Below are 144,179 nucleotides of genomic sequence, written 5' to 3'. Positions count from 1 at the left end.
TGCTTCTTAAAGAGGCCCTAGTGTAAACAGTTCTGTGCTGTGAAACGCACGCACCTGGTCAGCCGGGGAAGGCAGCTTGTGTTCTAGCCTTGCCAAGGTGGCAGATAGGGCAGTGTCTCTCCCCTCCCTCTCTGTATCTCCAGGTCATAATTCCAAGAGCTGAGGAAAAGAGTGAATGTTTTCTTGGAATAGAGATCATAATGTCACAGGAATATGGATGTTGTTGGTGTTTGGAAGCGCTTTAGCCTTGGAACGCATGTAGTCTCTTTTACTGTTCCATTTGATTTCATGTACCTTATTTCAGGAATGAGTTCACTTTTCTGAGTTAATTGACTTGGCCGTAGGATAACAGAATGATTTAAAGTGAAAAGTAAGCTTCAGTTGTCTGAAGAGTGTATAATACTGAAATATATTACTTGAATTACATTCAACCTCTTTTTACAGTGGTCCTATGAACAACAATATATAGAATGAAAACTTCTTACATCTCCAGGAAGCAAATGTGTCATACTTTGGGGATATTCTTTGGTCTCTGTGAAGGTTTAATAAGGTGTGATGATCAATTAACTGTCTTCCAGAAGTAGAACTGGAAGTTGTTCATTTCAAAAATAAAACACTAAATTCCAAGAATCAAAGTTTCCAAGCAACCAAACCCTGCAAACAAAACTATTGTACATGGTATTTACATCTTTGTTGCCTGGGAATCCTATCGCTGCTCTACACCTCAGCTCAAACACTTGCTAAAAGCACTGAACAGTTCTTGCAGCTGCAGATGGCTTGCAGTTTAGGAAGGATAAAGTCACAAACACGTAGAGCAGGGTGTTATAATTCTTGACTGGTTGAGATGACGATGAGTAATCGAGAGGTGGTTGTTCTGAGTGTGGGAGGGGTGAGATTTGTAACCCAGGCTTCTACTTTGCAGCAGTTCCCTGAATCCAGGTTAGCACGGATGTTGAACGATGAAGACCGTGAATTTAAGAAGGTGAATGGGGAGTTTTTTGTGGATAGAGACGGAAATTTGTTTAGTTACATCATGGACTTCTTGAGGACTCTTCAGGTCGCTTTACCCACTGACTTTTCAGACTATCAGAGGCTGCAAAGAGAAGCAGAATTCTATGAGCTCTACTCTCTGGCTGACCTCCTGAGCCAGGAACACTTGCTGAAGCCGAGGCTGGAGATCTTGGAAGTGCGTTTTTTACTCCAGGAAATGCAAGCCTTTTTCCGGATCTTTGGTTCCTGCAGTAGCACTGTGGAGGCTCTTGCTGAACAGATCGCTGTGTTTACGGGCCAGCAGTCAGGACAGACCTGGAATAGCCCTTTTCCTTCTCAGAAGCCACTCATTCCACTCCCTTTGGAAAGACCTTCTCATCACGATATGGTTTTTCAGTGTGGTACCGACTACTCTGCTGGTGACCAGTTTGTGGCCAGGTATTCTCCCTAGTGTGATTTCTCATTATGGAAATGGCTTTGTGACTTCAAGTTCTTGAAGTACATGCTACTTGCTAGTAGGACTCATTTTAAAGAAACTATTGAACAATTGTCTGAGAGCAAAGAAATAGGTTTCCTTCTTTCTGCCTGTTTAATGTTACATTTTTCCGGTGTTGAAATATTGGATTTGTTATACTGATTTGTCTATTCTTAAAAATATTCCTGACTTTCTAAAATATACTGTTCTTGTTATTTGTTTTTGTTTTCTTTCGGGTCTTTCTTGTTTCCTCCTTGCTCTCTCTGTTACACTTTAGATTTTCACAGCATCACTGACCTTCCAGAAAACTTGACAAACAGAGTAAAATGAAGCAAAGCAAACAAAATAAGTAAGGAGTGAGCTACTGAAGAAAAACAAGTAAAATGTCCACTAGTTCATGGTCTCATAGGATTTCCTATGGAAAAGAGGAAAAAATAATGGCTAAACAGGAGTGGAAAACATGAGTGGAACTAAGATTACCATTCAGGGACTGAAAAGTTTGTAGGGTCTTTTATAGGGGGAGGGAAAAGGGGTAGAATACTAACTATATGCTACACAGCAGGTTTTCTTTAAATTCAGAGCCAGGTTCTGTTTTTATTAAAATTGCTGTAAATCAGTGATTTTTGAGATAGTAGCAACATATTTTAATACCATAGCTTACATTTTTTTTAAATAAACTTACTGGATGTCTCCATTGTACGGAGGAACATTCTAATGCAAGAAGCCTTAACCTAGTTTGTCTTGTGTGGCTCTCAGAACATCTGGAATTTTATGGAAATTTCATTGGGATAGTTCCAGCAGGGTTATTCTCCCTGTTGAATATAGGAATTAACACAGCAGTCCTTTGATTATTAAAAAATAAATTAGTAAAGTTTATCTTCCTTTTAACTTTCTTTAGCTAAATAAGTAGAGGAAACAACTACTTTGTGTTTGTAAAGCAGCCTATATTTATGTACCAAACCTTAATTTTGTAATTTATTTTTAATTTTATTGGACTAACAGTTGTTTTAGTAGGTTATGGCAACTTAAATACTGCAAGAAGTACTCCTAATTCTTACCTTTCTCTGTTCAGACTCGGTAAAATTTCTCCTTTGTAGATCAATAGAAAAGTATAGCTTGATTAATGAAACAAGTCAACTTTGATTATGTTGCCTACTGAATTTCTATTTAGTTAGACTTTATGGGTGACATGGACTCTGCCCTTTTTGTGCTTCTCATGAATGTTTGGTGTACTTTTCTGTGAACTGTGGAACAGTTTCACCCCTGTCAACTTATGTATTTTGTAATAGTATTTTTACATGACTTCTGTTCCTTGAAATGTCTGGATAGATTCTTAAATCTGTACTTGATATAAAGTATAATCATTTGAGGTAATGTGAAAATGATTTTCTTACTTGTTATCATAACGCCTGCTGTACAAGGTAACTTTGCAATAAATGTTACTGTTTGTAGAGAGAGATCCTGTGTAATGAAGAGTGACACTATTGAGATGAACCTGGTTTCATTGCCCCTTCTGCCATTTGACTATACTTGCTTGAAAACCTGTTGCAACGTTATAGAACATGCCAGTCAGTTCCCCACTGTTAAATGAAATGAAATGGAGGTGGTCACAACTGTTTCTTAAGGAAATGAGCTTTGTTCCGGGGCTGAAAGAGAAGTGCTTATTCTGTAACATGTAAATGGACAAGCTGAAGAATACTGTTCTTATAATGAGGAAAAGAGTTAAATCATCCTCAAGGGAAGAAAAAAATCCACAGTCTTGGTTGCCCCAAATCAGTGCAACTGTGCTGACATGAACCATCTGGTGACTTGGTTTGTTAAAAAAAAAAAAAAAAAAAAAAATCCATCCTTCAGGAAGTAATTAAATTCTAACAACTTTTTTTCTTATTTTAGGTATGTTTCCATAAAGCCTGATAATAGAAAGCTGATTAATGGTACTAATGTGCTAGGCCTGCTGGTTGACACTTTACTAAAAGATGGATTTCGCCTCATAAGCACCAGAACAGTCTCCAGTGAAGAAAAAGTTGAATGCTACAGTTTTGAAAGGATGAGGAGGCCGGCAGGCCTTACCGTCACTGTGAACCAAAGCCCAGGGAGCTCTGGTATAGCACAGGCAAAAAGGAGTCAAATGCTTAAAGGGAAATAAAGCTTTTTCCTCTAATCTTTTGAAGGTGAAGAGGGGTATGCCAACACTACTAACCTATTTTTTTTTGGTTTGAAACTGCAATTATGGGGGGAAATAACAAACTATTTTTTATGTATTCAGAAAAAAAACACCCCTCTGCTTTCCTGCCTTTTGCTGCTCCACGCTCTTCAATTCTAAATGGAAGAGCCACGGATTCAATATTGTGTTTGTGGAGCAGATTCCGGTATTTTGAAGGGTTGTTTTTATTTTTATCTATGGCTAAAATTTATATTAAGACTCTCAAAAAAACCAACCATGTTAGAGTAATGACATTCCTTCCAGAAAATCATTTTTGTGTTCTCTGCTAATCTGTGAGTAGACTTTAAATATGATAACATCAGAAGAAATAACTTCACACAACTCTCTCATCCCGACAGTTTGAAGAAGTGATTGGAGGAGGAATGCAAATCTGAATGATTTCACAAGTAGAAACAATATGCAAGAATACATACACAGATGATTGTCTTGCAGTTAGTTGAAAGGAATATAACAGAAACATCACAAGTTGTATTGCTGTGTGACTTGTGACATGAGGAATGGCTTTGGGAAGCCACCGTTAGTGTGCATGAAATAATATATTATGACCTCTTGCAGAATACTCTCCTCCCCTCCAAAGGCATTAAGCTACTCTTCAGTACTGAGACTTCAATGATAAAAGGGTATTAAAAAATACTTGCTAATGAACGCTCTGTTAATTTTTAGAACCTTAACTATAAAAAGAATGAAAACATGATAAACAGTCCTTCAGTTGGAAGACTTAGTATAAAGAATTTTTTAATGCTTGTAAAGTGAAAAGCATATTTAGGAGAAAGCCATGGCTGAAGTGGCTTTAAAAACCTTACGAATGTTAACCCTGAACAATGCTGTGTAAAGACACCAAAATAGCTCAGGTACCAGAAGAGGTAAGTTAATGAAGCGTTCTCAATTAAGAATCTTTTTTCCTCTCTTCTAGGCAAGGAAGGAAGATAGTGATAACCTCAAGGTTTGTTTTTTTTTTTTTTTTTGATAAATACTGATTTTTCAAGTTGCAAACAGATGAGTACAGCTTTTTTGGACTTTCTTGGCCAACTAATCAGATCTAGCATTTACTTAGCTTTAAAGTGTGAATTTATTACTTTGTTTGCAGCACTTACTTAAAAATGGATGAGGGTGGTGGGAATCACTCTTCTGTTCCTTGCCCTTAGGATTTCCAATGATCTCTTGCAGACCAGACTGCAGCTGCCACTCTCAGACTTCTATTTTCTTTTGCTACCAGTGTAATGCACTTTACCTTGACACAGGTTCAGAAGTTCACCAGCAACAACTGGGTTCTCTTTGCTTGTTCTAGAGCTTTCTGGGTTGAGAATAACGTGATTATGGGACTACATTTCCTAAGGTGCTTACAGGTTATATAATGTGGGCAATGATGTGGAATGTAAGCATGGATACTTTCAGTTCAAACAGGATTTTTTTTTTGACAATAATGTCAATATGCTAATATGTTGAGCATGGGCCCTTTGTTAGACTTCGGCTTATTTTCTTTAATTTGGCTTAACAACAAATGTATTAATGTACTGGTTGGTCTGGGCTAAACACAGCTCTCTTGTTTCCGGGCTGTAAGATAGCTTTGGTATCTGCGCAGCATTACATTCCCTGTAGTGCATTCAGTGTATCTTTCCCTACCCAGAACAGCAAGGAAACAAGACTCATCTCTTCCAAAAATTAGAGGGGCTGTAGGGCTGCTTTCCCATTGCACTGACTTGTCCTGAAATCCTGAGCCCGCTGCAGGTGCCGACGCCAGACCATTCCACCCTGTGACGAATGTTTGTCTGTATCAGAACAAATACAATGGTGGACTCCGGGGCTGGGGCTGCTGCTGGCAGCTTTAGGGTGATGCAGCAGACCAGCTGTGTGAGACAACTGTCCCAACACGCTGCTCCGTTACAAAGACAACGCTACCTGGTTGTTAAGCAATCCGCTCATTCTGAAGTACATTTACTGACTTGCCAAAAAAGTTCCCATTCCTCAAATCTAAATAAAACTGAAACCAATAATTGTGAGTATTGAATGAATCAGTGGCTTTGGATATTTTTAGGAAAGAGACTTACCAATAATAGCAAGAAACACAAAATGAAAGAGAAAAGAAAATGGACTTGAGCCTGTATTTAAACATTATGATTTAAATGATCACTGATAGCAGCACAAACCAACTGAGACTAGCTTCATAACCCTTTGTAATAACAAATGTTGTTTCACCCACTGCAGTAGTAGTGAGTTTATTTTAATTGCTGTAGTAGTCACTTTGAAAATTGAATTTGAGATTTTTTAAAATAAGGTAGATGAAAAAAAACAGATGTGCCCCCCCCCCACTGAGTTTTAACCTATGTCTTAACTCATGTTTCATGGTGCAAAATGAATATTTAGTACAACTATTTTACTAACGCAGCTTGTGATGGGCTAGTGATTAACTGTTTCTGGTTCCTCTCATGGGTTCATTTTTATTCATCACAAACCACTCTATGAACTTAATATTTTGGCTGTGGGAAAATACACCAATGTAAGTTCCTGTCCTGTAAAGAACTGTACGTGCTCTGCCTTGATGTTGCGTGGGAGTACTGTGAGACTGCATATTCTTAAAATGAAGCACATGATTGTCGCTAAGGCTGCATTCCCAAGTCTTTCTCTCATTTACTTTTACCTAGCAGTGAACTGCAAGTTTCACCTTCTGTCACTTAGGCACCTGCAGGAAACATGACTACACTGTTATACAATGCTTTTGTTTTTCCAACTAACAGTTGCTAAAGTAAGTTTGAGAGCATGTGTGTCAATAACCTGATAGTTTCTGTCCTGCAAAAACTTATCAATAGGATAACCATGACTTAAATGAAGACAAATTTGTATTAAGCTGATTCCTCAAAGGAACTTGCCTTCCTGGATTTCTTTGTACAGACAGTGAAAGCAGCAATAACAGAGCTACAGGTGTTTTAGCACAGCAATAGCTTCAAGCTGTAAGTTAATGGCAGTAATCACCGAGGCAGAGGTGAAAGTGCCTTTGTTTGCTAACAAATGAATATAAAAATAGCACCAGCTAACAAAGAGGATCCGCAATTAGGCTGGTTAGCTAGGGCCCTCCACCTTGCAGGATTTTTTCCATCAGTGTAAAGTGTTGCTGCATCAGGGCAACAATGTTTCTATGCCCTCTTTGGAGTGGTATGCAGCATCTGCAGGCACTGAGCCAGTTATTTAGAAGTAGTTGCCAATGTTATTACTATGTCTTCCCTTCTGAGGTCCCGAACAGGCAACGACGCAGCAGAGAGAGGCCCTGTCGCGTAGTGCCGACAGAGCAGTTCACGCCGGTGCAGTCCCACAGCTGATACAGCTGTGCAAGTAGAAGTGAATTTGGCCAATGGAAAGAATTATGAATACTGCTGCCTATAAAAGGAGGAAACCAGATTAGCTCTGAGCCTGGGTGATTTTAAAAGCCTTCAGGTCAGAAACAGAGTATGTGTTAAGCTGAGTATTTTCTCACAGAAATCTTGGCAAGTGAATAAACTGTAGTATCTCACAATATGATCTCTGCTAGAGTAGAAGCATATTGCAGGTGACTTGGTGATGCTTTTGCATAGGAGAGAACTAGCAGCTCTGCTCTCTCACCTCTTTTTCTATCTTTATTTTTGGTTAAATGGGAATGGGTTTTTGAAACATTTGGGCTATTTTCTCCAATTAAATTGAAATCTGTGATCACTGACTTATTAATTTGCTTCTTCCAGTCTTTGCCAACTTTCTCAAGATAATTCCTCTTTCCTTGGAAGGTTCAAGATTTTGCTGAATTTGTCAGGGACATCAGTAGACTTTTTGCTCTATTTGCCTTTTTATTTCTTCCCTTGATCTAGCACAAGTACAGGCATACCTCAGAGATATTGTGGGTTTGGTTCCAGACCACCGCAATAAAGTGAATATTGCAATAAAGCGAGTCACACGAATTTTTTGGTTACCCAGTGCATATAAAAGTTATGTTTACACTATACTGTAGTCTAAGTGTGCAATAGCATTATGTCTAAAAAAAAAAAAGTACATACCTTAATTAAAAAATACTTTATTGCTAAACAATGCTATCCATCATCTGAGCCTCCAGCGAGTCGTAATCTTTTTGCTGATGGAGGGTCTCACCTCGATGTTGTTGGCTGCTGACTGATGAGGGTGGTGGTTGCTGAAGGCTGGGGTGGCTGTGGCAATTTCTTAAAATAAGACAACAATGAAGTTTGCCGCATCAATTGACTCTTCCTTTCACAAAGGATTTCTCTGTAGCATGCGATGCTGTTTCATAGCATTTTACCCACAATAGAGCTTCTTTCAAAATTGGAGTCAATCCTCTCAAAGCGAGAATTACCAAAATGTGACACAGAGACATGAAGTGAGCACATGCTGTTGGAAAACTGGCGCTGACAGACTTGCTCAATGCAGGGTTGCCACAAACCTTCAATTTGTAAAAAACACGACATCTGCGAAGCACAATAAAGCAAAGTGCTATGAAACAAGGTCTGCCTGTATCCAGCTGTTCCACGGCCTGATATACTGCAAATTGACTGCCACAGTGCTGGAGCAGGCATGAGCCAGCCCTCCAGGTCACTTCTGAATGTACAATGAGCAGTGAAGTTTCTTCTGCTTGTTAACACACAAACAAACTCCCACAACAGTAAGATCCCAAGGGGGAAGGAAACTAAATGGTAAGATAAGGCAGTCATTCTGTCCTACATCTACTCAAGCTTACATGAGAGAAGTAGCTCTTCCAAAAAATGGTGATAGCTTGCTGCTAGATTTGCAGATGATTCAGGAAGGTATCACCTCCTTTGTCATATATCTCCATTTTTATTTTAATCACTTTTCTTTATAGTTGGATTTGATCTTGCATTCTTTATTCAAGGCTATGAAGGGCTTCACCGATAAAGTCTTATGGTGCCTCTGTCCAACAGAATAGTACTTTCATTTTTTTCACCCCCCTGCTCTTGCACTGTGTTGACTTACCTTTGGTAGTGATTGATTACATTTTTGTGCTTTTAAATAGCTTTTTGTCTGCTTCTTTGCAAACTGGGAAGTTCTATTAAGTTCTCATCACCTCTTCCGGGGAGACATGGTTTATCTCCCACCTGAATTTTTCAGTAATCTGCTGATGACAGGAAGGAGAAAGTCCAACGTGAACCACCTTCCTTTTCTTTGTCCTCTTGCCCAGCAGTGGAAAATCTTTGGGTATTGATTTCTAAATAATTATTTGTGAGAGTTTTCATCCCTTTAGGAAATGCATGAAAAGAATTTCATTCTTTTAGGAAAGTCTTGTATGTTCAGCAGTCAATGCTCATAAGATTGTATAATTAATTAAGAACAGATGTTTAAATAAACCTATTTTGATTGATACAGTGGTTAGACTGAAAAATACTGATCTTTTAGCTCTGGTCTTTGTACTGGAAAGTTTTCTTCTTTACTGTACAATTCCAAAACATTTTTCATTTCCCTGCATAGTTGAATCTCATAAAAAGAGTAGAGGACTCCAGCCTAAGATGCAGTATATGAGGAATTAATAGGTATGGGCAAAGGAATTATGCTGGGGTAATTGTATCCTGTCCCGCTTGCAAATAGGGGTAGTAACTTCTGTTTTAACTTTGGAGGAACTTTTCTTCATATTAGGCTGTTCCCGTCCCCTGCCCCCACCACTTTTTTTTTTTAATCTATTTTGGTTAGTTTCCTCTTTGTTTAGTTTTATTGAACATTGTTGCAATGTTCAAAAATAACTCACTCACTTACTTAATCTGAGCCGTGCAAGGCTGATGTGCTTTTGCATGTCTCTGAAGGGGTAAGTCTAAGGTATATCCAACATGCAGGCTGAGTGATGTTCAGTCTTGATCCATAGGTGAATCCAGTACCATAAAGCAGACAAAGTGGATTAGAAGTCCCATCTGAGATCACAACAAAGTGTTCATAACTTTGAATAATTCAAAAAAAAATTTGTTCCCAGATTGTTGGAAAATGTGATTGAATATTCATTGGGAAACAAACTGGGAACTATCCAAGAGGGGGAGGGAGACTCATTTCCTCTTGTTCTTTCCCTATGATTTGTGCTGAACCATTGCCAGGCTTTAACTTTACAAGGTTTATTTTTATTGATTTTCAACAATAAACAGTGGGAGTATCTACAATAAAAGATTTACAGTGCATCACGAGGAAATACAGCTCCCTACCAAATATTATATTGATCTATTCCCAGATGCTACTGAAACAGCATATAAAAGACCAAATCAAGTCCAGTGACGGAGAACTTCCTCTCTCTAGTGACAGATGCATATGACTGTTATGTCTTCAGAAAACAATAAAAGGGAAGGGAGTGACTCCGCTTCTTTGACCATATCTTCAACAGCCCAGTTAAATCTGTCAACTCAATGTAATCCACATAAATAAAGAATTGGGAACCAAGGGAACTGCTAGTGCATCTGAAGCTTGTTGTTCTTTGATGCTGCATCTCCTGCTGCAGTCAGGCCCTAATTAGTCGCAGAGTGCCCAAATAGATGGACCAACAACGATTTGAATAGGCTGGAACTGGCTGGAGACATGCCTGGAGCCCTGAATATTCTCAAATGGGTGGGTAGGATGTAAATCACTAGTCATCGCATAAAATATAAATAAATCTGACTTCTATTAAAAAAAAAAAAAAAGGCGGCATGTCAATTTTCTAGACCATAGTGTAGTTTCTGCTAAAATATCCCCCTGAAGTTTTATCTGTAAGTGTGATCTGATGTGTAAATTTCTCCATGAATTTCTTACTCCATTTCTACACATCTATGATACAATGGTTCAATAACTGGTGGCTTCTTTCTGGTTGGAAGGATGAAAAATGTAGCCCTAAAGGTTGGAAACAGCAATGTGTACAAATCCGCCTCAGAAAATGAGCGTAGCACTTTGCTTTCTAAGGAAGTTTCTGTTACAACAGTCAGTTGAGCCCTTGCTGAAACTGTTAAGAATTAAACATTGCAACATTGTTCCATCCTGATTCCACACTGGAAAAAAAGACAACAGATTGGAAATGGCAAGTCTAGGATTTTCAAATGACTCGAAGTTAGAAACTCAGATTTCTTTAAATTTCAAAGGGAGATTTTAGTTTTCATTGAGGTCCTTTTGAAATGGCCACTCTATGCTTTTTATTTATTTATTTATTTATTATGGTGATAGCAAATAGGTAATAAAACAATCATTGACATTTCTTTCACAGTGTTGTATTGAATAATAACTAGAGCTCATGCCGATCCTTCTCTCCTTTAATCTTTGCACCTTTTTACTACTTCTTCACCTTGCTCCTAGGCCTGGTCACTGGTGGAGTGCAGGCTCTCTGCGCTTTAAAGAAGTGCAGGAATCCACAGACAAAAGCAAACTCCCTTTTTTTCCCATTAGGGAAAGAGAGAGGGAGTCAAGGGATAGAACTCACCTGGAGTCACTGCCTTTGCGGAACCAAACAGGCACAACCTATTGTACTGAAGGGAGGACAGTTAATAGAGCTGTCAGAAATTTCAACACCATCAGATAAGGAAAACCAGAAGATCTTATAGGGATGAATGAATGGGTGGGTGATAGCTACTAAAGGAACTTGGAAAAAGCACAGAATGACTCAGATGGGAGATTTAGATTTTCACGAGACCACAGAGACATTTTATTTTTTTCCAGTTTGGCTAGGTAAGTGAATATGTAGAACATCTTATATTGTGTATATTGTGTGTATCTGAAGAACCAAATTTCTTTCTCAGAAGTCAGTCTTGCATCTGCGCTAGGAAGTGAAACATTGAAGGATCCAGATGTTGGATGGGTTGATCATTTTGATACATGACATCTGGTAACAGAAGCCAAGCTTTTGGTGGCTGAACAGAGAAACTTTGATGATCCAAATGCCAGCATTGCTTTGGCAGTACTTAGGTTACATGCCTCCGTTAAACTGGATACTTCCTGCTGGTGGCCTTTGTTTTGTTTTAATTCAAGTTGCGGTACTGAGGGCAGTAAACCTAGGCTTCCATAAATCAGAACGGTGTTTTCTTCTGGAGCAGAATGCTTTAGATTATCTGTTTTCCATGTCTGCAAACAGGTTCTTAAGCCATATAATTTTCCTTTGGTACCTATGATTGTTCAAAACATTATCTTCTGAAGATGGCCCAGTATAATGTGGATCCTTGGAACACATTAATGGCTTAATGACTATTATGGCAATGTTGTCAAGAGCCTAAATGAAAAATTGTAACTGCATGGCCTTTGGCATAACTGAGATCCTTCTCCCACCTTTGTTTAGGCAAAGCAGAGCCTTCATCCCTAACAATGTTGTCTGTCATTATCCAAGAAGAGATTTCTTTGACCAGTGGAGTATGATGGTGCAATCCAGAGTTCACTAGTGTTCAAATGGAGTCCTCAAATCCTTAGAGATGCATGTGGAAAAGGATGGGCAAAAGATAATCTTTTTGCTAGACTCATCTACTATTTCAGAGATTCTATGGAGAACCTTTTCTAGCAAATACACTAACAGGCACAGGAACACTTGTGTAGCTGCTCTTTTGGCTATGGCCTGCCTAAGAAGCTGTGCTGTAGCAGTCTTTAGTGCTTAGCTACTCAAAGCCTGATGCATGCTCTCACTCAACTTCTGAGATGAGCTTGAGTTTGAAACTGAACATTCATGAAGTCATAAAAGATAAGCTATTGCAACAGCAGTCTGCTATGGTTTCAATACTCTATTTTCTGTGGAGGGACCACTATTGACTTCTTGTTTACTCATAGCACCAAGATGTAACCATGAATGAAGGATCTGATGACAAGTCACAGGAGTTGACATCCACAGCATTCAGGATATGAAGATGTAGATTTCTGTTTTTCTGAAATAAGTGATGACAAGCAAGCAGATCTCCTACTAGAGGCAATGACTCCCACTACAAAGATCACATAGCTCCTTTGGGCTGGGTGGATAACAATGGGGAAATGCCCATTTTGAAAACTCAGAGCATGGCATTTTAATCTGGTGATGAAAAACTGCTAACTGGAAACATTACTTTATATCTGATCTTTCATATGTATGTATTCACATCTCCGAGAACTGGGACAAGCCAAAGCAAACACTGTATGGGAACTGAGAAATTAACTCAACTGTTTTTTCCCTCCTTTTTTAAAAGAGTAAGTGGATCTCTTTCCTCTAAGCAAAGAATGTCCCTAATGATCTAACACACTCCCATTAAAATGCCCTGGAACAGAATGGAGTCAATGAGTGACTAAAATAGGATATGCAAGTCTGTCTCTGTGATGTCTGATGCTACCATGTTGATTAAGGATTCAGGTGAATTGCCTCACACAAGGGAAGATTTTCTTCTCTTCAAGTCTTCAGTTGCTTTGCTGGGGGGCCTGTAGGTCTGTACAGTTGGAAAGCCTGTGCTTTGTGATGCCTATGCTTGGGAACGGGTCTTTACTCTCTCAGAGACCTAACAACAGTATTGCAGAACCTAATCTATACTAAGAAGATCACAAAGTATTTAGTAGCTGCTTATACTTAAGGAAACCTAAAAGATGTTGTCTTCATGGAAATGCTGTCTCCAAAAATGTTATTATTGCTATAAATGGTCTCTACTGCATCATATCTAAATTCCTCCCTAGATGTCTGTGGCAATCTTATCACTTCAAATTAGTATTTACAAATATTAAACACCCTATTTAGTTTGTATGGTTTGTAGGCAGTCTGGGACCCTCATTTACATAGGGATAGCTCCTTCTGCAGCAGAGATCAAACTTTTTTTTTCCTCTAGGTGTCAATTTTTGCTGTTGTTGGAGGCAGCTTTCCTGCCAGAGAACCCTGTCATGAGACTATAGTCTAATCTGATTGCATTTAGTGATGTTTGTGGTATTTGGTAAAACTGTTTCACCAATTAGATCTTTTAAGGCTTTGTACTCATCAGATGATGGTGATAATAAATTAGGAACTACCATCTGGTGAGAGAAAGAGGATGAAACGTGCACATAGACTGTACTATGACATCTGGTGCCACAGCAACAGGCTTTCTCTTTGATGGGCTGACATTGGAGATCTGGATGGCACCTGGTTAGAAAACACCTCAAGGACCTCTGTCATTTAAAAAATGTTAATGAGAACATAGAGATGCTGAGAAATGCAGTAAGTCCCTATCTCTGTAAATTACAATAGTGTGAACAACACCTGAAGTCTCTACCTAGTGTAGGAAGTTCAGCCAGAGAGAACCTTACTGAAGAACCTCCCTGTCTTCTTCTGATTTGGACTGAGCACAGGAATATTCTTTACGGAACTAGTCCTGCAGGATGCTGGAAACTTATAGAAAATGATCTGTGATAGAAACTACAGAAAATGACCAGCAAAGCAGAGAAACATTGAAGCAGTACTGAAGGCAGGACCTTCATGGAGGCTCATAAAGTGTGATTTTGATCATAATTTGATAATGGAGTGCTGGATTACTCTGCTTTCAGCTGAAGGATCCAAAGGTCCCATGATTCAATCTCATTAAAATTAATTCCCAGTGTCACTGGTGATTTCTGCTCTAGCATCGGGGCTACTGAGGGATCCAGGGAATGCATGAAATACCCAGAGTAATTCCAAGTTTGCCTCAGAACAGTCTAGCGTTCCTAGATTTGAGCTATGCTTTACTTCAGAAGAATTCATGTACAAGGAGAAAATCAGGATCTGTTTTGCAGATGTTCTGCTCCTTGTCACCTGCTAATCAGAGTCTATCCATGTTAGGAAGCTTCCTGACAGTCTAAGCCAAGAAGTGGGAACAGCAAGAGAATTCTGGTCTTTCTCAGTGTTTCTGCTCAGGCAAACTGGAACTGGAGGCCAGGTGCCTGCATCACTTGTGATGTCTTGAGGCAAGATGTTTTGCTTGCTCAATCTTCCTAGAAAAATAAATTCATCTTTCACGTGCTGCTCATCAAACCAAATAAAATGCATCTTATGTGAACAGTCTTTAATGGCACCACTGCATTAAACACTAAGCAGTTTTTGAAGGCTAGGGAGGTTGTGCTCATTTATGGGACCCAATGATATGAAATTCCTCCTAGGCTAAAGTAGTTTCTCCAACAGGAAAATAACAGAAATGCTAGAATTTCTAAAACCAAATCCAATCTTAACAGCTATTTAAGAGTTAATTTAAGTATAAATTAGTGAATAATAGAAGGCTACCTGGTATATAACAGGCTAATGAAAAACTCTATTCATAGCCACCAGCGGTCTGAAGAACAAGGGGATGGAGGGATTATCACTGCCCTTGGATGGAGATAAACAGTTATCACTTTCACAGATGCTGCTGAACCACACTCTCCCACACACAGCTATTACATGCACAGGTACTGATGGCTGAATGCTGTGCATGTGTACAACTGCACAAATATATACCTGGAGAAGAACTACAAATATTTCTGAAGACATTAGAATCCATTTTTGCTTGTTTGTTTATCTTTGTCTATGTAGTACCAAGAGGAGGATGAAAGAAACTGGCAAAGTTAGAGAAGTTAGAGAATAATAATTTGGTTTTAATATAGAGGGTGACAGAGAAATTCCTGTCCCAATGGCATGCTTTGTGGGAAATCAGAGTAGTTTAACCAGGCCTAGAAGTCTCAAAGGAAGAGATTATGCACAGCTTGAGAAACTCAAACACTGTATATCACCAGGACCAGATACTATTTTTACAAGAATTCTGAAATAAATGTGAATAAGTGGAGATACAGATAAGAATTTGTCAATTACCATTAAAAATACCAACTGCTCTAGACTGGACAACTGCTCACAGCTAAACATTCAGAGAAAAGGGTGCAGATCAGACAGCTGGGCTAGTTTTAGAGGAAACTGATTGAGGATATTTTCATAGAGTAAGGTAGTGCCTTATTCAGGCTACTTTCATGCCTGAATAAGCATAAAATAATGGGTCACAATATCACAGCTTTGCGAGTAACCTGTATGTCCTGAGCTACTAGAATTACTTGAAGGAAATTCAAATTACACAGATACTCCAGGAGCCTTGAGGGAGTCTTAAAGTCTAACAATAATTTGGAAATGGAGCAAGTAGCCACTCCTCAAAGGAGAAAAAAGTTGGAACTGTTCTGTGACCCAATTCACAAATATTTAGTTATCGCATTGTTCATCTATTGGCAACATAAGGTATTTCTTTAGCTTGTTTTAATGGGTACTTATTAAATTTACTGTATGCTTTTCTTATTGTTACTTCAGCAAGCATCTTAGGAAAAAAACATCAAACTTACATGGAATTAGAGTCCAATAAAAACAAATTCCACTACTCTCTGAAATCCTAACTACAGCTTTCGTTAATCTGGTAAAGTAACTAGTTATCACTGCTACCAACCTTTGAACACAACCATTTTGTGATTAACTTTTTGTGCACATACCCTTGATTTATCAAGATGAGGAACTTTCATGGGCTGCTTCCACCGGGCACTTTCCTAGGAAGCAGACGTGAACCCGAATCCCCTCAGGCTTCTGAAGGACCTCAAAACCAGGTTTTCTGTTTCTTGGGTGAGTTCCCTAGCCTTGAGATTGCTTCAGCCACTTTCTTAAATTCTTCTGATGGATTTTATCAGGTCATGCCAATTTTTAAGCAGCTCACCGGACTTAGTGGTCTCTAGTCTCTCCTTGTCTTTCCCATTCCCCCTTTCTAATCACAGTATGTGTCCTTACTGTCTACTGTTTTTGCCAACTATGATAAGATACCAGATTACAATTAATCTTTTAATGTGTACTGAAGGGGAAGGGGAGAAAGAAACAGAGGCCTTAAGCACTTTGGCTTTCTCAGCATCGTGCTAATCTTCCATCCTATGTTGTAGCTGAAGACTAATTCTCATGTCAGTCTCGCTACTACTATTACAGCCAGATACGAACGTAGAATTGATTTGTAGACAGAGCCCAAATTTTCAAACAAAGATGAGTTTTTAAAACCTAGACCATATCTGATGCAGAAAGAAAACATCTCTGTGTCATTTATCTCTGAACAGAAGACTCTGTGCCTCTGAGGAAATACAGAAAAAAGACTTTCCTTGGCTTAGAGATTTCCAACATAAACTGTGCCTGTTAAGCCTTCATACATTGTCAGATTGTAGACAAAAACTGCTTACAAACATTCACACAGTACCTACTACCCCATTGCCACATGGACATACAGTGACTGTTACAAGACAGATTTCAGGTCTCCTTTATAAACACTTAAAAAAATAAAACACTTAATACATATCCCTCAGTTTTCCAATATTTTAGACAGCTATTTCTTTTGAAGAACAAGGCCTAGGCACTGGAAAACATGTTCTGGGAGTAACCAGCTTAGGATAAAAGCTAGCTGTGCTAGTAGTAACTTAACCTGCAAATGCAAGAAGAGGCTGAGGTGAGGCAAGAATGAGGAACTAAAAAGCAAACTTCTCGGTAAAAGCGTACCTTATTAAAAAGCAGAAGCTCTGGTAGACACGTTTGCAAGAGAGTTCCTGTCCTTAAATAAGGCTGGAGCCTATATCTGACTGGATCACAAATGGCTGTTTCAAAACATTTTACCTGCATTTTTGCCAGAAATTTATCTAAATACTTTGCATTAACCAGGCTGCAAATGCGATATTAAGGTATGTTAGTCTTAAGTTTTAATCACAAAGACACAGTACTGTTTTATATCTTCACTACAGCTGTCTAAAAATGGGCTTCCGTAAGGACGTTAAGTAACTGAGAGTTGATTCTCTATTTAACCAAGCTTTGACATTTACCTTATACGCAAAAGGGACAATGTTTAATTCAAAGGTAACTTGTACAAATGCACAGAAGCTTTTCTATTTTTTCTGAGATAAGGGAATTAAAATAAAACAAAACAAAACATGCCCCCAGCAACCACACTTGTTGAGTGCAATGAAATGTTGAAGCACAATTCATCCCTGAAACCTCCACAACAATGCAACCAACAGGGGGCTGTCTGGCTACACGATGTTAATGAATCCTTAACAAAATCCTTCTTCTGACTGTGCAACCTACCACTCAGGCAAGCACACTCCCTACCTAAAACTCATAATCACACAGGTCATTTTGTAGCTTTCACACCTCCAAAACGGCAGCTCTTTTTTGTCTTTGTCTGATACTACTACAAATGTATTAGTTTTAAATATGTCTGAAGATAGCAGAAATTGCTTATTTGAAAAGTGGGAGACTTTCACATCATTTGCCTTAATATGAAAGGTGTGTCACAATTGTTTTGGTATGCTAAGAAGATATTTCTGCATGAGCGTTTTTGTATTTGCTTTGTATGTATATGTTAATCTTTTGAAGGAAGGAGGTAGACTAGGACAGAGCTAGTCTGTTTGTTCCTGCTTCTGGAACTTTGTTTTTTTTCCCCCTTATACTTTTTTCCCCCTTCCAAGTGAACCAGTGATGAATCTAGGAAAAATCTAATTTAATAGAAGTTGCATTGCATCACCTTATGGGTCAATACATGAACAACAACTAGCAGTTCTGCAAGTCTCCTTGCAAATTTACAGAGTACAGCTTGGTAACATAAGACAAAGCTGAGCAGAAAATAACTGTTTTTAATCAAAGTTTCATATAGGAAATCAAAAAATAATTCAAAAGGGAACTTTGATCTTTGTAACAATTGCACAGAGCATCATTAAATAGCATGATGAAGGCTCCATTCAGCTCAGTTTGCAGAAGTGAGGCTTTAATAATTAGAATTTCCACTGAATATAGTAAGTGCAAGTGCAAGTGCATAACCTTCTGGGAGGCTGAGGACAGTAAGTCAAAAAACAGAAGCACACAAGGAGCAAATACTTCATTAGTCTTTTGTAGCTGCAGTCAAATACTGGTCAGTGTCTGTATTGTGAAAAGTGAACAGCAGTGTATGCTTACAGATGATATAGACCACAATAAGGGGCAAACTTTACTATATTGCGTGTATTAACCTCCTTAAGGTGAATGTACAGGCAGAAGGAACTGCTCAGTCATAGTATGAAACAAAAATGCTTTCTTATAACATAACCTATTGCTTTAGGATTCAGATTTAGAAATGTGAATATTTTTAGCTCTACAAATTAAATTCAGATGTGGAAGAAGTATTCAAGACTCATCAGCTAGTAATTCACAAATCACTTTGTAGCAACACACTTTTAAAGTCCACAGGTATAGTTTGAAGTAGTGAACCAGGAATTATGTTCTCAATTCGTGTATTTCTAAATTAACAGAAATACAAAAAAAATAAGGTGATCTGCAGCAAATAATCAGAGATTCCAGTTGAATGTCCTAAACTATCCTCTCCCCTAGAAGTACCAACTATGTCAGAGTTACTGGAATACCATGCTTGGAAGTACCTTCCTCAAAAAGGCTAATAAATTTGATTTGCCTCTACTTTTCAGACAGTTTCTTTGAAACAGCTCTCCATTTCTTATCACTGTGCATAAGGCGAGATCTTTATTACAAGCTGAGATGACTCAAAGACTCCTATGACTATTTCACAGGGTCTACTTCTGGCATTTCTGTTATGGTATTGGGATTCTTAAAAGCCCTGAAGTTCTGCTCAGCTCTACATTCATTATTGACAGGCCTATAAAAGAATGAAGTCTTTGAAAAGCTCTCCTTGTCCTGTATTAAGGGTTTTTCTTTAGGAATTCAGCAAACTAACCTTGTGTCACCCAAGGCAGAGTGGGAGGAAACAAACTCTTTCTGAGGTTGTATTACTTTTTCAATGGATCATATGAATACTTGTCATTTCTTCCTGTCTCCTCCCAATTATGGTTAGGGCACATGTGGAACACGGACACTGTATACTAACATCTACAGGGATGAAAGACATATCAAACTTTTCTGAAGCTCCTGTCCTAGCACATACGTTATGAGAGCAGTTAATCTTGTAGCTTTTATACCGCACATAAAAGACATGGGGCAGACGTTCTGTCACTGCCTTTGAAAAATTTAAAGAACAGATAAGCAAAAATATGTCTGTAGGAGTGTCAAGAAAGGAGAACAGTAAGGCCCTGAGTATTCCTTACACAGATTTAAGCTATGTGGAAAAGCGCCTTAAGTCTGGACTGCCTTTCTCAACAGAGCGGAGGTAACTTTTCCCTGCTGCCAGCACTGCAGCTCACACAGCAAGCACATTCAGATAGCTGAACTCACCAAAAACCTAACCCAAAGTCATTTGGTGAAACCATCATGGAAACATCAGAACCAGGGTAATACTGAAGGGAATAGGAGGACTTCGTCAGCCTCAAACTTGTCTGGTTTAAGAACTACAGAACTATAAAACCATAGTCATATATTATTGTTGACTATTCTAACTGGTCCAATAACAGAATACCTGAAGCTTTTTGTCTTTATTTCAATGAAATATTAAAAATTGGCACATTTTAGAAAAGCTTTATATTCTATAATTTATGCCTTACGTAGTTCTGATTTTAATACCTAAAAGTTTTTGGAGTATTTTACAAAAGGTTCCAAAATGTTGTATTTTTAAACCCAGAAATTTAACAGTATAGAAGTTGCTGATAGAAGATTCCTTTAAGGTTAACAAAGACACAAGCTTGTCCTGCAAAAACCTGTAGGGAGATCTGAAACTTTCTATCTACCACTGTCTCATATGGTTATAAATAGTAGAAGAAAATATTATGGAGATAATATTATTCCCGTTTCTCAACAGAAGCTAAGTAAAGAAGAGAGTTCAGACTCAGCCAGAATCTAGCTAGTCACCACTGTAGACTTAAGACTGAAGACTTAAGTTGGATAAATGCTACTATAATTAATTTGTCCTTTTTAAAAATATTGAATATAGGTTTAAAACTTTACATTAAGAGACAGAGGCAATATTAGGTAAGTTTCTTTTTTTTTTTTTATTAACTATTCAAAAAAAGTCAAATATGTAAAATATTGGGTTGTTACATCTGAAAATCATTAAATGACTTCCACCAGAGACAAACTGCTTAAATTAGAATGAAAAAGTGATACCAAAGTGATACCCACCCCAACTCAGAAAGAGATGAACAATGTCACTTGTGCCATTGCATTTTCCCCATCACTCTTTCTTATGTCTGTTTATAGCTCCAACATTTTCCTCTGATACACACATACAACTGCCAGCTTAGAAAGGAGATTTACATATATGCCAGACAGTGAAGTTTTCCTTCAAATATACTTCAAACTTTTTTTTTTAAACAAAGAATTGCTGCTTTTCTTTGAGTTAAACTGTGGTAAAATAGCAGCTCACCACTTCAGATATATTACTATCAATCATTTCCTGTAACTTCTGTGATAGGAGGTGGTGACAGAGAACATGAAGGGAGTCTAAACACTTCAAATTTCACAGAATACTGCTACTATTGCTACCCAATTAGGAAAGACTTCCCCCAATACTTAACAAGATACCATGATTAAGGGAAAAGCTGAAAGATTTTCAGATCGCTGTATCATGAATATCAAGTATGGAATCATTGCCAGTGCAATACACAGTACTGCGTTTGAAATTTAAAGAACAATGGTTTGTACAAGTCATAAACACATGAGTTTAAGTCATTTTACATTTTTAAAGAAGCACTTTTTAATACTGTACATTAGAAATTAACAATGTCAGAATTTAACTGGCTCATTCCTTCTGTCACATAGATCTCCATATAAACTAGGTAAATGCATTGTAAAATATGCCAAAGAAGTTCAGACATGAACATTACCTTTAATATATAGAAGATGTTGCAAAATATTGAAGGTGATACTCATGAAATACCATTCCAAAAAAATATTTAACTAATGTTTAATTATAATAGCTATATAACCAAAATGCATCTGTGGCAAGATAGGACAGAGATCAGAGGTGCACATGAAGGGACAAATAGACCATGAACCAGAAACTTGGAAACTGAGTTTCTCAGCTTGAGCAGTTAACAAGGAAAATTGACTGCTGATCTGTCCTTTAAAAGGTGCACAATACTCACCTCTTCCTCTGAGATCATAATTAATAAATGCCATAGAAAAAATCCATAAGGAAATGCATCACTGTAGTACAGCTACTAAACAAAACTAGTTTTCTTTATTTTACAGCAGCCCTTCAAGGTAAGTGCTTATTATCCATATTTTAAATGTAAGATGGAAGTGTTTAAAAGTAAAAGGTAAAAAGTAAAGAGCATGCAAGAGCTTGAGGCAAGATATTTAGGAGATCATTGTCAACAGACATAACATTACATAGTATTTTAATTCAAATTACAACTCCCAAGAAGCTTGGCTACAAATATGAACAGTCACTGTTTCTGTCAGACCTGAAGTCTGACATGAATGAGAAATATAAATACCAGTGGATTGAAATACCAGTGAATGTAAGTTGCCAGTGGATTTCACAAATGATAGCAAAAGCTAAGACTTAACAGTCTTCACACTCCCTTCTGGCTCTGAAGCACAGAGGGCTCTAGTGAATGTAAGGAATGAATCGGAGGTGGGCAAACCCCTTTCCCCAAGCCTGGCTCGTGTCCTCTTTGCCTCCAGCCAGATTTCATTTATGAGGTTGCCACTTCTTCCAATTTCAAGAAAACAAACAGACAAGCAACCTGTCCTAGTCTTTCCATTTTCCCAGTTCATCAGCTCAGTCCTTCCCCTATCAGTTCCCATCTCTGGTCTCTCAATATCAGATCCTCAGACATGCTACTCTCATTGGTTGTCTTTACTCCTATATAGCTCGTAGTCTCCGATTTATTTCCAAGCAAGCCTACCTTTTGTATGAATTAAGCAACTTTTTCCTCTACAGTTCCAAAGCCTAGCAGAAAATAAGCACCTAAACTGAAAACAGGGAGCCTCCTTTTCTTAACCCACGCAAAATCCATAGGAGTCCAGAGCTGCGATTGCAGGAAGAGTTCCATTCGGCTACAGGCTGGGGCATGCCCACGCAGGCAGGCCCTGGGAAATACAGTTGCTAATATTTAAGGCAACGATGAACTATGCAAGAAATGTGATTTTTTTCCAAAGGTTTAGAAGTTGAATAATTTGGGGCAGGACTTCACAAAACTTTGAAGTCATGTTCTTGACCACAAATCCTGCCTGGGACTTTGTTTCCTCAGTTGAGCTCTACTTCTGCAAATTCTCAAATGATAGTTCTGTCATCTCACTAAACTGTTATAAGCTGTCACGGCCACCAAACAAACCAGTCCAACCTTCTCCCTTCTCCTTCCTTGGTTTTTCCCACTCCCTACCAGCCCCTGCCTTGGGCCAGCATGGGGTTCTTGGGGCGAACCAGACTGAGCAAGCACTGTGTTTCACCATGCACATGAATGCTTGCACTGGCACAAGGAAGTGGTCAGGAACAAACAGTTGGGCCACTGGACTTTGACAAAGCGATGCAGACAGGCCTACTTGTTGCATGTGGTCAGATCTTTCTGATCAGCTTTTTAGATTAACATCTGCTCTCAACCAGTCCCTGAGAGAAAGCCTAGACACATGAAAATACTGGTTCTACCAGAGTAACGGGGTGGATGATCTGCTGAAAGTACCACAGTCTGCAGTGCACTAGCAAAATTGGTGACCATTAAAGAGACAGAAATAGTGGACGAGTAATGCCATTTTTCTTTTAGAATCCAGTGTGGCATTTCCAAGCATTCCTAAGTTTTCAAAAGGCTGAAATGCATGTGAAGGTCTTTAGTAGCAAAGGATTATAGATGGGCAAATAAAACTACTCAAAGAAGCCTCAGTGAGAAAGCTATCCAACTTTAAGCCAGATAGCATATTTTTTCTGAGTAGTCAGCCTCATTTTGGCCAGTTATCTTAAGTGATCTGTCCTAGGTAAATGGACACACAGAAGCTTGGTTACTTTATGAAAAACTGTGGGCTAATATTGGATAGCTTTACTCCTGAGAAGTGCTTAGGTTTGAACTAAATTGGAAATTCTAGCCGTTATAATTTTACCAGTTCAAATCCATAGCAGGGGCAGATGAAAATTTTCATTTTTATCAGTGTGTACATCAGCTGAAATGCTACATGGTAAAATAATGCAAATTTATGAATTACAAAAACATGGATTCATATTCACCTACATCATATTTGTACCTGTGCAGCTATACCAGTAGCAGTCCACTGAAGCCTGAAGTCAAAATAAATCCCCAATGCAGATAAGCTTTTTGCTTTACTTCTAAAACATATGCAAAAACTTAAGGTTGTAAGCAACGTATTTGAAGAAGGGCATGTATTTTAATGGTAAGATATAACAGGGCTAATAAAACTAGATTAGCAAGTGATACTGAGTCATGATAGTGAAGAAAATAAAATCTTAAAAGGAAACACACTTTCTTTCAGATCTTAACTGTATCTAAAATTAGTGACATTTACATAACCATTAGTCTACATTTGACTCACCACACAGTTCTTGCATGATGCTTTTAAAAGAAAAGGAGCCTATGCAATTTCCATTCTTTTTGCAGCAGTTTCAATCATCTCAATGAAAGATTCCCCTACAAAAGAAATATCTTCACGGAAAATGAGAAAAAAATTAGTAAATTCACAACCAGTTATACAGTTTAAATTTCTAAATCTAAAATTGTTACCTGTCAGTAACATTGTAATTTAAGAAATAAAATTAACATTTCATTAAATTTTGTTAATAATAATTTTGGAAGCCATTTTTGCTTTTTTTCCCACAATTTGCTGAAAATATGACAAAACATTTCCCAGTTTCCATCCATTAAGAAAGGCTGTAAGAGTGAACATAATTTTAATTAAGAGCGTTTTAATAAGTTCAACCAATATTTAAAGTAATTCAGTTTTTATAATGATTTTATACACTTACCAAAGCACTAACTGTTAGACAGGTGTAGATGGAGATAGGTCCTTAATTAATTCAACATTCATGCAAACCAAAGTATTCAAAACTACATATATACTAATTCTAGATGTACCATCAGATAGTATCAAGTCCTAAAAATTGGTACCAAACAGACGGAAATAAAAACAAAAGCCCAGAAAATGTTCATGAACAATTAACAGATAGATAATAACAGGAAAAAAGCTTCAGGAAATATGTCAAATGTCCTTTCCCATGACTCACATGCAGAAATGACTAGCCTTACTTCAGCAGCACAGTTAATACTGGAGATATTTACAGTCTTAACACCAATATTTACGTGCTGCTAAAGTATGACAGACATCAGGATCACACAATTGATTAATTCGTAAGCGGTGTTTCTCTTCCGGATGACGAAATCCTTGTATTTTTGAGGCAGCACAATATGGCCTGCACCTTTTCAAAACCCACAAACCATTATGTGCTGCTACGTTATGCCAAGGTGTCTACCACACTTCAAGGAAATAGAAACATATGCTGAAAGCTGAATGCAGAGTTTTCTTGTTGAGCATTAGTTTTCACATACTGACATAAGCTGTATTAATAAAGTATGAAACATTCATAAAGCATTTGTCCATTGCTAAACTAACTGCTTATTTACAGTGAAGCTCTAGACTTTATTATCAATTGTGCATACCACAAGGAGACATGGACCAGAAACTGGACAGTTAGGTGTATGATTAGTGGAGCTAAAGGTTATGCAGATGTTTACTTCAAAACTATTTTCTACTCTGACTTTTGCTCATCTGAAAACCTGTCATGAAACACATTTGTCAAAAAAAAAAAAAAAAAAAAAAGGGGGGGGGCGCGCTAATTTCAAAACCTGCTTCTGTCAACTGCTGTGGCCTTTAAGCCATTTGTTATTTGTGCAGAAGGTTCCTGAACCCCCAGTCTCTGGGCAGAAAGATTTACAAGTGCCTCTTAACTTCAGGGGGAAAAGAAACCAATCAGATTGTTAACAAGACAGCAACTTGCAGGAGCTGATCTGCCTACAGCCTAAACTGATCAAGCGACTTAACTCGAAGAGGTAGGCAAGAGACTTAGTTCACATCCCTACTAGGTATCCTTTCCTTATGCTAAGGTACGCAAAACTACTATGACAACAGCTACTTACACAGACTGGACCCAAGCGCTCTATCCCATTGTAATGAGTCTTCTGGGCAGTTCATGATAAAACAATTTCTGTAAATTAAAAGGGCTATCGCTAAGCATGAAACAGTTTTGGGGGGCAGAAAGGGGGAAAGTTTGGTAAGTTTTCCTTTTCTTCCTTCCTATGTTTGCTCCTACAGTAATATTGCAGGCTGGTCTCTGCTAGAAGGGTTTGTTGGTATAGCTGTTTCAGTTAAGATGAGATTTGCCAGTGTAAGTATACAGGTAGCTGCTGCACACTGAGGTTTTTATATGGCTAAGTACTTATGCTATCTGCAGAGCTGCATAAGAGAGCTAATTCTGGTATATTTTATACATGCACAACTATATCTATACTTTTATATAGACCAGATCTTACAGACAATTTTAACAAGGGACAATTGTTCAGTAGTGTTTAAAAAAGATTCTTTTTTTCCCCCCCTCTATTAATGCCTATGTTTTTATCTGATAGTGAGGATTGGCCAGCTGGATTATATAGGCACAATATATCGAGTCCCTTGATGAAGTAAAATCTGAATATAGAATCAAAATAAAAGTAACAGCAAAGGTATGTTGTGCCAGCTGTTTCTTTGTGAAGAAACTGTGCTAGGCATAATCCAGGAGACGAAAAGGAGAAAAAAAAAATTCTCCACCAGATATACATAAAGTGGTGGGTTCAGATAAGAAAAGTGTGGATGCAAGCATAAATGCTAGCTACTAGTAAGAGATTTGCTTAAACTTTTCTGGGAAAACGACTATGAAAGATGTTCTCCAACAAAAGCAAATACTGCCTCTTACATATAAATTTACCTTAAAAGATCAAAAGAAAATTATTTAAAGTAAATAAGACAGCTGCAACATTTAATTCCTTTGGAAATACATTTCTCATTTGTATGTCCAGGCCAAATTCTATATTTGTAAACTATGTATATTTAACTAGATTCTGTTGTTTCAATTGCCTAGTTGTTCTTAGCTTTCTAGCATAAGCATGGAGGCTTTTGCTGTTGCATAATTAAATCTCTCTAAAATTAAACTACACACACCACGAAACTAAGACTTGGCAGAACTATTATGATATTTTCTACAGCAAGTGCTTTAGTAGTAGAACTCTCAAGTAATTCCCCCCACCCACCCAAAACATGAACAGAAAACCTCACAAACGTAACAGGATTGTGTATTTTCTACTTTACAACTAAAAAAACCCCCCCAAGAACTAAAAATCCACAAACACAATGGAACTGTGTATTTTCTGCTTTACAATTAAAAATGCATTTTCTCTGTAAGGAGCAATAGCAAGTTTTTGGATTAAATTGAAAAAATTTGTGAGAGGAGGGGATGAAGTACAGGAAAAGGAAGAAAGGAGGAAGACAAGGATAAAACAGTACCGATGGTCTATCCTGCAAAAGCCATCTAAAATATAAGCAGGAAATCTCCTGAATGTATATCTAATGGGGTGTTTGCACAAAGCTTTGTAGAGCTACATTTTGGTCACAAGGCTATTAGAGTCATGCATCAAAAGCGCTCCTTCTAACTCTATCCTTGTGTCTTCAGTTGGAGGCAGATGATTCGGGAGACTTCAATAAAGGCTGGGAATCAAGTACGTAGAGAGTTCCGTGAGATCCTCCCTAGACCTCTCAAAGTGAGAGCTCTGCTGGGGAAGATGGAAGAGGAATTCTTAAGAGGTAGAATTTAAATTCCACAGAAGCAGACACATACACAGAAATCAGGAATGTTGTTAAAAAAGGAATTAAAAATATATATGTTTATGTGTGAACGTTTATATGTATATATACACACACGTATTTAAAGGGAGGAGCCTTCCCTTGATTTCAATAAATTTTAGTTGATTTATCAAAGACCACCCCTAATATTAAATAGCGTGTTCAGTTTTTGTTAGTTTATGGTTAAGACAAACACGAAGTCCAATTTATTTAATTCCTGACCCCATGAAAACCAAATACAATTGAATCTCTTGCTCTTAGAAATACTAGCAAGCTCCTTAAACTCTACATAGCATATTACATTCAAAAAGGTGATTAACAATAGTCAGCAATCCGACAGTCCTGTGATTTGGAGGAAAACAAATCAAGGCCTTTCTATTAAATAGAGTATATGATCTCTGATGTCCAAGAACACAAAATTAGATCAAACGTTTACATGTGCCTTGTGATCATACATCAACAGCACTCTCTTGGTATTTCTAGGCCAAAACGCCTTCCACATTGATACCATTATACACCATTTGCACACAACTATATACCATTGCTTGGGGTACTTACTCGTGGAGACAAAGCAACGCAGAACCACTGTGAAAGCAAGGCTATTGCTTCACTGTTCATTATGACCCTTGCTCAACCTCATTTCAGTTTAAAATCAGAAATCTGAAGATGAAATACACTGAAAGACTTAGCGTTCCACAGTCTAAACTGTTATTTGTCTACAAGCGGTATTCTCCCCGTAGCCCAGTCATCAGAAATATTACATCTCCATACTTCAGTTTCTCCACTTTAGCTTCTTAGTTTAAACTAGGAATGAGACAATTTGCCCTTAGATGGCACAGTATGAAATAGGGCAGTTGTGACTGACAGGTCTCATTTTGTGAATTCCACAAAGACAGTAACATCCACTCATATGGTAGACAGACTTTTTTTTTTTTTTTTTGGACAACTCCAGGTAAATTTGCAACACTCTCCTCTCAGAGCTTACAACTCAATGACCCTAATGCACCATTCAATACAAATAAACACATGTATACACACTGACAGCTCAATACTTGCCATAAATATTTATTTTTTACTACATTCATTTAGGCTAGCAGGGCTCCTTAGCTTCAGAAAAAACACAGAATTAAAGAGACACTCTCACTTCAATATTAAGAAACCTAAACAATTCTAACCTCAAACATCACAAATTGTAAGACCTGAAAGTGTATTTAGCTGTGTGTTGATAATACTGTTTACTTCCCCCACCCCAGTTTAAACAATAGTAGTTTCACTTTATTTTTGCCATATGCTTACTCAATGCTGTAATATTTATATTGCAAACGCACTGGAATTTATAACTCTTGCTCATTCTTAAAACTTATATTTGGAGCTAAATGTAAGTTAAATATTCTTTTACCTCTCTCTTCTGGTTACTTTTGTTAAGCAACCCTCCTTCCCCAAATTCTTCATGTCAGTATACACTGCTTTAAGTGATACGCATATACATAAAGAAAAAAAAAAAGAGCATTCCATTAAAATATCATTTCAAAGCATTAATTTAAAGGTATTACAGCAGCGTACTTTTGGATACTACTGCATTATTGTTTCATTCAGGTATAACCTATGATATTCAGTTAATCCGCTCACCTTAAGTGAGACTATTTTGCAGTCATGAAGGAAAGAGAATTAAAAGAACAAACGATACACCTTAATTACTTTTCTCCTGAAATAACAGTAAAATTTTGAATTTGCATTTAAGACTACTTCTGAAAAACAATCTATGTCCTTGACCTAGCAGTTTTATGCAAGTTTTATTTAATAACCGTAATCCAGCAATAAATTAGCCCCACCTCTTCACCTCAGAAAGGGGCAACCCATTAACATGAAGCTTATGCACACTCTCCATATATAATAAATCTTCCCCTACTGTCTACTGAGCAGATGATTATTTCTAAGACTATAACTAATTTATATTAAGAACTCACAATTAACAATTTGGGTAATTTTCTGAACACAAACAGAATGAATATTTGAACAGAGGTGACTAGCACTGAGCTGAAGTTTTGGTTGCAAATTATAAAGGTACAGCATACAAACTTTGACAAAACAGGGATTGTCTGTTAACTCTTTCATGATCACGTCAACAATTTCCACCATATAATCATTGTAACAGGTTGGGGCAACTACAGAAATTGCATAGTATGTAATAATTTGCTTACCACGTAAAATATTAAAGTTAAGCAGGCATCTGCTTATTACTGAAATTTGCTGTTATAAAATGGGGAGAATCTATATAATGTGTCCAGCCATTTCTCCAAGGATGACAAACAAACTTATTCAGACTAGCAGGAGAACTACTGCAAAAGACATAAAATAACAAACAAAGCCACCTGAAAGTATTAAAAAAAACCCAAAACAACAACAAAACACACCCAGGAAGTAAACCATTAAGAAAATCTAAAGTATAAAAAAATACCTGGAAGTTTGGAAATGCAGTTATGGTATATCAGCATCAAATTCAGTTTTAAGCCCTTTTTACATCCATCTCAGTGCTCTATCTACTGCTCACATTAGCCTGACTCACACGTTCTGTCATATGAGCTGCAGTCCTGGTTTTGTCATTGTAGTCACGAAAATAAATCCAGATAAAAACAGTTGTTTTGTAGCACAATATTGACACTTCTATTGGAGTGGTGGATAGCATTCAAAATGCACTGAATTTATGTGGAAGGCAAGATACTAAAGGTAGTCTGTTCTGACTTGAGAAATTACAAGTATAGAACTTCAAGCAGTTTTTAAAACTTGCTAGCCAAAAAAGCAGCACTAAGGGAAGCCGGCATACGTAGTAGATAGAAATAAAATATTTTAGTATTAACTTTAGCTTAGAAATAAAGTAAGACTGACTCCCCTCATCTCTTTTCCAGCTTCCAAAAGTGATTTGTCAGATGTTAACTAGACTGCTATGTGAAATACTTCACAGTGAACTTGTAAAGTGTAACAAGCTCTGGGCTCTAGCAGAGTTTGTAAAAGTTGTATTTAAGAAAAGCTTTCTTGATCTCTCTTCATTGCACTAGTATAGCCTGCACGTGACTTTGAAAAACACATATTCCCTGTACCTTTGGCATGTACACAGGAAGAAAACTGTGTGTGAAGACTTTAGAACTATACCAGCATTATGCTTTCTACTTGAAAGCACACATACAAAATGAAGGAAAAAATGAAGAAGTTACTTTATAAATTCTATGAAATTTTATATTTCATTGTAGTGGCCATTAAAATATTCATTTTCCCCCTATTTTTAACACACAGGTAGCAATACTTAGTCTAGTGGACCTACCATAAAAGAAAAGGAAAAGGGGGAAAAAAAAAGCGCCAAGGTTGTCCTAAAATACAATTGAAGTTTCCAAATTAGTTTTAATTTTTCCTAACAACTTTTCAGAAATTCATGTTAATTCAAAAATTAACACATATTTTACAAATTTTCCAATAAACATTAGTTGTACAAATTGTTTAGATTATTATTCTATTACCTCCTCAAGAGATTATCCCGTGGCTATAGTTCAAACTTACAAAAAGCTTGCTAAAGTGCACAGAATCATTGCGGTGAAAGAGAAAAATGGAGCAATCCTTTCCCAAATAACAAAAGCCATACAACACAAACCAGCTATATAATGGAAAGTTATTAAGATAGGGAACAGGTTTTCCTCTTAAATATATTAGATTCCTCATAGTTTTTTATAAAAACAAGGATAAAAGAATTAAAATCTCAGTTCTGTCCATTTTATTCATTTCTAATCTTCTTACAGAAGTATATTAAAAAAAGGGGGGGGGCTTAATTTTTATTCTTAGAAGACTTGCTCTTTTAGCCCATGAAGCAGTCACAGGCCTAGTGTAAAATTTTGCTTTCTCTTACCAAAGCTGGCATCAGAGCAGTATGAAAGAAAGTCATTCAGGTATTGCTGTTTAAATCTTCTCTCTCTCTCTCTCTCTCTCTCTAACATACATCAAAGCTCTTCTTGTCCTCAATAAAATTACGACAGGGTCCCTGGTGGTCAATGCACACAATGAGTTTTCAAACTACTGCTGGAAAAGTGGAAAATACAGTAGCCAGTGTTAAGCAGACTGCCTTCCTAGTTGCTGTCTTATCTGAAATTGGTAAATAATAACACTAAACCACAGAATGGTTATATATATAAATATAAAAATAAATAAGTATGTGTGTATATATATATATATATATATATATATATAAAAATAAACTTGGCCTAATACACAAGTAATACTGCTTGCACTACACAGAAGCATAAACCCTAAATTCTGATTTTGTTGCATCTCAGAATTTTATGGGATTATAATGTCAAAAGACAAAAACTGGCCCAGAGCACAGATCGCAGTCCCACTTGCAGGGGCTAAATTTGCTGTGTGTCTGCTTCCAAAGATTTAGGGTAAGAGTGACAGTGCTGTAAAATAAGGGTCAAAGTACAAAAAGACCAAAGCTACAGAACAAATAGGTTTTCCTGTCCTGAAGACTGTTCCTTCTTGGTAGCCCACCTCCTGGCTCAGATAGTAAATTTATCTTTTTGTTCTATATCTTGACATCATCACTACATGACTTCCATAAAATACCAGACAACCATATGACTTACAAAAGGTAAGGCTGCAACTGCTGGAAGAAATCAACTGGACTCTTAACTAGTGTATTCCCTTAACAACAGAGCAATTACCCCTGGTATTCGCTAGAATTTTTCCAACCCTTAGATGTATTTCTACAACTTAATTATTTAATTATTCATTTGAATAGAAGTTTTGAGTGTCCTTAACATCTTTGGCATACAGATTCCTAATAATATTATCTACTGAGATTTTTGTTTATTCAATGGTAGCTGAGGAAACATACAGAAGCAGCAGCTCAGGTAGGAGGTTGTTTTATCCCCTTCCCTTCCCTTTCCCTCCCTCCCAATAAAATAGCCATATAAGAGATATCTGTCTACACACACGGATGCACATACTCACTTTCCAAAGTGTTTATGGGTTTGTTCCCTGCCCCTCATCACTGAGACCCACTGCTCATAGAACTGAACTAATGTGGACGAATACAGTGCTCTCTAAGGCAGACACAGATTGCTAAGCAGTGAAACTCATTTTTCAAGTTAGAATCATTTAGGACATGCCTTTCTAAAACAACAACAAAAGAAGAGTTTTGCCAAATGAAAGGAACTTTATCCACTACAAAAAAGATAAGGATGCCGGGCGCCTCTTATGGCTTTATATTAATCTGGATTTACAATATTTCACTAACAAGCTTAAAGTAAAACCATGCTGAATTAACTAGATGTTAGTATATTAAGAAAAAGATGCATTATGCAATACCTAAAGCACAGTAGCAGTCAGGAAATCAAAATTTTAGTCTCTGTCCTATCAAACTGTGTAGTGAATATCCACATACCAAAAAGCAGAAGACACTAATCTCTTAGCAATTAACATTCAGCAGATTTTTGTTAAATGAAAGACTAGTTGACAGTACATTCTTTGAGCAAATGTCAGTATTCTGAGAATTCTCTCCCCCTTATATTCCAAACCTACAAGAAAGAATCTGAATTAAAACTAGAGTTGTGCATTATCTTTTTTATATCATTAGAAATAACCTTAAGAAATATGCTTTCATGTTTGCAAATTAAATAGTATTTGTAATTTGCTCTAGCAGGTCTAAAGTATGACATTTTGAAAATCAGATCTTCATTATAATTATTTTCCCTTCAAAAAAGATGGCTTCTGCTCTCAAAGTTACTATATTTAATTTTTTTGGTCCTACTAACTTATTTGAAAGCTAGAATTTGAGATTCAGATATGCTGAATTAGATTAAAAAATATAAAACTTACCTTTCAACTGTGGAGACCTACAATGTTTTTTGAGTTTCAGGGCCATCAAAATATAAGTTTAATGTTTTCAAACAAAAGCAGATTCCTTTGCCTTTACTCTGCATTAAGCTGCAAGAGATGTCTGACTCCTATTTTAAACATCAAATGTAGCTTTTAAGAACGCTATTTGTTTTTTTCTTCCTAAAATTAAATACAGTTGAAAAATATCTTATTATACGAAAAGCCTAGTATAACATACAAAAGGCCTACTCCAGTCATCCTACACTTTCTGAAGGAAATGATTACTCCTCATCTCTCAAGAAGCATTGGTGCGAAAATACTGATTTTCCTTGTGGTGAATAGCAACCCACAAGTTAAGGAACTGATGCAAACTGGCAGATTTCCCCTTCTAATTCTGAGTCATATGCGTCATCTTTTTGTCAAAAGCTGGGAAGAAAAAGAATCTCTTCCAGCCTGCCACATGAAACCACCTGCTTAAAGATAGAACAGAACAATATTGCAATATTGGCCTGCATGCTGCTGGTACTTACAAATTTGTTCTTGCTTTGTTCAAACAAATAAAATTCTGAATACAGCTTTACATATTAACTTATCTATCAGTAGACCTTAACTCTTTGATTTAGGCCTAAAAATCTAACTGGTAAAAGAAAAAAGGAGAGGAGAGTCATGCTGACATGAAAATGTTTATTCTAAAATTGCTAATGTTTTACCTGCAAAAGGCTAAGGATTCAGTTCCTTAAAAGCTTACATGCATGCCTGGTTTAAGCACTTGAGTGTTCAGCTAGATTTGGTATGAATATTCACATAATCAAAATCAAGAGTTCATGTGTATTATTAAAACCTCTTCTATCACTGTCCTTGATTATCAGCTAATTTTCTACCCCCCCCCCCAAAAAACCCCAAAGAGACCCTCCCCCTCCCCAAACCTGGAGAACCTAACCACTTCAGAGTGGGCTAAATTCCACGCAATCCATTATCTTTTTTCTTCTGTGCATTTGGCAAATTAAGAAGTAAAAAAAAAAATTTGTTTTCTTCTTTCACAGATTCATCAAGGTCAGTTATTGTTGGATTTTATTCTGTGTGATGACACAATCTCTCTTCCAAAGGCTGCAGCGCCAATTAAGGTTGGGCACATCATTGCCAGTAGATTACATATTTTCAAATCACACCAGAGTTGCTGATCAGACCTGCAGAAGACAGGTGTAAATGTTTACTGTAACAGTGCATTGCAATATTTCTATCCATTTGTGGCACTGCCTAAGTGACTATGAGCAAGTATTATTAAAAAAAACTTTACGGAAAAGAGCAGTTAAAGCAAGAATAAGTTTTAGGCATCTATAATAAGTTGTGCAAAGAATGCACAGATACTACTGCTAAAAAAATGGGTACAGAATGTAGGAACGATCATGCCATTTTTATCTCAGATTAGCATAAGCATATAAAAATAAACACACACATACTTATAAAACGCCCTTGTGTTGAAATTTGTACTATGGCACTTGTAAGCATTTACATGGCTGGATACATACATTTCAATATAATGAAATAGAATTTGCATTGCTAAAATAAGAATTCCTGAGTGCTTTTCAAGAAGCATGACATCACCATTTTGCATTACAGTTTACTATTTACAAGTGTTCACGATATTCTGTAAATCTATAATGAACATTGTAACCAATAAAAACTATAATTTATTATGTAATACTTTGTTATGTAAATTGTTTAAACTGTGCACAATATACACAGATCTCTCCACCTCAGTTTAATATTAAATACAGCACCTAATTCAATCAAAATGAATTATTTATACCTTTCTTATTAATTAACATAATTTTGCAATATTTTGTAATGGCTCTCCTGGCTTACTGGTATTACTGCAAATTGGTTAAAATTGGTCAGAAAAGTATTTTCCATGCTACTAATGCTTTTAAACAAATTCAGAATACTTTTTACTCACTATACAGTCTGTTTTCCTTAAGAACAAAGGCATTGCATTTAAGTATCTGTGCAATGTTACCCTACCACCCCAAAACCTGTATCTTGCAGAAAACATCCTAAGGGTTCAATGTAGCAAACAAGAGCAGATTAAAAACAACACTCCTCCTACCCGCCCCCCCCCCTCCCAAACACACACACTGAATAAATTATGGCTTTTTTTGACAGTGGCAGCAGTGAATGGGGTGGGGGGGAGGGAAACTGTGGAATTAGAGGTTTTCTTAAGTTTAAATTCAACAAAGCATAGGAACTGGCTTAAGTTCCTCCTTATTCAGTGGAGCACTCAAAGACATATTGAAGTAATTTACTGGACATGAAAAGTGAGGTAAATAAATGATTTAGGGGGGTGGCGACAGACCAACTTCTGCCTGGGGAGGGCAGTCTTCATAGGTTCCCTCTCTGTTCAATAGGGGGGGCACAGGCACCCTGAGCTGCTCTGGGGCAGTGGGCAAGCTAGCCTCCTGCTTTGAATTGCCCTCTAGTGTTAGCCTTCATGAATTCCTCTCCCAACGACAGATTTTTACATAATGGCAAGTGGGTCACCAACATAAGTTATATTAACCTAAAAATAAAACAAAAAAGATTGCTCAACATTTTGAATGATCATTTTCATGTCAAAAGACTTTGTGGGATTAACAAACTAAATATCATACACCAAAAACGCAAGAGGAAATCTACATTTCTAAATAGGAAAAAATGATCAAGGTCAATAAATTTAAGGGACAATCTATGAACATTCTTGTATTTTGCATTTCCACTGGTTTCTTATATAATTTTATAAAAATATAAATTCCTGAAACAAACTCACAATATTCAAAGCCAAATCACTGTAATTACTGTGACATAGCTGGAATCAAGACCTTAATGAAAACTGAAGAGTTACTGATGTAAAAACAGAACACAGTCTACCAGTATTAATACTCTAGAAGGAATTATTCTCTCACTGCTAGTTCAAGAGTCTCCGAGTTGCATTCTAAACTGGATACAAAACAGGCACCACGCAAATAAAGATCTAGATTTTAAACCTGGCAATTCCATGAACAAAAAGTATAAGCATTTTTCTCCGAGTTTAAAATAAACTGTTGTAGCTACTTTTGAATTGATCAGAGACCCAACAAATTTATGATCTAAAAAGTACAGTTTTAATAATTAAAGTAGTATGGAGAACCCTTGCATACCATCTAGACTATTGATATCCACATCCATAACAAAGATCAGCATATGACCCCTTGTTAAAAAAAGAAAAAAAAAAAAGAAGAAAAAATAGAAAAAGAAAAACCCCACAACCCCTCACCCCCACCCCTCACCCCCCAAAACACAGGCCTGAGTCATAAAAAGCTACAATCCCTAACTAATATTCATTCTACCCGAGAACTGAAAAATATTAGTGGAATCAAGGGATCTAATACATTTAGAAAATACACATTTAACACTTGTATAACTGCTGTGCTTGCCACCAAGAGCATCATTCTCCCTTCTCCTGAAACCCTGGGAAAATCTTTTGGTTTTGGGGAGCCTGGGGGGCAAAGGACAGGCACATAAACAGAAGATAGTTATTTTTGATAAACAGTTTGTTTGTCATGTGCAAGATACTGCTGACATTGTCACCCCTGTGTCAGAGAATTCTGTTCTGCAATAGGCATTTTGTATATATATTTTGATTTAGAGACTGACTTTCTCCTAAAAGTCCTTAAAATGTGTCTCAGTGGATATGGCAATCTCCTTTCCTAATTCTTGATCTTGACCAAAATATGGAAGAGTTTATAATAGGAGGAAGCAAAGTGTATCCAGAATTACCGAAGTGACAACAGCCTCAAGACCACAGTATCTGTCCAATCTAACAAGAGCAAATTTTGCTCCAGAGTTGTACAGAAAATCTAAATCAAATGTTTTGATTTCCCAGATCCACTGTAAGTCCTGTCTTGCCCCAAATTTTCAATATATCTAAAAGTGACTTGCATTATGCTCTATTTTGCAGTAGGAAATTATCAGTTAAAATCATAACCATGCTGATAAACTTTTTTGAAAAGGTTGTGATTAAGTTCATTTTCAGATTAATATTTAGATCAACTTCTTACTATAAAAAAAAATCACTGTTAATACCAAATAAAAAGTGAATTTATGGATGAAATCATGACAATTTTTGGACTGATGTATTCAAAATAACATGAAAGGACATTTACAGTAAGTAAGAAGCATGTTCTTAAAGTTTAGTGGGTTAATGGAAAGGTGTAAATATTTTAGAGATATTTGCACATTACCAGGATTTTTAAATACTGCACAAATTAAAAAAATACAAATATTGCAGATCTCATGCTTTAAATATATTGTCTTAGTAGTGGGATTGACATTCTACTTGCATGATATTTTGTTAAAAAGCACTAATTTTCTCAAAATATTGCTGCAAAAAATTTATAATGTTATCAGAAAAAAAAAGTTCTCTGGAAAAAAAAAATCCCCCCATGCTCAGAAAAATAACTACTTTGAATATCCATGTAGTTAAAATAAATTCAAAATTAACAAAGCTAGAAATAGGGCTTATTCAAACACACTACTCAGTCAGCAATCACATCTTCATACATGCTCTCTTCTTTTCATGTTACTGTGTGAACAGCAGTCTAAACCAAGGTGGATTAATGAGCCATCAAGACAGTAGTCGAACTTTTAAGAGAACTCTGATTACATATCTCCCCCCCCCCCCGCCCCAACCAGAGCTTAAATGTATGGGTTTACAGGAATTCCTACTTAGCTTGTTGTTGAAAAAAAAAAAAAAAAAAAAAAAAAAGAGGCAATACCTTACTCTCACATATTTGGTTTTGGGTAGGAAAAACAAGTATTTAAATATCCCAAATTAGCATGTTTTAGCTATTTTTCCTAAAGACTTTATGTGTCATTTGTTCTTCTTTCCCAATTGCCTTGCAGGACCATTTTTATCAACAGGCAAGAAAAAAATGAAGTGTAATTGTATACCAGTCTGAAATCATTGCAGTATAGATGCATCATTAAATGCCTGGCCTAATAACAAAAGTTAAATGTTTATTTAGATCTAATAGCATACAGAACTCCATTTTTAAATAATATTAAGGCTGAATCTAGTTTAGACTAGCAAAATCCAGAAAATTCAGTTGTTTCAGATTTCAAAAATTGTAACAACTATGCCCAAGGTATCATAAGGTTTTCAAACAATGGCTGATTTTACATGTGTTGTAATAACAAGGCATGGGTTGCATTAATAGCTTCATATCTCTTTCAGGGAAATTATTTAAGTTGCATTTGAAAAGCAAGAGAAGTCCTTAAAGAAAGCATAAATGAGTTGACAAAGGCATCTGCAACAGCTCTTTTAGAACAGTAATAAGCATGCATTGTCAGCTATCAAATTATGATTTAGTCAACAAGGTCTGTAGAGTCTCATGTGAATACCTATATTACGAATAGTAAAAGTGACCATGAAAAGTTACACATGGGAAGCACTTCAGCAAAGAAGTCTGTACATTTTTATCTTTTCAGCCTCATTACAATTAGGTATTGCAAAACAGTTTACGAAGTTAACCATACAATTTGTAATAGCCACACCAACAATTTTTAAGGGGCCAGCACTCAGCCCTTATTCAGGCTCATCTTCCATCAAAATCATTAAGAATTTTGCCTAAATAAGTACTGCAATAGCAGAAGCTAAGAGTAAGAAAATAACCACCCCCCCCCATTTCTCCTGAAAGCTTCAACTACTCCTCGAGGCATGAAACAGCTATGCAGACTATTAAATATAGAAAAGTTCTGGAACAGAAATAATACAGGCCAAATTTCAGCATGAAAATGTTCTAGAGCTAATCAACACTTGAAAAGTGGATTTTAATGATAACTGACAAACTTGAAAGATATTTGAGCTTGTAAATGAGTAAGGTTTGCAATTAAATGCATTACTGCAAAATTCCTCCCTGGACTTTTTTTTGTTGTTTAATTTATTAAGACTTGCATCAAAGTTCAAAATATTTTAGTATCTTTTATTCATGAAAGGAAATAAAGTTTGGATCTAATAAGAACATTATTCTGCAAATCCTTATTCATGGAACTGAGTCATTAGGATTACTTGTGTATTTAAAAGTCTGCAGGATTAGGCCCTAAATTTAAAATCCCTTTGATTTACAGTTGTGAAGCAGACACTATAGTTTTTGCTGAATAAGATTCTATAAGAAATACTCTGAACTTGTGTCAGACCAAGGAACACTCCATCAAACTTTCACCTTTTAAATATGTCACAAGGGAGCCTTAGATACTTTTGCCTTGCAATATAATCCTGATTTTCATTAACAAGAATGTAATTGCTTTTGTACAGGGGGAAAAAAAACACAACACAAAATCATAGAAGTGTTTTGTGAAATCCTTATATTCTTAAGAGAACTAAAACAAACAAACAAACAAACAAACAACCCACCAGAACCAGAATTGCAGTATATTTAGAGCAGTTTCTAGACAGATTGTAAAATATTTATTTATTTAGGATCATATTAGACACGTTATCCCAACACTATAACAACATTAATAAAAATACTTTTACTGTCATTTTTAACCACAAAAAAAAAAGAGATTAAAACTTAAAGAACTATGTATTCATTAATCACAAATTGCAAAGTTTATATAAAGTTAAGTTTCACTTGTTTTCCCTAGATTCTATATTTTGTGCATTCCAAGTTTTGTTTCTGATCTGATAGTTTTCTACAGGAGGTCTTAAATACTCATAAAATTATAGCAATATATGAAAAATACATTCAGGACATTGCTTCAAATACTTCTCTAACAGAAGGTGTATTAATAGTAAAAGCTAGCAGTTCTTCAGTCATATTAGACATTAGTTACAACATCGAGGAAAGATGAAATTTACACTTCACTGGATTTGCTGGAACTTTTTCTTGATATAAATTAGCAGTTACTGTACAATCTAAAATTTTGCTTTTTAAAACTTGTCTAATATTATGGCACAATTACTTCCTACCAAAAAAATGTACTCTTGAAAACAGACAGATTTGATTAAGGATAAAAACTGGATTCCAGCTGAAAGCTGGAATTGCTAATGTCACGACATGTCCATAAAATTTGTTGTGACATAATATATTTTGCTAAAGATAAAGTTTTACATTTTTTTCTCCCCCATTTACTATTTAAACAAATTTACTCAATCCAAGCGCAGTTACTATTTTAATTTCAATTGTTTATGTAATTAGTTAGTTAAGATTATTCATATACAAGTAGATAGGTTATGATTACTTTGAATGGATTTCTCGGTTTCAGCCAAATTAGCACTTTTAGTGCAATGCAGGACTTGCAAGATGAGTGTAGTATAGTTCATATTTATTAGTATTAAGTTATTCACTTTTACCAGACAATAGTTATTTATTGACAAATATACGAAATACTTCAAATTTCTGGCTGTTCTTCTAAAGGTGGAGGGCTCTGAAAACCATTTCCCCTGTTTTCTGTTTCTTCACTTGTCAAGTAGTTAGCTTATTAATACTTTTCAGAACAGATTTTGCACATTACACTGAAATGCACTCAACTAGTTCTCTATTCTTATCTTTAAACACACCTGACAAAAAATAAAGTTACTTAAAAATAAAAACTACATCACCCATATTTTGTTTTTGGATTAGCAACATTTCAGCTGGAGTAATTGCCAAGACAAGAATATGATAACAATACTATATGGAGAATTTATATAACTTCAGTGATCAAGGCTATGGCAAACTCAGCTTTTTGTGCATACTTTGGCCACTTTATTTCCTTCTGAAGACAGCCTGTGTGAATACTTTTATTTAGTCTTTTAAAATTTACAGAGGGAGTGTGAAGAAGAATTATTTCAACAAACAAAATCTTGAACAAACCCAGCAGAACTGGCTTATTTTTAACAATCCAAAGAAGTTACATTACGATATAAATTTTTTAAAATAAAGAACATATGTAATAAGAGAAATGTTAATATAATATATACCATGCTCATGCTCCATCAACCTTCCAGAGAGAGTTTTTCAATCACAGGAGTAAGTCATTCTCCAAAATCAGCTCTCTATTGAAAGGTCGAAACCTGCAATGAAAATGTCATGTATTATAACATTTTTCCAACACCCACAGTTTCATGGTTGATCCCCAAACATAGATGTAGGTCATTGGGTTGACCCTCACATTGCCTATGCTACAGGAAACCCTAATTTTAAAAATACTTATTTTTTTAACCAAACTGACTTGATTAGGAACACCTGTGATAGGCCTCTATTATCAGAAGCCTCCTGAAACAAATCAGATTAGCATGTTTCTGCCTTCATTCTTCTCACAGAATTTTAAGAGCAAAGTAAGAGAAAGAAAAAATGGGGGGAGGGAACCACCCCTCCCCCAACCTCTCCCTCCGCCCTCAAACAGGTAAGTATAAACTACTTAACCGATGTGTGAGTGCCACTGTCATACTTCCCAAATATGCTATTGACTATTAAGTATTCAGCTTCTAGTGTTTTTCTTTAAGGAGCTTTATTTTTTTTCTCTTAAAGGCATAAGTAGTACCACTAGTGCCTTTACTAAAATATAGTTGTGTAAATATTAATTACTTTAAAACATGAAATGGAAATAGCAAAGTCATATACACTCAGAGATGAAATAAAATTAAAAAAAACCAACAAAATAAATATATTGGCCATGAGAGTAATCAGGTAAGAACAAAGTATAACTTGATAGCGGTAGTACTATCTTCAAATATCTACTGGAGGAAATAATGCATTCACAAAGCCAAATTTTTAAATTTAGTTTGCCTTTTTTTGTAATATAGACAGTACAACAAGACACACCCTATGTCTAATAAATGAGCAGCAGATGCCTAGATCAAGTCACCTGTTTACAAATATTTCCACAGATTTGCTTTCTATTCTTTAAGCATATTCCAGAAAATACTAAAAAAAAAAAAAAAAAAATCCCCACAGCTAAGGATCTATCATAAGCACCCTACTTTCATAATAAAAAGGAATTTGTCTGTATTTTCATATATTCCACACATTTCTTCTATTACACCCTTTTAAAAAAAGTTTCTGTTAATAAATCAGAAACATAAAAATGCTTCTGAAAATTTTCTCCCAATGCTTACACTGAGATTTAATACAGTTAAAGATAATATTGAAGGTGGACTTGCTTAAAACCTTTGTATATGAAAATACAAGCCTAAATAATCAATATGTGTAATTATCTTTTTTCTCAACCCAAGTCTTATTTTGTATTTTATTTAGCATGAAATAAAATTACTAGTTGCAACTAAATTCTATGTTAAAAAGTTTATTAATAATCTATTTACAGTAGATACACTCATTGCAGTTTTTGAAAACAAACTAAATAGTCAAGACTTTTTTTTTTCCCTATTTCTAGCAGTGGTTTCCTTTAGACATTAATAACGATCACTGGAAGTCACTGCTATTTTTTTCAGTTTTGAGCAATTTAACAATATCATCTTCAGTTTTAAAAGATATCTCAGGAAGCTTTTAACAAAATAAAAGCTAGATATATAATTTACATTTTCTACCGTAGATGTGTATATATGGTAATAAATGTGTGTGTGGGGGGGTCACCCTTATACACTAGCAACTGTTCATTGCCAAGATATGAGGAAGTGTTCAGGATTATATAAGATCTAGGAAACCTAGTACTCTCTGTGAAGAGAACTCATTTTTTAAAAGGTGCAATAACCCATAATTAGATGCAATATTAAAGTAAAAAATTGCCAGACTTATAGCTGCATTAGAGCTCAAGTTCTGTTATGCCACTGCAATCTTCATGCAAGCCTGCTGGAAGTTCTCACGCAACAATTAACAAAGTTAAGAATAAAATTATTCCTCAGTTATTGTACCATCAACTCTCTAGTGGATAAGAGATATCCCAAAGTTTCTTTTAGTAGAACTGGAGTCTTCTTAAAAATTAAAATAAAGGGTTAAAAAAACAAAAATCAATATAGACCTCTCCTTAAGCCCTATTAAAACAAAGGCAGAAACTTTTATACTTAGCTAGTTCTAACCACTTCTGAAATTGCCTACTATCCAAAAATCAAGATTTTTTTCAAGAACTAGATTCCTTTTAAAACCTAACTTATCTTTCTTGTTGTGTGTTAAAACACCAGTTACCTAAAAATTCTACAGAACTCATGCCAACAACTCACAAAATAAAATTGCAAAGCAATATTTTCACTCAGAAAAAAAGTTACAGGAGACTTGTGGCTACCCATCTCTACTCTGTCTCTTGCCCCCTTAATATTTGTGGGGCATATCATCATTATTTCTATCTTAAAAGTACATTGCTAGTTCAATTAAAAAAAAAAAAAAAGCTGTGTGAGAAGACCCACAGAGAACTATCTACAAAAGTAATTTAGGCAGCCTGTTCAAACAAAATATTCTAAGCATTACTGTTAATGGAAAAGATTATAATTTTTGAGCTCAGGTTCCAATGTTAGATATCAACTGTTTAAAAATTTGTAATAACATATGTATGGAAATATCTATAGAGATACTTATTGGTGTGAAGTTAGTTATTTTTATTTTTAAGACATTTACCATAAAAATCATTTTCTGCTTGTACACAAAAGGCTACAATTTCATTCCCTATTGCTTTCACAGACAGTCAAAACAAGTCCAAGATGCGCTCTCCTTTCGACAATTTGTAATGAATGTAAATTACAGGAATGACTAGCAACGGGCTTTTGGGGGTGGGGGAACGATTATATCTGAGAAGCTGAATACCTGCAGCATATTCATAGAATACAGTGGTAAGTTTCCCAGTTCTTCTCTATATGTTTAGTAGTTTATTGCTTCCCAATTGAAATAACAAAAAATAGTAAGTTCCCATAAAAGAAATGCTAGCTGTTAAGTGACTACTTTTTACATAAAGAAAGGTAGTGTGCTTGTATATACTTAAAAGTGTTACAGAAAAGTGTAGATACACCTGTTAGGATGGCTTTTGACATTCAAGATGGATGAGATGTGCACCTTCCCTACAGTGATCACAGGCAGGGTGTACACGGACAGGTACTGTGTATGCAGTTCCAATTGTACTTAACTACAAAATTTGTCTTATTAGTATAAGGATAATTAAGCAAAGAAAGGCTATAACTTCAAAGCAAAATTTCTTGTGTGATACCACTTTCCGATGGAATAGTGTATATAGCCTCAGTTCCACTAGCTAAGAAAAAACAAAACAAACAAAAAAACCCCCACACCCCACACTGTAATATCTTGTTATCTAAGTCTATATAAAGTCTACCTTTAAAATACTACTACAGTATGTTTCCTATGTAATACTACTGTAATTCATGCAAAAGTCATATATACACATACTCGCATTTTCAAATTACTGTTATTTTTGAAAATTAAAAATTTCAAAGTCACTTCAAGCTTCAGTAGATTTATATTTATAAAAGGAAAGGATATAGCTTGGAAACGTTCAGTAATTTTTTTTTTTTTTTAAAGAGGACAACTGAAGTTTATTTGGATGTTTTTCTGAGAATCAAGACAAGAGATCAAACTGAAAAGAAAAAAAATTAAAAAATAATATATTTACTATGCTACATGGTATACCTAAGCAATATTGTACTAGTCATATAACTTTAACTTTCATTTATCGATATAATGTAAATACATACATTTAGATCTTTAAGTTCATTTGATATTTCCTCTGAATGTAACTTTTCCAGGGCCAAGTAACCCCAGTTAATGTTTGACATTTTAACTAAGGTGAAAAATGCAAGCAGTTCTACAAGGGTCTATTTAAGCTACATGATTTTTCTCAAATACCTCAAAATAAGGGTATATCAAATATAAGAAAGTAAAAACTACTTAGCATCCACCATATATTGATATTAGATTGCTTACTGCTTTCATTTTAGCCACACCCACCTTTATGTAATTGTAAAATATGGGAATAGTGCAGCTGAGAAATAAAAAAGCTAAAAAGAACAGTTGTTTGATATAGTCAAATATGTACTAAGCACAGATTTTAATTAAAATGAAAAATAGGCATAAATTGCATGCTATTCAACATGGTTGTCAAATAGTGGGGGGGAGTATACGCACCTGTACAGTACTGACTTAAAATTTTTTTCTAAATTAACTATGAGTCGGGACAGTTATTTCCTTGAAAGTGAAAGTCAGTGTTTGTAAGTTTACTTCCACTGTTGAATAGTGTAAATCTTTACAAATACTGATATTTCAAAGTATACACAGCTACAACAAAACAGCTTTGTACACATTCCCACACTAACTGTTAAAAATGTTTCCTAAAACAGTCTGAGAATAATGATGTGAATCTAAAGAAATAAGTGCTAAATTTCAACAGGATCTTACTAGTATCGCAATTTCAGAGATTAAGCTGAATTTTCTAGTTGTGAGGACAGAAAGGTAATAAACCGTAGAGACAATCGAAGCAGCTATTCCTAGGGAAAAGGGACTGAAAAAAGTGCAATTTGTGTGTTAGATCAAAAGAACACAAGGAAACCTTAAGGATTCAAGGCAGGAAAATCTCCTTGCACTATTGTGTTTCTGCGTTACACAGAAAATACCTTGAATCACAATCCAGTCACCATGCTGGAAACACTAAGTTTTGCATTTCACTTTAAGGCTACAGGCTTTCAGCCATGTACACAGAAATCTTTTGTACAGCACTTCTGCACCCCAACTCCTCGCTACGTCCCTCCTACGTGACTCGGTTAACTCGTTATTCTCGGGGGCGAGGGCGCTCGGCCCGGCGCGGCGCAGCGCAGCGGAGGGATGTGCGGGGGGAGGGGAGCGGAGCGCGGCGCGGCGCGGAGCGGCGACCCGGTCCAACCTCCGCGCCCAGCGCCGCGGCCCCGCAGCCAATCACGGGGGCAGCCGGGCCGGTCCGCGCTGCACGGGCGCCTCGGCGGGGCCCGATGCCGCCTGCCTTGCGCATCCTACGCTCCCGCCGGCTCCGCGGGAGTCCCGAGCGCCCGGGGATCAAACAGCGTTTGGGAAAACGTCCACCCGCCTTCCTGCCTCGGAAAAAGCCCTCGGCGGCCGAAAGTGAATAGGGAAGTAGGAAGAGGAATAAAAAGTAGCGCTAGGAATCGCGCCTGGGAGAGCGCCCGATGGCCTGGCAGCCGCTGCGCGCGTAGCGCTCGCTCTCTGCGGCTCGCCCGCCCCGCGGCGCGTTATTATCCCTGCCTGCGCTCCCGCTCCCACCGAGCCGCCGCTGCAACAAAAAGATGTCTTGTGTGCGCGCAACTCCGAGAGGCGAGCGCCCACGCCGCATCCAGTCCCGAGGGGGTTAAACGGCGTCGTGGAGGAAAAGGCACAGTGTCACATATTATGTGTGTGCAGCGGGGTAATCGCTTATCAGATGCGCTGCGAGAGTGATTTCATTGCATATCACAATAAGCACGATCACGCTTATAAGCTACGAAAGACAGAGCTGCTGGCCACCGAGAAATGACATAGAAACAGCCACCAAAAAATAGCTAAGCCAATGACAAATAGCGACCCGGGTGACAGAGACAGAGAATTTTGTAGGCGGAGAAGAGGAGGTGAATGGCCAGATCTGATCACAGTATTAGGCTGGGCTATCTGCGGGGAGGGTATTTACTCATTTTTGGGGTGTGTGGGAGGAGAGGAAAACACCTACAAATAACTGGCACAATTCAAATGGCCTCGGATTATGTCCCCCACTCTAGTGCAGGAAGGAAACTCGCGTTTTAACGCTAAGAGGGAAAAAAAAAAAACAAAAAAAAACCCAGCCCAGCCCTGTGCAATACGCGATTAACAGCACTTTGGTCCTTCGTTAATACCCAAAGGGACAGAGATGATAAATGTGATAGCATGTGGCACCATAACCGTCACCCAGGTTTCTGTTAAAGGAGGCTCCGATATCGTGACACGGGAAATTAAGCGCTTAAGTGGGAGGTGGAGAAAGCGCTTAAACGGAGAAGTTAATCTGCTAACACGGAAAGGAAACAAGCCGAGAAAAAAAAGCGAAGGTTGTCCTCTTATTTTGGAGGGGGGGGGAAGGGAGGGGGAAGAGCGAAGGGGCATTAATCCGGGTTACGAAAACACGGGGAGGAAGGAGGTGGCGGGGGGGGGGGGAGAAGGGGCGATGTGCATGTAAGTGGGGAAGTCATCCTGGCTGCTGCAGAGCCGGGAAGCAGGAGCCGCCGTGTCCCGAGCGCTGCCCCGAGATTTCCACGGCGGAGAGGCGGCGGAGAAGGCGGGCGGGGGAAGGGAAGGAAGGGGGATCGGAGGGCAGCCTGTCATGTCATGTCACGGGAGAGCGGGGCGCACACCGGGGTCGGGGCCGCCGCGCGACCCCCCGCTCCGGCCGCCCCGCGCCTCCCGCCCGCCCCCGCGCCGCGCTCCCCGGGGGCGGGCGGCCGGCGGGGGGAAGCGGCGCTCCCCGGATCCCCGCTCCGGCCAGATGCTCCCCGCCACCGCCACCGCCGCCGCCGCCGCCCCGGGGGAGCGCAGTTACCTGCCGGAGGACACGCCGCTCCCGCCCGCTCCCACCCTTCGGGGGCTGAGGGAAGCGAGTGACAGATCCGCCCGCGAGCCCACGGCGAGACCTGCCGCCGTCGCCTCCGGGAGCCCCCCGCTGCCGCCCCCCGCGCTCCTGGGGGGGGAGCTCTTCCCGGCGGCGGCGGGACCCCGGGACCCCGGCTGCCGGCGACGGGCGGCCCCCGCCCGTCTGGCGCCCCTTGCCCCAGCCGCGCCCGGTCCCTCCGGCTCTTACCGCCTCTGCGGGTGGCGGCACCCGCTCCAGAGCGCGGCGGCGGTAGCGGCGGCGAGGGGAAGAGAGAGGGCGGGAGACGGGCGACTTTCAGCAGCGGCCAGGGCCACGGCGGGCGGCCCCGCGGGCTGTGGCTCCCCCGCGGCAGCGATGCGATCGGGCATCACTCGAAAATGGCGCCGAAAGAGCAGGGCTCTTCATTCAAATTCGTTAGAGCCAGCCCCGCTGCCCCGGGGTATGCCGGGAAGGGAGGGGGGCGCGCGGGGGGAGAGCCGCTCGGGCTGAGGCAGCGCTACGGACACGGCGCTCGCTGTCAATGCCGCCCCTCCCCCCCGCTCGCAGCCTGCGCGCGCTCCACGCCCTCCCCGCTAGCGCGCGCTCCCGCGCTCGCAACCCAACTGCCGCTAATGGGGGGGGGGGAGGAGGAGAGGGGGGAGAGGGAGGAAATGTCACCCAGCGTCCCGGCCCGCGGGGGAGAGGCGGTGTGGTAGAGATGTGTGTGAGGGAGAGAGACCACCGCCAGCCCCGCGGACTTGTCAAGGTAAAGGCGGCTGCGGGGGGGGGGGGGGAGCGCGTTTGGGAAGGTAGGGAAGGAAACCGCCGGGGGGAGGGGGGCGTGCGCGAAAGGACCTGAGAAAAATACGGCCCGCGCCCCCCGCCCCCCCCGCGGCTCCCCCGGCCCGGCCCGCGCCGCGCCGCGCACCCCGCCGAGGGCGGCGGGTTTGAAGCGCTCGGCGCTCGCCCGCGGGGCCCGATCCCGCGCTGGCAACCGCCGCTCCGCTCCGCTCCCCTCCCCCCCCGCCGCCTCCCGCCGCACCGGCTGCGGGCCGGCCCGCTCCACCCCCGGCCCCCCCCCCCCCCCGGCTCCGCATACCGAAGCCGAGCGCGGCTGTGTAGGCGCATCTCGGGGCAGATTGGGCCCAGAGTGCCTTACACTGGTCATTTGAAAAAAAATACCTCCCTGAGTAACTTGACGGAGCGAGGTTCAGCTTTGGAAGGATTCGCTTTGCCTTTTCACAATACTTAGAAGCGGCCGTGAACTTTCATTTTCATGCCCCCCCCCCTTCTCCCCCACTCCGAGTTTTGACTTATCATAAGGTACCTGATAGTTTGGTTAGTGTTTCTATCCCCATTTCACAGATGGGGAAATCGAGATGGAGGTTGTGAGTTGCTCAAAGCCACGGAGGAAAGGCAGATTACAGTGCAGCTCAAACCACTAGTCTGCACTTGACTTTTGACTGTTGAAGGATTCTTTCCTTTGAGCTCTCCTCAGCCTGTGCGGACCCCTGGTTTTGTGGAGAGACCTAAGGCATCAGTGCAAACAGCTCCTCAAAATTTTTAACTGGAATTTTTATCTAATATGCTCTAAAAAAAAAAAAAGAAAAGCAGTAAATAGCAGAGGCCGCAGACTTGCAAACTGCTGTTGCCATGACTTGGAGAAGATTTTCAAAAGTACATAATGAGATTCTAGGAGTTCTCTTCCCATTGACTTTGAAAATCTTCCCCTCACATATTTGAGCTAGTCCTGTTAAATTCAGCTGGACTACTTACAGTCAAATGTTTGCAGGCTCAGGGCCTAATGTTGCTAATGATTCCACTGCTCACTTCTACGGCTGCTTAGTCAAAAATATAAGCAAAACAAGCTCTGTAGGGAGAGGTAATCTCTCTCTCTCTCTCTCTCTCTCTCTCTCTCTCTCTCTTTTTTTTTTTTTTTTTTTTTACCAACTGACACAGTTGGAGAAAACAGCAACAAGCTTTTGGGCTCAGAAAGCTTAGACCATCATGGCTACGAAAACTGAACTAGTCAGAAAAAATGCAGTTCTGGAACTCTTTAGTGAAACAGCAAGGCGAAACAACATGTAAGTAATCACACAGCTAATATTATGTATTTATGTTGTTATATTTTCCTCAGGTTTGAGATGTTGTTCAAGAAACTAATTTTTATTTTTTTAAAACGAGTTCTCTGTGAAAATTAGCCAGCAGAAAACCTTAAGTACATAAGAATTTTATGCTAAAAAGGAGAAATTATAAATGATTTGCAGTATATTTACATTTTCACTCTTACTTTATTAAAATTAGTATGAGTGAAAATTTCAAAAAGTGTGCATTTGAACTGAGAAGAATGATAGTAAATATCTTCTAAATTTTTTTCTGAAGGTTGTGTGCATGTGAAAACAGGACTTTGCAGTAGAAATATCAATGAAAGCAATAAAGGAAAATATAAATTTATAATGTTACCCTACCACTTCTCTATATTTAGATTATGTATAGTTTTGCCCTAAAATAATTCTAGTCATTATTTTTCATCTGAATAACCATTTAATCTGACCATAATATAGAAATAAGATACAGAAGATAGAATGTCAGTCTGGACTTGATATTCTGTTATCTGACTCACACTGTTGTCCTCTGAAACATAATTTCTATGGTTTCATTAAGATTTTTAATGAAAGTGCTATTTTTGCATCCCCTAATAGCCATTAGTTGCTCTCAGATTCAGATTCCATACCTAATGCACATAGGCCTCAATTCTTTATAGGCTGAAATATGTATCATTATGTATGAGCACACTGACTAGTCCTATTCATTGTTATGTTCTTCTATTTCAGACTTAAGCTAATAGTTGTATTACACAATCATTTTTTGTCTCAGTATATTACTTATAACTGCACAAAACAGAACCTAATGCAATAGTCTTGATTTGCCAGATTCTTCCATTCATATCACTGGGACTTAATTTCTATAATGTACAATTATATTAATTTAAAGATCAGGATGGTTAAATATTTAACTAGCAGAACAAGTAAGAAAGTTAGGCAATTGCTATATTATAAAAATCCATGCAATATGAGGTGGGTATTGCATTCTCTGGCTGTAGCATCTGGGTGAAGATCATCAGCTTGTTTCCTCAGTGACTAGTGAAGCCAAAAAGTCACAGCGGGAACACAGCGGAGGACGGAACGGAGAGGAGAGGGATTCTGAGCTTCACCAAAAGTGATGTCAATTCTTTAGATCAAATTTCCATTCCAAATAACCCGGGCTCATCAGAATGGTGGAAGTCTTATCCGCTATGGTAGTAAATGTGAGATTAAGTTGCATTTTCTATAATGGATTCCTTTCCTCATTCAGTGCTCATTACAGCACTACCTGAGCACCTTCTATTAGTACATGTCTTCTGTCACAGATTCTTCTCCTCGGAGAGTGTCATTACATTGTCAGCAAATCATCTAATATTGTAATAAGTGACTTGACAAACATTTGTCATGTTTTCTGTTCTCTTCTCTTGCTGCCAGAGGAAGGAACATGCGCAGATGAATTTTCAGTTTATTTTATCTGTCTTTTTTTCCATATACGTGTTATGTATTTATGTTAGTGAGGCAAGGTCAAAGAAATGTGTTTTGTTTTTCAAGCAAAATGTGGTTAGGTTTCTGATGGCCCTTGGCTCCTAGGCAAATTCATTCCATAGACTTGAACCAGCCCCTGAGAAAGTTCTGTGTGTAAAAAAGATAACTTTTTTCCCCTTGTTGTACAGGTTCTCTTGCGTCAGAAGGGGGAAACTGTTGACCACAGGATGTGATCTAGAGACCTAGGCGTTTCTTCAGGGACTGTGGATTTAGGCCCTCTAGCATCCTGAGACCCTGAATTTGTAACTGACAATTGTAAAGAAAATCAGTATAGAGCGGAAGAGAGGGACTTACAATAACCTACATTGCTGAGATGACACCCCTCAGCTTCCTGTACTTGGAGTTTACTACGTGCAGCAGACTTCATACTCGGGTATACTGAATTGCCTGGGTCCAGTTGAGAGGCTGCCGAAACAAAGCAAGATTCTTATCTGCCAAAGTGATGCAGAAACTGATAGCTAATCAGGGATGGTTAGAAAGTTGGAGGCTGTCTTCTGACTCAGGCACACATTACTTTACAGATTACCTAGCTATATGCTTTTTAAGGCTTGTTTTACAACCACGAGGATTAGAGAAATTTCTTGTAATGAAAACTGGCATTTTGTCATTACTGTGTATCTTTTTAGTCAGATTCTTTGGTTTGCCTGGGTATTTGCCTATTATTCCGTTACCTTCACCTGGTCCAGTCCCTAGTCAGTTCAGGCCAACTGGAGAGCACCAAGATACAGCCAGTATGTAGCAATTATAATAATCTTTTCAATATTTGCACAGTCTACATATCATTTTGGTATTCTGTGTTGGTATGGCATGATACGTGCATACTGCCACTGGGAATTCCATATTTTTTAGTACTCTTTTTTTCCTAATTTGAGCCTTACCTTGCTCTTGATGCTCATCCTGACTTCTGTACTAGATCGTCAGCCTCATTATAGAATCATCTAAGCCTCCAATCAGGCGCCTTCTAAAAGTTTGATATCAAGTGAAGTTTAAAATTTCAGTTTAATAAATCTTGTAACTGCAGTTGAATGTCCTGTTTCACTTGTAAGTTTTCTACTTTATTCTGTAGCCATTCAGGCTCTGATTTACCCTAACAAATACAGGATTGCAATTATCATGGCAATTTCAGTTTGGTAGCAATGATAGTGGTTGTAATCTAGAAAGAACTGTACAGGATTTACTATTGTACAGTGGTTAAGACTGCAATAGCAGTGAAAACAGAGTTCTGAATTTGCCAGTATAGACCTGATTTAAGGATGCTTCTCTTGGCAGTAAGGACCGCGAGAAATATGTGTTGGAATGGGACTTACATCTGCTTTATTAAATTTCCTATAAACTTCTAGATGAAAAAACTGTAGCAAATTTTTACTGTTACCTACCTCTTGATTTTTCAAAAGCCAACTTTCAGTTTAATTTTTTCAGCCTTTATAATAAGCATTTTAGAATAAAGACTAATGTAATAGCCAAAAAGGTTGGATTTACTATATTTACATTCAGATCTTACAATATTGTGACTCTAACATAGCTCTAGGCCTGCCTTATAATAATGAACCTATCACTCTTTTCTGGGGATTTAAGAAAGATTCAATTATTGTTAAACTTAAATTTCCTGGTAAAGTTTTGCTAAAATGGCCTAACTGTAACTTCTAAATGTTTTAATATTTTGGGGGATTTAATGGTTGTGAAAAGTGCTGGCTCGGCATCTGTGAAAACTGAAGCCCATTCTTTATTCATGGATTAATTACAGCAGAGCAGTTGCCAAGTGATCTTCTCCACAGTGCCCATGAACTTCAGCCTTGAACTGAAGAGGATTCATCAAATGGTGAGAAAATAGTGTAGTTGCCATGATTATTAAGTTATTGAGGGGATGTGCTATTATTTTTTACACCTAGTATTGATTCTGCTATTTAATAGGTATCAAAATTAGATTTTCATAGGGTAATTGCTGGGGCCATAACCTCATTTCTATCCCTCCCCCCAGTATTTTAGTTGTTAATTTCTCAAGCTTTGTTATCTTCTTAGTTGTCCTTGACTTTTCAAAAATAATTGTTAGTGATGCACTGAATTCATTAGCTAATTTCTCTATTACTTAATTTAGCCTTAGTCCTATGCATGTGCTTAACTCTTCACATGAATAGTTTCAGTGATAGCACTGCTCAGAGGAGTAAAGCTCAGATATGTGGAACTGTTTGAAAGATTGATGCTTAAACTTTGCAGGTATGTATGTCTGCATTTAAATGAAATTAATGCAGGAGTGAGGGATCTGTAAATGTTGTAGCTATCATTAATTTGTTTGGGGATTTTTTGCTGTTCAATTTATTTCTTTTAAGACAGCTTGATGTAAGCTGTTCATTTGCTTCTTTAGCTTCCCAATTTCTGGAAATATTTGAAATGTGAGCTTCAAAACATTTATAAAGTTTTAGTAATGCTCATAATACTCCTGAGAAGAACAAAACATTATCTCATTTACCTGTTTTATGAAAAGGTGAATGAATCTATAGAAAAACTAATTCTGTTTCTAACATACTATCTTAAGCAGTTCTTGAATCTTTTATTCTACCTCCCCACCATCATTAAGTATTGATTCTTAAGTGTATGGATTTTTTTTAAGCATACATCTTAAAAACAGGGAGTTTGATTTTTATGGTTTTTTTCATGAATGTAAAGGATGGAATATCTGCACACACACACGTATGTACGTACTTATGTACGTATAAAGAATATAGTGGTTGAGTGCTGATATCAGCTTCCTGGTCATTTAGATAGGTAACAACTTAAAGTAATGGCGCATAGAATGATCCATAGTTCAGGAGATGGATCACAATGACCAGAAGCTCACAGGACCCTGAGGGATGTCCCAGACCTTTTTTGGTTCACTTAGCAATCTGAGTGGCTCAACTTTTCTTTTCCTTTAGTAACTGTATTGTAGAGTAAGGAATAAAAGGGAAAGAACCTTACTAGCAGCTTATGATTTCCACATTTCCTCCTATCTCTATGGTTGTTACCATAGAGATTGGAACACTGGAGATTAACCCTCTCCCAGCTATTTACCAAATTGGGTTTGGAGGTACAAGTGTGTTTAAACATGCAGAAAAGATGGTGAGTCCATTATACTAATAACTCGGCTACATCCTGTGTTAAGAATTCCTTTAGTACTGTTATCAACCACTGAACTAATTTAACCTTTGCCAGAGTTATTTACCATTTAGTGTATTAAAAATAAGATTTAAAACTTAAGCCAAAAAGAAGCACTAGATTTCAGGCAGAGTGCTTTGAGATATAACCCAGAGGTCATTTATTTCTAATGCAGAGTCAACAGTCTGCTTCTTTCTTCTTTCTCAGCTGCTTTTTCTTTAGTTTTGTTTTTTGAGACCTGATTCTTCAATTAAGTTAACGTTACGCACTTAATTATTTACATTCTGCTTCAGTAAACAGTTAAGCTTGTATGTAAATCACAATACTTGCATGAGTATGGCCTGTGAAAGAAGACTGAATCCAACTTAGTCCCTTGCATCTTGTGCTTGAGTTTGCCTTGCTGATAACCAATAGGCTGGATTCAGACCAGAGCCAAAGTGTGAGTCAGCATATAAACAGAGTAGGGAGTCGGGGCTTGGATTTGAATGCATACTTGGTAGTACAGACATACTGAATGATTACAAGATGACTTAAATTTGTTTTTAATTGCAGCACTTTTTTAGCTGTTTTGCTGAGCTGAGTTTAAAATCTGTATATGCTTAAAGTTAAGCACAGGCTTAAAAGGTTTTCTTTAAACATATTTGGAATTGATATAATTTTTTTACTTCAATAGAAGAAGAGATAGGCCAGTGCTGAACCATTCTGAAAATCCCATTCTCAGTGCTCTGCTAAGAAGATAATTTTGTTTCTGTTATTCCATATCCTTTTCTGTTAAATCACTTTCACTTCCCTGACTCTTCTCACGCACATTGTTTCCTGCTAACCTTTCCTCTAATGTCCAGTATTCTATTAACTTTTCCACACTGACTATTCTTTGTCTCTCTTCTTTTTATGGGAGTTTTGGAGAGGTCATTACACCTTTCCAGGTATTTTTCCTTCTTTCATCAGTTGCTGGAATCCAGCAGCAAATAAAACCCTTTGATTTCAACTATGCCTCTTTTGCGAGAGACACAAATCAAAATTTATTGTTAGAGCAATGGAAAAGGGAAGACTAGCACTGCAGGTGTAATTTATGAGAAAGGGAAATATGCATAATATTAAAAATTATTCCCTAAATTAGGATATCAGGATCCAGGCACTAGGATCAGGATTTTAAGGTAATTCTTTAATAAACATTATTCTTATTAAAAAAAAAAAAAGTCAAAGTATACTGAATAGATTCATTAAGCTTGGTATCACTGTTCTTTTCCTGAAATACATATCACTGAACTTTTCTTAAGGCTTGGGAGATACAGCATGGAATTGGAAGAGAAGCAGGGATCTGCATGAAGGGCAGTCAACTGCAGCCTTGGTAAGATGAAAAAAGTACATTTTTGTATGTATCAAATTGTATTTCTCTTAAATTTTCACTGTTATGAAGTGGCACATATTCAGGGTCCTGTGCACAGCGGCATAACAAAGCCAGCTTTATTGAAACAGATCCTACGTTCTCTGGATTAATTTGTGCTATCACCACGTAAAAATCTATATTCTCTTATAGATGAGTTTGTGATGTGACTCCTGAATGAAAACAGTAAGTGACATAAAAATCATTAGTTATTTTCACAGTGATCATGCCCAATTTCTGAACAAAATGAGATATACAGGATCGTGCTGTCAGCCTCCTAATAACTTTTGAATCCACTGGTTAATTTCAGCTGCATTGAGGGACAGAGGTCACAAAGACACGTTTCTACAGTTTGAGTGAAATTTAGCAGCTGGGCATGGGAAGGGGACTCAGATTAGTGCCCGCAGGGTAGAAAAAGCTGCAGCACAGACTCAGAAATTTTCTATTCTGTTCAACCTGTTGACTTGCCAGTCAGCATGTTTCATTGGCCTGCCAGTCAGGGCACAAGTAGTTCAGATCTAGCCACATTGAGCTGCCTTTTGATCCCCCTAATAGTCAGAAGTTGGGGTATTGTGCAGGAATTTAGGGAAATCTGTTTGGAAGGGAAAGGGAAAGCAACTGGGGTAGCGTCTGCTTTGGATTACTGCAGAAGTGTGTTTGAGGCACATACAACAGGTTGATAGTTTTTTTTTTTTTTTTAAGTCCTACTAGGAGCCATGAAACAGCTTGTTTTTGGTAGGGTCTCCTAGTCTCCCAAACCACTTGCTAATCCTTCAGTTTTATGGTCGTCTCCATACCTGAATTAGATGCACCTTTTTCCTGTCCACATCAGAGAAGGGAACTGTTGCAGGCAGCTTTAGTGTTTCATTTCTTTGATTGTTTGGATGTCAGCAGCTGAGCTATTTGTTAGACTGTCAAATTTGTAAAACTGTGTTTTCAGCTCTCCCCAGAAACTAGCTGTAATTTGGACTGCAGCTTTAGGTCTCTGACCCATCCTACAACCTACACTCTTGGAACTGTGCAGGAAGCATGCATTGTATTCCCATTAACTTCCTTTGTGAAGAAAGGTGTGGAGCCTGTCTGTCAAAGAGACAGAAAACAATATTAGGGTCTGGCTGCATAAAGTTACCACATTCCATTGCATCTTGGGAAAATGCTAAATTTGTAGCTGCATAATCCTGGACTCCAGGAAAACTGATTGTTCTGAAGGGTTTGATCTGTTCATTCTTCTCAGGCAGTGAGAAATGGGCAGATTACACTTGTCAGAAGGACTGGTTCATTCACTTTGCAGGCTCAGGTAGGCAGCACTAAATTGGCAGGTGTTTGTTTAATGTTTTTGAATTTTCTGTGTAACCTTAGACAGGGGCTCAAGATCTCACATAAGACTTTTTAAACAAAGTTCAGATTCGACAGCACTGTTCTTCAGAAATAGCTGAATTTCTTAGAACAGAAAACTAAGACTCATGCATATAAAATGTAAATCAAAAAAACCCCACTGTAATAACTATTAAGACAACTGCTGTGAAATTTGTCATAATGTCTGAAATGTGCATTTCAAATTATTTATCCTCCTGCACAGTTGAAAACTATCAACCTGGCAAGGAGCAGAAAACTGATACTATTCTCAAAATTATGCTTATTTTCATGTTTGTTTTCATGTTTCACAAAATTAAAGCCAGTAAGGGAACAACTGGCAATTCAAACAAACAAAAATGTTCCATCTGTATGGGACCTTTGGCTCTTCTGCTAGATTCTTAAATCCTTTGGTCTTAATTTTTTAGAACAATATAGATATTTCTGTAATGGTATATATATTAAAAGAATGAAGAAATGTCTTCTGCAGGATTCTAGGATCTAGTGGCAGTTTTTATAATCTTTATCACCGGTACCTCTTGCACAGTGCCACCAGTTAAATATTATTTCATGGATCCCATGGCTATCCTGTCTTTAAATGGTTTATAATACATAAAACATTGTAACTGATGATATTTTCCATGTAAAGATCAACATACATATGTTTTTAAAAAGAACAGTAAGGTCAAATCCTAAATGTTAAGTTTTGTGTGAACAGTGAAGTACTGATGTATACTAGCTTAGTATTATATTTTGTGCTTTCTGAATTTTAAATGATGATCATTAAGAGCTTAAATTTAGCAAATAGTTAATGATAGTTGATTTTCATAAGGTTTTTGTTTAAAAAAAGCTGACACATTTTAATCTAAAAGTGACTAATGCTGAACTACTTTTTATCATGTATTGTCAAAGATCTATGATCTATGTATGCTGCTGTATGTGGTCAGATCCTTTCACCATCATGAAGACCTCATTAAATTCACATGCCTGTGCTATCTCAGAAATGGGTGTTGTTGGACAGCTTTTAAGCAGCCTTAAACTAAACAGCTGCTTGCATAGCAGACCAAAGAAACTAGGATAATTAATTTCTGGAAGAAAATAATTAAAAATACATCTAAATTAATATTTAAATACATATCAGTAAAAGCTCCCATAATGTCCTGTCACAACATAAAATTTCTAAGCAATTTTAAGCCAACATTTTTGTAAAAAAGGAACTAGAAATTCCTATAAATAATATGCAGTTTGAAAATGTACGGAACTTCTTTATTATGTGCTAAATGCTACAATAAAACAAGGTATCAGAAGGTTTTGCTGCAGATTACTAACTTAATTTCTTTTATCCCAATATTTTTGCAGGTGTGTGGAGGAGCAGGTCCTGTTCTCACTGTTGCTGCTCCCACATAGGTGGGCTCTGTAACTGATCATGTGTGGGTAGGGCCCTATTGAAATTAAGGAGATTCTGCAATAGTGCAGGGTTCTGTTTGTGAAAATTCAGTTGCAAGATCAGGACCCTACTGTGACTCCTTACTGTGCATACTGTCACTGTATCATTGATTGTGCTGGAACCTGCCTTATGGGATAATGTAAGTCCTGCTTTTCCTCCAAATGTATTTCAGACATGAAATAACCCTAAAACATTTCTGATTAGAAAATTAATATCATTTACATGCATTCTTTTAATTATGTTTTCTTGGCAGTACCAAATAATATATTCCTCAAAACTTCTTAATGGCACTGAGGCTTTGTGGATAGTTGGTCACATGATGAGAAAATTCAGCTGTAAGTACACTGAAATGATTGAATTTTTCAATAGTTAGTCTTTTCTGATATTCCTGTACAGCTAAGGATAAAAAAGGTGAATTGAGAGGTTTGACTTGTATGTGACTTCAGTTTTTTTTAGAAAATATATACAATATCTCCAGTAGGGATTTCATTTTTCTCGAGTAATTTACCGTGTGAACCTGAAGTCCAGCAGTACTGCTGTTAGGTAGGGAATATTAAATTGTTTGTCTTTGTTTTCAAAAACATCATGCCTCTGACTTGCTCTTTGCTTCCACCCATAACCTTTTCAAAATTTATAGATCTATAAGAACTGTTTATACTACCAGTATTTGTGTAGGTATTGCAAACAGATTTACTAACATAATTGTCTTCTGCTGAGTGGAATATTGAAATGTTAATAAATGTGCGCTTATACTTGTGTCAATGTAACTTGGCTAATTAAACTAAACTGATCTGGCATTTTGAGTGAATTTGATCATGCATGCTGATTAACTGTAATCTTCTTCATAGGAAATATTTTATTGTACCTAAGTACTTTGTGCTTAATTGATAATGATTACCCATATAATATGCCAGTGGATTCACCCAAAATAACTATAAATATCCACACTTGGATTAAGGAGGAAGTTCTTTTCCTGTAGCTATGGGTACAGTCATTGCTATGATTCCTATTTTTATATCCAAATGAGCAAAAACTACGTGTAGGTGTTTTCCCTGCATAACTAAAGTGATATTATAAACTCCATGCCCTTTTTTGTGATTCTGTATTTCCTTTCTGGTATTCAGATACAAGAATGTTTTCAACGGGGTCTCAGTATTTGAAAAATGGAAGAACTGAAAATGCTGTTGAATTTGTGAATAACTATTAAGGAGAGGGTAAAGGTCTGGAACAGTTGTATGTAAGGAGAATTAGAGGTTCTTCCCCACAGAGCAGGGATGCAGAGAATAATCAGTGAGTAAAGATTAAGGAGGACAGGATTTTTTTTTTTTGTTTGGCACAAGAGCAGCATGAAATGAAAGTAATCTGAAGAAAAAGTAAGACCAAAGAAGAAATCAAAAACTCAGATCGAAAGCAGACTGGAGATTCTTATTTTAAGAAAGGAAAATGGATGGCAAAAAATCTTCTGAAAGGAGAACTAAATGCCTAGCTACTGGTATTTCTCATTACATTGAATGTATGATAGATTTAAGTTACACATCTCTTTTGTTTAAAACTTTCAGTAAATTTTTCTCTAAGATTGTATTGTGTTAGTGAGGAGTATATGGGCTTTGAAAAAGAGTCAGTGACTAGCTGTGAATTATCTGCAAGGTGACAGTTACAACTAAGAACAGAGGACAGTGTGTTATCTGTACTAAACTACGATTAATGCTAAGCAGAAGCCAGAATTTCTTGTTCAAATACAGAACTTAATGATTTTGAAATGTATCATCGTGATTAGGGCTCAAAACACAATTTCTTTTTCTTTACAGAACGGGAATTTTGAAAGCTCTAGTTTAAAAAGTTAACAATGCTTTTTCTGAGATTTTTCAGTATAAAATGAAATGAAGATTTGAGAACACTGGATTTTTCATTTTACAAATTCTTTAAAATTTCTTTACAAAAAAAATCTTGGTCAGCATATTTTCTGTTTAAAATATTTAGACTTAATGGTTTACTGTTTTCACCTTTTCATCCTATTAGCCATATTTATTCTTACTTGCACTAAATCAAGTAAAAGAAAGACCAGGAGAGGGAAATTAGGTAATTGCAAAAAAACCCAAACCAACCCGCAAACACCTAGGTCCCTCCCAACCAAGTCAAAAAAGTGCCCCAGAATAGATCTAGTTACAGAGGAGAAAAGGGATGAAGGTAACACGCTAGTGAGTGGGGTATGAGGAACCCCTTGGATGTTTCATGTGCCTCCAATTTTGTTCAATTAGCTCCATTGTGAGGCAGATCACCTAGATGTGACTGCTTCTTCTTTCTGAGACAGCACCTGCCCAGTACTTTGAGGGAGAGAATGAAGGGGCACAGCTCTGTTCTGCCTGAGGTAACGCTGCTACAAATATTATTTGGAAGAAAAGGAACTCAAAATTGTCTCCTGCTGTAACCAGCTCTCCACTGCTCGCTGCTCCTAACTCCCATCATTGAGCACCTGATCTGCTTGTTTCTTTGGTTTAACCCTCGCCATGATGCCAAGTTCTACTTTAAAGAACTGAAACTAGAAAAACAGCAAGAAAGCAGATACCAAGAAAAGTAGTTGATGCTGGTGGAATTTAGGGAGTGGGCATTTGCTACATGGGCACCATTATGTGGGCTTGGGAATACTTCAGGAGCTGGAGATACCAAACTGCAGATACACAGAGAGTAAGTTTCCTTTAGTGGCAAATGGAGACGATAGTTCTGGTTCTGTACACTAAGAACAAGAAGCAAAAGAATGTGCCTGAACATTCAGCATGTTAGTCATTGTAAGTTTCAGTTGTAAATTCTTTTTCTCCGCTGTTGATTGCGCTTAGCTTGTATCACCACTGTCCTGTCTTCAAGCTGGTTGTAGCATGTTTTTTTTTTTATGTCGGATGAGGCACCCATCATATTATAACAAATGTCATGAACATTGTTTTTCTTCAATCCTTGAAAGTCGAAACATGGTAGCATAGATAGTAATAAGTTAGTACTAAATGTGACATGAAAGAATTTTCTGGTTGCACAGTATTTATAGGAAAAACAATGTTTTATGTGTCACTTCATATACCTTCTCCCAGTCTCTTTTCCTAAGCAGACGTAATGCATGAAAACTTTCTTCAATAGTGTCCTCAGTTCTTCATTTCCGGTTACAGCTATTGGTTCTTTGTTGGTACTTTTTCAAATTTAGATTGAGGTCCTCATAAAACTTCTCTGCATCCTCTGTAAATGACGCCATCATGCTGTCGTTTGTTTTAAGTCATCAAATGTAGGCTAAATTTGAATTTTGGAAATCTTTTTCCAACCCTTCTAAGGATGCTCTTTCCTCTCTGTCAGACAATTATACTTCTCATCCAGGTTTTCTGTGGATCGTATCTTTATTAGAAAATCTTTTTCTTTTGCCTTGACAAATGCAGTCTTGCCATGCTCATTATCTATTCAAAGTACTACTGTAAATATCAATTTCCAAACTTACTCATTTGGCTGTTTCAACCCCCTCCTCCAATTTAAAACAATAAAGATAAGCTATCTGTCTTTGTTTTCAAGGCCCATCAAGACTACTTCTACCTGATATCTCTCCTTCAGTATCAAGAGGTTGACACTGATTTTGATCAACATATGATGCCAGCTTCCATCACTCAGTCGTTAAATTTTCAGACGACACTGGATACTTTCTCTTCAGCTGCCTCTCATGCATTGGTTGACTTCTTCATAAACAGAACTGCTCACTATCTTCCTTTAATATCTTCTTAATGTTTTATGTACTGTGAAGGTTAAAACAACCCAACTAGACAATAGTTATATTGCAGGTATATTAATGCCAACGCTTATCACAGTAGTACTGTGTCATTGCCTTTGTACTCTGTCATAATCTCTCTCTTGTCTCCTATGTGTGGAATTCAAGCACCTTGATGTTTCGTTGTGTGTTTATTCATGGCCCAGACAAATGGAAATTGGTCCAGGGTGAGGCCTCATAAGATTTGTGGTAATACAAATAAATAATAATAATATATATCCATTGGATACTGTAGTGTATCTGTTGGATTCTACTGTGCCTCATGTCACATCATATTTCATGCAGAAAGAAGGTGTTACAAATAGAGGCCTCACAAAAGGGAAAGAAGAGGTGAGCTGCAGCCAGCAGATAAAATGCTAACCCCAGAGACCTTCTCAACTGTCAATCCCAAGTCAGTAGCTACTGGCATTTTGCCCTGAAAGCATCCCTCCCTTAGCTTCTCCACAGTAGTAAGAACAGACTCTCCTTCCTCATGATAGAAGGAACATGAATATTTCAAAGTTCTCCAGTGCATACAAAAGGAAAAAGGACTTTTTATACTTCCTTAGCGTTCATCTGCTCCTTAGTGCATTCCCTTCCTGACACAGCATCTCTTGGTACTGAAATCTTGAATGACCACGAGCAGTTGTTCCAGCAATCCTGTTGGTCACCCCTTTTTCAAATGCCATTTGGTTCGTTCTCTGTTGAGAAGGAACCTACACTAGTTCTGATTTGGTATCTAGGTACATTTTTATCTCATAGTGCTCTGTTTTCCTGGTGCCTTGGAGATAATGGCTCTTCAGAAGAGTGGTAAGCATGAATTGCATCAGGAATTCCCCAGGTATGTTACCCTCTTTCTGGAAGTGGGTCTGTATTTATCCCTTTCCTTTTTTACAAAGTGACACTGAAATATCGGTGTAGAGATGACAGAATGGGCCATGCAAACAAATGGCACTATACATGTTAAAGAAAACATAGTCAAATAAGTTAACTTCATCAGCATATACCACAGAACATAATTACGAATGGTTCTATACCTGAATAGGAGAAGTCTAGTAAGAGCTCTGGACTAGTTGATGGGATGGAGACAACAACTGTGAAATGCTGAGGGAGACTAGAGAGGCTATACAACAGAAAGCTTGATCATAGGGAGAGTTCTCAGTTATCTATATATAGGCTGGATAAATTTAACATTAGGCCATCATGCACAGACTGTATTTTTAGGTACCATAAAGAACTACTTTTTGAGCAAACTAGCTTGAGAATCCACAAGATGAGAGACAGCCATAGATTTAGTCCAGAGTGATACACAGGACTTTGTTCAAGAAGTACCTGTGGAAGAGCCTTTCAATAGTGGTATCTCATATCATACTCAATTTTGTCATGCTTGTAGGAGAGAAAAAGATAAAACCCCCATTCCAATATCGTTTAACTTTAAAATAGAGGAATTGCATGGATATGAAGAAGCAATTTAAATGAAAGTTAAAAGGATCAGATAACAAGGTAAACTACTTTGGGGAAGCACAGAGACTTTGCTTTTTTCATTCTAACCCAATTAAATGAGAATTGTCCAGCGCGATTGAACAGTAGAACTTAGTAGAAACAAATAGACATTGTTCAGAAAGTGAAATCCAAACCAGCAAAATAGAAAAGTGCACAACTCTGGCAAGTTAAATGTAGACCTATTATATGGTAGTAGGGTTATGAGGCCAGTGGGTTATCAGGAGATAAAGAGAATATTTAAAGATGACAAAGCCATATCAGGAAAAAAAAAAAAAGAATTCTTTGCACTGGCAAGGTTTATTCCAGGAAGGTTAGGAACATCCCCGCACCAAAGCTGTTATAAGGAATGTCTCAAATCTGAAATGCCACTAGAAGACATTTTAGAATAAAATGATTGAATAAACATGAACAAATTGCAGGGTAACATATTGTCCATTCAGTAGTCCTAGAGGAATTCAGAAATGAAATTGCTGAACCAAGAATTGGGTTGTATAATCTATCACTTAAATTAGCCTTGATAACAGAGGAATGGAAAGTAGCAAATGTGACACCAATCTTTAAAAGGGCTCTAGGGATGATTTTGGGCTAATAAGTCTGGCTTCCATGACAGGCAAAATAATAGTGAATGTGATAAAGGATATAATTAATAGGAACATGGATAGGTATAATAGCCATCATCTTGGCTTTTGTGCAGGGAAGTTTTGTCTTGGAGCTTTGTTAGTTATTTGAAGGAGTCAACAGATATACGGGTAAGGGTGATGCAAAAACTTTAAAAAAAGGTCCCTCACCAAAGACTGTTAACACAATGAAGTACTGGGTTACTAAAGAAGATTTTTTTATGGATCAATAAATGGTTACAGGATAAGCAACAGTATAGCAATCAATGGGTAATTTTAAGGATGCCATCTCCCAAAGATTTGTACTAGGACTTTTGCTGGTCAACATGTTTCTAAATGGGAGGAAAAGGAGGGAAAACAGTGCAATGATAAAGCTTTGAGATGATGAAAGGAAAACAATCAGTCAAGTCAGACCTAATGCTGACTCTAAAGAGTCACAGAAGGATCTCACAGCAGGAACTGTGGTGAGCCAGGAGCCCTGGCTGTCACAGAGGCTAGATATCACTGACCCGCTGTTCAGCAGCATCTACCAGCAGAGCGAGGCAGTGGCTGCTGGATTACAGCAGCCAGTCACCCATAAGCTGTGAACTCAGCAGGCTCTGACCAGTCCTGCCACTCAGGAGGGCAGGAACTTGTAGCTGTTCTTCCTAACCGCAGCAGGGGCTGCAAGTTGAGGAGAAGAGATTCTTCTCCACGTTTCTCCAGGTCTCACAGCCCCTACTGAGCCTACGGTACAAACTTTGATCCCAGAGCTCCTGCCTGTCACAGGAGCAGAATGCTGCTGTTAAGCTGAAGGGTGGTGTCTTGCTGCTGTGAGAAGCCAGGGCTCTCCAGCCATCTTACTGGTGTTTGCATGGATTTCAGCAGCCCCTGCTAATTTGCTGAAATCATTCTGAATGCAGTTGATGATGGAAAAAAGTGGCAAAATGGAACATGAAAAAGAGAAGTGGCAGTGACATGCTGGTCAGTTTTGAGCATTGATGAGAACAATGTAGAAAAAAATGACTAAAAGGTGTGGGTGGCATAGCTCTTGTGCAAGGATAGAAAATAGATCAGGATTCTTCAGCTTGGAAAAATGTTGACTGAGGAATATGTAATGTAAGAAAGGACTTTAAAGCCATGAATATGTGGAAGTGTTTAGTAGGGGGACTATGGCTCCCTGCTTCTCGGAATAGAAGAACAAGGGGCATTTGGTCACTGTCTTGTTTAGCTTAGATGCTCTTTAAAGTGTCAGAAGGCTGCTTATCACCAGTTTCATGTGCAATAGTTCTGTGGCTGTATCTTTTCAAGTGCAAAATATCCAGCTGTTTACAGGTCTTGAAAACTCCACTTGTCTTGGGCCAGCTGTGGCCAATATCCAACCCTCAACCTCATATTTTCTGCAGACTCATAACTTTTCTTCAGATAAAAGTTTGTAGCCCTTGATGTTTGAAGATAAATTTTCAAACATGAATCAAACGTAAACTGGCTAGTTTTTCTAAATCTAGACTTTTTTTTTAATTTTCTGCTTCTGTTTGTTCTTTTGTCAGGTAGTAGTGACATTATGGATGGTCTGAACAGTTTTACTTGTGTTGTTTAGAAACCTGTGGGCAATGGAGAATGCCAGCTTGCTGCTACTTCGGAAAGCTAAAAGCAGTAGCAGAACCAGAGTTAATCCCAGAGGAAATCAGATAAAGTAGCAGAAATGTTTTACACAGCAACCAGAAGGTCTAGGGGTAGGGACGGAGTAGTGGACATCGTTATACCTTTGAAGCAGCTGGAGTGGTCTAATTTCCAAACTGTAGTCCGCAAACCCCTGGTGGTATACAAGGCTGTGGTAAGCTGAACAGCTGTTTGGGTAAACCATATTTAACGATGTTTTAAATAGTGTTTTCAATTAAAAGTTTGATCAGATGTGCGTGTGGTGGTTTGTGAAAAATGCTGAGGGCCGATAATGTTCTGTTGATCTGAAAAACTGGGAGTTGCTCTTCTGGAGCGTATGTAGAGGTAAAGAGCGCTCCCTGCTTTTTCAGCTTTAGAAAGGTTGCATGCCTCTCCACCAGAAACAAGTGAGCGTGCCCAGAAAGGAGCCAGGAAGAGCAGGCTAGTGGTGTTAGCCCTTCTCTCTCCCCTCCTGCTCCACTCTCCCAATGTCTAGTAACAGAACTGTCCGGCTTCGTGGCATGGCCCTCGAGTATCACTGGTAGTCTTTGCCATCCCTACTTTTCATATATACTCATGACTAGTAGATTTAGTTTTCTGAGCTGTGAGTATAATTTTTCAAGTCTTGGGTTCCTATCAGACAAAGAATAAAACTTCTCAACTCCACTAGCTGAAAATATGTATCTATTTTGTAAATGAGCAGGGTGTTTAAACTAGGTGATCTCCAGAGGTCTCTTCCAACCTCAGACAATCTGTGAATGCATATCTGATTTCACATTGCCAGAAAAATAGATATTTTAATTTTCTATTCTGTCATTGCTAACATACGTAAGCTTTCCTTACAAGTGTTAACGTCTTGCTGAAATCTCTCTTTGCTACTTTAAAAAATCCCAGTTCTCTTTGACCAACCTCTCTAATTTATGTAAGCCCTCAGAATGGCAATTTTACATTATAAAGAATCTTCTTTGTCCTCGTATCAGGTCTCCTGCTCCTTTTTTTCCTACTGATTTTTTTCTAGTATTATAAGGTATTTGTATTATCAGTGCTTTTAGTTGCCCTTGATGTGAGTTAATCCCCATTGTCCTGAGTATCATACAAGCACAACAAAAAGAAATTTGCAGAAATCTTGCTTTTTCCAACATATTTCACATCTTTATGTTAGGAATTATGGTACTGTTGAATTTTGAAGAATATCAGATGTAGACCTTATTCAAATGGTATGAATTTGTGTTTGTCCTGAAGAAGTCAGTTGTCATGGGCATCTAAAATTACTCTAGTATATTTTATATAATTTAAACAAAATATTGGAGAAAAAATTATTGATAGCAGCATTTTAAAAGAAGTTAAAGTCAATTTGGCAAGTGAGTATGCTCTAACCATTCTTGTTCCATATTTCTTATTTGTATGTTTTGATACATATACAGTAAAAGAAGGGTTTTGTGTACATGCTGTTATATTATCTTGCTAAGAAATCTCTTGCTAACTTCTATGATTCTGAAGATCTCTTTCAGTTTTCCAAGATGTGTAGTACATACGGTTGATTTTTCTTATTCACATACTCAGGGTTAAGCTAGTAGCTGGATACGAGGTCAGGAGGGAATCTTTTCCTTGTATCAGAAAAGACATAGAAGAGGGAGAGAGTGTCTTCCTCTGTACCATGAAAAGGTTATTTCCTGGTATCATGTGAGAGTGACCAGAGAGAGGCATTAACATGTGTGTAAACAAGGTGTGAGGATGCAGAAGCAGTGCTGGGTTGTGTGGGTAGAACTGGGGATCAGTGTGTGAATAAAGAATTTGGGATGGGGGTCAGAACAGGGTTTCAGAGGGAGTTAGAGAGGTCACAGTTGGATAAATGTGTTGGGCTCAGTTGAAAGTCACTTGACCCCAGAGTGTAGCTACAGCACTCTATCAGAGGCTAGCTCACTCCATGCTTTCCCTAGGTAATCCGTCCCTTGTACCTTCTGGAAGCCCAGCTTCTTGCCCAACACCTGAACATTTCCCTTCTCTAAATAGGAACCCTGCTTTCCTGCTTACTCGAGGAACAATTATATACAAACATATAAAAGGTCCCACAGAACCCTCCCATCTTCTCTTATCTTCCGTTCTACAGTTCTTCCTTCTGCTTTCTGCCTATGGGGTTATGCAGTGCAGGTGCAGACAGATAAGAAATGGGATGCTGTGGGAGCCATATAATAATGCACCCCCCCAACATTAATTTTGCATCTCCTTCGAGGGAAAGGAGGGGACATGTCCCCTAATTTGAAATCTGATGATCAAGGAAGAATTCTTGTATGCTTTTGCCCCTCTTCAGGTAGCACTCATTAGAATGTGATGATTTGTTGCCACATGTTGAAATTGATGTTTGTTGTACTAAACAGCAGAAAAAATTTGTACTTTTAGGTTTTAATCCCTTATGATTTGCAATCTCTCATGATTTATGACCTTTCTAAAAATTTCCAGTGGATGAGTGCACCTCCTGGTGATAATTTGAAGCCTACTGACAAGACGCTTGCTTTTTTTATTATACTTTGCAGACCCCTTATGAGTTTTTCATGAAGTCCAGAGGGTCTGCAGAAAGATTGAAAACACTGTCTTGGGGGATCCCCCTAAGCATAATTCTTTTTAACACGGATCTTTTCATAAGTCTTAAGCTTTTATTTAAACTTTTATTTAACTTTTTTTTCTTCTTAATATATGATTGTATCCTTATGTCCATGACTAAACTTAGCTAGCCAAAAATATGCTTTCTTTAAATGTTTCAAATTCTGTAGTGAATTAATATATCTTTCAGCACCTGACAATACAAATAACTAATGTAGGAAGATCACTTTAATAATAAAATAAAGCATACTTTTTTTTGCTAGGGTGTACATTTTGGTGGAAAACTATTTTGGTGTTTCTTTCTTGGATACATTTTTATAGTGGATGTAGAGCTTACTCTTTTAAGTGAGTCACTATTAGTCTCGGAAAATTGACTACTCTTGTTGCCTGTTATAGGTCATTTTAACTTCAAAGGCTGCAGGGGTTCCCAATTACTGAGAGGTAGCAACTTGAAGTTTTGGCACTATCCTTTGCAATGATAACTGTTACACTGAGTTGACTTTTTATTATCATGTCAGTGAAACACCAAGCGTCGATACTATCTGTGAAACAGCATTTGAAGTAATAGCTATTATATCACTTTAAAAAAGAAATCTTGTAAAGATGGATGTTATGATCAGAAGAGCAGGAGTCTAAAAATTTGTGTGAAGGATACAGGTAATAAATGTTGTTTATGAAATGTTAGAGGACAAAAATATTTACATTTTTTACAATACACTGGTCTTTAGATACTTTTATCTCTTTCTAAATATCTCATCATAAGCTGGTTATAAGTATTTAAAGACATGAATCATTTCATTTGTTGAAATATTCACTGTATGGTTTAAAAATGGCTACTGCAGGAGAGAAGTAGACATGCACTTCTTGTAAGAGCTAAACATAAAACTACTTCATCAGAGATAAGAATACAGTTCCAGACTAGTGAAAATCATTGTATGTTTTGCTGTGTGAGCAGAGGTCTCTACAGAATGGTGATCTCATCCCATCTTCAATACTACAGTTATCTAAAAAGATTTTCATTGCTAAACTTGATTCTGGTGATTTTATAACTTTGTAATATATTCTTGTTCAGAAAAGAGGGAATATTAACACTTCAAATTTAATGCATCCCTCTTTGACTTACCTATATAGAAAAATGCATATCCTAAAATACTTCAGTTTCATAACAAACTAGTATGCAAAATCCCAAGTATGTTTACTTCTGCCTTGCTATTCTCTTCACTATTCTGATAGAAAGATGTGATCTACTAAATCCTGGAGCCAGATCATACTTTTATATACATGGCTTCAAGTCAGCAGCAGCTCCTACCTGTCCAGCTCAAGTTAAAGTCAAAATAGCATATTTATTCCTAATTTTTATTCCTAAACTGCTTCAGTACAGTCTTGTGAGTGGCACAATTCTCTCTGACCACACTGAAAGTGTGCAGGGCTTGGTATTTCACCCCAGGATTGGATCCATAACACTTTAAGTTTGGAGATTTCAGAAAAGGTACAGGAAACATGGGTGAACAGGAGAAAGCGAATGTGAAAGGAAGAAACAACTGAAATGGAGAGAAGGAAATGATATTCTTTTACAGAAGGAAAGGAAAGATGAAAACCAGTGCAATGAGTGTAGGAGAAACAATAGGGTGAAAGGGGATGAGTCAAGAGGATCGATAGCTAACATTTTTTATTTAGTGCTCAGACATGGTATGCTTTATGCAAAGAGACTTTAGCTTTCTGACTAACTGCTGTGCTGTGCTGTCCTTCACTGTCTGTGCATTTTTGCTTTAGCATCATTACCTCTAAGGAAGGCTTTAAATTGACTTTCAGAGGTAACCTAGATCACAAAATGCATTATCCTACCAAAAAGAAGACTGCCCCAGTCATCTGTGTTTCTAAGTTAGTTCTTCAAAAAATTGTTGGGAATCAGAGCTATTTATTTTTATTTATTTATGCTGTTAATGCTAGTCACTAACATTTGGGATGGGGGTGGGGCTGTAGCACTTAATAGTGGCAAAATTTGAATGCAAAACCTAATTGTAATAATTCTGAAATTGAAAATTGGCCTCCATTCTCAAGTACTTGTAAATGTCCATATGGTATTTAGGTCCCTTCAGTCTAGAAAAAGGGTATTTAACTAATTACTTTCTGTACTGTATATAGTGAAGTATACGTGATTTTCTAAATCAAGAAGAGATTTATCTTGTCTTCACTTCAGTTTGCCAGAACTTAAATGGAAAATGAGACTGAATGAGAAACTCTACTAAAAATATAAAGCCTAGCTTCTGATTAATCATTGGTCAGCTGGACTAGGCAAAGTCAATTCATAACCAAATGTAGCTGTAGAACAATAGATTACTTACGTTGGCTTTCATTACAGGTTAGACATCAGTGTACGGATTTCATCCATAAACTGTAATAAAATAAAATAAATTAGGAAATTGGCAAAAAATGTTTAATGCAGTAATTTGTTTATTTATGTGTTTGGTTTGTGTATGATTGCTGTGATATATATGGTACTATAGAGTGGTAAATATTTAGGGAAAATATATACCCTTTTTAACCGAACAATAAAGTAATATTTTTATAGGGGCTACAACTGAACCTCAGAAGTTATCATGCTAAAAAACTTATATTTAAATACAGAAATAGGGACCTCCTGTTTTCTTACATTCACTTGGTAGTGTGTGTAAAACACCCTAACTATCCACCTGAGCAATGCTTTAGGGTAACTGAACCCTCAGCTGATGCACAGTGGAGTAGTGTCCCCCGTAAAACTGCCCCATTACAGACAGGTGACAGAAAGGGTGAAAACAGGTGGAACAGAGAGAAACCTGATGATGCCAATTCACAGATAGTTTTGGAGAGGTAACATCTACTTTTTGGAAGGTAGAGCAGCTCTGTATTAATTTGTGCTGATACTGGTACAGATGCATAAGAACCATGTTATAAATTGCTGTGTGATAGGCTTCCCATCCCTGATATGGAAGCAGTGTCTGCTTCATTGCAGAAAAGCATCTGGACAGCAGTCCTTAAGGACACTCAGTGAAGATAAGAAGACTGAAAAACTGTCCTAGCTGTACTCGTTATGTTCATTCTAAAAGGAAAATGAAATTAAAACAGACATAACTTTTAGAAGTTCTAAATAAAGAGACTTCATGCTGTATTTAATAATTAGTTCATACTGTTATGTTGCCTTACATTAGTGTTACACTATTTTATGTTACATGGGTCTGTAATTCTTCAGGTTATGTATATTCTTCAGTGCAAAATCACATTTCAAATGGGCCAATATATATAGATTTTGAAGATGCCTTTTAAAATTGCGTTGTAACTGACCATTCTGCGTTGTTTTCATGTAATCTGTAATATCAGGATGATTGTATTCTGACATAGTCATTAAAAACATTGTGTACACAAGAGCATTGTGTGCCTAGGTCTGCAATGAGTATGAATTGAACAGTCCCAGGATTATGTTTCTCAGATTTTCTGTACTAACAAGAAAGTGTGTGCTGTGAACTGTCACTCAGGTGTAGCTTGCCAGCTCCCCAGAGCAGTGCCCAGGAAGAAAGCTCACTTTTCCATCCTGTTTTGTAGTTAGTTATGCTCTGGTACTGTGGTGGTTCGGTAAGAGTAGAGTCTTGTTTTTGTGTCTGGGCTGGCGATCTGGTGAAGGAGGTGTAAGGAGATTATTATGGCAGTCTTGCTCCGCAACAGAGCTTCCTGCACGCAGACTGGACTACATGTGAACTTTAAAACCAGCCCTTCACCCATGACTCTTGTATCTAATTATAGTTCATTTAAAATAACCAATACAATGTAAATACTCATGACTATTTGTAGACATAGGTTTTCAACATTTTTTTTGCAACAATATATGCTATGTTTAGTAACAAATTATTGAAATATCAGCAATGGCCATTGTAAGTATCAGATAAATGGGATCTTTCTTGAATTGGAGCTTGATGTCTGGAATATACAGAATTCTAGTCATGTCAAGCTCAGATTTTACTTACAGTGAATATGCTTAAAACGTCAGTAGTACATAGCTAGTCTTAACAGAAGAGAGAACTGTGTTCTGAATCAGACTTATTTTTTCATTGTACTCAGTATAGTAAACAGAGATAATGTTCAGTAATAACAAAATATTGTGCAGCACAAACCACTGCATTTTCTCTGCAGTTAAAAGCCATTAATAAATTTTCTTTGTTCAGAGTAAAGGAAGTTGAAAATGTGCTGTTTCTCAAATTATTTTAATCCAAAGATTTTTATCTGTAAATAAATCCAGTTTAAAGATATGCTACTGGGTTCACAAATACCTCATGAACTTCAAGAAATTAATTACATTTCAGATTATGTGATTCAGAGTCTGAGATTCAGACGTTAGCATGGGATGAATCGCCCTCTGGAGGTGCCCATTTCATTCCACTGACTACACAGGAAGCCTGCCTTGGATTGACTAGCTCAAACTGCAAACTAAGTGAGTAAAATCGCACTCTAAGAGAGGAATAACAGAGAATTTCAAACTGCAGTAGGGTTCATCTTAGGCCTCTCTCTTTTAGTTAAGAATGGCATCTTATTCCTCCCCTTTATTTGTTGGTGTTCTTCTTGTAGCATTTATAAAATGAACAAGTACAATTGTTACTGTCCCTATTTCCTGTGTATTTTCTATTTTTTCCTGTCCTTTCCATCTCATCTTATCTTATCTTTCCCTGCTTTTTTCCTGACTTTTTTTAGCTACCATCTCTCCTGAAGTTTTTCATCTGCTACCTCTCTAGCTGTCCTTCTTCCCATGTTGAGAGTATTATCCTAACTTCTGATGTGGAAGACTGCTGACCCTTTGCTTTGATGCTGATAACAGTATTTTCTGTGAGAGGTATTACTATAGTGAAGAGATAAAAGAAGAATACGGCACTCTTAGGAATTTTTAATGTTTTTGTATAGTCAAGAGGTATTGTTCTGCCTTAATGTAAAGTGAGCTGCTTGCCTAATGAGCTTGTAATTCAAAGATGTTCACAGAAATGTAAAATCAAATGTGAATAATATAAAATCCTTATTAAAGTCATTTCAATTTAAGAAAATATAGCATTAGTCTTTATTTAAAAAATGGACTTGAGACCTACATGGCTCACTTGGAAAAAGTGGGATAGCTTTTAAAAGTTAAAGGTGAAATTATTTTCCTCTTTCCTACGGTAATATTTTCTTGATTTGTACCTATGCTTAAAGATCTTTTCTCTCCTTTTCTTAAGTGCTTTTCCTTCTCTGTCTTCTCCCTTTTTTATTTATTTTCTTTTATCAGCCCAGTTTTCCTGTTCCTTTCTGCACTGGACTTTCCTACCTCTCTTGCTTGAATACTGATCCATTTTTCTCTCTTACGTGTATATCTATTTGTCTAAAATATTGCCTCAGGCATGTTCACATGTATTCAAGAATATATTTACTTCTAAACACTGGGTGGATCTGCTATTTTTAGCATTTTCAATAAGCCATGTAAGAAACTTAACAATTCAGTGACAGCATTTTAAGCTTTTCATGCCACGTTTCTTTGTAATATCAAAGTACCTTGCTTTGTGCATCAATGGCATAATAAGTATGGACAGTATCAAACATCCCTGTAAAAATATAGGCTTAAGAAAGAAGGTTCAGTGTAGGAATGCTAACTTAAACAGAGAATCTGAATGAAAGCAAACATAATATTGCATTCATAAATGGTATGACAGAAGGTTTTAGATTTTATTTGCAAATGGATTAAAGAGAAATGATAATGCAAAGAATGCTTTGTATGGATAGTAATAGAAGCAGTTAAAGTAAAAATAGTAAGACAACCAGAGTGTATACTCCAGTAATATCAGTAAAAGTAGGAGATTTTTTTGCAAATCATGTTTTGCTGTAGCAGAAATCTGTAATAGAAGTTAATGTTTTCTGAGGGGTATATACCTACATATTTTATTATCCATATTAGATGTTGTTTAGACAATCTGAATTCTTTGGTTTTGAGACAGTACTCTAAAAGAAATGTTAAATACAAGATTAAACATAAGTAGTGAAGTTGAGAACTTCTCTGTTTAGATATGTTAAACATATGTTAAACAATGATGCTGAAATCTCTTCTGATACTTACTGTAATGATATAATAGTAACTTATTAGAGACTGATTGGAGGAATGGCTGAGAGCATCACTTGTGATGCCCAGAGGTTTTTAACCAGTGCAGTTATAAGCAGGGTTTTGTATAATTTTGAGCCCATCAAAAAAGCTCCTTGCTTGCCAGTTTCATTTACTGAGCGTGGAGATGACATTACACACAAGGAATAGGAAGCAGGGGAACTTTGGAATCTCTCAAGCAGTTATCTATATACTGTAACGAATTTTTGTATTGTACAGTAGTAGCAGTGAGGAGGTTTTTTGGTTAGAATGAATCAGTGGCAACTAATTTTATCATAAAAAATGAATCATATGGAAATTATCTGTAGAAAGAAAGAGGAATGTTAAAAAATATGTAAAACTTGTTTATTAGGATTTTCTGGGCTATATCCTCAAATAGTCTAAATTGGCATGTGTAACGTTGTCACTGCTGCTTACCGAAGATTTGCCCTTTCTATTAACTGTATTTTGCAGTAATGGATCCTGAATAGTCCCTTACTTAATGGATAGTTGTATCGATTTTACAGTAGGGTACTTGTGGAATAAGGTCTTATTTGTTATGAGAAATAATGGACAACATTGGCATATTATTGTTAAAAGGAAACACATCAAACTGACTTAAATTAGCATGGAAGCATCAACTGGTTTTGAGAGTACTGTATTGATTTGTGTGTTAAGTTATAAAATTATTACTCTCGGTTAATAGTAAAATTAATCTAAAAATTAAAAAAGAAACAGTTGTAGCTTGAAAATATAATGATTTTTACACCAAAGTTTATATATTTTCAGTTTGCTATTTTTGGGTGCTTATGTCTCAGTTAAAATAACCAGTTAAGATGTCTGTCTTTTTAATAGATGAAGAATAGTGAGGAAAGCATAGCTGGAAATACTAACAAAACAGGAAGGATTTTTCAACCAGTAGATGAATATAACCATAGGGAAGCACTTGTAAGAGAAGAATAAAGTTGAGTGAATATTTTTACATTGAGATGTGAAAACATACATCATCTAGAAAGTCCTGCAGGAAATAATCATGCAGAATTAGATCTTTCTGTTCATAAACACAGTTTACGTATGTGTAGTCCTGAGTGGTGCAGTGCAACTACAAATTCCATGAAATGTGCTTTGATTGCGTTACAAACAAGGCTGGTTAAGACATAAATAGAATATAACTGTCTGTTTCTATATAAGGAAGATAAGGTGAGGGAAGCATAATTTATAAAACAACCACGCTGCATGCAGATCCTGGAATTCACATGGCTAGCAGAGGCAGAACTAATTTCACAAATGAAAATGGAAGATGCAAAATCCATGAAGAAGACTGTGATGAAGGTTTGTTTCATGTGACTTTCTCTAGGATTATGAGGAAGGATTCTGCTATGTGTATGAAAACACGTGTAAAAAAAATGTAGAAGAGGAATTTGAATTATGTGCAAGAAACATGTTTCAAAATAGGCTACAGGAGGATATTTCTGTATAGTACTTAAAACAACTGGAAGAAATGAGAGGCAATGCAGTCCTAGATCTGATAGTTATCAGCAAAAGAAAAAAATGATAAAAAAAATCAAAATTAAGACTTTATGATTGTACAATACTTCTGGTTTATCAAAGAGATCCAGAAAAAGGGTAATCATATTGTGAAAACCACTGAAAGGAGGGTGAAGAGTTTGAAGAGTAATAGCAGGAAGCTGATTCAGCAATAACACTGAAGTAAAAGCAAGATTCCCCTAAAATTAAATGCCTGGTGAAGCTAAATACAAAAGAATAGAGCAAGAGCTGAAAAAAAAAAAGGAACTGGACATGGGAACTTTAAGCCTGTCATCATGCAAAGATAAAATAAAGAAAACAAATAGAAAACTTGGACCATGTGATGCTAACTGAGAAAGCCTAATTAACATCTTTGTTAATATACTTTTGTTAATATATTCTGAAAATATATGAAACTTTTAAAGAAGAAACACAGGAAAACAATTTTTCAAATTTCTTCAACTGTTAACTTTTCTCTTTGTTTCCAGTAGAATAACACTGAATAAAAGGAAAACTGATACCACTGGCTACAAATCAGATCATTTATCAGAAAGGAGAGTTGAAGATGCAATAAACAAAAGTGGTAATTAAAAATATAGGAAAGTATCTGAAACTGTTAATGGCCAGATCCCGTCCTCCTGTTCTGGCCACTACATGCAGGTAGCACAAAGGAGCCAGAATCCTTCCCTGCTCACCAGGCTGGGAATTCTCCTGTGGGGAAGTCACAGTCACCTTAAAGCCCTTTCATGTGCCAGCAGCGCTCCTCCTTAGCACAGAGCTCCTAATAGGAGCAGAAGAAGGTATGCCTAATCTCTACCACTTTTCAGATGTGTTTATTTTCTTAGATGACTAAAGAACGTAAAGGGCTGTAGCCCAGTCGTGAGTTCATAGCACACTGCAGCTCTCATTCACCCGGGTAACCTTCCCCCGCAAAGCAGAGCGACCCCGTTCATCCTGCCTTCCAGGAGCACTCACTAACCCATGCTCTTCCCCACGCTTGCTGTGTTTCATCTGAGTGCTTGTTGGCATGGGCCACAAGCACACCAGACAGTATGCTAACAGTTAAATGCTATGGATTATCACATGGCAGTGCTGAGGCCTGGGCCTGGGCCCTGTTTAGATTACTAACACAGATGCAACCTTATGAACTACATCCAGTTGGCAATAATTACAGCTGTACTAGCCTGCTCTAAATTAAAAGTGCAGTGCCATGAAAGCTAAAAACCTAAAGGTAGCTTTCAGACTACTCTTTCCTGAGCATAAATGTCAGCAAATGTATAAATTTGGATCTAATGTATGAGTTTTATCTCTAAGAAATATGAAAATAAGCCAGGAAATCAAAAAAGTCAGAGGAGAAGAATACAAGGTAAAACAATAGCTATCTAATGGGGAAGTATTTTTAAATGGAAACTGGAAAGCCCATTAAATGAGTGAATATTCTTCTCAAAATAAGCATGGTTACAGTAAAGAAGTTAGTATGGAAACATTTGGGTAAATAGATTTAGTTTGTAATTAAAAAGCAGTTGGATTCCACCTATGTGGACCTCCTTGTAGGATGAAGGTCCAAAATACATTTGCTTATGGTGTTTTATTTTGAGACTTTTGAGAAGGATCTGATGCTGAAATGGACACACTTTAATATAAAATAGTGATCTCATCCTGTATATTATGGCATAAGTACTTTACTGAATATTTATACAGATTTCAAAAAGGGATATGCAATAATATTTTGGGATTAATATAATCTCTGTATTACTTGGACAATTTTCCAGTATGTGATGTAATTATTACTAGGTTCCGGGTCATGTTTTGACCTAGTGAGGTCACCACTTGTTTTCATTATCCTTTCTAATTTTACAGGTTGTAGAAAACTCTGTTCAGGATACAGGGGTAGAGGAAATAAAATTACCTGAATAGACTACTTTAAAACCTAGGATTAACTGATTAAGTTTGAAGACAGAAAAAAATCAGAGGGGAAAAACTTTGGAAGTCGGACAGAGTTAGAACACAGTATGTTAGCACTCAGTTGAATATTATCTTTTAAGCTACTCAGATGTAAAAAGAGGAGATAAACTGCTCAAATATAAACTGTATGCAGATTCTGAAAGGGGGTCAGCTCCTCTGGTAGAGCACTGAGGATGTCTGTTTTCTACATTGCATTGCAAAATCAATCCTTGAGATATCAGTCTAATAAAATGCAATCTTTAGGTATCAGGATGCCATTGGGTTTATGAGGAAAAAAGCTGTCACTATTTTTGTTTGTATGTTAAATGTTACATTTTAAAAGTATGTAAAATTAAGGAGCTAATGAGTTACTAGAGCTGTTATATCTAGTGCTGTTATAGCCATATGTAGAATGCTCAAGGCTTTTTGGTATGAAGAGTCAGGTACAGGTAATTTAAAAGAAAATAGATAAATACAAAAACAGGTAACGACTCTCTTAAAAAGCTACTAAATTTGCTAGATGTCTGTAATCTACCAACAAAGTGATTTAGGGTGGTTAAAGTTACTCAGTATATACAGGACATAAAAGAAAGAAAGAAATTGGGCAAAATTTTAGAATGCTACAGATGAAAAGGGAAACGGCCAGAAGTTGAGAAGGGGAGTTTGGGAGCAGGCGTTTGGAAACAATTCTTAAGAAGAAATGATTCTTAATGGAGCACTGGGAAGTGAATAGACCGTCACAATAGCCACGCAGCGATAAATCCACGTGTAGGTTAAGTAACATCATGTATTTGGAGAAGTAGTCCTGCAGAAATGCAGACAGCTTCTCTGGAGGAACTAACCAGCCTTTTCTGGCTTTACTGTATTGCCATCAACCATATGTGCAACACAGTGGGGAGCTATGTTGGGAAAATATCAATTCTACAACATGAATGTATGATTCTTGACTTGCTTTGGCTTCAATAGAGTTCTCTTCTTGCAAATAATAGTATAAATACATCAGAAAAGGTAAGAGAGTGTAAATGAAAAAATAAGAAAAATAGAGAAAGAATAAAGCAAATCTCTTAGACATATTACGTATCTAGTTGAAAATATGTTCTTTCTAATAATGCTGAACTTGTGATTTGGAAAAACAAAAGCATTACATAAAATTCTAATGCTATGATCCCCTTGAGTGTAGTTCCAAAAAATGGCATGAAACTAAAAGAAAATTTGACTTTGTCCACTTCTCTCTAATTACATTACATATTCTAAACCTAATGGCTGAATTACCAGAACTGGTAGTTCCTCTTTTTAGGGAAAAAGCAGTCATTTTATGACTTCTATGAAAAAAAGATTCTGAAAAATGGCATGGCAGATAATGTGGGTACAATTGTCTGCTAGAGAAGTGTTCTTAAACTGCTTTTCTCTTTGTGCTAGAGACGTGTGCCCATCACTCCTGCTTAAATAATCCCTTGCTGGGCTGAGCCTCTCTGGAAAGTTTCCTGAGGAAATGGGGGCACGTCGTTTTTGGGAGCTGCTGGAAGACAAGTTGGAGATACAGCTAGGAGGAGGTGGCTGCATCAGATATTTGGCCGAACTCTAGAGGAATTGCAAAAGGCTTTTGCTGAGACAGGGAATGGGCAGCTCAGAGAGCGAGGGCAGAAGGAACATAAGGCTGCTGGGAGCCATTGGGCCAATCTGCTCATTTAGTATATTGAGTTCACACCTAAATATCACAGGATTTGCATGTTTTGTAGATGGACAGATTAACTAGCTTGCAAAAAGCAACTACTAAATTTCAGGAATTCATTATGAAACTAGCCTATGAATAAACTATATGAATATTAAAAAGCAAAACCAAACTGTAGAAACCACTTCTTAGAAGAACTTTCATATGTGACTGTGGTATAGTTGCATGGTCTGTGCAAGTGAAGTAGAGCAAAGCAGAAAATCTGGGCTAGATGTCATAAACCACTGCCCAGTTTTTCACTTTTTTTTTTCAAGGAAATAATCTGGAGATTCCTGGGATAAACTGTCTTTGGTTAAAAAAAAGTACTTAAAAAAGAGACTTCTCTAAAGGCAGGCATCTGGAAATAAATGTGAAGAAAGACAGCCACTGCAGCATTTAAAGCACTTCTTTGATCTGTTATTATCTTACATCCTTTGTTTTACTTTTCTTGGTCCAGAATATTTCTGCTTTATTCAGACAAAACTCATATTGAAAACAATACAGAACGTGACATCCTTTCACCACAAACTAATAACTGTGTAATCTTCAAAAAGGGACACCATAATATACTTGAATTAGCAACATTTTCTACCTTATTATCTATTTTGCGACAATAAAGTCAGATACAGGCTTTGAGTCAAATATTCCTTCTATTTTAGCTTGATTTTCTAAGAAAACTAGATTTATGCAATCATATTGCCTACCAGTCCCTCCATCTATCTGCTTATTTATTACAGATATTGTAATTCTTTTCTTCAGCTGTTAAACCTAAAAATAAAAGTTACAGTTTTGCTAAATAGAAGGCAAAAAGATCTCTCTTTTAACCAGTACTTTGAAGGAAAGGAGAAAAGTGAGAAGAAAACTAGTAAACTATTCTACATTTAAAGAAAATTAAATGTCATTACTATTTTCCAAGAAAGTTACTGAAGAAATTGAGAGATACGTTTTGTTTCAAGGCTCTGCAGGGTCGACTGCTGTACAGTACCACAAAATCCCCAATAACATTATCTATTTTTAAAGATGAAGCAAAATTAAAGAACACTCATGCAAAATGACCAGATTAAAAGTCAGTGAATAAAAATTGTTGCGTCTCAATGTTAAAATAAAATCTAGAAAAGGACAGTGAGTTTGATGTCCAGGTAAAGGTGAATTCATGGGAGAGTGTGTGAGTGAAAAGGTTTTTGGAAAACAAGATTTAGAAGGCAAGTTTTGAAAGAACTGGATTTGTTTAGTCTAGAAAGGAGAAGATTGAGGGAAAATAATCTAATATACAAAGATTATTATGAGGAAGATGGTCATCAATTGTTGTTTGTACCCAGTTGTGGAAGGACAAGAAAAACTTATCTTAATTTACAATGAGGAAGAATAGGGTACGCATCTGGAAAATCCTAACTACAAGGAGAGTTAAACACTGGAACCAGGCTATCTAGAGATGGTGGAGAATCTTTCTCACTGGCAGTTAAGAACAGATTAGGCAAAGAGTTCTGTCATCACAATGCTGTAGCATCTCTCTCCTTTCCTAGTTCTGTTTGCTCCACTGAATACAACCAATAAACTGGAATTTAAAGAAGAAATTTGAAAAATAAATTCTGGAATGTGAAGATAAAAGTGGGTAATCTGAACACATGATAAATCAGCAAAAAATACAGGTGTTGCTTTTTGGTCAGTAGATTTATCCTTGTATTTTGTATGCCTTTATATATTTTGATTTTCATGGATTTTAGTCTTAAAGTTCATGAACACATAATTTTGACTTGCACATCATAAACAAGGATAAAGCATTTTACCTGGTCATGCAAGCAGTACCATCACTCTGTTTACACTACTTGGTCCCCTGGACACGAAGCTGTTTCATCACTGTCAATGCACTAGTTCCTTGGCTTCTAATTCTGTCTAGCACATGCTTTTGAGGTATGTTCAGCTTTGTTGATATTACAGGGAAATTTGCTGCATTCAGAACACATGTTGTTCCTATTAAGTCTCATATAGATAACTAGAGTTTATTATTTGACAGAATAGCTGAAAAAGCCTGTGATTCCTAAATAAAAACAGAACTTTGATGATCAATTTTACTTTCTGTGGTTAGGAGTAACAGCCTATTTTTACTGTGCTAAGGAAATTCTGTTAGTAGTAAAAAAGAAACTTAAGTGTATTATCTATATTGTGATAATGGAACCCTTAAATGAAATCAGTTAGTGATATTGAAAGCGTCATTTGTATTTGTGCTCCACATCTCAAGATATTTTATTTTTCTACACTCAAAAACAATATTAAAAAGTACATATGGTTCATGTTACCAGCATCCATGGTCTTGATTCTAATGAGAATCGTTCATATATATGCTTTTGCTGGAGCATAAAATATGTGACATAAAAGAGCAAGTATACTGACGGAATGAAGATCTTTTGCCTAAATTGTCGATTCTGAATACTGTTCTTTCTAGGAAATTCGATTAGAAGGAAAATGAGAAAAACATTTAATTACTGTGATAAATAGTAAAAATGTATATCTGTTAACTACTTAGTGACTTATGTTTATTTTTCAGTGCTTGTTCTTTGGTCTGTGACAGGAAAGGTTGTGGGCATGGGCATTTTATTGCACCTTCTTCTTCCAAATCATGTTACAAATGTTTCAATTATTAGAGGCAGCTGTATTAGAAATGCGAATAATATGCAGAGAATCAAGTGATTTTCACTCACTCAACTTCCCAAAGAGGAACATTTAAATAAGGGAAGTAGCACCCCTTCACTTTTGTAGATCCGTCTTGTTATCTTGATAGGTAAGAACTTAGGTTTTCCAGTATAACTTTCCCGTTCAATACTGCAAATGAAACATCTAGATTTACGAGGATTGTTTTTTTTTTAATTAGGAGACATTTACTATGTTATTTGAGAATGTACTTAGAAGGAGACCACTGAAGTCTTAAAACTTTTATGATACAAACCTATCTGGAGAAAGATTATAATTCAATTTGATATGTTTAATTTTGGGACTCTTATTTGCCAACAATAATTTAATGCATTATAAATTTGTTTGCTATAAAAGTATACTGTATGTTAAAATTTCCACAGGATCATGGAGCAAGAATAGGAATCACATACCAATATACTTTTATACCAATATAATTTATGTAGAGAAGAAAAACAGTATATTACTCAGAGAAGCTTTTGGAGGAACATGTATAGCAAGTAACTTCAGAATGTTTAATTCACACTTCTTTACAAGGATAGGAAAATATAATTCTTGGATAGAAATAAAATACTGTTTTATACAGCCTTCTGAAAGAAGTTGAGTGACTTGACTTCCCATGAAAGTGAAAGAAGTAGTTTATGGTCGTAGGTATTTCTTGAACAGAGAATAATGGTTCTAAATTGTGAGATGCCTTAATGAACTGAACAAATTGATAAAAATGCTAAAGTAGTATAGCTCCTTTTTCTTATAATTGAAATCTAAAGTTGTCTATTTTTACTTGGCAGAACTTGCTCTTCGACATTTGTATTAATTTCATAATTTTTATAAGTTGGACATCCACATTTATATTTATAGTTTGAAGTTATAAATACAAACTATATTTTCAGCTTTCCCATTTCATTTTTTTTTAATTGAACAGTTTAAAAATAATTTTCTGCTGACTAAAGGAAATGAACCAGAGGGGGTTTATCAGCATGAAAAAATCAGTTTCTCTGGCTGTCTTCTAGGGCCCAATGCAACTACTATGGAAATCAACCCCCAGTAAGGTGCCTGTTAATGTTTTGGGTAGTATTCTATCCACACAGATATAAAGATAATAAAATAGAATGATCTGAGCCCCATTTTCAAAGGTGCCAATGAATTTAATTATCATTTGACACTTTTGAAAATATTACTTACAGATTAAATTAAGGACATTCAGAAACATTAAGAAATAATTAAGGGGCTGTTAAGAAGAAAAAGAATATATGCAGTTTGGATAACGACTTTGTGGGGTAAACAACAATATACAAGCAAACTGGAAAAATGTAATAATATATAAGGTTGGTAGGAGTATCTATAATTGAAAGGCATGGGATAGAATTTGGAAAACATGATGTGCAGTTATGCTGAGTTATTCTACCTTAACAGATTTAATAATGTTTTAAAGTGGCAGTGATTCCATTATTTAAAAATAACTCAAATTAGACTGGACAAAGCTGTAGAAACTGTAGTTCAGAAAAACAATCCTATGGTTGGATATAGGTCAGAAAGTATAAGCATTATCATTTCAGAGTTTGGAAGTTCTTAAGCCAGTTTTGAGAAATAAGTAAGAGAATGTCAGAATTCAGAAAATATTCTCTCTGGAATTTTAGAGATTGTATTTATGCGTAGTTTTGGGCGCTCCATACTAATTCGGTGATATACAGCAACAGTATAAATAGAAGGTTGTTTTCTTAATGTAGTTTGTGCATGTGTTCAGCCCCACATTTGTATAACCCAGTTTTCTGTCTAGGTAGGCCAAAGCTCAAAGAGTTATTTTAATTGCCCAATTTTTATAAAGTGCATGAATAACTCATCTGGGATGCTTTTGGCTTCTTCTTTGAGTGCTTGTGTAGATGGATTTCATTGCTGGTATACATGTGCTGTGTGAGTACAAGGACAAATTATTTGGACAAGCAGAGTCCATTAGATGGTATCAGTAGACTACCACTGGAAGCACCTTCATGTCCTCTGTCCTCAGGGCATTAAATAATGAAATGAGTACAAACATTCCTGATTCCAATCTTTCTATCATGCCACGAAGATGGAAATAATGCAGTAGATGTACTATGTGATTCATTTAACTTTATATATCATAGTATAATTAATTTAGTCACTTCTGTCTCCTTATGACCATTACCAAAACATGGTTTGAATTAACATACTAGACACATCCCTTTATATAGGGATAAGACAGTCATAAGTTGCTGGGATTTAAGATTTTTCCAGGTTTGATTCTTCAGAACCTATTTATGACAATACTCTTCTTGGAGAGAGACATGTCCCATAGTAACATTTCCTTTTTCCAAGAGGAAACATACAGTGGGGCAAACAGGGAGAAGACCTTCCTTGGACAGAAATCAATTTATTTCTGAATTCCACAAGGAAAGCTATAGTTATGCTTTAAGACAATGTACCTTACTCAGTGTCGTAAAAGCTGAGATTCTGAGCTTTTGGAGCACATCCATTACAATGGTCCACTTGTTTTCACAGAAAAGTCTGACAGTGGCAAAAGGAGCATGATTCCAAGCACAAGTTGCTGTCCCTGCATGTAGCAAGGGATAAAAGATTCATCAGCAACATGGTGTATCTTGGATTCATATATTTTAAAGTACAGGGCGTGAAAAGACCTATTTTATTTCTTGGATGCTCCATGCAGCAGCAGAGAGTGTTGACCATGATAGTGACTGGCTGAGTGCTGACCTTTGTGTGGAGCGCCTTATGTGTTTAGAGGCTTGGTAGTGAGTGTCATGGCAATTTCAATACCTTGTTGTACGTAGTGCTGAGTGAAGTGTTGCTCTCCTGGCTTTTCTATCTGTTATTCTCTAACAAGCTATCCAGAGTATTAGAAACAACACCAGAAACAGATTCCCTTTTACAGCTGACTGCAGAAGTAAAGGTACCGTCACCATTTTGTGACAGAAGCTTCTATATCTACTACTTTCTTTACAGGAAAGAGTGAGGTTGCTAGCAGTTCATTCTGAACTATCAGTACCTTGGCACTTTCATTTGCTATTTCAAATTCAGACTGGGAGAGTATCCATAATCTCCTAACCAGACACTCATCAGTGATTTTGAACTGTCTGCCTGCAACATGTCTATTTTTATGTAGGGGTCCGTGCAGCAGAGAAAAGACATTATATTCCCAATAGGAATGCCTCACTGCCTATATGTAGTGCTACCCTTCAGTCTTTCTCTGGAACCAAGGAGGATTTTTTGTTGATTTTGTTGTGCCCCCTACCCCCCAAAGTGTGGTCATCATAACAGCCTGTCTCAGAAGATAAAGGGCTCAAGTGCAGTACACAACCGATGATCCATTCAGTTCACACAGTTCTAAAACTATGATCAATAGTTCTCAGAGTTAATAAACAGCAACACTGATTTGAAACACTTGGTTAATGGCATCAGTGTTATACACCAGACTATCAAGAGCTTTTTACTTCCCACAAGAGAGATCCCACACAGTAGCAGGTCACATTAATCAACTTCTAAGCTGCCCATTAAGGTCAGTGAAATGTCTTTCAGCCTTTACAGTCTCACACAAAATATCCCATACTTTGTCTACATTCTGCACAAAGTTGACTGAAACAGCAGTCCTGTAACTACACAGTATATGCCACATCAGATGGCTATGGTAAATAAGTCCTCTCCTCATTAAAAATTAGGTAAACCAATCACAGATACACTGTGTGCCTTCTTCACAACTTGATTTGCCAAGGGTCTGGGTGACACACAGGTCTATTCAGAGATAGGGATTTGCTCAAATTCAAGGTCTCTGTGATCCTCAGGGGATGCCTGGTATCCATATAAATATCTCAGAGTCAGGACCCTCTGCCTTAAACAAAAAGTACTTGGTTTTCAGGGATTTACCAAACAAGAAGTAATAGCCAATGCAATAATTATATGTTTTTGTCAATAGGCCAATGAGAGGCAAGATCTTCTTCAGAAACTTTCAGGAGCCGTATGGCTCTAGAATTAAGTAGGTCAGTACCAAACAACATTTGGGGTTAGGTAACATTGGAGGCTCTGAACCTTTCTAACTTTCAGATATCGAACCAGATAATCTTAGCAGGGAGCCAATAACCATGACTGGTCTTCCAAATTTATCTTTTTCAAATGCGGACTCTGATAAATGCACTCATGCATAACAGACAAGAATAGGTGTCCTATTCTAATAAGAAGGATGCTGAGAGTTCCTGAAAAACTGTTTTGCTTACCTATTGCATAACATCTTTTTTCTACGCCTTTTTCTGATACCTTTCTTTGGATCCTGTAAAACTTTCAATACAGTCTCCTTATGGGCTTAGCCAAGCATATTCTCCCAAAATAATCATCAGGTCCTGCAGCCATACCCAGCATCATTACAGCTGATAGACTGGCCACTGCCTAGGTGAAATCTACTGACAGAAACTATTTTGCAAAGGCACAGGTCATTTTGCATCAGAGTCACTTTAACTAGAGTTAAGTTACTTGCCAACCTAAATGTAAAGACTTTCTAAAGTTTGAGTGTCCTAGCGTTATCAGTTTCTCTTAACCACCTCTATTTCAATAGTACTGGATCATTTACTAGCTTAGAAAGTAACTGGAGTTTACATAATTTCTCTAAAAGTTCATCTAAGAGTTCATTTTTCTGCAATAGGTGCCTATCTTCTTCTGTAGTGGAATACAATATACTGTTCACCTTGCAGTAGGAAGATTTCTGAAGGGGCTTTGTTTATATTTTTACCTAAGGATGGAAAACTGTTCCATCTATCCATCTTACCTTTTTTTTTTCCAAAACAAACTAGGCTTTCCTGTCTGCTTGAGAAATATCCCTATGCCTGGTAAGACACATAGCAGGGACTTGATGGAAAATGGGAGTATACTGTATGCTTTATGAAACTCCTATTGAATAATAGGAAATTTGCACAAGCTTCTGGTGTTTTAATTACTATGTTAACTCTACCCACTTGAGGTGCGCTGCCTAACTCCAGGAACAATGTCCTCCTCCTTTCGGGGAAGCTTGAACTACTTTATCTTCAGTTTTTTACTTCATTTTTCAGCTAACATTTACATTCATTCCTTGAGCAAGTTCTTAGCAAGTAATTTTCTTAGAAGGGGACTGATTTCTGTGGATTGGCAAATTTTTTCTTCATTTCCACTCCCTACTATTCTTTTAGATTCTGCTTGCAGAAAGACCAGCAGGTTTTTAAGAGCACAATATGCATGACTGCATCTTTTCCTCTAATGCATCTTCCCTAACAGTGGGAACCAGTGGCTCTCTCAGAATGTGCTCATCTGAGCTTCCAGTTCCCTAGGATCTTGGAAGGACTTCTGGGCAATAGCAGCTTCAGCATCTGCCACAGATAGCAGGCAAACCAATCTTTGATTGGCAGCACTGAGAAGAAATAGATTTCCAGGACAGAGGCAAGGGACTCTACTTCAGAGACTTTAATTACAGCACCCTTCTAACACTTCTTCAGAATAGCAAAATAATGCTTTAAAATGACACATGGAAAGGATGGACATTGATTAACTTTTCATCTTCTCTACTGATATAGAAATGAGGGATCCTCAGGTAAAGCTGCTTGTAAGCAGGTTAAAAGCCAGTAATATAATGAATTATATTGTTTTATATATCCATGGGTAATATACCCCTAAAATTCTTTGCCAAAAGATAGTATGAATGCAAGAAGTTCACATGGATCTAAGGAGAGACTGTAGAAGACCTTGGAAGAGAGATCTAGTGAAGGTCACTGAATAGAAAAACCACCTCAGGATCAGGAAAAACCCTGAGCTAAAAAACAGTGGGATGCTGGAAGACTACACAGAGGAAATATCATATTTGCTTGTCCTGGTCTTGCTCTTTTCTGAGGGAGTACTTGGGTAAGAACCTGCCTACATCCGCTGTGGAGACAGGATAATGTGCCAGGTGCATGCCTGGCCTGAACTAGGCTTGGCCTCTCTTACATTCTTTAATAGGATTTATGTATGAATCTTGGCCTTACGGTAGTCTTTGCAATAGTGAAACAAATATTTTCAGGACCTTCCCTTCTCCAAATTCAACCAGCTAGAGCCTACCTTAGTCCTCCTCCCTGTTATTGCACTGTCAGCTTTTCTAAATGTGGTCTGTGGTATTTTGAAGATTTTATAACACAATTTAATGAAATGTCTCTGCCTCATTTCTGTTTCCTCACTTCATCATGCCCTTATCAAAACCAAACTTTCTGCCTCTTTATCTCTTCAGAAACTGGTTGCTATCATTGTCATTTTGACCAGTGACTTTTCTTTTTCCTCCTGCTTTCCTTCAGATGCTGTCTACTACAGAGAAGAAATCTTTGAGCCCACCACAGAAAAGACCAAGCAAATTAATAGAAAACCCATGAGATAGTATTGTTTCCATCACAGACATTTGGCAGGAGGAATTTCATTCTGATCCTTATTAAGTATTAATAATATGAATAGAATGAACAGTATTATTCATTTTGGTCCTTATGAAATAATCCCGCTTAAGTGGGGGTTGGACCAGATCATCTCCAGAGGTCCCTTCCAACCCCAACTATTCTCTGATTCTGTGAATCCTCAAAAAATCAAGTTCAGAAAGCCAGGATCAAAATCTTCGGAAGTTCTCAGAAATAACTTACTTTCTCTTCCTTTCAACTTGGGGAGCTGCCCTGAGGAAGTTTTTCCTCCTGAATAACTCAGGGAGGACAAGGAAGTTCAATGCGAAGTCTATATATTTAGCAGAGATTAAGGTAGCCGGTGCTTATGTTTAATTACCTGGTTAGTTTAAACTTCTTTCAATTTTCAGTAGGCAGGCATAGGGGAATGTAGCCAGAGCTTGAGGGGCAGGGGAATTGGAAGGGATGGAGGAATAGGGGGGAGGGTCTACAGCCCTTCATAGCATCCTTTCACCCTCTGCTTCATCGTGCTGGTAGGTCTGCACCTGAACAGCCAATGTTTTACAAAAAAAGCTTCTTCTGTTTGGCTTTACTTTAGCACCTCAGGTGTTAAGCAAATTAAGGCAAACGTCTGTGCCAGGACTCTGTCTCTTTAACTTTATATGTACACCAGCAGGCACAGTAGGAACCCATTCTGTTTTGAACATACTATAATATAAATAGCTGATAGAAGGGAAGGAATCCACATTTTCTATTACTTGTGTTGCCTCCTGGAATGATTAATATATGTTTAATGAGTTTTATATATACACTTTATTTAAATTAAATGTTTCTTTCTAACAAGACCACTTAAAATTAAATACGAAAGTAGGCAGCCTGTATTAAAGTTAAATTTACCATAGTCTTTTAAAATAACATAAATTAAAAATACTATGCAACACATTTTTTGATGCCAAAGTTCTAAAGAGAGTCAAACAACCAAGTGAATGGAAGTCAGTGGCAGAGCACTTGGAACTATAACCTACGGAATGCTGAAGCTGCTTTTGATAGCTCTTTTTTTTTTAAATGTATTCATCTACTTTATATTAATGATGAATATGTTCAAAATTGAAGAGTCCAGTGGGAGATGAAAAAAGGCAATTTCATTTTATCACCGAGTCCATGAATGAAAATTGTAAGAGGATGAGATGTACTAGTTTTAAAATCTTGAAGGTTGTGGTGACCAGAAACAATCACTTAACTTCACCAGCTAACAGTGATTAGTCCTTGTTGAATAAATCAGTTTTCAGTACAATATGTTCTGATAAATGTACTTTTTTCCTTGCATGTTAAGTACATTTACAGTTATTTAACTGATAAAAATGAATTGCTCTTTTGCTACATTTTAATTAAATTACATTTTCCATCTACACACAGTTTACAAATTATAATTGAAAGATCAAATCATGTAGTAAAGAAAAGCAATTAAACTTTCTATCATAAAATGTAAAAATTAAGAATCAGAGGTTAGCTATATAGCTGGTAAGTAAAAATTGTACAGGTATGGAAGAATGATCTGGAGAGCAAAAAGAATCATCATGTTTTGTGGAGTGGCTGTAGTTAAATATGGGCTTTTAAAATGAAAATAACAGATACAAATGTAAAATGATATCAAAATATACTTTTTTTCTTCTGTTTTAAATCATAGTTAAAATTGGCCGCTTAGATGAGAGATATAAACCAATCCAGCCAGTCTGCTGATCGTATCCATTTGTAGTTCTGAGTCCTAAAAGGACGAGATCTGGGCACTGCAAGCCCTTGAGAAAGCCCCGGTTAATGATCAGTTGGCCAGGAGTTCCCTGGGACCTGCGCAGGCCCTCATTCCTCTTGGAACAAAACTCAAGCAGCTGTTGCTCATATAAGCTGTCATGGTGTGGTAACTGCACCCATTGCCACTGGTTTTACCTCCCTGAGATTTTTGAGTACGTGCAGCAGAAGAAACCTGTATCTGCAGCTTACCCTCAGAACAAATTAAGGAAAGGTGGCCAGCTGGGTTACCAGAGACTGACTCAGAATAAGTGTAATGAGATGGCCTGAGGTTAGAGGACCCTGACTATCAAGTGTGTTGCCTTGACAAATAGCAACTGCTTGACAATTACTCTAGACTTGGAAAATATATGTTATTGTGTTCATGCTGTATCCACTGATAGAGTTTATTTTCATTGTTCATGCTGGATATTTCTAACTCCAGTGAATCTACTAATGTGTGAAAACATAGATAAGTTCAAACTAGAGGTCTCGAACTTGAAAGTCTGAAACTTGAAAGTCTCTCCTTTGTTAGATCTCTTCCTTTTGGCTAGCGGATGTCTTTCTTTTACTCAAGAATCAGGCTATGTCCAGCATCTACAGTGATCTTTGAAATGCATTTTTCTGAATGGTGTCTTTGTTAGAGCTGGAGAAGTTTCAATGAAAGAATATCTCAGTTTTGTGCTTGATGAATGCTATTGTATTAATTATCTTCTTGTATAGGTTTCAGCATTAAGGCTGTTGGACAAATTAAAGACTAACTACACACCCATATCTCATTATTTAAGGCTAATGCAGAAGTTCAGCATTGATTTAATGTTTTTTATACTGCAAGAACTTAAATTTCTTGCTCTGTACTGTGACAGAACTTCCTTTTGAACTGCTGTCTAAAGTTACTGTTTCTTTCCCTTTCTGCAAAAGTTTTAGTGATAATATAAACATCAGTCCCTTTCAGTTCAAGAACTGAAATTATTTTTTACTAAGTAAAGTATTCCTTTTCCTGGAGAGCTGCAGTCTCTCCCTGAAATAATCTTTTTCTGTTTTTCCTTATGCCTTAATATTTGTCTGCTTAAGTACCAAGAAACTTCTCCTCAATGTGAGAAAGGCTAGAGAGGGACATAAAAGATGGTAGGGAAAATCGTTTTTTATTTTTGATATAGTTTGCTAAAATAAAAAGGAAGGGGGGGGAGCATGCAATGTCTAGCACTCGTATGTGCTCAAATGGTTAGAGAGGTATATGTCTGTATTAAAAAAAGGAAAGTAAGAGTCCATCAGGAGTCAGTGCATGGGCACTTGTGACCTCAGGAAACTAAAGAGGTTGAATCCTTGTGACATGATTTGTAAGAGGATGTGTGGCTTTGATTCATTAATTTACACAGCATTATAAAGTAGATACAATACTGTTTTCTTATTTGATGACTTGAGTCATCAAACTCAGCAATTTCTGTTAGACTTTAATTCCTTTCCTGTCTTTCCCTCCATTTTCATGTGCTTCTTGCATATTTCCAGCAGCCTCTGCCTCTGGAATGATGACTCTCATACATGAGAAATGGACTATTTAACTACTACTTGTATATTTGTTGTCGTATGATACAACCTGTCATTATTTTAATTCTTGCTTACAAGTGAAATGTTTACCAGTCTTTGTTTTATAATCATGTATTATTAATAACTGTAGTAAGAATACTTAGATCTAATATACAGCTTTTTATCTATAGAACTCAAAGTCTTTTTTAAGCCTTGAATGAGATTTTGTATCTTGCAGAAGTCACAGAGCTCAGGTAGAAGTGGACTAAGATGAGATTAAACTACATTTATACCTTCTCAGTGTTGGGCTGCTTCACAGATACTACCATAATTACATAGTTCTTCTAGCCTCTGTGTGCCACTGACTACCTTTTAGCCACAGCTCTGACCAGAATCTGTGCAGTTTATTTAAGCATGTGCAGAAAATTAAGCTAAGTTGCTTGATTTCTTTTTATTTGTTTACAGGTCTACTTTACCTATAGTGCTGAGCTATTGTAATATTACGGTTTTTATGACTTGCGTTAAGCTTGAAGCTTTCAAACCATATATCAAAGGTAAGTTAGTTTTTAATAACATTCTTGTTTGTGTACTTCCCTAAAAATTTTGTACACTTAAGGGAACTTTTTATCATTTAATTGAAGGCTCACCTCTGATGATAAGGCACATCTCTGAGTATAGGGTATTGTAAAGTAGCATGGGTTCCTGCAGGGAGCTCTGAGAGAGGTTTTCTCTCAGTGCTCTGCAATACACTGAGGAAGTGTGCATACTGCATCAGCTTTTAAAATAGTGCAACCTGATCCTTTCTTTGCAGCTCAAGGGATGGGGGTGGGGAGCGAAGGTGAAAGAATAGCAGCCCAGATCCTCCTTCCCATTTTGGGTCTGGTTTACTCTGTTGAGTGAAGAGAGCATTAATTGTGTGTGACCATTATGAGAAAGGACCCTTTGCTCTCACCCTTCACACTTCTCATGTCATATGAAGACAAGGCCAGGTTTAATCTAGACTGTATTAAGAGAAACTAAATACACTTACAGTGTTATAATGAGCTTCCCCCTCGTTTTCGTTTTCCCTCACTGGTATGTAAATCATTGCTCTAATGCTTGTAAGGGATAAAAATCTGTAGGAGTTACAGAACTGAAGTGATTGCACTGATGTGTAGCTCCTTCTAGTTAGTCTTTAGTGTTTATCCCACTGTTTAGCGTTATGAAACCAAAACAAAGTAAAGTCCAAATCAAAAGAGACTATCTAATACTTCTCTAATCTACAAATAAAAATAAAAATGTCAAAAATTTTAATAATTTTGGTTTATTTTATTGGAATTACACTTGTGGCTAGAGATTGAAAAGTTATCAAGATATAATAATTCATAGATTTAATGTGGAAAGACTACCAAAATTAATGTTTAGTCAGTAGTTGTGACAGCTAATCAGTACACTGTCATACAGTGGAATCTTTGTGAAATTTGTTATTTTATAAGAAAAGATATTCATGCATATTTCACATTCAGCCAGAAACAAGCACATTCAGAGTCCTGAAAAAGCACAGTGGTTTCAATATTCTGTTTTGCCAGCCAGTGTTGCCTAGTTTTCAGTACATTTATTAATTCTTCATGCAGTCTAAAATGCATATTTCTCATCTGATGAACTATTATTGATTTCTTAATTTGCATTTATCTTTTATAAAAGAAATATCTGTATCTGTAATCTATGCTAAGTGTATATTTTTCATCTGTGCTAGGTGTATGTGTGTATACACATTTTAAAGTAATGCCCTTTTTAGCTACTATCATATAGTATTAAGAATGTTAACTGTACAAATAGAATAGAAAATATTCATGAAAACTAAATTATAGTACTTTAAAATATTCTGAACAATATATTACTTTTTATGAAGCATAAATGCCAAACTTGAATACTATTCTATTAGATATCTATCAATATAACTAGAGGACACGATCCAGAATCCACAATTAGGTGCAAGAGAAGGAACTGGGGAAAATCATACTTCTCATTTCCAGATACTAGAAATGAAAGTGCTATCAGTCTTCAGTTAAAAGGGCCATCACTTTCTAGCTGCTGGAAGGAAGAGAGAGTTTTCTTCTCTTTCCCACTTCCAAAACACCAGTTACTATAAAAGGGTAGCTGGATCTGTGCTGCTTTCTTTCTCTGCCTCAGGCTCCATTTTTTTAAACTTTTTTTCTCCCCCTGTATCTTATCTATCTTGAAAAACTACTGTACTTTTCTGCTGTTAATAATTTTGTCAAATGGCTGCAGCAATATGAAATGAAGATTTTTTGATAATTAAAGAGCTAGGTAGAGGCTTCTAAACGGCAGTAACTGGACTTTCAGTCTTGTTAGTTATGCATGGCTGCTACTTGTTAAAAGTGCTACTGTGCAACAGCTGAAACACTGGAACTGCCTGCTTGCAGAACCAGGAAGACTATGTTGTCTGTATCAGTGAAATTTCCAAATTTCACTAATACTACTAACACCCTTTACAACCAAAAAGATAGAAATGTGTTTCAAGTTTTAAATGAAAGCTGTAGAAATTCATAGCATAGGCCTTTATTGTTACCAGAGAAAACTTCTTGTTATCATTAGGGATCAGGAGATTGCATTTTCCAATGGATTTAAAAGAAAAATGCAGGGATGAAGTATAAAATCATGTTTAAAAAATAAAAAGTATCAGACACAAAATGGTACAGCTAGAATGGTCACAGATGTAACACTACAGCAGAAGTCCACTGGTAATTTTTTTTAAAGTCTCAAAAGGGAAAAGAATCACCATTTGGGTAATCATCTGCTAAATTTCTCATTTACGTAATTCTAGTTTTATAAACATATACTTTGCTTATTATTAATTTATCTTGATCTTGCATACATGATGAGCATTTGTACTGTAATATAAAATTAAGTTAAAACTGTATATTGTGCATATGTAAATACAGGTTTCAACCTCCCAGTGAATTAATAGTTTCACTTTTCTTTGTTTGTAGACTAGCGATCCAGCTCTCATTTCCAGTGCTTTTTGACAGTTAAAACAAATGGGGCTATTAATGTGAGGAGATATAACTGAGTGTATGTATATATGTATATATACCTCTCTCTCCTTACATTAATGGATTATCACATTATTATATGTAAGGCATATGTAATACAGAGATATTTTATTTGCTGAACACTAGTTCCTTTCCATGTGGGATACAGAATTGACATTTGTTTATCTTCTCTGGGAGCATGACAGATCTGCAGAACAACTAATACCAATCCAAAGGCCAGAATTTCAGAGCAAAATGGATTTGAGATACATAGAGATCTAGCTCACAGTGACGGGAGCTGGCTCCGGTTTCCAGACCTCCATCTATAAGCCATGTCTCCACCCAAGCCACTTTTCCTATCCGCCTAATACATCCACCCACCTCTTGTTTTCAGAAATCTTACATGTTGGGGTTACTTTTATTTTGTTGCCACTCGGATTTCTTCCTGTGACCAGCTTCAGAGCTCTCACAGCAGCCTGGCAGCTGCACTTGGGCTTCAAGTGCCCCAGAAGCAGGGAGCCCTCCAGGAGCCGGTTACAGCTCTCTCAGCCTTTGGCCAACCTATTCCTTGTAGATTTTAGCATGCTTAAGTTGACATTGATCCCTCAAGGGACTAGCTACCAGCTAAGCAAAACTGGAGCACAGGGCTAGCCAAGCATGGATTCGTTCTGACCCTGTGTCAGGACCTGTGATCCTGCCGTAAAAGCCAGCTATGTTACCTCCTTGCCCTCTGAGACTCCTAGGGAATCCTCGAGTAAACTAGGAAGGGAGTTATTTTCATTTCCTCCTTGTCTCAGTCCCCATGGATTTTTGTAAAAATGAGGAATGATGGAATGCTTTAAAAATGCATATTTGTTCCCTTATGGAGGTGTACTACAACAACACAACAATAATTTGCTCCATTAATTATAGATAATGGAAAATGCATAAGTATCTACACGGTTAAGGAAGTGAGCACAGTGTCATTGTCAGTATCACAGCTGTTGCATGCAGTATGGTGGTCTAGAAGGGCAGATGTATTTGAATTTTAAAGGTGGAATAGAATATTTAGAAATGGAGGAGACATATGAAGTGTAACTATTAAATATATTGAGAATTTAGCTGAGGGTAGAAATGCTCGTTTGCTTGTGTAGAGGAAATAGAGCAAAGATACAACATAACAGAGAAAGCTAGCAGGACAAAGGAGATACTATTGACTCACTCCAGACTGCCGACTTAGCAGCTCAACTTTGTTTCCTTTTAACTTTTGTAACAGTAGGAGCTCAAAGCTTTTCAGTCTATTTTCTGCACAAATAGAAACACCCAGACTTCAAAAAATAATACACTTTGAAGAAACCAAAACCATTAACACATTAAAAACTGTGTGTACTACTAAACAGAGGTTCATGATACTTATACATTTTGCAATGAGTAAATGCTTATGATTTAGTAGTAATTTTACACTACTGCATTCTGGCAAACATTTTTTCAACAAGTATCAGTTTGTAAAACACTTTTTGTTGTTTTTAGTGTGATATGGATTTATTGACTTTGCAGTGGGTAAGTACTACTTCAATATTTTGACAAACTGAGTAAGTAAAAAAAAACCCCTTTTTTTTTCTCCAGTAGCATACTGTGTAAGTTTGTAACTATGTAATATTACAATTGTAAAACGTGAAAAATTATACGATGTGGAAAATTTAGATTTTGTTTGCTATGTTTAAATATATTCCCTATTATTTTAAATATTCTGAACTAATATCAACCTTTTATTGCCCACTACTGACAATTAATTGTATCGGGCCGCTAAGTATGATAGTTTCTGTGCTGACGTCTCCTATAAAAACACTATCGAAAGTCTGTTCCTCCGCATGAGAACGGCCCGTTATGTTCCAGCCTCTTCCTGTGTGTTAAATATTTGAGACGGCAGTTTAAGCTTACAAATGTTCTAAATTTACAAATAAATCTTAAATTTCTTACAAGAAATTACTTCTTGGACACACAGCATTTGTTTAAAATGTCAAATGCAGGTTAATCAGCATCACGTAAACTACCCCGAAGAGGCATGTGCTGGCGCGATAAGTTTGCTGTTGACTTTTGAAACGTTTAGCCCTGTGAAGACCGTTTTGCACCGAGCGGTCGCTCCAGCATGCTGCCGCCGGCTGCCGCGCGCTGTGCTTCGCCGCCTCGCGCGGGCGGCGCTGCGGGAGCGCGCGCGGGCGGCCCCGGGGCTCGCCGCGCGCTGGCTCCCGCGGGGCGTTGTAAGGGCTGACAGCCTATCTCAGGGCTAGCAACGCGGGCCGAGCCCGGGGGCCGCACTTCTTACAGTAGGGACTGAGGTTAGCCAGCACAAGCAGGTAAGGGAGCCTCGGTTTAGCTTAGAGCTGAAACCGGGGGGGCTAAACAGACGTTCAGGGCCACAGCCGAGTTTGCCCTTTTCTCCCCAGCAGCCTGTCAAAAGTTTCCCCGCCGAGCCGCGAGCCGAGCCGCGAGCCGAGCCGCGCCCTTCCCGCGCAACAAACAAGCGGCGGGGGACGGTGCCGAGGCCGCGCCGGGCCCCCTGCGCGCCGCGGCCCGGCCGAGCGCCGCGGCTCCCCACCCCCCCCGCGCCGCTGCCGCTGCCGCTGCCGCTGCCGCGGGCAGGGCCGGGCCGGGCCGGGCGGGCGCGGGGAGGTGGGCGGGCGGCAGCGGAAGGCCGGCGGGGGCTTCGCGTCGGGCGGCGGGGCCGCGCCCCGTTGGCGCGGCGGGCTGTCACTCACGTGACGTCACAATACGCCTGTGTGAGCACTGTAAACACTCGGCTCTGTGTGTGTGTGTGTGTGTGTGTGTGTGTGTGTGTGTGTGGCGCGGGGGCGCGCCCGCCCCCCCCGCGCGCCCCGCGTGCGCCCGAGCGGGGTGCGGGGGGAGGCGCGCCCCCGCGCCCGCTCCTTCCCCGCGCGCACGGTAGCGGCACGGAAGGTAGCATCACTGGGAGAAGGGATGATGTAATTTTCCCTCCGGCCAGCGACTGCCTGTGCCTGCACGGAGCCGACTGGCGGGGGGGGGTGCGCGTGTGTGCGATCGTATCAGCATCTCGTGAGCGTGCGGGGCAGCTCGGGGGAGGGCAGCGCCGCCGAGCCCGCTCCCCACCGGGGCTCCCGCGGCCCCGGCTGCGCCCGAGAGCCCCGCGCCCTCGGCGCGTACGGTAAACACGCCGGTGAGCGGCAGCGGTAAACAAGTCTGAGGTAGCCCTTCCCTGCACGGCAACTTGCTGCAGGCAGCTCCCCCCCGCTTCCCCCAGGCGCACACACGCACATACACACACACTTCCCCCTAACAAAAGCCCGTTTAATACCGTGCGTCAGCTTTTGTTCGGGAAGCAGCAGTAACTGTCCCTGTCGCTGTAACCTGTTCCGCCGCTCGCGTCCCCGGCCGCGGCGCCCCCGGCCCCCGTGCACGCACATGCCCGGCGGCGGGGCCGTGCACGCTCGCGTGCCCTCTCGCGCTGTGACACAGCCCCCGCCGCACAGCGCCTCAAAAACCCCCCATCTCTGTATTTCTCCTACGTGCCTCCCACTTTCTAGTGTAGCAGGTAGGCGAGCAGGAGCCTTCCCTTCCCCACAGAAAAGGCAGTATCTAAATAGCACTTACTGTCAGAAGAGGGGGGGAGCCCTTCTCTCAGTGCAGAGCAAAATAGCCACTTGCAGGACGTTGCCAGCATAGGAGACAGCGAGGAAAAAAAAATCTTCCAGTAGCGAGAGAGGAGCAGGGGGGCCGGGAGGGGGATTCGTCTTTTAACCAGAAAAAAATAAAATCAAAATAACCACCCCCCCGTTGCCTTTTTTGTGCAGTTTCAGCAAAGCTGCGAGGAAGTTGGTCCTTTTGTTCCACTATTTATAGATTGCGTCAACATTGCGAAAAGGAGAAGGCGGAGCGGTGGCACTTACTCCGCGGCGGGGGGGTGCCGGGGGGGAGGGAGAAGCCCAGCGCACACACGCGACCTGAAGTACCCGGGGCACCCGCCGCCCCCCGGGGCCGCGCCGCCCCCCCGCCGCCCCCGGCCCGGGGCCGCGCCGCCTCCGCCGGGGCCGCGCCCCGCGCGCGGGGAACCGGGCGGGCGGCGCCGCCGAGCCCCGCGCGGCCGCGGCGGGCAGAGCCGCGCTGCCGCCCCGCCGCCGCCGCGGGCGGCACGGAGCGGAGCGGAGCGGAGCGGCGCGGCGGGGCACCGCCCCGCGGGCCGCCTGCCCCGGGTACACACTGCGCTGCCCCCCGAGGCTGCAGGCGGCGCCCGGCGAAACTTGTTGCGGCCCCGGCGCGGCGGCGGGAGCGCGGAGCCGCCGCCGCCCGCGCGGCTCCGCTCGCAGGTGCACCGAGGCTGCGGCTGCGGCTCCGCAGCCCCGGCGTGCGGGAGGCCGGGCGAGGCGAGGCGAGGCGGCCGAAGGGTTAACGGGAACGTGGTCGCCGAGGAGAGCGTTTAGCCCTTCCTCGGCTGCTCGTGGAGTTATAAGGCTCCTCCGCCATCCGAGAAATGGAACTGCACTTTTCTGGCCCAGGGCCAATGTTTCTGAACCGAATGTAAACAAAGAAAACTGCAAACACAAGAGGAGGCCCTTCCAGTGGAGCCAAGGCGACTGAGTGTGTTCCCAAACGGTGGTGGCCTCCTCGTGCGCCGAGCCGGCCTCGCCGTCCCTCCCCGCCGCCCGGTGCGCGTCCCCCGGGCTGCGCCGAGCACGGCCGCTGCCCGAGCGGGCCGGGCACTGCCGCCGGCCGGCCCGAGCTCCGGGCAGCCCAGGGGCTTTCCGCGGGCCGTGGCGGCGTGGGGAGCAAGCTGGGAAGAGGACGTGCTTTGAGCTCCGGTCCTGGGGGGCGAGTGCTCGCCCCTGGCGGCCGGTCGGGGCCGGGCTTGCCCCAACCTGCCGCCGCTGCCGCCCGCCGGCCTCGGCGCCCCGAGGAGCTGCTGCTGCTGCTGCTGCTGCGCGCTGCCTCGGCGCAACGTGCGCGAGACTCCAGCTCCGCCGGCAGCCTTCTAAGTTTGGAAGGGGAAACCCTTTCTTGCTAGCACCAAGGCCGGCTGCGCGCTGCTGCGCAGTTAGGGAGGAACCCGAGGGAAGGAGGAAGGCTAAAGGTGTCGGGACAGTGAAGCGAATTATGCGATCGCCCTAAAAATCTCAGTAACGGACATGCAGGCGATGTGTGCCGCCGAGCAGAAACACAGCGGTTGGACCGGGCGAGGTTTGCATTTCTTTTCCCTCTTTGCTTTCGCGAAACCTTTTGGGCGGGTGATTTCCCCCGTTAGTTATGCTTCGTGACAACGGATTCCTTTCCGATTATGCCTTTCTCGAAAAGTCGCCGAGTGCCCTTGAAATCCACCCCCCCCGCCCCAGCCCAAGCACACGCTCGACTTTTTGCAGAAAGGCGCTGGGGTCTGGGAAGTGGATCACAGGTAATGGAACGGTTACCCAGAGCTTTGAATGAATAAAATAAAATCAGTTACTGTGGTTATTTTCTTGAATTATCTCCTAATCCTGCCTTTTCCTCTTCTTTACGATTTTGTGCTTTGCAGCAAGGTCTCCGTCCCACTTCGCTGCTCTTGAGGCAGAGCATGATGCTTGCTCATCCCTGCTGGGCTTTCCGTAGGGACTATGGCTATTCTTTTTCTTCTCTGCTATGGTAAAAAAAAGAAAGAAAAAATAAAATAACGAAAATTGCCTAGTTCGAAGACGGACAGCGCTCAGCGTCACTCAAAAGACGGATCGTCTTTTGTGTATAGTGTTAAAGCCGTTGGCAAAAATGAACTCTTTTAATAGCCCCTTAACTGCTTGTATAAAGATCGACTCGTCCTGTGAATTAGTAAATAGTAATAATAAAGAATAGATCTATACTATGAAGTACGAATAAGCTTTCCTGGAAAGAGTTCAAAACTCAGTAGAGCAATTCACTTTCCTATTTCCTGAAAATTTAGAAGAAAATGGGACGTGATGCACTGGGACTTTTTTTTAAAACACGCCCCTGAGACAGAAGATTATTAAAAAAAAAAAAAAGCAGTGTTGTGATGGAAATTGGCAAAGGGAGATAAAAGCAAGAGGTTAAATGTGCGAGTACCAAAAAGCAGGCACGCAGACTCCAAACGCTGTCTGGTTAGCCGCAGCGTAATTGCTCAGATGGGGGTTGAACTTCAGCGCAAGCCCCGGCGTTTAGAAATGTTGCAACAGCACTTTAGAAGTCTCCGAAGAAAAGCTTAATTGTTCGAACTTAGGTAACTTAAGGAAACTCGTTATGACCTACATTGCTTTTCTGAGTCAGCAGCGAGCAGCCGTAGCCCGGCGGCGGGCGCCCGGCGCGCTGCAGCCCCGCGGCGGCGGCGGCGGCGGCGGCGGCGGCGGCGGGAGCGGCGCGGCTCCGGCCGCCGCTCGCCGCAGCCCCGCCGCTCGCCGCCCCCCCGCGCACGCAGCAGCGCGGCTCCATCCGCACGGTTTCACTTCTGCGGGCGAGAGTGCCGCTGGTTCTGCGGGCTTTCGGACAGGCAGAAGAAGCAGCGCGGGCTGCCTGCTTCGGTGTTACTTTGCTAGCCGATCCGGGAGGGGGAAAGCTGATTTAAGCAGAGCAGAAGTTTTTTCCCAAGTTTTTAAGAGGCCGGTGGAAGAACCGTCCTTCATTTTCGGAAGGGACACCGATTGTTTACTACACCGGATAGTAGATGCCTTATAGGGAAAAGTTACTACACAGTGCATACTGTTTTCCTCTTAAGACAGATAAGGAAACTCTGAAGTTCCTCTCAAAAAGTGTTTGCTTACCAAACAGCCTTCAGTATTCTTTCTGTAATAAAATACAAACGTAGAGACGATTATGTTCCAAATGTCCATATTCTCAAGGTTTATAGTTTAATCCGGTTTGCAGCGAGCTCGGACAGTTACACTGACCTTTTATTAAAAGCACAGCCGGACATCAGGGGCAGAACAAGAATGCTTTGACCTCTCGATTAAAGTAATCTATACGCGATGTTACTGCATCATCCGAGTCAGGCGAGTGACTAAGGAAATCAGCCATTCAGCTTACTTTTATATTCAAAATGACGAAAGAGTCTAGCTGAAATGACCTCAAAAACTCCGCCTTTGGGAAAGAAGAGCTTTCTGCCCCCCCCCCCCTTGCCCCCTGCTGCTCCCCCTCAATTCTCAGTTATTGTTTATCAACATGCCGTTGACACCAGCAGTCAGATAGAAACGACAAATTTCAGTTCCAGATGCCTGGATCTTCCGGTCAGGCGTTTACCGTGTTTGCACACCACTCCAAAGTGTTTTTTTATTGATTTTTTTTTTGTAAACTTTTAGGATTTTGTTGGCGAAGTACAGTAACTTTCCAGATTAAAAAATGGGACAGAGAGATCGAATTCAATTTACTTTCCTTTTTTGAAAAGTCCTTTCACAACCGTGATGGGGATTTGATTTGATACTCTTTACTAATAACTTTTAGCAGCTCTGTGTTTCCTGAAATGGTTATATTTCAGTCTCCCTTCTTACGAAATCAGCGAGCTTTTTAGATAGCAATCGAAAGCAGCTCCATATGTACCTAAGCAGCGAGGAGAATAGGAAAATGTCAATTCTGACTTCGGGGACCGGGGAAGGGATGTTTTTTGGTGGGGAAATGGCACGTTTCCAAGCCCCCTTTCCCAGCGCATGCCTTATCTAACAGATGAGATCGCAGCCAGATTAGAGGGATATCCCCACTGTCTCATGATGGAGATAAACCACGCTCGCACATCCAGCCTCGGTTATGTGCTGCGCAGGTTTTGCCAGAGATCACCAAATAAAGTAAATGGGTTCGTCTGCGCGATTTTCAGAGAAATAAAAATTCCCCCGTGGTGTCACGGAAAGTTAACGGGTGACAACCACAGCTTCAGACCTCTGCTTTTTTCACAAGCTCCAAATGTCAAGGGCGGCTGAGGAGGTATTGCGGGGACGGCTTGCGCTTGGAAAAAGAGCAGGTTTATTTGAGGAGGAGAAGAGCTTGAGGGAGGGGGTAGGAGGCAGCGGGAAGGGTCCTCGCAGCGCCGGTGCCAGCAAAGCCTGAACCGGTGTCTCTCCGTTTCCAGCAAAATAGGAGGGACTCCGGGATCCCGCTGCGCTCCTCGGCGTTTCCCTCGCCTAGAGACGGGAGTTTGCCGGGAGCCCCGAGGTCTCCTCGGGAAACGCAGCCCCTCGGGGAGCCGGGCACGGCGGGACACGGGGACCTGCCTCTGCTCCGCGCTGGAAAACCCTCGGCAGGGGCTGGAGAGCCTCGGCGGGGGGCGAGGGCCGGCACTCGAGCCCCTCCGCTCCCCCGGATCGCTGCCCTGCTTTCCGTGCAGCCGAGCCCGCAGAATGAGCTCCAAAAGCGAGGTTTTGGGAAACCTGTGGAGGAAATGGACGTGATCTGCGAGTCAAGGGGAAGCTGAAGGATCAGCAGCCTCGGTTAACACGAGTCAGTTCTGCCGAGTTTTTTTTTTTTTTTTTTTTGGTATGGTCTGGAAACTTTTTGTCTATCTAGAGCTTCGTAATTTCGTAATTATTATTTCAGACATCGTTGTACATATCCAGCATGTGCTACCAGGTTGTTAAAGACTGGCTGATTTTTGCTCATACAACTGAATCTCTGCATGATTTAATTAACCCCGTGCACCTCATTGCCTTTTTTCTTTTACTTTCTTTCTTTTTTTTACTGAGCAAAGTAGCTATTTGAGCAGTCTGTGGTCAGCCCGGTACTGTTCTGTATTGCAGGAATGAAAAGGTATGATACAATGTATGCAAAATGATTAGAGCCTTTCAGGGTATTAGAGAGGTTAAATGAAAATCCCGGGAAGGTAAGGGCAAAACATTGGTAGCTGTCCAGGAAGAAAATCGTTATTTTTAATTGAGTTTTTTTTTTCTCCCTAGTGCAACTGGAAAGTGTCAGTCCTAGTCTTTGTTCTGTGTAAATTAGTGGAGGCTTTAAAACGTGCCCATCACGATTGACTGGAGGGAGGATATATACAGCAAATAACGACAACTCTTAGCAAAAGGAATACAATAACTTGGGTTTTGGATAGCGGTTTCCCAACGACGACTTGTCTTTTCCTGTTGCTTTTTCTTTTGTTGTTGTTGTTATTATTATTATTTTAATTACTTCAGAGCCGTGGCCAAGAGCAGGGGTGCCGTTTGTGCAGTGCCCCGGTGGCCCCGGGGCCGCGCAGGGCGGGGGACGGGGCAGCCCGGGCCCGGCTGCGCGTGTCGCCCGCCGCCCAGGCTGCTTGTCGCCCCTCTGCGTTCCCCGGTCCAAACACTTGGCTGGTGGCAACAACCAAATCCGCGTGTGCCAGCTCGCTTTCCTGGCGGGCTCAACATCCAGCTCATCCCCTCGCTGTCAGGTTGCTGAACGTCCTGTTTTCGGACACCCCGTTACTTGGAGATGTCCCCAAGCGCGTAATTTTGTGCCCCCCCCGCTCCCCCTCTCGCCCCCCCCAGTGGCACCGGGGCTACCGGCCTCTTTAGCCTCTTGTGAAACCTGGCGTAGATCTCGGCGTAAGTTCCCCTGGCTCTTCAGGCAGGCTCAGCTCTACAGATGACTACGTTACGTTGCTGTCATGGCATAATTAAATTAAGCGATTTAAAATCCCCTCATTATAAATAGCAAGTGCAAATGCTCGGGATCTTGGGTGTCTGCTGATACTTTTATTTCTTCCGGCACATACAGAGTTATTCAACACATAAAAAGAAGCGAAGAATTACCTCCTTTTAGCAGAAAGTCAAACGGTACAATTAAGCAAAAAAGTTCAGCGGGTCAGAAAAGGCTGGACTATCACTGTAAAAAAACAACAACTGTTTTTTTAAGTATAGCCGGCTTTTGAAATTGACGTAGGTGATTTCTTCTTCTCGGTTATGTACTTGTACAGGTGAGAGAGCGAGCATTGGGCAGCGAGGCAGGAGTGCTCATCAGGGGCCCGATTCTGCTCCACGGCAAGTTAACAGGGAAACTGTAGCAGGATCGGGTGCCAAAGAGGGGTCCTGGCGGCGAAGCCTTTTCCACACTAAACTTCATCAGGCGAAGCGGAGTCGAGAGCTGCTCGCAGTGTGTGTCTGCAGATCTGCTTCCCAGGCTAGTTTTGGCTTCCGGGAAAATGAGCAGTTACTGTAAAATGTTAAAATTTCTCCAACAGAAACTTTCTGGTGTCTTGGGCATTTATATAAAGACAGAAACGATAGTGGCACCAACGCGCGAAGTAATTTCTGACTCCTTGAAAAGCAAGTATAGCTTTCAGGATCTCGTCGATAACTGCAGTCATTTTCGTCCCGCTCCGCGGAAGCCAGCGCGTTTGGGTTTGGGGAGTATTTCCCACTTTCATTTTTGATCACCGGTGCTTCGAGAGCCGGCGAGCTGCCAGTTACCTACCGCCTCTCCTGCAGTGAATCGCTGCCGCGGAGCCGCCGCCCGCCCGCCCGCCCGCCCGCCGCGGAGGGAGCCGCAGCGCCGCGAAGCGCCGCCGCGGGCGGGCTGAGCCGCGCTCCGCGCTCCGCTCCGCTCCGCGGGGCCGGCGGGGCTGAGCCGCGCCCCGGCGCTCCCGGCCGCCGCCTCGCTCGCCTTCGCCTTCGCCTTCGCCTTCGCCTACCTGCGTCCCCGCGGCTGCCGGGGAAGGAGCGGCGCTCGGGCAGGGCTCGCCTCGCCGCCGCCTCGGCCACGTGCGCCGGCGGCGCTCCTTCGCGGCAGCCCGGCGCCCAGCTGCCGTCAGCAGTTTTGCGGAGTCGCGCCTACTTTTAAGTAATTAGTGCTGCTCAGTTTTTGATTGCCTTTTTTTTCCCTTTGTTTTGCACCAGCCTCTTATCTTTTCCTCGCAGACGCTCGAACCAGTGAAACCAGTGGGCGCGCAGGCGGCTGCGGCGGCTCGGAGATTTCCCTTTTCTCCCCCTCTCCTCCAAAGGCTGCAGTTAAAATACTGGTGTTCTGCTGATTCGTCTCCAGCTGCTGCTGTTGGTCAGTATTTACCACGAAGCAGTCATTTATCTCCCGGGTTCAGCTTTTTCTGGGAGGGAAATGCAAGAAGAAACTTGTGTTCGGCCATTTCCCGCAAACTTGACACCCCGGAGCTGCAGATTTGTCCATGCTCCACTTTCCTGGGAGAGCTGAAACATAGTTGGAGTTTCCCGTTAAATGGTAACACTGCAAGCAGTACATCTGAGCTGCAAAACAACTTGTGGGTCACCTTCGGCAGAGCCCCCGCTGCCTGTCTCCTTAGCAGAGAAGGCAAATGGTTCGTGCCTCTGTGGCAGCGGCCGGAGCTGTCCTGCGGCGCGATTAACCCCTCCGGGGCGCTCGGACAGGCACGGCCAGCCGCTGCGCTCCCCGAGCCCTCGTGCTTGGGTCGGCCTGGCTGGTGCAGGGGGCAGCCTCTCCCTCGGGAAACCCGGGGGACGCGCCGGAGGCAGAGGGCTACCGCAGAGCAGCTGGGACAGGCTGGGACAGCGCTGGGACAGTCTGGGACAGCGCTGGGGCAGTCTGGGACTGTGCTGGGATAGTTTGTGACAGTCTGGGACTGTGCTGGGACAGTCTGGGACTGTGCTGGAATAGTTTGGGACAGTGCTGGGACAGTTTGGGACGGTGCTGGGACTGTGCTGGGACAGTTTGGGACAGTTTGGGACTGTGCTGGAATAGTTTGGGACAATGCTGGGACAGTCGGTGCTGGGGCTGTGCTGGGATAGTTTGGGACGGTGCTGGGGCTGTGCTGGGAAAGAGCGGCCGTGCCGTGCCGGGCCGTGCCGGGCCGGGGCGGCGGGGGGGACCTGCCTGCGGCGCCGCGCCCGCGGTGGGGGCCGCCGCGGCGAGCGGCAGCGAGGGCGGGGAGCGGCGCCCCGGAGCCGCCGAGCCCGAGCCCGAGCCCGGCGCCCCCTCCGCAGGGGCTGAGGGGGGCTGTGAGCGCCCCGCGCCGCGCCGCCCTGCCGCGGGCTCCGCCGTGCCGCGCAAGCTCCCCGGGGAGGCCTGACTTTCCGGGGGCGGCTTCGTTTCAGGGGCGCTCCGCGGTGCCTCCCGGGGTTTTCCGCGCAGCCGGGCTGGGCCCGGCCTGCGGCGCCGGGGGTGCTGCTGCCGGGCTCGGCGCTGCGCGGCAGCTCGCAGGGGCTCGGAGCCCCGGGCCGCCGCCCGCGGAGACCCCGCGGGAGCTGCGCCTTCCCGCGGCTCCGCTCCGGGGCGTCTCCGGGGCCGCAGCGCCGCCAGGGGCCGGAGCACACGCGCGCCGGGCCCGCAGCCCGCCTCGGGGCCTCGGGGGCCCGTTAGCGGCACGCAGAGCCGCCGTCTCCCCTTTGCCGTGCACAGAAACACAGGGCTGCGGCCGCGCCGCGGTGCTTAGGAAACGTCCAGAACTCCGGGTCTCTTCAATTGAAAAATCAGTATGTTGCCTAGAGCTCGAAGGTACGGTTGATAATGTCCACCCCTTCTGGTTTCTCTACAGCGGCGCTGAACACACCTTGCGGTTTCCTCCCTTGTTTTTTTTTAACCCCTCCCTCTGCCCTAAAACATCAAACCGCTGTCCCGGAGCCCTTGGCTCTACCGCGCCTTCGTGCCCCTTGCCTTGGCACCGTCTTCAGCTCTCGGCCGGGGCCTGGGACCCCTGAGCCCGCCGTGCTCTGGGACCCCCGAGCCCACTGTGCCCGGGGACCAGATGCCACTCTTCGAGGCCTGGGCATGGCACACCACCCCATCACTTTCCTTTGCTGCTCAGGGGAAACCTGAAGTATTGGTCCTGATGACAGGTCTCATTCTGCTGTTGTGATGGAATTGGGCCCTGCAATCTGGAATCTAAACGACAAAGATAAACATAAAAACTATCATAAACTTTTTTTTTTTGGATAATGTATGTCATGTTTGCATTTCAGCAGTGGCACTTCAGAGCTCCCAAATGAGCTGAAAGCTGCTGCAGTCCTTTGTGCCTTTGGAGAGTATAAGTGTGGGACAGCAGTTCCCAGGGAATAATCAAACTTCTTGTATAGAGTTATGTTAAGCATATCAATATTCATCTATTTAAATAGAAAATAATTTGCACTCAGAAATGCCAGCAGTTCTGAAAAAATGTTTTCTTGATTACTTTTGCTTGGAGATATTAAATGTAATTTACTCTTGGCCATATCCATTTAGTGGACCAAATTCATTAAGACATGTATTTCCTACAATCCCATAGGACAACTTCAATTACCAGTGAAATTTTATTTAACTTGGCAAAGTAACATTGGGGATTTACCTCATCAAGATGTAAATTAAGAGTAAATACAGAAAAAAAATTCTCTGCATACATCTGAATTAATATTTCCTCAGTTTAATAGACTAATTAATATTACTTCTCTGCCATAAATTAATTAGTGCTCTAGGGGGAATTCAGGGAAGAGTAACCAAAATGATTAGTGTACTAAAGGGCGCATGTATGGAGAAACTTTATTAAATACCTGTGATATGTATATGCATGGCTCGAAATGCAAGTTGTTTGGATAAGGAGGAGTGTGTATTTGTGCTGGGCTGATCTGCAATGCGCACGTGTAATAGTATTAGTCCTGATGAAGTACTTACTCCTAATAGCAATACTCAGTACTTAAGAGCGATACTAGGTTCCAGCCTAGAGTCTGTATTAATTCTGAGTTGTCACTTCAATGTATGCAAACTAGAGAGAAAAGTGATTTCAGCAGCTTCACGTGCCAGCCTTTTGTATCAGCTAGTTCTACACGACCTAATGTGCAAATATGTTTTTATCACTCCTCTGGGATTCCAGACTTTTCTCATGTATCCCACAGGGAACTGAGGCGCTTGGTTTGGGGTTTTGTATCCTATCTTAGGGGCTAGGTCCCTTAAATCTAGATATGGAAGCATCGAGCTTGTAGGTGCTGTATTAGTTATGTCCTTTTTCCTTACAATGCAGGCATTCTTCCCCCATAAAGAAACAAATGGGTATAAGGGGAAACATCTGGAGGAAAAGAGTGTGCTCAGGATTGGCATTTCTTCAGTTTGATCAGTTTTTTTTTTTACTTTTTATCAGCTGTTACGCACTGTTCTTGTTGTCTACTTGGCTTATAAGCTTATTTGGGCAAGATCATTTTTTGGGAGTCCAGAAACCATCTAACTCACCATAGCAATGCTATATATTAACTTATAAGGATTATGGACAGCTGCAGCATGTTTATAAAATGTGGTGGTCATGTCATAGCCAGGATGGCCTAAGGATATAAGCAAGACAGATAACATTTATAAAATGTCATATGAAGAGAAAGAGTCTTGTTATTTATTAAAAGAATGCCCATATAAAAGTGTATTCAGAAAGTATTTAATTACTCATCACAAAATAGTGACTTCATTTTAGTAAATACAGCCTGCCTGTTATTACAGTTCAAATGAGTGGCTGCACTACATGTGACACCACAAAAACTGTTACTAAGTTAACAAAAGCAGCGTATCTTTGTATAGTTTTATCCTTGCTTTCTGTATGTGATATGTAACTATAGGTAGTATACAGCAGCTGTCTCTGATACAGGTTTCAGGGAGCAGACCAACAACACCTAATACGCTGCATGGAAGTATGTTTAGTGCAGAAGCTTCGGCCAAGTTTACCACGTGAAACTTTCCTCCATAGAAAGAGCATCTTGAATTATTTGGTGCTTGGGTAGCTCAGATGGGACCATAGGCCTGGATCCTCAAATGTCATCTTGGATCCTTGGGCATCTGACTCCCATTTCATCATTTCTCTTTGGTTAGTCTGAGATGGGTATCCAAGTACCTGTAGATGTTGGGACTTGTTTTTTTCTTAGGCGTTATCTCAGAGATTTCCATTGCAAATGTAAATGTACATCTACTAGAATGTGCCCATGGGCAAGAATACCCTGTTTCTAAGGGAAGGGATGTTGAAGGGATAATGATAACAAAGGGATTTCAGCTGTCGTGTACAGGTATTAGTGTCTTGCACTGCCCTGTTAGAGAAATGAGTTCCATGCTTGAATTGACAGGAGATGGGAGTATTGTAGAAACAAATCTTTTAGCTTCTGAGAGCAGACGAGAAGCATCAGTCTTTAGAAAGGTATGTATACCTTCCAGGGTTAATCACATACAGCTTTCTTCAGTTGTAAGGAAAAAAAAAACTCCTGAGAAACAGTGGAAAAGAGTGTGTGATAAGGGTAGAGTGGAAGGTGATAGCAAGGATGAGAAGAGGGAGGCATGCATCTGAGACATCTGGGGGTCATATATAAGCCAATATATAACTGTGCAACTTACATGGCGTTCTCAAAACTTATGCTGTAAGTAGTGTGACAATAGAAAGAAAAGAGGGGATTTTGGTATTCTTGTGATTATGGGTAAGTGGATTTTGCATTTGGCTTTAGTGGAGACTAGTTTCAGTTGCACTAGAGTTGTTCACTAATGCGGTATCACTCAGAAGGACTGCTTTGAAAGCACTTATTATGTCTCTATAATAATTCTGATAATTGACATTTCATTGCTGTTATAATTAAAATAAATTGCTTTTTAAAATATTTATTAATTTATTTCTAAATTTTGACTGCTGTTCCAGGAGCAGGTACAGTTTATAACATATGTGGAATTGACTGGCCTATCTCAATGTCCCAGGAAAATCAGCTAGATGCCAACCTCATACCAAATCTGAGTGAAGAAATGGGCCTTGTTCAGTCTCCCAAAGCTCAAAAGATTTTGGGTCAAACATGGGCCTCCTGTAAGGTAGGAAACAATCTGCATAGTGGCCTTTCCATAAGAAAAAATGTGCTCCCCAGAAGCACTGAGGAATTATTATTCATAGTACTCTCTGAATTTCTGCTTTATAGTGCAGAAGGCAGTTACAGCAAAATAGTTAAAAAGATAGAACTTATTGATATCCCATGGGTATACATGCTGTTCGTATTGACTGGCTGAAGAAATGAGCCAAGGCTAATTAGCAGAAGTGTGTTCTTTAACAATAGTAGCTCTGCATATTTTCCTGCTGGTATTGCTGTACTCAGAGCTTTCCAGAACACATATGGGCACTTGCCACGTTACTACAAAAATTGGATAGTATGAAAGTTTTGTAGGTTTGTACAGTTCATGACCGTCTCTACTGCATGCTTCAAAGCTGGAGCCCTAAAACTCCGAGGAAGGAAAATAAACCTGTCATGTGAAAACCCCCTGAAGTTAGTACTTGATATTTTAACTTCCCTTTGCAAGGCAGCTGCTGCATTTGCACGTGTGGGAATCTGGTGAGCTGTACAGTCTTAGGCTGAGGATTTCTATTCACTAGGGATTAGCTGAACTGTTTTCTTAAATCAGTCACCAGATCTGGATTCCAAATTAACAAAGTGGTGCTGAGCAATACTGTAGACTCTAGGTAGCAGCTTTGCAAATTTATTCAATGAAAGCATTATAAAAACAGGCTGTCTAACTGCCTTCGCTTTAGTGCAGTGAACTCTGAGAACTAGCAGACTTTGTGAATTTATAGCAAGTATCAAAGCTCAGATGCATTCAACTCCAGGGATGCAGAATGAGAAATGCTGTTCTTTGTACAATTATTCCAAAGTACAACAAAAAATTTAGAAGATGCAAAATGACTGTATCCTAGAAAATAGTGTTGGAAGGGATCTCAGAGGTCATTGAGCCTCTCCCAGTGCTCCAAAGACCTGCTTTCCCTTTGTTTTTTCTGACAGATGTTTGCCTAACCTGTTCCTACAGACATCCAAGAATGGGGATTTCACAGCCTCCCTATGCAGTCTATTCCAGTGTTTAACCATCCTTCATGTTAGAAGGCTTTTCCTGGCATGTTTTCCTTAATCATCTCTAGACTAAACCATGCAAGTTCTTTTGTTTTTTCTTCATAGGGGTCATATTTTCTGGACCTCTGATCATTCTCATCTCTCTTTTCTGAACTCTGTCCAATCTTTCTTGTATTGTGTCACAAACTAGACACAGTTTTCCAGCTAAGACCTTACCACTGCTGAAGGAGCAGACAAGTCAAGTCTCCTAAGGGCTGTCTTCCTTTTTATATATCCCAGTATAAGATTTGCCTTTTTTTTTGAAGCAGCACAGTTGATTCTATTCTGGCCGTGCTCCCTTAGCCCCTTTTCTACACAGCTGTTGTTTTACCAATTCCTGCACGTCCTGTATTTGTGCAGTGTGTAAGTAAATGCAGAACCTTGCATACGTCCCTATTGAATTGCCACCTATTTTTTAAGATTATTTCTCCAATTTGTAAAAATAATTTGAACTTCAGTCTTATCTTCCAGTTAGCTGGCAATCTCTATTAGCTTGGGATTGTCTGCAGTGATGAATAAGCATATTCTCTCTTCTATCCTTCAGGTTGTTAATGGAAATATTGAAAAGCCCCAAACTCAGCACGGACTCCTGAGGAATCCTACTCTATACATCCTTCCAATAACTGACCATTGATAAATGCTTTAGTAACTTTCTAGACAGTTTGTACTTGTCCTGTTCCTCTAAATCATGTTTCTCTGTCTTGGGTAGAAGAATAACATGTGTTAGTGCAAAAATGGTCAACATATGATACCTCCCACTTTGCCTGTCTGTTACCCTGTTGCAGAAAGAAATTAATATATAAACATCTATTATATATTAATATATCTATTATATATTACATCTATTATATAATGCATCTATTATATATTAATATATAACCATCTTATTCAAAAAAAGACTATATAGATATGTAATTCAAGCCTTTATAAGGCCTGGAGCAGCAGTTCCCAAACTATGGCTTCAAGTGGAGGCACCAGCCTGACTGAAATCAAACTGGAGAAGTGGGGCTCCCAAGCTGAAGTATATCTGGCAAGGTCATGGTCTGGGTAGTAGGGTTGCTAGAGCCATCCTATGTCAGACACTAGCCTAGAGTCTTTTCCATCCATCTTTTCTACAGATGTGTATGGTGTCTTAAAACACTAGTGTCTGAGTCAAGTGATACTCAGATATTATTTTTAGCAAAAGAAAAAGAAAATGGTTGGATATCTGGAGCACACCAAAAGAAAAAACGAACTGTTAAAATATGACTTTCATTCAGATATATGATGAAAATCAGAATCACAGAATCACAGAATGGTTGAGGTTGGAAGGGACCTCTGGAGATCATCTAGTCCAACCCCCCTGCTCAAGCAGGGTCACCTAGAGCACGTTGCACAGGATTGCATCCAGGCGCGTTTTGAATATCTCCAGAGAAGGAGACTCCACAACCTCTCGGGGCAACCTGTTCCAGTGCTCTGTCACCCTCACAGTGAAGAAGTTTTTCCTCATGTTCAGATGGAAGTGTCTGTGTTTCAGTTTGTGCCCATTGCCTCGCGTCCTGTCGCTCGGCACCACTGAAAAGAGTCTGGTCCCATCCTCTTGACACCCTCCCTTCAGATATTTGTATACATTGATAAGATCTCCTCTCAGCCTTCTCTTCTCCAGGCTAAACAGGCCCAGCTCTCTCAGCCTTTCCTCATAAGAGAGATGCTCCAGTCCCCTAATCATCTTTGTAGCCCTTTGCTGGACTTGCTCCAGTAGTGCCACATCCCTCTTGTACTGGGGAGCCCAGAACTGGACACAGCACTCCAGATGTGGCCTCACCAGGGCTGAGTAGAGGGGAAGGATCACCTCCCTTGACCTGCTGGCAATGGTCTGCCTAATGCAACCCAGGATACCACTGGCCTTCTTGGCCACAAGGGCACATTGCTGGCTCATGGTCAACTTCATGTCCACCAGGACTCCCAGGTCCTTCTCGGCAGAGCTGCTTTCCAGCAGGTCAGCCCCCAACCTGTACTGGTGCATGGGGTTATTCCTCCCCAGGTGCAGGACTCTGCACTTGCCCTTGTTGAACTTCATGAGGTTCCTCTCCGCCCACCTCTCCAGCCTGTCCAGGTCTCTCTGAATGGCAGCACAACCCTCTGGCGTATCAGCCACTCCTCCCAGTTTTGTATCGTCAGCAAACTTGCTGAGGGTGCACTCTGTCCCTTCATCCAGGTCATTGATGAAGAAGTTGAACAAGACTGGACCCAGTACTGACCCCTGGGGGACACCGCTAGCTACAGGCCTCCAACTAGACTCTGTGCCGCTGATCACAACCCTCTGAGCTCTGCCATTCAGCCAGTTCTCAGTCCACCTCACTGTCCACTCATCTAGCCCACCATGAAATGCAATGAAAATGTTCTGTATGGTGACAAGGGAAATACAACATGAATCCAGAGATGTGAACCATACAGTCATTAACTTGATCATCCTTTGTTGGGCATGCCAAGATGAAACAAATATCAGGCTAATGGAAAACTTGATACACTTTCACATAATTTATCTTTAGAGGTGTAGAGTGTACACTCAGTGTCACATCACACTCCTTCATAGTCAGAGGAGAGAAGGAGGTGCTTCGAGGATATGATTCATCTAACTATTTTGGAGAGGAACTGCACCCCGAAATGGCTGTTTATAAAGAGCCTGATCTGACAAGTCAGATGTAGGCAAGTATTTTAGATGTCTAAAGTTAAGTTATACAAATTTTACTTTTGGTGTCAGGTGCATTACAAACCACTTTCAGTCTCTATTAATTGTTATGGAAAGAGAGGCAAAAGCTCCACATATGGAATGCCCTGTTTCAATTGTGGGAAAGGTTGATATCAACAAGGTGCTGTTTAATGTCTCCCATAATAATCCCATATACAGTTATGAGCTTCTCTTCTACTGGCTGTATCACTTCTTTCATAACTGCCATCATTCCTCTTGTTGCCTGGTTAAGAATTGCAGGTTTGGATAGAGCCTCTCCTAGCCCTGAAAAAATCTTAGGAAAAGAGAGGGCATTATGGCTTGCACTAAGAAATTCCTATTAAGAAACTACTGCTGTCAGAATTCTTGGCATCAAACACTCGTCTCTGTGAAAGAGGGAAGTTAATCTCAATTCATTTGTAATGCCGATTGACTAAATGTTAAACACCTGTGCAGATACTCAGAGTTTAAATCCAATATTGTTTACTTCACTTAGTTAATCCAGATTAATTTTCTTGAAGCACCCTGTGTAGACAAATCCTGAGCATGTCTTTGACACGATGACAGAGCGAGGGAACAGACCTAATCTGCACTACATCTGTGGATCCAGATGGCGAGTGTCACTGATGGAGGTCTAGGAGATAGTGCCCTGGAGCCACTGGCTTCTGCATTATATTTGAGGGGTTAAAGAAGCCAAAAATGGCATGAGAATTTTATCATAATCTGATAGGTCTGATGACCTTGTTAATTTATAAGGTTACAAATATTATTAAATCCTGGCAACTTGTGTGGCTACTCTTGCAGGCTTGGCATCTAAAAGCCCAACATGGTAAACAACAATTTTGAAGGGGATTTTCCCAAGGCAGCCAGAAGAGCAGTTTTATGTGTCCAGTTCTAGTGGTAGGCAAAGCACAAGGCACACTATTTATACTAGACTTTTTTTGCAAAGCTCTATGATACCGTTTAGAGGCTCTGTCCTGAAATTGAATTGGAGTGGGTTTTATTTTCTAAAAGTGGGTAAAAACTCTTAAGAACTAGATAACAGAAGCGCTAAAATGATAATTAGTTGCAGAAAGGAAGAAGCACAGGCAGGTGAAGCCCGCAAAAATTTAAAGAACACTTGTCTTTAAAATGTTAATTGTCATGGCTCTCAAACATTGATTTGCTAGAAGGATCCATAGTATTGCCGTTGGACCTCACAGAAGTAATAGGTGTATGCTTGGGCCATCTAGAACAAATTACAAGGTATTTTTTGGACACTGGGCACAAGATCAGTTAAATATAATGCCAGAAAATTGGCTAAATTCAGTGCTAATGATTGGCAAGGTTTCTAAGAAGGTACTTGGTCTTTTAACAGTTATGTTAGAAGATTAAGAAGTTGCAGTTTTCACAGTGATCCCCCAACCCATCCGTTCTGAAAAGGCCAAAGAGTAAAATCATGCTTTTAGGGCTGTGTTACCATCATTCTGCAGGGAAGTCATTAAAGATGGAAGTGATCTTTATATATGATAGACAAATGATACTGTTGCATTCTTTCACCTTCAGAAGGTTTTTTTGTTTCTTTGTGTCAGAGACTGTACAGGCAACTAAAAAGATACAATAATAGTGCATGAAACTGTACACACAGTTTTGTAGCACTATTTGCTATGTAATATGTACATATTTATTATGCTAAGTAATTGCTATTACTATAAATGCAAGCCTGATTTTTTATGCATTACAATGCTGAAATTGCTCAGTTTATATGCACAGATTCAACAATAATGTAAACTTGTAGTTATATACTTTTTTTAATTTGCAAGTGGTCTTTATTTTTAAAATGTGTCCCTTAAAAACAAATTTTGCTTCTGTTAAGAGCAGGTAAAATATTACTAGCTAGTGTTATTTGGAGGAATGAGGTAAGTCAAGGTGTTCTGACTCTGGCTATACCACACAGTTGTAGACTAAGCCAAGTCATATTTTAGCTTCCGTATTTCTAAAATGGGTGTTATCACAGAATTATAGAAAACAGTGATACAGGAGACCTGAGATTTTCTACTTCTTTGCTCCAACCAAGGCAGGATTATATATACCTATGTTCTCCCTGACAGATATTCGACTAACCTGCTTTCCAAGATCTCTAAGAATGGAGATTCAAAGGTGATACTCCAGTGCTTAATCATTAAAAAAAAAAGCTTTCATTTTTGACATGTACAAGTTACATGTGCAAGCCTGATTTGCAATCTGAAACTCTTTTGCTGCAAGTTAAGCCCAGTTTCTATCTCTTTTGTCTCTTTATTTGAAATGACTTGAGATTAACTTATTTTTTCTTGACTGTCCAGCCATTCTCGCAACTTTACTTTTATTGCACATCTTCCCTGACGTGCAGTGCCCAAAACTGGATGCAATGTAACCAGTGCCAAACAGGATGGAAAGATTGCTTCATATGTCTTATAGGCTATATTTCCAGTCATACATCCTAGTATTATGACTGCTTTTTTCATAGCAATGTGACACTGTTGATAGCTTATGGTCAGCTATAATCCTAGGGTATTTTTTTCAGAACTGCTACTTAGCCTATCATCCCTCATCTTCTATCTGTTGCCTAAGTGTAGAGCTTTATTCTTGTCTCAGTAGAATTGCCTCCTGCTTTTTCAGAGTGTTTCTCCATTTTGTTAAGATCATTTAGTTCATTACCAAACTGGTCTGGAAAATTATTCTGTCTCCCAATGAAAGTTGTGAAGCCTGGGGTGGATTTTAAATGTTTATGTTTGGGGTAAATTCAGGTGTCCATGTGCGAGCTAGGTGTGTAACTGCTGATTAAGTCAAAGGAGAGCTAGTCAACATGGAGCTGAGACAATTCATCTCACTTTTAAGTAGATATCTACATATGGTCAGCTGAACAGATCGTTCGTTCTACCTTTCATCATTATTTAAAGTTAATTCAGTGTAAACATTTCAAATCAGGTCCTTAGGCCTGCTCTGGCTTGGAAGACAATATGAAATAGCATAAGAAAAGCTCCCTGAGAAAGACACAGCAATTTTATAGCTTGTGTGGTAGGAACTGGAAGTGGGATCCTCACTTATGCCTTCCTCTCTCATCTTTTTGTTCACATGGAACAGGTCTGCCTCTCACCTGTCCACTCCTCATTTTTCCTCATGAAAATATTGTAGAGGTATCTCATTACAAGACAAGATAAAAAGTTTATTATTTTTCTTTGAGTCTGTTAACACACAGAGCATATACTTTCTTTGCGCAGGACTCCATCCAAGGGTGAAAAGGAGCCCCAAATTGCGCAGAGCTCCTCCTGATGGTTTCTTGGCAAAGAACTAGACCAGTCCTGGTGTTTACTTGGATTTATTAGTTAGAGATAGTTTGTTACTGCTGTACTTCATAGCCGCCATATTTTTTGTTATGATAAGGGTTTCTCTGAGTTTGTTGGCAAGTTAGTACATATGCAATTTCTTTTACTGGTCAGCTTCATGACAGACTGAAATTCCCATGCTTTTTAAGCTGTATCTTAAGGAAGAATGACATGTTGGACATAATCAATGTTTTACTCTTGAGAAAAAGGCCATTTTCCTTCCAGATGTGCAGTTTGTCATTCCTTATGAATGCCTGGAGAAGACTTGGAAGTCAAAATTGTTGGTCTTTGTAATTTGGAAGACTGTGAGGATAATATCACCTCACAGGTGATTCTGTGTCATAAGGCATCAGTATTTTCCCCTTCCAAATTACAGATAGCTAGTGTGGGATTCAACTAATCTAAATGCAGATGTTTGCAATGTGGATATTTGCATCTATCTAAGCATGCCACCTTAGGTAACTTCTATAGTTAATGGAGAGGAGTAGATAATTCTAGGGAATTATTCATCTGACCTGTTTTTCACATTGGCTTTATGATAAGAAGAATCACATGTTAAAAGTACATGTTTCTCTCCAGGGACTAAGTAAATTCCACCTCTAGTGTCCCATTGATGAAAGAGGTGATGCTGGTGGGGCAAAAAGAGGCCACCCACTGTCATCAGCTGCACCTAAAACCACTGTTTCCAGAATACCACTATTGCAGCAGCAGTCAGCTATTGTTGAAGCCCACAGAAGAAGGGAGGACAGTTCTTAGCTTTTCAGTCCCCTGCACTGATATCAAACAAGAAAAGGCCACAAAACGCTGAGACAGACAGAGTCAGTGCCTTGAAGTTGGCACTGCAAGAGATGGTGGAGGTTGAACTCTCAGAAGGAAAAGCATCCCTAATTTTGGTTCTGGTGTTGATGTTCTCAAATGCTATCCCTGGACAAGATTTACTCTAGCAGTGCAGAAAATCATACTTCTAGGGAGCAAGTCCTTTCCTTGGCTTTCCATTTGGCTAGATCAAGTATTTTTCATCATAGGTTGCAGTGAAGAACTACTATCCAGGCAATCCTTCTGGTCTCTTTGTTGTCAGGAAAAAATGATCTATCAAAGTCAATTCAGTGGAAATTTCAGGCAGACACTTATGAGTGCTGATTCTTTGTTATTTTCTCATTATGTGGTTCTTAGGTTTCTAAAGGGCTTGACATACATTCTCTACCAATAAGAAAAAAATCCCTCTTCATGAGATTTAAGCATGTTACTTTTATCTTTAACGGAGCCATGTTTGAGCTGCTGTCATCATGTTCACTAAATCATCTATCAATGAAATCCACATTTTTAGTAACCATTACCTCAGCTCAAGGATAAATAAAGTCCTAGCTTTTATGTCTAATCCTCCATATTATTTTCAGGTGGATAGGGTAACACTGAGGCCACATCTTAAATTTATTCTAAAGGTGGTTTCAGTTTTCTTATTAATCAATATATCCACTTACCAATATTTTGTCCCAGGACCAAGTTCACTGGTAGGAGGATCAAGATGTTGATCCTTCTTGAATGTTAGGAGACCATTAATGTATTACCTAGGCTAGACAAAGCTCTTCTGCAAGTCTATGATGCTCTTTGGTCTCAAATAGCCTTTGCTGTATATGAACAAATCCAAAAAAACCATAGTAGCATCTTCAAGCTCATTCGGAGTGAGTTAGCAGATTTCATTAGAGTCTCATTTGGTGTTATCTGATTAGATTGGAGCCACCAGACCATATCAAGGCATATACAACTGGAGCACAAGCTCTCTCCACAGCATGCCCTGGCAGAGGTATAGTATCTAAGAAGCCATGCGATCAGTATCTAAGAAGCCACGCAGTCACTGATCCTCACACTTACAAAACAGTACTAATTGGTGGTAGCACAAAGGCTTGACACTGCAGAAAGGCACTGTTTCTTCAGTCTTCATTCCAGTGAATAATTAGCACTTACTGATATAGGACTGAAGCCCTAATTAAACACCAGTAAAAAGTTTCACAGGGGCAAGAACTTGAAGAAAGAAGAGTGGTTACCTTCATTACTGTAATTCTTTGTTACGTTCATTGTCTGTAGCTCCCACAACTGGCCCTTCCGTTCCACAGGTGGAGGTCTTGTCATCTGGACTGAGGGTGGTTGAAGAGCTGGGTGGTGATCTGTTTACACACTTGAGAGAGGAAAAGCAGAGGTGAGCAGGATATATACACAGCTTGTTATGGACAAATCTATTAAAACCATTTACATTCTTATGCAGAAGATATATATACATTTAGAGTGGATTTTACCTGCATAGAACATCCTGAGGAATCATAGTTGTTATAAGATTAGTAACCCTCTTTATTGTTCTTTGTAAAACAATTCACGTGAAAGACACTGCTGTATATTTGCCAGGTATTCTCATTGTTAGTATTATTATTAGCAGACAAGAACATATGGTTGCCACTACTATTACTAAGAGTCATGATTTTTTTCATAGGAATTAGACCTCATTAGAAATCAGAAGCAGGATTTGTTTTGTGTGCTGCTGAATTTTCTTTATTAAACCCATTGATCTATAGCAAGGTTACATGCCAAACCACACAAGTCCTTCAGAGTTGCTGTTCTAAACCTGTATCAATGTTTATTCTGAAGCCTTTCAAATGTATATGTGTATGTATTATATATATATAGTATATATATAGTGACAGAGCACGTAGTTTAATACATTTTATGGGTCCAGCTTGGAGTTCTGCATACATGAACTTGTGTGTGGTCAAGGAGGCTTGCATATTTTTGAACTCTAAGTTGGCCTAATAAAAGATATCAGACTACAGTGCTTGCTTTGTCAGCCCTGTTTTGCTAGTTCAAAATGACTTGCAAGATTAATTTTCAATTTTTAACATAAAAACCAAGAAAAAGAAGTGTTTACTTACTGCAAGGAGTTGATTCCGTGTTAATGACCCTGAAGGAGGCTTGTACACAAGGTACAGATTGTTGCCAATTTGATGTATATTCATGTTACAGAATATGAAAATGTGAAGTTATACCATCTTGAGGATTTTGTTTTTATAAGTAGGATTGGTTAAAAAAAATTTAAGTAATCATACTGTGTGTTTGATGGTGGAAATTAGTATGAATGTTTCTGGCAGTGGAATGATGTGATGTGGTTATGTGTTTCTGTTTTCACTGCCTGCTCAATATTGGCCTTTTACAAATACAGGTTACCATGTCGATGGAAGGAATTTACAGCTTTGGCCCCCTTGTCTCACTCTGTGTTACAGCACCTTTTTTATATTTTATGTTACATATCCTCCCAACTGTATTTTCCTGACAGAAAAAGGAAATGTCTGTGGACTGAGACCCTGAAATTGTGTGAGCTTTACTATTTAATTGGATGAAATGAGTACTATTATTTCCCACTTACCTTGATTTCCTGTGGGGTGAAAGTCTTCCTCCTCTGAAATCAGTAGCAAACTTCCTGCTGAGTACGACAGGATCGAGAATTCATCGGCAATTCCTTATCAGCTAGTGATGTTGCACACTGGAAGCTCAGAAAAAAACAAAAAACCCTTAATAATAATCATAGTAAAGAAAATAAATAAAAAAAAAAAATCGAGATCTGGAACTGTCAAAGGTTTAATCACAAATAAAATCCAGGCTGAATACCGAAGTATGATATGATTAATATGATTAGTTTTGGGGCCTTGTGGTCCAGATAGTTCGAGCTGCAGGATCCGTTTGTGTTCTGTGGGCTGCTATACTACATCCCTTACTTACCTCATCTTGTGGGCAAGGAGCTGCTTGCTCTGACTTCATGGAATTGCAGCTGTATTTGTGGAGTGCTCTTGTCCTTTGGCACTCCCTCCCCTGTACATTAATAGGGTCTGAATGCACCAGCATTTTCTCTGGAAGCTAACTTGAAAATTTGTCTTTAATCCTGATGCAATGCATATTCCGAATTTTTTCTTTTCCTGGAGTTTAGTTCCAGAGGAAAACGTACTTGACTGGTGCTCCCACCAGCCAGCTGCGGTTTATAACAATAATTAACAGTAAGATATTGCAGCAGTGTTTTCAGAAATAGGGAGTAGAGAAACGCAATCCAGCAGCTTCAGTTATGTGGTTCTGTTCATTTCTAAGGATTCCAAAGTGCTTAACAAACAATATTACAGGCAGGATGGGCAGCTCTGCCCATGAAGGTTTCCTAACACTTCTGTTATAAGATTCTGTTTCTAGTTGTTTAGAACTTTGCCAAACTTTACAGATTTGGGTCAAAATTACTTATATTGAACATCAAACTCTATTTTTTTTTTTAATTTGCAATTGAAGTGATTGAACTATTTGTAAGAAGAGGGCTAGTAAAAAGTATATTTTTCTGCTTCTGTAAAAAAAATTCAATCCCTAAAGGGTTTTGGAGCAAAGACAGGCCTTTGCTTGCCTTGAATCAGGTATGTGCCTTTTGCCATCCTCACAAAGCCTTTCAAATTTGGTCAACTGTTTCAAGACGTGGAATAAAACACAGTTACCAAATATTCCATAGAGATTTACTAAAGCTTAACAGCAAATATTTCCAGAGATTTAATCTTCTCTGCCTTGCACAGCTCTGTCCTGTGATCAGACTTTCCATACACCATCCTCACAGAATGGCTGAACAGTCACTAGCTGGGTGCTCCAAAGGCCATCCCTGTAATATTGTCCCTGGCCATTACTCTAAGCTGCAGGGAGGCTAAGTGGTAGAAGGGAGAGCAAGGAGCCTGTCTCCCAACTTGCAGTGAAACTGAGGGCTCCTAAATCTTATCATTCATGTGCTGTCAGTGAGCCTCTGGCAAAGTTATCTTTGCTGCTAGCCTGTGCGTAGTGGGTGGACAACCTCAACAAGGCCCTGAGCAACCTGACCTAATGTTGAAATTAACCCTGCTTTAAGCAGGGGGTTGGACCACATGACCTTCTGAGGTCTTTCCCAACCTAAATTATTCCACGATTCTGTGATTCTCTGCCATGGGCTTCTCTTAGTCTGTGTGGCAGAAGTCTGCTTGGATCTGAAGGCACCTTCCTAGCTGATGGGTCTCTGTGGGTATTAGTATGATGCCACATATTAGAAATAGTCTTTACTAGTTTGTTTTTTAAACATGTAAGTATATACAAAACTCCGCATTAAGATAATATTAGCTACAAGGACAAGTATCCTAAAATTAAGAATAATAGAATGGTCTGTGACCCCCAGTATGTTTCCAACATATGTGTTTGCATTACAATACTGACTGTAGTTTTGTGATTGCACTGTTTTTTTCTCATGTGACTTCAGCCCTATTATATATAGCATGGATCTGCTCTGTAGGTTAATCAGTATTGGGCAGAACTTGTGGATTTAACTGCAGAACTCTTGCTCGTTTGCTGAGTAGGTGCAAGGTATTTACTGAATGAAGCAGGGCATGGTAGAAAGAGGAAACAGGGTCTTCTGCTTAAGGCAGTTGAATTCTGCTCTGAAGAGCTGGACCATATCTCCACAGTGCTCCTGTATGGTACTGGGCAAATCGCTTAACAAACATTTCCTGGGTGGTTACTAATCACCAAAAGAGCCTTTCTGCTCATGCTAGTAGTATTGGGAATGAGGTGACTGTGCAAATGTCATCAATCACTACTCTTTATTTAGTAATGTCATGTATAGCATTGCATTTGATAAAGCCTTCATCAAGTGAGTTTAGGTTATTGTTAGTTCTTTATATCTGTTTATCATCTAATGCTCACCTTCTATTTATATTTACGCATTACACTTGTATTTATAAATGATTATTTGGCAATGAATTAGGCAGACTATCTTGAAAATCACTGAAATTCATGGAAATGTTCAGGCAGCATATGAGATTGTTTTTCAAACCTCAGCAGGGTTAATTAAATCCTGCAGTTCATTCATTTGCACTGAAGTCAATTGGAATTTTACATGTGGAAAGTCTGCAAGATCAAAAATTATGCTCAATGGGCACATAGTTCTACAGAAGAAAATGTCAGCTCCAGAGAGTAGTATTTCTGACTTCTCATCAGCTAGTCTCTCTCTCTCTTTCTCTCTCTCTCAATTAGCTTTACTCATATTTTTATGTGAGTGGTTTTGAAAGGGTTCCTGGAAAAAAACTTGCTGCATATACTGTACATGTTTTCATTTACAGATCAATGAAATGGATAGATAAATAGATAGGGTTTTTCTGAGGTCATGAAATATGTTGCATAATATAAAACTGGCTTCTAAGTCTGTTCTATCAAATATGTCATGATATTTTTGGAACTATATTTTGGAAGATATTTTCAGCACTTATTATTGCTGTTCTTGATCTATGCACCCTTGTTTGACAGTCCCTTAATCTGTCTGATATAAACTGAATGAATAGCAGCATTAAAAAATACGGCTTCAGGGACTCCTTAGGAGGTTTCTTTGTAAGTGTACATTTACTAGTTCATCTGCAAATTTATTTTATGAGGTGTTTAAACCTCAAGAAAACTGAAAAGCATAATATTAATGCCTGGTTTACATCTACTGAAATCAATGGGAACTTTGCAATTGACTTTAATGGTAGCCTATGTCCTCTATGAAAGCGTCAAGGATGATATACACAAAACCACAAGGAGAGTTTTCTGTTTCATCATATACTATTCTGTTTGCAGATGCATAAGCAAAGTACAATATGGTTTGTTCTTGATTAAACAGTTCAGTGTTTGGGCCTAATCCTGAACCATGTTGCTACTTTACTTTAGGTCGTGTTGTTTTGCTTCTGGAAAGACCATGCGCTACTCTGTGTGGCTCACAAAAGTGACAAGGTGGGAATTCCAGCAAAAGTTTTAAAAGGCTTTTGAAAATTATGCATTTGGTTTTGATCTTTCATCTATCCCATGGTATGAGTAATGGAAGAAGTTGATGAAGCAGTTTTATTCCTAATTCTCGTATATTTTTTAATGTGATCGGTTTTGACAGTGTTCCTGGAAATACACATAATATTTATAGTGTATATGTACATGTTTTCCCTTAGGGTTCACTGAAATGTAGTAGAAAGTTTCCATTATGCTACTGTAAACCTGCTCATCATTTTCTTATTGTATTAATGAAAGTGAGTGAGAGTACACGAAATGAAAAAAGTGCTGCTAGAATTAAGCTTTTTTTTCTGTTAGTGTAACAAGTGCAGCAATCTGAATGGACTAGGTTTGGTAAACCATTTGTAGTGGTAAACAATGCTAGACAAAAGTTCCCACAAACTTCTTGTTGAGTGTACTTTGGAGGTAGTACTCGTTTGGTGGCTAAAATGCTGGTCTTGCTTCACATTTTCAATGCTTGCGAAAGATTTAAATATTTTGTTGGTAACTGGAGATGGTACTGCATTACAAAGAAGAGCTCAGCAAAAATTTTCTGATTGAGCAGTGTTCAACTGGAAAATGCCACTTCCATGGGGCAAACTGTTCCCTGGGAATGTGTCAGTCCCATTGAAACTTTAGAGGGAAGCCAGGTGGAGGGGCTGGCTGCCTTGGCCCGTAGCAGCCCACCCACCAGCCAGCTGCTCCAGTGTCTGGTGAGCAAGCCGCTGAGACACTCAGACCAGCAGTGTAGTGTAAATAAGAAAGTGGGTAAGCTCATCTCACCAGCTGGCATAGCCAGCTCCCTTCTTGTCCATGCAGTGAGCTACTAGGCTCTCCAGGTTCCTCCTCTGTCCTGCTATGCTGGTGGAGGTTCATACCTTTCTGATTTCCTTCAGAGATGGAAACCAGAACTCCTAGGCTTCCTGATTTTTGATCAGCTGCCTTTTTGAGCTATCCAACTGTTTTGGCAGCCAGGAGTCCAGCAGCTTGGGTTTGTGCAGTCTAGTGAGGCAATTGCTTTGAGAGTGAGCTGGAAATTTCATATACTGGCTTTCTCAAAAGAAACAAAAAATCGTTTGTCACAAATTCTCCCTCAGAAAGAAGTAGAGTTTTGGTATTTATTCCTGGCCTGGGACAAGATTTGTCTGTGTCGAAATTACTTTCCCCAAAGTTAGTTAAAAGAGAATCTGTAGAGATCATTCCAGATGGCTGCTGTAGACCTCAGTCCATTTCTATCATATAGACATGAACACAGATCTCTGCAAAATAATTAGATAAATAAATAAATATGACTAGGAATTATGTCTTTATAAGAGACTTAAGATTCCTAGATACAGGTTGGAGGAAGAGGTGCAGAAGTAGGGCCTTACTTCTCAAAGGCCCTACACATGATAGATGAACTATTTCTTCACCAAATGGCTCCACAAGTGCCAACTCCTATTTTAGACTTGATGAGCACTCTGGCTATTATAGAAGAATAAAGATCAAAAAAAACCCCACTTTGAAACAAGTATTCACAGATCTAGTGTGTTTATATTAAATAGAAGAATAAACAGAAGTGGGACTGTAGTTGAGGTTCCTGATTTTGAAAAGGAAAATTTTGATCAACTACGTGAATTAGTTCTTGAAGTCATCTAGACTGAGGGGTTAACAGGTTGAAATGTGGAGGAGGCTTAGAGGTTTTTTAAACTCTCATATGGAAAAGCTAACTAGAGCTTGTATCCCAAGCAAAAAAAAAAAAATAGTAGGGATTGATGCCAGATCTGATTTCATGGGTAGTCAACACAGAAAGGATATCTGTAGGTAGTACAAGAATAGAGGAAAAAGAGAAACCAGCAAAGAAAGCTGGGTCTTATAAGGCAAGGTATGTAGGGATAAAGTAAGAATCACCAAAAGGAGCTTGAAAGAAATAGCAAAAAGTTCTTCAGACGTCCAGAAAAAATGAAGGACAGAGAAAAGCTCCTGTGCAGCGAAGACAGCATCGAGATGAAAGATAATCTATATTGGACCTCTAGGCTAAACTGATGAAGATCTATCAACAGGGCAAAGTCAGGATGCTTACTGGAGGTATGGAAAGGGAAGTTACTACAAACAGTGTGGACGCAAACCTCAAAGCAATTAAGAGGGAGTGGGATAACTTGTTTCAGGATTCAGACAGAACAGGCATGTCAAATTGCATGCTTGAATGTCTCATATGGAGAAAGCTAATATATGACTAAAACACGGTTTCTCTGGGTAAGAAGGTAAGAAGGTCAAGTGGACAAGAATATGCCTATTCCTCTGGCCTCAAGGGTATGGTACAACAGCTTTAAAGCAGATTTTGAAAGAAAGAAATGTACATGGAGTAAATAGAAAATTATATTCAAATAATCAGTTTTGAAAAAAAACCTTGATCATGCTAGGCAAATCTGATAGTTTGGTTTGCTGAAAAAGGGCATCCTGTAAATCTAATCTCTCTGGATATCAGTGAAGAATTTGCTATGGTATAGCAAAGTATTTGATATTAGTTTAATTGGGGAAATATACACAAGAACTGTAAGTATCTGGTTAAAGAGCAGATACTAGTGTGTTGTGCTGAAAGGGAAAAGAGCTATAAGGAGGAGGCTACTAGTAAAATTCCACTAGACTTGGATCTGATCTTATTAAATATTTTCATTAATGACCTTGACAGAAGAAGTTGGAGTGTCCCAAGGAGACTTGTCAGTGAAATAAAGTTGGATGATGTAACCAATAAAAAAAAGCTTTGAATATCTTGCAGAAAGAATTGGATGATCTCGTAGACTTGAGTCATTAATGTAAGAGCACACTTAAGAGAAAATGTAACAACAAAAGAGATGGGCACTCTTCCACAATTAGCCTCAGTCTGCAGTCTACAAACCAGGAGATCTTTGGTTGGAAATTACTGAGGAGTGGAAATGAGCCACCAGCTTGATGTGGCAATCAAAACTCAATTGTGATCCTAGGAAGAGTTATTTTCAGTAGAAACAAGGACCTGCTCAAGGCATTGGAGAAACCTCATTTGAAATATTGTGTGCAGTCCTGGCTACCTGTCTTCAGGAAAGAGGAATTCAGAGTGAAATAGGACAGAAAAGAGCTACTGAGATGGCTGGGAGAGTGGAAAGACTATTATGAAAGGACTTAAAGATTCTTGACTAACCAGGAGGAGAGCTGAAAAGGGGTCTGTTCTCTATAAATATAGCAAGGGGTAAGCATTAAGGAAGGAGAATACTGTTTGCACTAGGCGACAAGGCTGGCACATGAACAAACTGGTCATGAGTAAGGTTATGTTGGAAATTAGACAATTTTTCTGCTCTGTCAAAGCAGAGAAGCAACACAGAGCTCATTGGTTTATGAACAGTCTGCCAATGATGGGTGGGACTGGATTCACTGGCCACAGATCCCTCCAGGTCTATGTTCCTATCTTCTGTTTGCTTTTTTCTCCAAGATATCTTTTTTTTTTTTACCTGGGAAGGAGGGAGAGAAATAGGGAAGTAGAAAGGGCAGGAAGTGGGGAGGAGAAGGGGAATGAAGTTGCCATTCTTTAATCAAATTTACTCTGGGGTTTGCCTGCAGCTCTGCAGCTTGTTTGGTTGCAGTGGTTAGAACAATAAAAAAAGTAGAAATACGAAAATATGCAAAGCTCAGGAACCTTCTTACTTCCTCCATGCAAAGGGACTGTTGTGGTACTGTATCTGTTCTTCATTTCAGGCTCAAACTCCACTAACCATTCCTAAAGGACATGGGAAGAAAAAAACACTGTAAACCTCCTCTGCTGCACCATGGTCTGTGTGGGGACACTGTTTGCCCACGAAAGAATATGGTGAACTTCCTTACATGTAGTGAGTATAGCCTGTACTCATGTCTGTGTTCAGATCTCATCCCAGAAACAGAAGTGCAGCTAAATTGGTTGGTTGAGGTTTTGGGGAGCTCCAGCATCCTGCATAGCATTTCAGTTCCTAGTGTCGGTGGTGCATGTACTTCCCTTGCACACCAGGGGTTTCCAGCATGCACTGTCTTCTAGTGCTCTGACGAAATGTGCACGCTTCCCCAGTTGCAAACCTATGCCTTCCAGACCTCTTCAGGCCAATGCTAGGTAAGCAACATTCAGAAAACAGAAAGAAGTTACCTGTCATTCATCTTTCTGGGACAAGCACTTGGTCACTGAGATGTGAGGTGGAGTGTGTCTGTGCAGACCAAAGAAGTTACAGCACCCTAGAGACAAGCAGTTTTCTCCAACTTCTCTGCAAAGGACTAAGCTTGGAAGGGGAGCGATTTCTGTGAAAGAACAAAAAGATAAGTACTGATAAAGTCCCTTACAAATACAGAAATTATGTGGGCAAGACAAACAGAGAATGCTTGAGACAAAGAAAAGAAAGGTAAGGACATATTTTTTGGGGGAAGAAAGTACTCTTTGGAATACAGATTCAACCAAAGCTAAAGGAAGCTAGTTACAGGAGAAAGAAAAGCATGTCCATCAGGCAGATGAAAAAACATGCATACAAAAGTAGTGAGAAAATTAAACGAAGACATGATGTATGGTTATTTCTTGTTCTGGATGGATGACTTGTGCAGTTTACAGTAATGCTTAATTGTGTTAGAGATCATTTTTTCAGAGCCTGTGGCTATCCCTGAAGGAGTCACCTGAAACCAGAATTCTTTCAAGCAGGAACTTTGGGGACATAGTGTGGCTAAGCAGCTAAAGGAGTTTGCATGAGCTGAAACTAGTTATAGGGCATAAGCTGTTAGATGGGAGAAGGAACAGGGGGACTTGATGCTAGTAATGATGGAAATGATGCTAGTAATATGGCACCAAAAGCAGTGAGCATTCTTAGAAACTTTATAGCAGCAGTGTTCAGATCCAAATGCAGTTCCCTGGTAACTGCCTATAAGAAGTGGACCAAGTCTATGGCAATCATACATATTTCTCAATTCAGTGAGCAAGGCATTAAAGGTTAAGTTTTGCCTATCCTAGATGGAAGAAAAAGAAAAGAACATGAAAGTCATTCCAATGCTAGGGTTATCCCATGCAATGTGAGTTCAATAAATAGAGTTGAGAAAATGGAACAATTTGGTCAAATTCAGAGCCCACATCCTTGTGCAGAGGCCTATTTGAACTCCAGGCTGTTTCTATCATGCGCATGAATTTCATTCTACATGTGTAGCATTAAAAACTGGACAGTCTTGTATTTAAGGCTCAGCAGTAACCTGAGCTCAAAACTAAAATTAACCTCTGGAAGGAATCTGAGAACAAAAGTGGTGTTGTTACTTTGGGATCAGAAGTGTCTTTTTGCTGGAATCTAGCAGAGAACTGATGCAGTCATGGTCAGTCGTTGACAATGACCTGCTCAAGGGAGTGTCTGCTTGAGCTACCTGGAAGCATGTTTTTTCCAATTTCCCCTCAGCTTTTCAGCTAGCTCAAACCTTGCTGAGGTGGTCAGGCCATCACAGGTTTGGGTATTATATCGGTATTTTTTGCTGGTTATCTAAGCAAAGTGCTTAACCTGTGCTAAGGTCTCACTGTGAAGGCAGTGGGATGTAACTGTGTTCTGCAGAAATAGTCATTGCTTTATTAAGGTTCAGAATGGTAAATTGAGGTTATTATAAGGTTTCAAATTTGGTAGCCATAATTACATGCATGAAAAACAAGGGCTCTAACAGAAACACGTACAGTCATAGGTGGGACTGAAGCTTTGGTAAAGTTTGCAAAAAATATGGCTAAAGAAACTCTCCAGTTCTAGTCTGTTGAAACAAACAGCCATGAGTATCTTACATTTACCTTTGAGTTTACAGCAATGTACCCACTTTTCACATGTTTACTTTTACCAAAATAAAAACAGTCTTTGGAAATCAGTCATCTAACTATTTGTAATGAAACAATGTCATCTTCTTTTCACAGATGGGAGAGCTGAAGGAAGAGGGATGTGAAGTTACTAGCTGAAAGCTATATAGCAGGCCAGTAACAAATCCAGGAATAGTAGTCAAGTCTCCTAAGTTGCAGTCTGATGCTCTAATTAAGAAGAAATTTTGCCCTCTGATGTTACAATGAGGTATGCCATAGCAATACTTATATATTAATAATGTAGCCAAGGGGAACACATTTGAATGTGTGTGTTTGCCTGTGCTCTTGCAAATAATTCAGAAGAATTCTTTGAATTCTAACTCTGAATTGAATTTTCAATAGTTTTCTTTTTAACTAGACATTTTTTTACAAATATTTATTCACAAGTCATGTTTAAAACACAGTTCTCAAAATCTGATTTATTAAAATTACCACACACTCATTTCCAAAAATATCCCAAGGTAGCTTCTGTAATTCAGATGTCTAGATTTTCCAGAGTCCAACTTTAGACTTATTTTCAGGGCGCTGAGCATCTGCACTTCACCTTGCCTTTATAGAGGACTGTGGCTAGTTAGCATCTCAGAAAAAGGAAATAAAGTTGTATATGTCCAACAAGGATTTTCTTGGTATTGGAAATCACATTTGGAAATATTGCTGTAAATGCACTGGAAGGATCAGAAGCTCAAGTCTGGCTCCACTTTAGCTGGAGGGAAGTCTACTACTGAAGACCCGAGAGACAGTGATGCTGCAGATATGGAGGCCCATTACAGAGCCTAGTACTGCCTGGCATATTGAGGAGTATTTGTCTCAATTTTTGCAAAGGTAGAGCTTGTTCTCTGTCTCTCCTAGCTACCTCCTGCTATACAGGATCAGGGTCCTGTGCACAATACTTCTCTTCTGAGATGCTAATCTTTTGGGGTGTTAGGCACAAATAGTAGTGTTAGTAACTGGTTTTACTTGCACTCAAGGGTTTGAAGCAGCTCAGCATCTTTTTGCGTAAGATAGAAAGGGTTTCCTTGTGGCTTTCACCTCTATCTGACATAGCCATGTTGTGGGCTTCCCAAAATATTGTCTCCAACACTGAAGCAGTGTGTTAGTAGTCTGGTGATGTAATGAGAGAAAATGTTAAATCATACTGGAAAACTGTATTGCTTATACCACATGATACTTATGGTATCTCTACAGTTTCCAAATCTTTATTATCAACAGTATGCCTGCACAGAGGTGATGAGCATGCTCAGAGAGTGTGTTTGGTTAGCTGCAGTTGAACTTATAAAATATCTGCAGTTCATCCATGCTTCTCCCACCAGCAGGTGTCATTCTGGAAAAAGGAAAATATTGTAAGTCCCAGAACTGGAGAATTTGGCTGTGACAGAGAAGAAAAAAAAATGTTTGCTTAAAATATAGCTTTTGAAGGATAGGTTACTCCAAATAAAAACCAAGAGAAAATTGGTTGGTTTGCATGAAACACAGCCTATCAGAATATTTTCTAAGAAACTGTGTGCACCATGTAATCCTGCCATATAACCAACAAAATGCAGATGATTAGCAAGGCAAACCAATATCCATTTAAAGCTGTCTCCTGCATTTCACTTTTTTCTGTGACATCTTCACCACTCCCTATTCAACCCCCATGAGTTTAAAGCCAGTGATAACCACCAATCTTTATGATGAGCTTTGGGCTTTATTTCCCCCAAAGGACACAAAGAATGAAGGCACTGAATTCAGATCTCATTTACTTCAGGATAAACTTGAAGTAATCTCATTGTTGCAACTGAAATCAGCAGAACTGCTTGGGATTTACTCTGAAGTAACAAAAAGCAGGATTTCACTTTCTACTGTCATAAATGACGATTGAGCAGAAAGAAATCATTTTAATCAATCATTTTAATGTCTATTATGATATTTATGTTCTCCCTTCAGTGTACATCTGTTTATTAGCTGCCACTTCTTTTAGTATGAAGAGATTATTTTTGATTTCTGATAAACACATTGAGAAAGCTAAGGCTGAATTATGAAGAACCGGGATCCTACTGGCTTGTTGCTCGTCTACTGAGTCTAGTCTTCTGGCTATTATAAACATGCTTGCTGTGAAATCTGTGCAGAAGGTGTTTTTCCCCCACTATTCCTACTGGGAGTTTTTTCCAACCCATCACTGCTCTGATGATTACAAACATTTTTCTATCTTTCAGCCCAAATTTATCCATGGGCACTCTAAGCCCTTGTGTCAATGTTGTCTCTTTATCTTAAATAGCTTTTTTCCCCTCTCTTGTGTTTTTCCCCATATCAATGTATTTGGAGAGATAATGACTGTCTTTTTCAGGCTTTATTTTTGTAAGGCAGAGGTGCTGAACCTTTGGCCAAAGTGCTGTGTGTGACCTGCCAGGTCACACATCTCACCTGAAGGTCACCTTCCCCAGGAGTAGGCTGTGGGCTGGGGAGGCTGTGGTGGCCCTGGCGGTCCCTTTCCCTGCAGTCTGAATGGGCGCATAGCTGCGAAGGCTGAGCCCCAGCATCCTAGACAGACTAGTAAAATTTACCTAGCTTTCTTTCAGAAGATTATTTTTCCATCCCTCCACATTGCTTTAACTTAAATTTATCTGCTTTAAACACAGGTGAACAGAACTGTGTATCATTCACTATTACGTTGCATACATCATTAATGCTTCCACATCTTACTGGAAATATTTCATCTGATGTATCCTTGCTCTGTGCTTATGTTTTTTGTATCTTCATCACAGTCGTCTTGCGATTGACTAGCCCAGCCAGGTTTATCATTGCCTCAGCCATTCTCAGAAGTGCTGCTATAAATTTAGGATCATTTGCTACTGTGATATGATGCTCAGCTAAAACTCCTCCTGGAACCAAAGGGATGTTTGCTTGAGGAAAGACAGCAGGACAGGCTCCAGGGCTTGGCTGCAAGGAACACAGTAAAATGGAAATTAATTTCACATTTTTTAGAATTCTAATTACAATGAAGTAATGTAAAATAATTGTATTGTAGGCAGCCATATCTGTTTTAGTAAGTTATTAAATACAAATTTCATAACCCTTTTCTCATGAACTTAGCTGCTGAATGAGAAAAAATAGTATATAAACTTTGAATTAAAGACTTCACTCTAAAATAGTTAAAAGCAGAAGTCTTGGGTCTGCATGAAGCCTGTATTAGTGTTTTCTGATTTTCTGAGTATTTAACTTTGCAAATGTAGCCATCTTTTAAAAATTGAAGTAAAAAAGTATAAAAGCATTCTGCATTTGACTAATTATTTATACTCTTTATTTTTATGGGACCTAGACACTAAGCAGTGATTATCTCCAACAGGTTGTTATACAGTACATGGGATTTAGCCTGCATATGAAAGGAAAAGTATTTCCCTGGAGTCTTTACAATGTATTTTTAATGTTTTTAGTTAAGTGAAATCATACCAAGTTTTATTTCCCTTTTTTTTTTTTGCTTTATTTTGGTATTTTATTTTATTCATTCTAGAGGAAATGCAGGTGCCTAAACATAGATGTCCCATGTTGTTTTAGACCCTCTGGGGATCCCAGCTGGCTTCTGGCTGCCAGTTCAGGGGGTGCGGGGTTTCCTGTAAGTCCTGCCTCGTGTCTGCCAGCCCTGTGCAGGTACCTTGGGTATGCTGGGGTGTTCCAGCGGGCGTTAGGTGCCCTTGTTTAGGCACCTGAATTTCTCCCTTAGATACTGCCTTTGAAAAACACTGTAAAAGATAATATACCTCAGCAAATGTTTAAGAAAATTAAAGATAGCACAGCTGTGAAGGTTAGTCCATGTAAGGTGTTTTATTTAAGTTTAACAAGACATAGAGGCAGAAAAGTAATTTTGTCTCTAACACATGCAGGGTTACTATGTTTAACAGAATGCCATCAAGAGTCTGTTTTGAATTATGGTGGTGGAGCCGAACCCGTGTATTAGTTTGGAGCTGCTAATCCTGAGGGTAGGCACCATGATCGGCAAGAAGACAGGCTGGGCAATAATACTGCGGGGACTGTTTGTTTTGGGCATTAAATAACTAAACTTTCCCTTTGAAACAATACCTCCAGGCCTCGGCCAGAAAACTGGGGCTTCTCGTCAGGAACGTAGAGGTTTCATGTTCCCAGCTGTTAGGAGTCTGGCAAAAGTAAGCATAATTCCTCAGTTTTGGGCATGACGTGGCAAACTAGTTTCATGGAAGCAACTGGTGACTGGAGGTGCCAGGGCACTCAGCTAGAAGGAATTAGAGAAATACTTGCAGTAATTACAAACCTATGTGAACCAGGTTCATATTTGAGGGTCTACTGAATAAGAGAAGCCAAAATAAAAGCTTATTTTGACAAACTTTAAGAAGACAATACTTGGAAAGTTAAAAACCTTGAATATATTAGTTAATGTAGTTATATATGATTGTACAATGCTGGGTTGAGTATTACTGAACTGATCTTGTATAACAAGAACAATTTGTTATATATGTGTATACTATGTAAAAATATATATTTTATATATATCAAATATATAACTCATCTTAAACTAAAATTAAAGCTATTGGAAGATGGGAATTCTGGATAAAATTCACCACAGACATTAATTAGAATTGTATAGGCAGAAAACACTTTCCCATGAGCTGTTTTTATAGGTCACTAGTGTTATGATCTATAGAAATTTGGTCTAGTTTTGCAAAAGTTTAAAAAATCAAACTGTTATAGAAAAAGTATGATGTAGGGGGACTTACAAAGCAATCATGAAATTCAATTTAGTAGTGTATGATATTTATTTTATAATTTGGGGATGAAGCAGAAGATTTGTTTTCATACACTCATTTTTTTAAGTGTTTATCCATATTTTTTAGGATAAACCGCAAGGCATGGCTGCCATGGTTGTTTGAAACAAGAAACAGACACCCTTTTTGTTTCATTCATTTCACTGGTCACTGGCAAGCTGAGCCTAAATGAAGGCAGAAGACAACTCCTACAGAGAACTTGGAGTAGTTTGTCCCTTAAGAAGGGAGTAATGAGATTTTTAATGTTTTTACCAAATACCAGAACACATGATAAAAGTTTATGGATTGTGAATTAATTGAAAGATTGTGGGACAGGAAAGAATGCTTATTACAGGAAGCCCTGGAGACCTACAACATAAGTACCCTGAAATTTGTGACCAAGCCCACAGAACATCTCTTGAGTTATTTGAACCACCTAAGGCGACTGTTATTCTTGATACAATTTACCAGTCCAGGCCAGCTTCCCCAGATAGACTGGGATAAGATGCGTCTTTTATTCATTTAGCCCAGGGAGAGACTGCAAAATATATTCTTGATAGTCAAACATTTAGTTTATGAAATTAGCAACAGCAGCTCAGATAAAAAAAAAAAAAACCACTGGCAGTGTGAATTTGTATTTGGGAGATGGTACATGTTTTAGAATATACAGTTCAAAAGATAATGTGCTTGTGTCTAAAATCTGTTATCTGCAACATAAAGGTTTACAATTTTCTACATGTTTAATAACACATCTGTATGATGAAACATGGCATGTATAATTGAAATAATAACTATAAGAATAGCCATATGTAAATACTATGTAAATAAAGTTTCATTTCTAGAGGTTATAGACACTATTCTAAAATTTGATACAGTTAACCCCCCCAAATTTTTAATGTAATTAAAGTTTAAGAGTTAATCTATTTGTTTTTTAATATTTGCAGTTGTGTTAAAAATATTAGTGAAGAAGAATTTAGTTTTGGAAAAGTTTTACATTTTATCCCAGCCATGGTTCTTGTTGTTTGAACAAGAAGTCCCCAAGTATTTGTCCCAAATGCCATTATTTTTACTCCACTGGCAGCTGTATATTTGTGGTCACCCTATGGTAATATATGCAAAAAATGTATACAGTGGCAGTGCCTCTTTTAGGGAGTACCGGGAGGAAATTATATGTGGTCAACCCACATATAATTTGTTCTTCTTAGTGGAGATCTCGCGTAGCCTACTTAAATAACACCTTTTGTTGGATAAGATGAAAGTAACTGACAGGAACCATTTGAAAACCTCTTGGTGAATTGCTCAAATTCACTGAAACAGGCTAAAAAGAATAACTATTGAAACATAGATCTACACTGAATATATCTAGAGCTGTGTGATTATTAATTCTTTAAAAGTGTTTACAATGAAAATATTTAGTTAGTATTTAAATTTTTTGATGCATTATAGACCATATCTCAATTTTAGATGTCTAAATAACTGGTTTCATGAAGATTTTTTAGTGATACAAATTAATAACAAAACAGAATTACTATAGAGTACAGTTCTGAGACCAAAATACATGTGGTTTAAATTTAAAGAATTTAATGTTAGCTTTTCCCTATAGAGAAAGGTTATTTGGGCAATAACGTACTAACATTATCACCACCCACAGAGAGTGGGACCTGTTGATCCTGTTGATTAAGTAAAAATTCAAAAAAGGAAGAACGTAGGTCTAGAGAGATTGCTTGCTGTAAGTGAATCACATGGTAAAAGTGCTGATACCTAGAATAGTTATAGTCACCTTCTTTGATGGTTAGAAAGAAAAATAAGCACATAGTATTTTTGTCAAATTAGAGTGTTTAGCTTGCTTGCTAGATAAAATTGGCAACGGTTATTAATACAGTGGAAGATTAAATGATGACCACAGAAATATGATAATAAGTGCTGTTGTAATTCAGACAGAGATGATTTGTGTAGCCAGTAAGAATTATAATGCAATGTGTTAACCACTGGGCTGAAGGGCTGCTAAGAAAATAAGTAAAGTGCATAAAATAAAGTATAAAAGCAAGTTTAAGAAGATGTTTCTTCAAAGCTTTCTTCAGGAAGATGTTGCTGGAGCCTCTACATACTGCTTCTGACAAACTGTGTATGTTAAAATAAAGATAAATAAATGGCTTTAACTTTAGCAGTAAATAGTGCTAACTCTACCTCTTGATTTCTGTTTAAGTGAGCCTTTGCCTTTTTGTAAAAATTTTAGTGGAACTAGCTAGAAACAAAGCTATTAAAGACAACAATTACTCACTGGGAACTGTTTAATGTAAGTTTAATTTTACAGTCAATGCTGGAATGGCTTCACCTATTATTCCTGGAAGAAACTATATGAAATTCAGTGGTTTTGAGTAGTTTCATCCAGACATGGGACTGCACAGAAAAGCCAGATCTCAGCATCATGGCATGTCGGGAAAGCTCGTCTTTGGCCTGCAGTCTGATGCCTGGACACCTTGAAAATGGCCTGAGCTGAAACCCAGCCTGCCAGTACTCAGCGCTTTGGCTTTTGAAAATTTGTGGGTCATATCTAGTTTCAACCTGAAAAGTCAAAATTCAGTGGTTTACAATCGGTTTTGCTTTGTTTGAAGCTAAAACTCAAAGCAAAACTCCTGGGGTATAGGGCTGTATGAAGCAAAACATAAGAAAGTTAACACAAAAGCTCTGCAAACTGAACAAGCTAGTTTCACTCAGCTCTAGAAACAATCCCCTTTTGCAAGTTCACTTTTCAGTTGCATACGTGGGTGACATCAAACACGAGCTGGTTTCACTACTGCGGACAGATGACTTCTCTAGCTCTAAAGCATCACCCCAGTCAGAGTAAGATCTCTCTCTCTCTCTCTCTCTGTCTTCTCTCAGCTGTCAAGACATCTGCCAAAAGATGAAATTTTCTCCGTCCCAGGCTAGCTACATTTAGCTTTTGTTCATCTGTAAAACAAGGGATTCGGGTCTTAACCCCAATCCCAGTCAATATGTTGTTCTATATTCATCTCCGGCTCTGAACTCATTTCCTAAATCTCTAAGGATGCTCTCAATGGCACCTAGTCCCAAAATGGCAGGAGTCACTTGCCTCACCTCTGGGAGGTCATCTGAGGATTCAGGTGTTTCAAGGTCAGGGCCTGATATTTGAGAGATGCCGAACACCTGCTGCTCTTGCTGGCTTCTCTGGGAGCTCCAGGTGCTCAGGCATTTGCAAGAAGCAGACCCTTTCTCCTGAGGTGCTCGTATTTAAAATGAAGCATTGAACAATCCTCTGTTCTGCTTTACCTTTCTGCAAAATTTTAGTAAAATTGGCTAGCAATGAACCTATGCATCACACCAAGACAGTGATACTTTTGGCAGTGTATTACTGAGTGTTTATGAGTTTAGACTGGTCAGGGTTCCTTCTTTGGCTGAGTAGCTGATCCCTTTCCTCTCCCAGTTTCCAAGAGGTTTTGAGAGACTGAGCTCCTGAGCTTCCAGAATGATCCCTGATGGAAAACACAAGGCCTAAGCAGCAGTGGGGCTAAGTGAGTTAGCTTCTAGGTGTAGATCTCAGCCTTTGGCAACTTTATTGAGAAGGACTAGGGAGATGTTCAAAAGAAAATGTGATATGAAATTATCAGTGATCTTCTGTACATATATTTTGCTTATTCAGGAAGCAGATATCAAATTTTCATGGAAAACCTGTACCTAGGAAAGTGCAGAGGGCCAGGGAACAGCTGAGTTTGAAGATTCAAGGGTATCTTGAAATACAGCTCACAAACTGAGCTACACAAGGATTATTTTGAGTGGAGTTTACAATATAACGGCTCAGCTCTGCACAAGAGTGAATTTTATCGTGTGTAAGCATATCTCATAGCAAAAGCCATCGGGCTGTTGGTGGAAAGCATATCTCTTATGACCCTGAATCTTGCTTGGTATTTTGAACCATCAGAGTTTTCAGAGTCGAGTCATCGTAGTAATTTGCAAGTAGGATATATATATATAGCATGCCGACTGTAAGCAAGGCTCCAGCATTGGGCTTATTTTCACCTCAAATACCAGATTTGGTCCTCTGTTATTGTAAATCATTAAAAGGCCCCAATTAAAAGGCTCAAGTCAGATTAGATGTGTCCAGAACCTGAAAATAAATCAGGACTAGAAACCTTTACAGTCTTCTACTAAGAGCACTCTTGATCCCAGATCTTCGTTGCAAAACTTCTCTAGTCAGAGCAAGAGCTGGGGAAGATGGCACATGAGCGCCTGTTGTGTGGGAAAAAGCCTAGTTCCTTTTTCTTTTTTTTAATTCAGCACTTCGACTTAAAACATGCATCTAGCCAAGCTATGCAAAGAGTTACTTCTTGTACAGAAGAGTTTAAGGTAGGATTAGAGGCTCTGCTTAAGAAAAAATCTGCTTTAGCCTAGAGAACAATCCCGCCACAAAATAAAATTAACTTTAAAAGTAATGAGATTTTCCACTGTTAACTTAATAGCAGCAAACCACATGTTCTAAACAATGTATTAATTTTTTTTTTGTATTAGGGCTCATTTTTAGTAACAAACCCCAGACTATTAGCCCTGCCATTTTTCCACTGCTGGAGGAAAACGTACACTCTTTCTGACTTCTACGGTGAATCTCTTGGAGATATTTGAATCTTCCACCAATAAAAAGGGCCTCTAAAAATGCTAGAATGGAGGAGTCAGTTCAAGGTAGAGGAAATGGGGAGAATGGGAGAAAAGAAGAAACATCTTTGGATCTTTAGCTCTGTTATTTTTTAGATTATATTTCTACTGGGCTCAGTAACAAACAAGTTTTCTTTTAAAAAGTATTAAGTTATCAAAACATTTGCCAGGTCCTACTATTAAAACCTAGCAGTCAGCAGTGTTAAGTTCAGCCACATCATTCTGCTGAGTAAGTCATGCTAAAAATTAGAGTTTTCCCCTCAAAATGATCTTTCCAAATGAGATTGATTTTGTGAGAAAAAAGAAAACAGAGAAGGATGCCTTCATCATAAGGAATTATGGAATTAATTTTCTTCATACATAGTGTTTGCACAAGCCATTTTTGTTAACTCTTAATAAAAATACCATTCAGCTGCTACTTTCATTGTTTTTATCCTGGGACCAATACAACATTGTCATTATTGGATATAAAGTGCTGTAAAAACAAATCTAATTTGTTAAGTTTATTTTGATAAGAAATAAATATAAAGGTAGTGCATGGTTTGTATAGTGCTGCTATCATAGGACTCCTGGGTATAATTTATATAAAGAAAATAAAAAAGCATACATAACTTTCTAGTTGATTTCCTTTAACAGGGCTAATTGAAAACAGTTTCTGTTATTTAAAAGTAATTTATTTTAAATATACTTTTTAAAACAAAGTTCTTATTGATATCCATTTTAAGTATAATATTATCTCAGTGTGGGATACAAGTAAAAGGTCAAATCTTGTAGGAGTATTTTCTGTATGACTCAGTTCTGATCATAGATAAACTTATCAGGGAAACCAAATTAGTTAACCTTTTCAGTACCAAAAGCTTGTTTAACAAGCCGCAACTGTTCCTTTCCCCAACACAGAACTTCAAAGCTCATACTTTTGTTATGAAACATGAAAAAGAGAGTGATAATTTCCTTTGTCTTTATCTGATAAAACGCAAAGGCTAGTCATTTTTAATATGAAATTAGACTTGTTAAGATTCTGTATATAAGCACATTAAGTAATACATTATTAACTTTTAGTCAAAAATTGTTATGCATAGTGGTACATTAGCAAAGATTTGCAGTTTATGACTTCAATTATGCCTTTAATTTATGGACATTGTTAAATAATATATTTTTCCTTGTCCGGTAGCTTAATCCTTATGTATGTGTCTGATTACTGGAGCGCTAAAATGCACTTTATAAACAAAGTGGGTATGTGCAGCATATCTATAGGAACCAGCCTCTTCCCCTATTGCTTGATAGGTTGTTCAATTCCTGTCCAGTTTTGTGAAATTTGTCAGAAGCCTCTTCAGCTCGCTCCCTTTTTTATTTCGATTATAGTAGTGTCAACAATCCAGTGACTTGGGTTGCTTCAGTAAATTCAGTCAAACTCGACCCCCAGACCTGCTGTTCTTACTTAAAGCCAAATCTGGGGCAACTGGAAGGTTTTGATGGACTTCAGATTTGGGACTGCCCTCCCGCTGGAGCAAAACTCTCACGGATGTGAATGAGCCCAAGCCCTTTGCACGGCGTTCATGCAACCTCCCCTCTCTCAGCACAATTTCACGTAGCAGCTGGGGGAGAATTTGACTCACTGGGGGTTTTGCCTGCAGTCTCACTTCTGCCGCCTTTACTCATTCGGCGCAGTGTTTACTCTCACTGACTTGCGTGAATAAGTTGTACTCTGGTGGATTAAAAGCGGTAAAGTCTTTCTCCGAGGAAGCTCCTTGGGAGCTGTATTTCAGACATTGTGGTGGAAAACTCTTGAGATACAGATATTAATGATATTTCTCATATTCAGTGAAGTAAATGTACATGAAATATCCAAGGGCAAAAAAAATCTAGAAATCCATTTGTGAAGATCAAAGCAGACACAGCATTAGCTCAGTTGTAAGAGTATGTGTGTTCTGTACAGCAAAAAGTAAAAACACAAGTATGTAACGCATGTCCCAGGCTGAACTATAATGTGCTCGGGGCAGAAATTGTGTCAGCTCTAGTCTTAGGCACTGGCAAAACATTTGTCTCATGTTGGCAGTGACAATGAACTTTTTTCATCCATAATTTACAAAATACTACCAAGTAGGTAATTAAAACATTTTAATTCTTCCATGGATGGGACAATTTTACACTGCATTTTCTAAGAAAGCGGAAAGATAACTGGCACTTGGGGAATTATTTTGTCATTCTCACAAAATGTAATTGCATCCAAACTGACAAAATAATGCAATTATCTGGGCAGATAATGCAGCACACTCCACATACATGGGCAGCGAAAATAGCCTTTTATTCCACAAACAAGAGGGGATTGCTCTGGAAAATTTGCTGGGTGACTTTTAGTTATTAAAAGAGCAAATTCATGGTTTCCTCACGGACTAGTCACACTGTATAGTATTCTCTTTTTTGTTCTATTTAAATTTAGATTTGTTAATCAGACTTCCTGGCAGTGGTTATAAGTGGAGTCTGACTGAAAATTTGGTAGGTGAGCTAATCTCATTTTTACTGTATCTCTTGAGCCACCTGCTTTCTCTTCCTATGACTCCACACCGAAAAGCCTTTGCATGTTTTTGCAGAGGGGGACTAACGATACACACCTTCTACTTCCCTCCAGCCTCTCTTGTCCCCCTTTTTGGGCTGTTCCCCATTTTTCTGCTGCACATCTCTCCTTTTTTAGCCCCTCTCCCCAGCCTGCTGCTCACATCCCCTCTGTGCATAATGCGTAGTTTCATACTACAGACTTGCTTTTTATACAGCAGGCTTTTAGAGGCTGCATATGGATTTTTTCTCTTGTATTTGGTCAATTATTTTCATGCAGCTTTTAGGATCACTGGTAGCTTTGAGATCTCTGTTGCATTCAGCTCCCGTTGGCCGGGGTGTTCAACAGCTTTTAGAAGAGGAAAGGCCCAGACACTCTCACACCGGCACTGAAACTGCCTTACAAAACTCACCTGAGTTACAGATGACAGAGAAACCATTTTGGCATTCTTGCACTAGCCATTGGCTAAGATTGTCGGCAGAAATTTTGCTCCAGCTGTGATGTCTCTGTGTTTCTCTTTCTGCTTTACACAGATGACTGAAACAGGCCTGGGATGTACTACTGGTTTTGTGTCTGACGTAACGTGGATGAGGGAGATTTCAGATGTTTCAATATACCTTTTAACAAATATTGTCAAAAATTGTCCCGGCGTCGGAAAAGACATATATTCTTCACGAGAAATCTTTATGGCACATCCCACAGCGTCTGAGGTTTGCTGTACTCTTTCCAACATTTCTCTCCTAAAAAGTCCCGTTGGTCGTGGCCAGTGTAGTATTGTAGTATTTCTAAATGCAGTGTTTCTAATGTAGTATTATTGTAGTATTTCTAAAGTTGCCATTTAGCAAGTGGCCAAGGAAGCTGTAGCTCCTGCTACTGTGGTCCCTGGCTGTGGGTGTTCAGTGTGCCCGGCTCCTCCTGTAATATCAGTAAAAGTCCCTGCGGCTCTTTATTTCCTTTCCCATTTCAGGCCCTCCAAATTAAATGTTGCCATTGCTACTGCTGGCTGAAGAGCAGTATATCTTGCAATACTCCTCTTCACACCACAGGCACGGCATGGCATTAAAGAATATGGCTGCAATGCAGACTTCACCTGCAGTCACGTAAGAGGAGTGAAAGTTGTGGGGGCTGCCAAAGCGCAGGTTCACAAAGGCGTCGAACACTTCCGACTGAAAATGGGGAACCCTGAGCATTTTGAAGGATTGGGGCTTGG

At 39.2% G+C, this 144,179-nt stretch overlaps 1 protein-coding gene and 3 long non-coding RNA genes across 13 annotated transcripts in view; 2 read left to right on the top strand and 2 right to left on the bottom strand.

The window, feature by feature from the left end:
- Positions 1-3,611, top strand: part of KCNRG (potassium channel regulator) — a 4,144-nt gene extending 533 nt beyond the window's left edge. Inside the window, exons 1-2 of the mRNA XM_013948441.2 lie at positions 1-1,428; positions 3,359-3,611. The exon at positions 1-1,428 is cut by the window's left edge and continues 533 nt beyond it. Coding sequence (XP_013803895.1) covers positions 845-1,428; positions 3,359-3,611 — 837 coding nt within the window. The 5' untranslated portion in view covers positions 1-844. The remainder of the gene's footprint in view (positions 1,429-3,358) is intronic.
- A 30,500-nt stretch (positions 3,612-34,111) lies between these two features.
- Positions 34,112-99,425, bottom strand: LOC106489221 (uncharacterized). 3 transcript variants are annotated; one of them, XR_010883516.1, is made up of 5 exons: positions 99,161-99,425; positions 71,152-71,201; positions 49,049-49,232; positions 41,186-41,278; positions 34,112-34,394 (listed from the first exon to the last, which is right to left on the bottom strand). It is a non-coding gene; the product is annotated as an uncharacterized lncRNA (long non-coding RNA). The 3 variants fall into 3 exon arrangements; XR_001293358.2 differs by lacking the exon at positions 49,049-49,232; XR_010883514.1 differs by lacking the exons at positions 49,049-49,232; positions 71,152-71,201; positions 99,161-99,425 and adding an exon at positions 47,950-48,186.
- Positions 48,384-134,235, top strand: LOC106489220 (uncharacterized). Of its 8 annotated transcripts, none has more exons than XR_010883506.1 (12): positions 48,384-48,487; positions 49,681-49,805; positions 53,095-53,169; positions 55,763-55,833; positions 58,582-58,808; positions 58,923-59,004; positions 73,141-73,268; positions 92,982-93,070; positions 97,061-97,090; positions 128,866-128,996; positions 131,054-131,204; positions 133,738-134,235. It is a non-coding gene; the product is annotated as an uncharacterized lncRNA (long non-coding RNA). The 8 variants fall into 8 exon arrangements; XR_010883512.1 differs by adding an exon at positions 57,104-57,166 and having other exon boundaries at positions 58,582-59,004; XR_010883509.1 differs by adding an exon at positions 55,603-55,639 and having other exon boundaries at positions 58,582-59,004.
- On the bottom strand, positions 105,173-106,231 carry LOC136991300 (uncharacterized). The gene is made up of 2 exons (XR_010883517.1): positions 106,128-106,231; positions 105,173-105,627 (listed from the first exon to the last, which is right to left on the bottom strand). It is a non-coding gene; the product is annotated as an uncharacterized lncRNA (long non-coding RNA).
- Positions 134,236-144,179: the final 9,944 nt, after the last annotated feature.

Source organism: Apteryx mantelli, chromosome 1 (genome assembly GCF_036417845.1).
Source record: "Apteryx mantelli isolate bAptMan1 chromosome 1, bAptMan1.hap1, whole genome shotgun sequence".
Lineage (NCBI taxonomy): Eukaryota > Metazoa > Chordata > Aves > Apterygiformes > Apterygidae > Apteryx > Apteryx mantelli.
This window is presented reverse-complemented; position numbering and strand designations above follow the sequence as displayed.